Source organism: Barbatula barbatula (assembly GCF_947034865.1).
Source record: "Barbatula barbatula genome assembly, chromosome: 14".
Taxonomy (NCBI): Eukaryota; Metazoa; Chordata; class Actinopteri; order Cypriniformes; family Nemacheilidae; genus Barbatula; species Barbatula barbatula.
The window spans coordinates 13919913-14030086 of record NC_136777.1 but is presented as its reverse complement, the minus strand read 5'-3'; the positions used below and the strand labels follow the sequence as shown (position 1 = coordinate 14030086).

Sequence of the window (110174 nt, the reverse complement as noted above, 5' to 3'; positions counted from 1 at the left end):
CAAATGCTGGGTCAAATTAACCCATATGCCAGATAATTCTAACACATTACAGTACAATTTAAGAAAATAAATTGCAGTAGACTACCCATAGCTATAAAACTGTTAAACTACAAACCTAGAGCAGAATACATGCTATATTTATGCATATATTATGCAATAAAAAATACAAAAACAAAACAACAATGGAATCTTAGAAAACATTTATTATATTACATTAATTAATATCAACAATAGCGTTAATATCACTTAGGTAGAAAACATTCTTATCAAAACAATAATTATGAATGAACTGGCTTAACATTCAACATGCCAACAGTCAACTCTCTTGAACAAATTCACGAAATTCAAAGTCTAAGTTGCTATTGAGAGCCATTAGCTCTACTTGCAAGCAAGTATTCTACTTTGAATAAACTTGACTAATTTAGACTCCCCTCCTGGGATTTCATATATTATCGTCTGTATGAATTGCCAGACATGTTCACACTGCTTCGGGTATTTAAATGTCAAAGACAAAGAATGGCTTGAAGCAGACATCAATGTCCTGAAGCAGTGCTACTTGTTCCAGGGCCTGTCCAGCTATTATCACAAAGACCTGAAATTCACCATGATCATTGCCAAGTGTCAGGATGTGGGGGTATGGTTTACATGCCTTGGCCTCATGGAGGTACTCCACCATGTTTATTCCAGGCTAAAAAAGAAAGAATACAAAAGAGCAAGTGAGAGAGTGCGAGTGAGTAAGGACCAAATGTTTACCGACTACTATAGAATAATTCAAATATAGACATTGTGAGGACCATTTTCCTGGTCCTCACTAGAGAAATTATTGTTTTATTATAAAGTCTAGTTAGCTTGGAATTTAATTTGGAAAAGATTCAGTGCATCTCTAATTCAAAACGTTGATCTGTATCATATGTTCTCAATTGACCTAAAAAGCCATAAATCTATTGATGATCTATCATTACAATAAACATGATCAGAAAATCTGACTATCCTATCTGGCTGATAGGCAGCCGAGTTAGGTGGTCAGATAGGTGGGCTATATAATACTGTCAGGCTATATTTGATGCCTGTCCACAAAAGTATAGTAAAACAAACCTGGATATGCATGTGTGTGTGGACACGTTCTTAAGCCTCATCTAAAAGAAGAAAACTCTCCTCATCAATCCCCTCCTCTGAAAGACAAAAATAGAAAACATAAAGACATCTTTGTTTTTACAACAGTGGAGTACAAAACAAAAATGTATGGGTAATTAAATGGAAGATATAGCAATAATCATGCATATTCCATCATTTGTTACTACAAAATAGAATGAAGCACTGAAAGCCTACAAAAGACATGTGCCCTATTCATATATTGGAGTGTACTTTGACACATTACATGGAAGCTATTGAAAAAGAGGAAATTATATTTAATAAGAATTAATGTCTGAAAAGGGCTTGAGTAGCAATGCAGACTTGATATGCTGTGGATGGGAAAACAAATATTTCTTACCTTTAAATTTGTCGACAAGGTCTGTCAGCTGCCACTCTGTCAAAATGTTAATGACAAAGCTGTCCATTGATCTGAAACAAACACAAAAAGAGCTTAAGCAAAAATACAATTGCTATTGTATTAACTATTCAGATGTCACTATGCAAAAGCAATGCAGACTAGCAGCAAAATGTAACCCAATGTGAAGATAACAGCCATTTTATTTAGCATCACAAAATATAGAGAAAACAGTCCTCTCTTTCTCCTTATACAATTCATATGACAAATTGCATGCATGTATATTGTCTATGTTTTTACTTCACAAGAATATTTGTGGCTACAGCAGTGGTTCCCATACTTTTTATTTTATATTTCTTAACCCCTCACTCAAGTGGCCCTTGTCGTTTGCCAGGCCCCCATTTTAAATAAGAATTTGTTCTTATCTATTGTCGGTCAAATTACGTTAACTACATTAACGTAACTTAAATAAATGCACATAAATGCATTAAGTCAGACATACCAGGTTATCTCACCGTTTTTTTACATACTTTAATCAGTCAAACACTGTGTTATGCCTTCACATGAAAAGCTTCAGTAAAAAAGCGCGCTCATTTATAGCTAGTTAAAATAATATAACTAGCAAAGCAACTAACTGAGAGCATGTTGGCTAGTAAACTAGTTAACTGCCTAATCACCTGGCTAGCTTGAAACCAGCTGGCAAATTAGACTGTGAGCTCAATAAACATCCCCATGGGCATTATGAACTTGTTTAATTAATTCATTAATATAATTCAGAGCAAACGGATAAGCTGTAACGTTAGGCTATCCATGATAATGGCTAAATGGCTACGTTGTTAGCCAAACCAAAGCCTCGACAATATAAAGATACTACTTTAACAGGTAACGCAACACAGACAATGTGAATAGTATAAGTTACACAAACCTTTTATTATTTATTTGCCTCGCTGGATGATCAGTCAGGTTTTCTGCTGTGACGAGCACTCGGTGTGTGGACTCTGGAGACGATGTGATGACGTTCGAAGCACAAACAACCCAAGTGCTGGGTCAACCGATGTATGTTGGGTTGATTGATTTTAACTCAACGCATGAGTTGCACAAAATAACCCAATATTATATAAATATAACCCAACTGTTGATATAAATAACCCATAATGGGTAAACCATTTCATAAACCAGCGGTTGGGTAGATTAAATAACCCAGCATTTTTTAGTGTGTATAGTTCAATAAGAGATTGAATAGTTGTACTTCATTTGACACGCTGCAAAAAAATAGACAGATTGCCGCAGAAGTTTTATGAAAAGAAAGTTACAAAATATATAATAGTTTATTCACATTCATGTCATTCAAAACCCTAATATGACTCTTTTATTTATTTTTTGAGAAATGTCAGCGGTTTTGTGTCCATACAATGGAAGTCAATGGGGTCCATTGTTGTTTGGTCCGGCTTTCTTCAAAATATCTTCGCTTTTGTTCTGCAGAAGAAAGTCACACAGGTTTGGAATGACATGAAGATGAATAAATGATGAAAGAATATTCATTTTTGGGTGAACTATACCTTTAAGTCCATAGACAAATTCAAAACCTAGAAATACAGATCCCATAATTTAACCACACATTTTATGTAATCTAGAATCTGTTTACATTGAGGCATACTAATATAGACTGAACCTTGATCGTTTTAAGTGTTTTTCTTATGGATAGTTTCTAGTTAATAAATCAATTTTTATTAAGAATTTATCTCGCATGACATCCTCATTAAAAGTCAGTCAGAACTTCTGACGATTGGCTTTTTCCCAAGTCTCCTAAATGTATCTTCTGTTAATATACAGGTTTTGAAGAAACTGAGTTGTTTATTAACAGCTGATATGCTCAGAGTATTGCCAGGAATTGTGTTTGTTTAACAGATCCACTCATGCAGTTGCATTTGCTCTGTAAGTTTAACAACTGAACAATCCAAAAATGAGATGAGAATAAACTGCCTTGATCTTTCTCATTATTAGCTGCCTTTGTTATTACTCGGTAACCCAAATAGCATCTCTTTCCTTCTGTCTTTAATCACATGGATTCAATGAACGGTTGAACGCATCTTTGTAAGCATTCTTTCAATGATCAATCATTTATTTGTTTTAGAGGCTCAGCTATATCACAGTTTACAGGAGGTGAATTTAGTCTCCCAGGACGTGCATGTGAAAGTTCTGCTGAAAATTGGAGTGAGCGTACTTCATTTGCGCGCCTGATTGACACAAAACACTTCACTGATAAGTGTGAAATAAAATGGGCAAAAACATTAGTTCCGAATCCCAGAGAGGGACGCATTCAGTCAGCTTTTCTAAACAGGACACGGGCCTTTAAACGTGACATTGTCTCATTGGTTTCTGGTTTGCTGACCAATGATCCAGGGTTACCAGGTTTTTGTGTTTTTCTTTATGGTCATAGGGTTGATGTTGCTGCCTGTTGCATTGCTTGTTTCAATGCTTCTTGCGCAGACCAGTATCTTGGATGTATATATACTACTTCATATGTGAAGGAAATATAATGAAATGCAAAACAAGATATTTGTTATAATGGACTCTTTAAATGGCATGACTGGGCTTGTCTCCAAACAATGGCCAAGCTACACCTTCTTCCTTGACAAAACACCACACACACCGCACGCTAAGCCTTCTGACCACCTCACACGGTTACGCCATTATTCCAACTGGTCATGTCTTAAAAAACGACCCCCTCTGGGAACGGATAGCAGTTTTGTGTTGCATGTGCTTGGTCGGTTGCATGGTGTCTTATTTCTTTTTACACACTATAAACCACGTCTATTCACTTAAATTTTTCAGAGGCTTGTGCTGGCCAGTGATTAAGTGGTAAACTTACCTTTATGGGTGCATTTATGTTTTTTTTTGTGATAATTGGAATTTCGTGTTGTTATTTACTTTCTTCTCTCTTCAGAATTGGGGCATCCAGTTGCGGAAGATTAGCATCTCGTCCCGATTGTGGTGGTGGGTGCTTTTGCCTGAATGCTGTGCTCACGGTGAGGTGTGGTGTGAGTGTGCACGTATGATTGCTGATCCTTTCTGCCAAGGAGTGTGAATGCCCCATTCTGAAGTGAGCGTTTGTGGATTGTTTTGTTTATAAATTATTTTTCTTTGATTTATCTGTGATGTCGTGCTAAATAAAATTTGATATATTTTTATTAATGAGAAAATAAAGTTTCTATTGTTTTATACCCAACCCATGTCTGATACCTGACTCTGATATAATGAACCTCTGAGCCTTTCTCTTTGTATTCAGTGCATTTCCCCGGAAAGAGGTCCCTGGGTGGCGTAGTCGGTAATTTTATGCCGCCACACATGGATGCATATAGCCAGAAACAATTCGTTTGATGCATGCAAAGATGCAACACTGTGTGTCTCAAGAAGCATTTATTCATGATTACGTAGACATGCTAAAATTTCAAGGCCACACACACACTACACATTACACATGACATTACACATTTCATTAAATTTCATTTAGCAGATGCTTTTATCCAAAACGACTTACAGATGAGGAAATATTGGAAGCAATTATGACAACATAGGCAACAAAATGCATAAGTGCATCAAATCTAGTCCATTAAAGCCTAGCACAATATACAAAGCTAAGAATAGTGAGGTAAGTAAAACAATGTTTTAAGAAGACAAAAAAAAATGAAGGGGTTAAAATCAGTCAGCTACATTTTGACGGAAGATATGCGTTTTCACACACTACACCGGCCTGTAGTGTTCTAGCAGTGTAAGGTTGAGAGTGGGTTTCTTCAGTAGCGGTGTGATGTAGGCCTCTTTGAACGCAGTGGGAAATGTCCCAGTGGTGGGCAAAGAGTTGATGATGTGGGTCAGACCAGGCACAACTGCTGGAGAGATGGCATGGAGGAGATGGGTGGGGATGGGATCCAGTGGGCAGGTGGTAGGGTGGTTGGAACCAATGACCTTGGAAACATCATCTTCAGACAGAGGAGAAAAGGCGGGGAGCACACACGTGTCAGGGTTGTGGGCGGGTTCAACGGGTGGAAGGGTCATCTGTGTATGCGGCTGGCGATCATATATTTTTAATCTTCATTCTGAGAAAAATTCAATGCGGTTAAGGAATGGAGAGTAGGGTGAGAGGAACTCCACCAGCATCCTGTTGTGGCCCGCAAACCATTGCCTGATGATGTTGGAACGATGGAAACTGACATTGTCCCAAACTAACACGTACTTTGGCAGGTCATCTCCAATCTGACCCCTCTGTTGTTCAGGGATGAGATCCCTGTAGAGAGTGTCAAAAGACTGTTTAGGTGTGAAAAGGGGCCGTCTGCAACCCAGTGTAGTTGTCTTGCAGTCCAATGTGGAAATATAGTAATGCAAAACACTAAATTGAGTAAAATAAAATGCCACCGTTTACTTAAAGTATACTTACTGTATATTGTAAAACTAGTGCTTAAATGTCGTGGGGGATTATACTATTCAACAGAGACCCATTATAATGCATTTTGATCAACATGACATAAGCAATTGATAATGTAGGAAACTGCAGAGAATTGTGTCATATTCATTTGAGAGCTGCAAATAAACCTCTGTTTTACAAATATGGTTGAACAATAACTATTCTGCCTGAATTATCTCAATTCGCTCGCATTTCAGAAAACCTAGAAAATCTTGATACTTTTAATGAAAATATTTACTCTGTCTTCTCTGAAACACAGAACACAGTCAGTTCTATGTGCCTAAAGAAAAAAAATCCACAATGGAGATAAGGAATGGCGAGTAGGGTGAGAGGAACTCCATCAGCATCCTGTTGTGAACCGCAAAGATGAGGTCCCTGTAGAGAGTTTCTAAAAAGGTGACAAGACATTCTGTATTGTATGGCCCAATAATGGGAATATGCGTTAGCACACCATTCTCAGAGATAGCAGCACCCATGGTTAGGTTCCCGCCCCTCCTGTTTAGGTGTGAAACGGGGCCTTCAGATTGGGTTTGACTTGTGAACCTGTCATTTTCTGACTAATTTGAAAAGGCCAATGAAATTGGCGAATAAAATTTGAATGCCGGACTCCGCCCCTGGATATCCGGGTATAAAACGGAGACGGCGTTCTGCATTCATACACCTTTTGTGCTGAGGAGTCTTAGAGCATCTCTTGACTTCTGCAGCGAACGCCAAGTGTTTTGGCATAACTCAGTTGATACCCGGCCACAGGAGGAAGTGCTTCTCCACTCAGCCTGCCGCCATGGAGTGCTTAGTGATGGATGGAATGCCTCTTATTCGCCCGAGGGGAAAGAATTGAGGTAGAATTAGTGCACTGACCGCCTGGCAGGTGGGAAGGCACTTTCGCAGGTGTACGCCCTACCTTCTGCTGGTTTTATGTGTTGGTGCCATGCAAGAGGCTCAACGCATGTACCGGACACTAAACGGAAGGGGTTGGGTCTTCCTCCCCAGTGGGGAGCGCCTTCAAGTTCACCACCTGGTCCCACAACTTGCCTCAAGACCTGCCCGAGAGGGACTCCGGCTCGTAAGAAGGTCATTGAAGACCAAGGGGTTATGATGTGAAGGCAGAGAGGCGTAATGACATTACGCCTGCTGCCTTTGTGCCATGCTCTCCGGGGAACTCGTCTCTGTAGCCAGTGCTGGAGCGTCATCATGTGCATCAACCCGAGGGGGACCACCCCGCTGAGGACGTCATGTGTCCCAGGAGCCTCTGAAATAATTTCAGGGGGACCGCTGGTTGCTGTCTGAGAAGGCTCAAACAGTTTGGCAGGGGATAGACCAGGGGATCATGCTGTCATAGAGACAGAGTCGAGTTCCATACCGAGAAAAAAAGGAGCTTTGCACAGGGGAAAGTTGACTCTTCTCTCCATGTCCCTCTATTTACACAACAGATCTCGCGATTCCCTGAGTGGAGTGAGTGTGGCTTTCACGACCTTCGTAAACCCCATGGAGATAGGGATAGACCGAATGGGAGGACCCTGTAGTGATATGTCCGTCCCTCAAAAGCGAACCGTTGGAATCTGACTGAGGTGAGGAGGAAGCCCCGAAACCTGGGTGGAGGCCGGGCGAATTGGATCGCATAGCTCCGGGGCACCGGCAAAAAGGCACGAAGGTAAAGACTCGTGCCTTGCAGTCCTATGTGGAAAAAATATTGTAATGCAAAACACTAAATTGAGTACAATAAAATGTCACTGTTAACGTAAAGTATACTTACTATATATTGTAAGACTAGTGCTTAAATGTCCTGGGGACAGAGAACAGAGACCAATTATAAGACATTTTAATCAACATGACATAAGCAATTGATAATGTAGAAAACAGCAGAGAATTGTAAATAATAATTTGCATAGATGTACCAAAGCATTTGCAACTTGTTCAAAGAAATAAGAAACTGCTTTTTTGATGTGGAAAAGTGACACAATGATGTGAGAATTGAACCGGTAGTTTGAGTATTTCAATTCTGATCTGAGAAATGTACCAAATTGATCTTAAAGGGGGTTGATCTTAAAATTGATCTTAAAACTTTTGGGGCAGTTTTGTTAAGTGTCCCATTTCCACCCCTCTCAAACTGATGCATGGATGCATATAGCCAGAAACAATTTGTTTGATGCATGCAAAGAAGCAACACTGTTTGTCTCAAGAAGCATTTAATGATGTTTAATTAACAAAGTTCGGGAGGAGCCGTAGCATATAATCAGCCGGCTGGTCCACAATCAGCAATCACCGCACATACACAATCAGCCATAGCGAGCTCGCTCATAAATAGAGAAACCATCTTACCTGCTCGATCTCCTAAGATTAAGCATCCCTCCTCCGCCCCGGCTCCTCTCCCAAACTCATTTTCTTGCAAGAGCCCCGGGGGGTGTGCTCTGGGCTCAAACCGGTTCCGAGCTCGGCGCACTCACCCTGACCAAGGTGTAGTGTTTCGGGTTCGGATAGATCTAGCGAGCTCGGAGCCCGCTTCCCGGACAGCACGCCAAATACGCATAACCTTCATAACCAAGCTCTTGCTTTATTATCCCTATATAACATCACTGTTATCTGCGCAGGTGAACTCGTGAATTCATGATTACGTTGACATGCTAAAATTTCAAGGCGCACACACACACACTACACATTACACATGACATTACACATTTCATTAAATTTACATTTAGTCATCTGTAAGTCGCTTTGGATAAAAGCGTCTGCTAAATGACGAAACATTGAAAGCAATTATAACATCATCTTCAGACAGAGGAGAAAAGGGATGTGGGCGGGTTGCATCGGAGAACCACCTGCTTCTCCGATGCAAACTCAGATGAAGAGATTGGTTTCATCTACCTAAAAAGCAAATATTAATTTTAGTTACCTTTAGGACTACCTTTTTAAGGTTACTTGTACTTTTCCTCAGGAGTTACCTGAGAAGTTACCTGTCCGTCAAAAGGCTCTTCCTGTTAGGGGAGAAAATACAGCCCAAGTTTACTAAGCTTGATGCTTCTCTGTGTCTTGTTTTTGTCCTCCCAGATCTGCAGAAGAATGCTCTTACAACATCGAACGTATTTATGATTTGATATTTTAATGGTGATCCAAAACACAGAAAGTGTTAATGAGATTTAGTGTTCGAAAGGAACCTGAAATTTCACAATTGGGGGCTTCGTCCTGTTTACTCATCGGTAATCCGGGGACCTAGACATAACTCTGTGTTTTGAAGACCGCGCTAGACTGAAAGACGTTCTACGGGTTCCAGCAGTATCACACAGGTAAGAGTTTTTTTATAACCTTCCTGTGATATACTGTTGATGGCAGTTTCCGCACGTTTGTGATGGGTTTCTGCAGTTGCGTGTGACACTCCGTGGCATAAATCGAGGGCCAGATTACGTCCTAGTAGGCGAGAGGCACACAACGCGCGTATTTTTATTTATTTATTTATTCACTTTATCACTTAAACCTGATAAGTAACACAACAAAAAGAGAGTTGGATTTTGTGAGGGAAGTTTTTGTCTTTTTCTTATTTTTACTTTTGTTTTCTAACATTTGTTTTATTCATTCGTTGAGTATGGGACAAGACATATCTAAACCGCTACCAGCTGAAACCACATGAGGGCCAAGAGGAGATCTGGCTATGAAGCAACGCTGCTAGCCACAGAAAATGTAACCATTAAGCCCACTTCTGTTCCTAGCCAAGCTATTCAAGGCTTATCCACATTGATAACTGAAACTGTACCTCATGATTGCTTGTTGATACCTTGATGATATTGAGCGCTCCAGTTCGGCCAGGGTCCATCTGAAAGATACGCCCCTGGATGGGGGGGAGCAGACAAAGGCACAAGAATATCAGCCGATTGGTGGTGGTTGTGTGGACACAGAGTGTACACAGCACTGCCAAGAAATTGGACAGGAAGGTGTGCTTTAGTAGAACCAGCAAACACAATAATAATAATAGTTGGAAGTCAACCAAAAATTAGCAGAATGAAAAGAGAGTTGTCTGATAGGGGTAAAACACCAGCAATCGCTAGATCAAACCCAGTGCCTGAAGAGCACAGACTATGGACACGATGGGAAAAATTTTGGGAATCTATTATTCCAGCTGTTGGAGTATCTGGTTTACAAATTGAGGTTGAAATAACAAGATATGAATTGATTAAATTTATGAATGACACCACTAGAATATTTGATAATATAAAAGAAGAAATGAGAGGTTTAATCTTAATGACGTTACAAAATAGACTTGTACTAGACCAGCTAACAGCCTCTGAAGGTGGTGTATGTGTTATTGTTGGCGATAGTTGTTGTACCTATGTTCCAGATAATGATTCGGATGGACATTTGATCGACCAAGGCATTATGAACATCACAAAAGCAGTTGCGGAAATGACCAGTCGAGAGAGGAATGGAGATGACTGGGACTGGAGTTTGAGTTTTTCCAGTCTGTTCCGTAAAATCGAACATTGGCTGATTTTAATCGTTATAATTATTTCATGCATTCTGGTTTTGCTTTGTTTATGGCCCTGTATTATGGCTATGATTCGCCGTGCATTAAAGTTATCTATTAGTGTGATTATGAAAGGGTACCATGTTGCTCAGGCAAGACCAGGGGAAAACATGACCACAAATCTAGATATAATGCAATGACAGAGACAGAATATCTGTTCTGACCAGATGTGGTCCTTGAATCAAGAATTTTCTTTACTATTTTCCATGATTCCTTCCTGTATATCATGGGTATGGAAAAATAAGTGGTAAGTCATAAATGACTTAAAGAGGCCACTGTTAGATTTATTTTTCCCATAGAGCAGTAAGTCCACGTAAATGAATAACTAAGTGTGTAACCTATGTGGGGTTTTCTTGCTCACAGCGGACAGCTGCCTAAATGTGGAGAAAGGGAATTTATTCTTAACTAGAAACATTCTTTGTCTGACATGCTGTTTTCTATACCTTGTTGGGTTGTAGCAGGTGTCTTAGTGTGCACTATATAAATATGTTTCTTCCCTATAGTTTCTATACCTTATTTGGTTGTAACAGTTGTCTTACTGTGCATTATATAAAGATGTGTCTTCCCTGAAATAAATGAGTTCAAAAGCTTGATGCTTCTCTGTGTCTTGTTTTTGTCATCCCAGATCTGCAGAAGAATTCTCTTACAACATCCAACGTATTTATGATTTGATATTTTAATGGTGATCTGTAGTGGGCAAGACACGAGACACTCAACTTTGTGGTTGAAAACAGCCCCAGAGGGTGGTTTATTCAAAACACACGTGCAAAAAAAGGTGAACAGGTGACAAGCACCTCCACAATGGTGCCAGGTGGGAAGTCCGGTTCCGTGAAGGTGCGCAGTCGTGCTCTGTGTTGGTCCACAATGGTGCCAGGTGGGAAGTCCGGTTCCGTGAAGGTGCGCAGTCGTGCTCTGTGTTGGTGATGTGGGTGGCGTTTCTTCCAGTCTTTGGTAGGGCTGTCGATCGTCAGGTGCTAGACTCTTTAAAAAGAAAGCAGCGAGAGACAGGGTCAATATCATCCAATTTGTGGAGTGGAAACTCACCCTCTCTCTGCTCTGTCCAGCTTTTCTGTCTGCTGGGGATTAGTCGCAGGTGCTGACGATCGGCAGGTGGAGGCGTTGATTGCCTCTGTCTCCATGGCGACGCTGATTGGGAACAGCCCGACTCGCCACATGATCCAAAACACAGAAAGTGTTAATGAGATTTAGTGTTCGAAAGGAACCTGAAACTTTACAGTTAGTCATGACAACATGCCATTTTTTACCTTATGATTAGTATATGCTTTTACGTGAGAGATTTATTCCAACTTCCGTTTTGCAACCTAAATACAGGCTGCTGATCACCTCTCAGGAAGGCTTTGGACTCCTCTGTATAGTGGGCAAACAATTTTCCATTCCTGGAATATAGTGATTGAATGTTAGATAATTCCTTTCTCATAAAAGCTTTAAACATTCAAAATACAAAAAATTCCATACCGGTCCATTCCAAAGTTCTCCATTAACATGATGCACCACCATTTCCTCAGCTCTACCATGTCCTGCTGCTCAAAACATAAAAGTCAATGCCCTTTGTCTCAAAAAAGTCTCAAAGTTATTGAAAACTGTACTAATACTTACAATTGTGTAGTCAAACGGGGCATCCAACACAATGTACAATGCAGACTATAAATTAAAGAGACGTCAGTATTATGGCAAAACAATATAATATTATCTAAAAACATAATGTACATCTTACCATAAACATAAACACACCACAGTCGTTGCCATATGATTGTACTGGAAAACCCTTAAATGTAATGAAAGGAGGGAATAAGCAAAATCTCATAGAAAGAAAGATACATAAGACTTAAAGAGATGGATTAGATAGACCCCGACGTGATTTGAGGACAAAGAGAAGTTTTGGCGCTAAATTCCGGCGGACCCTGCGGGCAGGGGAAAGATCTCGAGACGGATTCAGGTTCAACACAAAAGCCGGCTAAAAAATAAGAAAGGTAAGCAGAAACCTGTTAATCCGAATTCTGCTATTGGATATACTAAATTTCTGTGTTGAATTTGATGAACATCTCGATGAATAAAAGAGTAAAATTGAAATAGTAAAGTAAGGAAAATCAGATTTAAGAGATTCTTTATAGGTTAAAGTCCTTTGGTTTTAAGAGAAAACCATAAATTTAATACAGGTTAAAGTCCTGTTTAAGGGTTAAAGTCCCGTGGTTTTAAGAGAAAAAAACATAAATTTAATACAGGTTAAAGTCCTGTGGTTTAAGAAAAACCATACATTTGTTGTTTTGGTGTGAATGTGATGCGGTTTAATTAAATAGGCTGTGTGTATGAGTATAATTGAAGTTGGGGTAGGGAGACAATCGTAAAGAAACTAGTAGGGAAATTCTATTGAAAATATATATAAGTAAATAAATATAATAGAATGGCAGAGTTTCAAAAGGAGTGTGATGAATATGAGTGTCCATCCGTATTAGCGCAGTGGCAGAATATCGCTGAGATGATGATAGCGCAGGCTGAGCCAAAAGAGAGGAAACAAAGACAGAAATAATCTGAGGAATGTTGGGTAGCTGTGTGTGATGATTACGCATGGGCTAAGGAGGCCCAAAAACGTAAAGTGCCCCTGGCCTTGAAAGTAAGAAATATGGAGAAAAAGGCTCATTGTAGGTTAATCAGACATAAAAGTGATGAAAAAACAATTAAATGGTATAATACAAGCAGACATAAGAATAAAGAGTGTGAGTTGGAAAAACAGTTAAGAAAATGGACTTGCATTGCCCTCATGGCAACAGCTTTATCACCCATTAGACATGATAGAAAGGAAGTGAAGGCGACAGAGGCTGAGGATAGAAAGGAAGTGAAGGCGACAGAGGCTGAGGTTAGACAGGAAGTGAAGGACGGAAACAGTGAGCCTAAGTCATCAGCACCGCCCCTGAACAGTACCGCCCATTGTATCCAACACTCACTCAGCCCCCACCATACACTTCACCAAAAACGACTCACAGCAAACAACAGGTTACGGTGGAAGTAAAAGAAGGAACCCTAGAATGCGATGTGAAAGAATTAGAAGAGCTTAGACAAGAGGTAAAATACCTGGGCAGGGTATTAACAGAACAGCTTCGTGCCGCACGAGAGCAGGTGAATGAGTCAATGAGCATCGTAGCAGAACACATGGAGCTTTCAGAGGGAAATGGTGGTAGTAGTAATGGAGAAGGAAGCGAAGATGAAGAGTGCAGTTTAAGAGCATCTAGCCCTGACAACACAACAGGTCAGGCCCATAGCACAATGCACACAGTATGTATTAAGGGAACGATGGTAATGGATGAGGAGCCAATAGCAAAACGTACTAGGGGAAGGGAAAGAGAGCAGGATTTGTCTAACGTTTCAATTGATCATCACCCCCCTAACGAGCCACAGCAGAGAGAGCAGGCCGTGAGTCACCATACTGATCAGTTATATCCACGCGTACAAGCCCCATTGTTAGTAAAGAGCACTGGGGTGCAGTACCAGCCCTGGTCACACAGTGACATGACCGCTATTTCTAGTAAACTTCCTCCAATTACATCAGGAGGCTCTAAGTGGTTGAGTAAATTAACGGCCTTGAGTCATGGTACCGCTCTGGCTTTGGGTGACATAAGGTGTCTGTTGGGTCAGATTTTGACAGCCTCTCAGATGGGGAGTTTTGAACTCAAAGCCCAAACCCTTAGAGCGCCAAATGACACATCTTTGTCGAGAGTAAACACAATGGTGGGCAGGGCACTCGGTCGATTGTACCCATTGCCACCCACCGTATACCAAAACATCAAGTTTCGCATAAAACCAGGTGAGACAGGTGCAGCATATTATTTCAGGTGCGCGGCTGAGTGGGAACTGATGGTGGAAGAAAATAGTTTAACCAACCCAATTACACGAGACATTTTCAGAGCAGCAGTCATGGCAGGTGCCCCTAATGGTGTTAAACAAATAATGGAAAATAACCCTGACATTCCAATTGCTAGTAACGAAGTATGGGAAAGGCATTTAGTCCACCACACAGATAGGGCTGTAGAAAAAGCAGGAAAAGATGAGAGTTGCTAAAATTACAGTTAGAACAAGCAAAGAATGAGGGAGGGATAAAAAAGCAGATGCCACAACAATCCCATCAGCCACCCCCTTACCAATATGACGGCCCACCCTATGAAGAAGGTCATTTTGAGGGACCTTGGGAAGCACCCAAAAGGTATACACAAGCCCATGCAGCAGGGGAGAGGGGAAATAGACAAAGGGGCAATTGGAGGGGTAATAATAGAGGGAGGGGGTCTTATGGAGGGAGGCAGCAGGGCGGGGGAAATTGTTTCGTGTGTGGTGAGGCAGGCCACTGGATGAGAGTGTGTCCACAGATTCTAGGTCAGTATAACGGACCACCTGCCGGGGGATGGGGTCCTCGAGGAGGTGGTGCCGGTGGTCGCGGCAGGGAACCACAAACCCCATACAACCCGGGGCAACACCCTCCACCACCCTCCAACCTCCAGGCGCCTATGCACCCAACACTGGGCCCGGGGGGTGGCGCGGGGGATTGTTGAAGGGGCCTGCAGAGAACTGACATGGGGGAAAGGGACATTACTGGTAAACAATTGTTGTGGAATTTTCTTATTCCTTAATCAAGGTGAGTCAATTTTGACAAACGCAACACACAGAGACATCAGGTACTTTGCAAAGTATTTTATTGTCGTTTAATCTGCATCATAAGCAATGAGCATGTGCAGAGAAAAGGCACTCTTTCCTTCTGCACCCAGAGTATATATATGATTACGTGAAACCCCCTCCCTTTGCCCCCTAGCCAGAATCCCGAGCTGGTTTCCGAGAAGTGATGCCCGTTATTCCAAACAGAACATCTTGGCATCTGCTCGAGGGCAAAGGCAGAGTGGTATGACGCGTATAGAGAAAAACATGATAACATAGAGAAGAAAACAAAGATAGAAACTTCATAAACATATAGATAGACACATCAAGAAGCTAGACTAGAAAATTTCCATTACATTCCCCCCTTTTATCATATATGATAACCAAAATCTTTATACTTTGACCCGTAAGATGAGCAACGCCCTTTCCCTCATAACTAAAATTTTTCTGAGTTACAGCTAGTCTAAAACTTTTTCTTTTTCCTTTTTATTTGGCCGTCCCAGGGGACATAATGGCCCACATTTTCAAATTTTTGCCTTATCCACAACATCAACTGAGGTACACGTACCTCTACACAAATACATATTTGTTCCCCAGTACCTAACAGAATTAGGGTAACACTGTCCCTCCCCATACCATTTTATTAAACTTGGAATATAGTGTTGCACTGAAACAAAATTCTATAATCTCTAATTCCTCGGACAGTTGATTCCCTTTGCGAGCACCAATAGTGCCCCTCCTGTCGCTTCAGTCAGCACGACCATTGCGAAGAGCCATTGTGGATGGAGTTGCCCCTCCTTGGACCTTTTTGCAGTGGGAGGTGTGTCTTTCCCACGACTTCCTGGAAGCTGTGTAATGATTTGTCAGCTCCATTTGCTACTGCTCTTTTGACCTGCACAAACATTTTGAGAGCAAAAAACACAAAAACACATTGCTTGTAACATCCCCCCTTTTGACACGTGGTCTAGACCACGTGTCAAAATTGCAAAAGCAGGGAAAAAATGTTTTGGCAAACAGGTGAAGCACATTGTCTGTGTATTTACATTCAGCTGGTTCCGCAAAATGTTTGCATCTCTGCAAGGGAAAGAGTTTTGTTAGTGATTTCTGGAGACAATCTGTCTGTCTCTGATGTTGCTTGCTTTGCTGCAAGGTCAGCTCGTCGGCTTCCTGCAAAAAATAGTTTCAGATACAAAAGTGTGTGTGGCATAGTCACACACAACAATGGCTGATGGGATAAGAATGGCAGAAAGCATATCAGCAACCTGTGTGTAAGAATGTTTTTACCATCAGCTTTTACAAAGTTTCTGTGTTTACACAGTGTGCCAAAATCATGAGTTACAACAAATGCATTTCTACTATCTGTGTGAATGTCTACATTTTATTCTTTGTTAATTCGCATGCGTGTGTGAGTGCAATGAGCTCTGCTGTCTGAGCAGAGAAATGGTCCCTAAAAATGATATCAATTGCTTCTTTGCTTTTGGACTTGCGATGTCTGTAATTGCAGACACGCTTTGCGGACAGCTGTCTGCCGCGGTCAGTAATTTCGTGACCCAAAAATGAACAAATCGTTTTGCCAGCTGGACTTTGGAGACATTCACTTTGTGTCCTTCGTGTGCCAAATGAGTGAGCAGTCGTACCGTGTTCTTCACATTGCGCTTTGGTGGGTGCACATAAAAGAATGTCATCCACATACTGAAGCAATGCCACCCCCTTCGGGAGATGGAATGGCTCCAGTGATTGTCGCAGTGCCTCGTTGTAAATGGTCGGTGATTCGCAGTACCCTTGGCATAGACGTGTGAATGTATATGGCCTGCCATCAAATAAAAAGGCGAACCAGTATTGTGAGTCTGGGTTTACCGGCTGTGACGAGTCACCCCTAGCGCAATCAGCGTCGCCATGGAAACCACGGGAGGTAACGAGGCACAGCTGTCGGTCGTCAGGAAATGATCTAAACCGGCATAAAAGCCGGTTTCACAGACAGCACGAGGAGCTACAACTCCATGGCAATACTGTGTCTAATGATTCTTTCTCCTGTGACTTTGACCAGGTTCGGACTACTAACGACCAACAGCGGCCACGTACCCCCGAAGCCAGCAGCACTACCCCACGAGGGATTGCACGGACACGAGGGATTGCACGGACACGAGGGATTGCACGGACACGAGGTTTTGCACGGACACAAGGTGTACACGGACGCACGGGACTTCGAGGAGACGGGGCTAGAAGTGGAGCACGGCTCACCACCCCGCACCGCGAACCCGGAAGCACCGGAACTACACCTAGCGCTCTATTGTTTTATCACCGGTTTTATCACACATGTTAATAAATTCCCCTCCGGGCGGTAAAAACCAGCAAGAGTTGTGCGTGTCGTTTCTCTACTCGTGACAACTGGTGGAGAATGCGGGCATAACAACGAGAAACAACACGTACAAACCTCTTTTTCTACCATCGCTCTCTTTCTCTCTCTCTCTCGTGTGCTCAGGAGGACATGGATGAGATCGTCCGCCGGCTCACGGAGATCAACATCCGCCAGCAGCAGTTCGCAGAAACTCTGTCACAACGACAGGACCGTACGGACCGTGCGGTCGAGAGGATGTGCGAAGTGCTGGCCGTGCGGGCTCCTACGCCAGATCCCCGGTCGAATGCACACCACCTCCTGACAAATCTGGGGGAACAGGATGATGTAGAGGCTTACCTGCATACCTTCGAGGTGATCGCTACTCGGGAAAACTGGGTCAAGCCTGAGTGGGCCCGAATTCTGGCGCCGTTTCTGTCTGGAGAAGCCCAGCTCGCCTATTACGCCCTCACTCCCCCGTCCAATGACAGCTATGAGGTTCTCAAGGCTGAAATCCTTGCCCGGGTAGGACTGTCACCAATTACCGCAGCCCAGAAATTTTTTCAGTGGACATATGATGACCAAGCCCCGGTTAGGGCACAGGCCGCCCAGTTATCGCGGATCGCCCATCTGTGGCTGCTCGCCGGGGAACCCACAGCCTTACAAGTGGCAGAGAAGGTGGTGGTCGACCGCCTCCTGCGAGCCCTACCCCGCCGTCTTCGCCACCCTGTCGGTATGCGCGGACCCACAAGTTTCCGGAGCTTGGTGGAATCGGTGGAATTGGCGGAAGCATCTGCCGCCCGTGATGCGGGAGAGAGAGTGGGGCTGCCGCCCCGGAGGGTGAACCCACCATGGCGACCTGTGGAGGGTACCTCACGACCAGGCAACAGACCAGCAACTCCCAACCCCACTGACGAGCCGATGCCAACAGAGCCGTCCACACCAAGTACCAAGACCTGGATGATCGGCTACACTGGGCACTGGCGGACCCCACCCGGAGCACCGCAGAGGACGGTGCACATTGACGGCCGGCCGGTCACAGCTACCCTCGATTCGGGGAGCTCGGTCACACTGGCGCAACCCGCGATGATGCCGGCCCAGGCAAGGAGGTCGTCCATGATGCCCATCACTTGTGTGCACGGGGATACTCGGGAGGTCCCTGCCTACCGAGTCACCGTGGCCACACGACAAGGATCCTGGGTACTAGAGGTGGGGATTGTGGAGGACCTGCCAGTCCCGGTATTACTGGGCCGGGACTACCCGGGTTTTGAGCAGCTGATGGCCACATCTATCAGGCCCACCGATCGGGGAGGCCGCCGTCGACGACAACCCCGGCCAAGGACAAGGGAACGCCGCCCGGCATTAATGGCTACGGAGAGTGAACGGGAGGGTGAGTACCAGGACCCTAATCTTTTCTCTGACCTGTTCCAACAGATAACCGGAGGAGGATCGTTCGGAAGGGAGCAAAGAGAAGACGAAAGACTCCGAAATTGTTGGGACCAGGTACGAGTAGTCGAGGAAGAAGTCCGACTCCCTGGCCCACACACCCTCCCGTACTTCATCATCAAAAATGGTCTGTTGTACTGTGTCGCCCAGAGGCGGGGGGAGCAAAAACAGCTACTGGTGGTACCTAAAGGGAAGACAGCAACCATTCTGGAGCTGGCTCACGCTCACCCCATGGCGGGTCATCTGGGAGCCGCCAATACGGCTCAACGCATCAAAGATCGCTTCCACTGGCCCGGTCTGGAGGCAGAGGTAAAGAGACACTGCCAAGCCTGCCCAACATGTCAGAAGAAGTCTCCAAAGCGACCTCCCCCCAGCCCTCTCATTCCCCTACCCATCATTGAGGTACCCTTCGAGCGCGTGGGGATGGACCTGGTGGGACCGCTGCCCAAGTCGGCCCGGGGACATGAGCACATTTTGGTCATAGTCGATTACGCCACCCGGTACCCGGAAGCCATACCCCTGAGAAAAGCTACCTCCAAGGCCATCGCGAAGGAGTTGTTCCTGTTTTTCAGCCGGGTGGGTATCCCCTCGGAGATACTGACGGACCAGGGGACTCCGTTCATGTCCCGGTTGATGGTCGACCTCTGCCACCTATTAAAGGTAAAGCAACTTCGCACATCTGTGTACCACCCGCAGACGGATGGACTGGTGGAAAGATTCAATCAAACCCTGAAGCGGATGTTACGAAGGGTGGTGGCAGAGGACGGGCGCGACTGGGACCTCATGCTGCCGTACGTGCTGTTCGGGATCCGTGAGGTGCCCCAAGCCTCCACAGGATTTACCCCGTTTGAACTTCTCTTTGGCCGGCAGCCTAGAGGCTTACTCGACGTGGCCAAGGAAGCTTGGGAGCAACAACCAGCCCCACACCGCAGCGTCATCGAACACGTACGGCAGATGAAAACCCGTATCGATCGAGTAATGCCTCTCGTGCGGGAACACCTCGCAGAGGCCCAGCGCGCCCAACGGAGGCTGTATGACCGGCCCGCCCAACCTCGGGAGTTTCAGCCAGGCGACCGGGTGCTGCTCCTACTCCCGACGGCCACCTCAAAGTTCCTGGCATCTTGGAGCGGACCGTATACCATCGTGGAAAAGGTGGGGCCGGTCAACTACCGCGTCCGTCAACCGGGACGCCGACAAGAGGAGAAGCTATACCATGTGAACCTGCTAAAGAAGTGGATAGCAGCGCCAGCCCAGATGGCCGCTTTCGCAGCAACGGAGCCACCAGAGATTTCCATGGGAGAGCTCTTGTCGGCCATCCAGAAGCAAGATCTCCGTACCCTGGTCAGTCAGTTCCACGACATCTTCTCCGAGAGGCCCGGGCAGACTAGGATCATCCAGCATGAGATTCAGACCCCTCCCGGTCTCATCGTCAGGCAGCGTCCCTACCGGGTCCCGGAAGCTCGCAGACTGGCTATAGAAGAGGAGATCACCCGAATGAAGGAGTTAGGGGTGATAGAGCCGTCCCGAAGCCCTTGGTCGAGCCCCATTGTGATGGTCCCAAAGCCCGATGGCACTCTACGCTTCTGCAATGACTTTCGTCGGCTAAACGAAGCCTCCAGCTTTGACGCATACCCCATGCCCAGAGTGGATGAGCTACTCGACCGCCTTGGGAAGGCGCGATACATCACCACCCTGGACTTGACGAAAGGGTACTGGCAGGTACCACTGGCCCCAGACGCAAAGGAAAAGACAGCCTTCAGTACCCCCTCAGGACACTGGCAGTATAAAGTCCTCCCGTTTGGGCTCCACGGGGCTCCAGCAACCTTCCAAAGGATGATGGACATCCTCCTAAGGCCCCATCAAGCGTATGCAGCGGCGTACATAGATGATCTGGTCATCCACTCGGAGAGCTGGGGGGATCACCTGGACAGACTGCGGAGAGTGCTTATCGACCTGAGAAGAGCAGGGTTGGTTGCAAATCCACGGAAGTGTCACTTGGGGCTCGACGAAGCTCAGTACCTGGGTTTCCGTGTGGGAAGAGGGTTAATCCAACCCCAGGAAAAAAAGGTAGAGGCCATCCGAAAAGCACCACAACCTCGGAACAAAAACCAGGTACGAGCTTTTCTGGGATTGGCGGGTTACTACCGGTGTTTCATCCCTAACTTCTCTTCTGTAGCCAGTCCCCTGACCGACCTGACCAAAAAGGGGCAGCCGGAGACAGTCAGATGGAACCCTGAGGCCGAACAGGCCTTCCAGACTCTACGACAGGCATTATCGTCCTCACCGATACTCCACGCCCCAGACTACAGCTGCCCCTTTACCCTGCAGACCGATGCCTCGGACACCGGCCTGGGCGCGGTGTTGTCGCAGACTCGCGGGGGTGAGGAACACCCGGTGGTCTATATCAGCAAGAAGCTTACCCCCGCTGAGACTCGATACGCCACGGTTGAAAAGGAGGCCCTGGCCATAAAGTGGGCAGTCCTGGAGCTCCAGTATTATCTACTGGGGAGGAGTTTCACCCTAGTGACCGACCATGCACCTCTCCAGTGGATGGCAAAGGCCAAGAACACAAATGCACGGATAACTCGCTGGTTCTTGGCACTCCAGGACTTCCACTTTACAGTGACACACCGAGCCGGAGCCTCCCACGGAAACGCCGACGGTCTGTCAAGGATGTGGTCAGGTTGGACGTCCCGGTCAGGTAAGGAAAAAACCCCTCCCCTACAATCACAGCCATCAGGCAGCAGGACGTCCTGCCATTACAAGTCGACGCTTAGGGGGGGGGGATGTGACGAGTCACCCCTAGCGCAATCAGCGTCGCCATGGAAACCACGGGAGGTAACGAGGCACAGCTGTCGGTCGTCAGGAAATGATCTAAACCGGCATAAAAGCCGGTTTCACAGACAGCACGAGGAGCTACAACTCCATGGCAATACTGTGTCTAATGATTCTTTCTCCTGTGACTTTGACCAGGTTCGGACTACTAACGACCAACAGCGGCCACGTACCCCCGAAGCCAGCAGCACTACCCCACGAGGGATTGCACGGACACGAGGGATTGCACGGACACGAGGGATTGCACGGACACGAGGTTTTGCACGGACACAAGGTGTACACGGACGCACGGGACTTCGAGGAGACGGGGCTAGAAGTGGAGCACGGCTCACCACCCCGCACCGCGAACCCGGAAGCACCGGAACTACACCTAGCGCTCTATTGTTTTATCACCGGTTTTATCACACATGTTAATAAATTCCCCTCCGGGCGGTAAAAACCAGCAAGAGTTGTGCGTGTCGTTTCTCTACTCGTGACACCGGCACACTGAAAAACGCGTTTGACAAATCAATCACCGTATACCATTTCGTCTCAGGCGGAATTTGGCTGAGAATGGTATACGGGTTGGGTACGTTTGGTGCTCGTGGCTGTACTGCGGCATTAACTGCTTGCAAATCTTGTACGAACCGCCATTCAACGGGTGCTCCCTTTTCTCTGATCTTTTTAACTGGAAACAAAGGTGTGCGCACAGGTGAATTTGGGCATGGCACAACTATGGCTTTATTTTTTTAATCTTTTTAAACTCATTAAATATTGGCCTTATGCCATTGAGGGCTTCTGGTTTGAGGCTTCTGTTTTGAGGGGGAATTGCTGTTTGCGTGGACGAAAATTACCCTTGGGCGTTATCACAACAGGCTCACAAATCCTAATCAACTCAACATAATATTTTCCTGTTACCAACAGTTGAACGGGCACCTTTACCAAAATTTCTGGTATGTCAATACTCATCATTAATCTTTTTTAGTGTGTGAAAACACTTCAAGTCCCCTTGTTGCTGACAGACAGGCATGATTCTCACGATGGGCATGCAACACATTTGAATATTGCACGTCGTCCCTTTTAACCCATTCTATGGCGTGCGCATATTTGTCAGCAAAACACCCACATCTCCCCACACCATTGTAATCAACGTCATGAGGCTCTGTGAGGCAAAACTTTCTACATCATACTTACGTAATTCAATATTACATCGTACAGCTGTACGAGCGCTGCACTCGGGTCGTGTTGATATCATGCTCAATCTGTCATCATACACATTATGACTCTGCCCAGCAAATGAATCGGGCAGCAGTCAGACATGAGAGACCTGTGTTGAAATTTGACACTCCCCAACTCACATTGCACCCTTTTGACATAAATTATTTTACATTAGAGCCACTAGCATTTAGGGAAAACACAGCTAGTTTAGACTCTGGCAAATTTAAACACTTCTTGTGAATCACAGTAGGCTATTTGTTGCCCCTGAATCTATCAAAAATTCAAGCGGTTTGTTGCACACAAGCATTGTGCATTTTAGCAAAGTTCAGAAAGCGGTTTCATTCATCATGGAATGTGAGCTAAGCAGATCTTCATTGCATACAGTAGGAAAAAGCATTTCTTCATTGCATATTCTAAGGGAAATCATACTCACCACCCTCGGAATGATGCCTCTCCTCCTCACTTCCATCTACCTTTTCTTTGACCCCATTGGTCTCAGAGGCTTCGGACAGTCGTTCCGCCAGTGCCCCGTTCTTCCACAATTGAAACATTTCTCTGGATCATAGGTGCTAGAGGGTTTAAAACCTCCTCTCCCTCGCCATCTTCCTATTCTTCCGTGTTCTCCTCCGATATTCATTAGAGCCATGTGGAGTTCTTTATCTTGGGTGTTTTTCTTCTGAAGCTCTTTCTTGCCTGTTTGTCTTTCGGCGTGTACAGCATGACGGATGATCTCACGATCTGGCTCGATGCACGATTTTTCCACTTCTCGTCTCAGCTCTTCTCTGAGGTTCCGCAGAAAAGCGGATCTGAGATGTCCTTCGAACGGACCAATGTCCGGTCCGTCTGCATCAGGTTGAAGTCCAGAATGTTCTTTAAATACTTCCTCCACAGGCCATTTACCCTGTAACTTTCTCAGGTCAGATGGTTTCAGTTTGACTTTCAACAGTCTCTCTAATTCTTTCATTGAGGGTGAGAATTCTTTGCAAAATGTCAAAAGTTCTTTGTCTGTCGGTGCTGGTTGCGCTCTTTCTTGCTTTTGACACACCACGGGCTGTGGTGTAGACGGCACTTGTGCTGGTGGAGACACTGGTGGGGGCACTGGAGCTGCCTCGATCGGGTTCAGATGTCGGTGAGGAGGGACACAATCATCCTCCGGTTGGTGGTTGTACTCAGTCATAGATGGGGGTAAAGAAGACAGAGGGGTTAAATCATTATATTCAAGCAAAACAGGGTACAATGGAGTTTTCGGTGGTAGCAGTTCTTCCAATGCCTTTTCTTTAAAAACATAGTCACGTCTATTTGCTTCCTTCTCCCATAATTCTAAACATTTACACGCTTCGTCATATTTTTCTCTTTCTTTTTTGGACATTTTAAATATGTCCTTTTTCCCCATGTGTTCTCTTATTTTCTCTAATTTTGTGGTACTAAATGTACCGTTTTCTGGAAAGTTAGCTTTTTCTATTAAATAGGGTACACCTTGTAAACTTCCCGTTCCCCACCTTTTCCTCATTTCTCTGTATGTTGGTTTATCCATATTCATATGGGATCTTCCTTGTCCCATTTTTCACGATTCAGAGTAGTCCCCCTCTACAGACTGTTTAGAAATGTTCTTTCTATTTCAGAGTAGTCCCTGCTCTACAGACTTTTTAGAATTCTATTTTATTTCAGAGTAATCCCTGCTCTACAGACTGTTTAGAAATCTATTTTATTTCAGAGTAGTCCCTGCTCTACAGATTTTTTTGAAATTTACTATTTCAGAGTAGTCCCTGCTCTACAGACCTTTTAGAAATCTACTATTTCAGAGTAGTCCCCGCTCTACAGACTTTTTAGAAATGTATCTGACTCACCACTTTTCCTTTTTGTGCCTTGCACTGAGTTCTTTTGGGATCACGTCAGCTTGGGGTCCGGAGTAGAGTTCTCTCGTCCCTGTATGGGGTTAGAGCTGGATTTGCTATGTCCAGGATGATCAGTCAACTCTAGTCCGTTCTCCGTCAGCCTTGTGATCCCATACCTCGTCGCCAAATTGTTGTGGAATTTTCTTATTCCTTAATCAAGGTGAGTCAATTTTGACAAACGCAACACACAGAGACATCAGGTACTTTGCAAAGTATTTTATTGTCGTTTAATCTGCATCATAAGCAATGAGCATGTGCAGAGAAAAGGCACTCTTTCCTTCTGCACCCAGAGTATATATATGATTACGTGAAACCCCCTCCCTTTGCCCCCTAGCCAGAATCCCGAGCTGGTTTCCGAGAAGTGATGCCCGTTATTCCAAACAGAACATCTTGGCATCTGCTCGAGGGCAAAGGCAGAGTGGTATGACGCGTATAGAGAAAAACATGATAACATAGAGAAGAAAACATAGATAGAAACTTCATAAACATATAGATAGACACATCAAGAAGCTAGACTAGAAAATTTCCATTACACAATAAACCAGTAAAAGCTCTGGTGGACACCGGTGGACACCTCTGGTATTCCACTGTCACAGGCAGCATTTGATTTGAGTGACAAAAGGGTGGGTGTCGTCGGATTCTCTGGGGAGGTAGAAAACTGGCCTAAGACAAAACCATTTAAAGTAAAAGTGGCAAATCAATGCTTATCACACTCGTTCCTTTTCTCCAGCAATGCTCCCATTCCTCTTTTGGGGAGAGATTTATTAATAAAATTAGGGGCTAGCATTCTGTGCTCAGCAGAAGGGGTTATAGTTACATTTCCAGAATGGTACAACCATTAACTGTTCCCTATCAGGTAATACGACAGACAGCCAGTGGATGCTGACCTCGTGTGGTGAGGAGGAGGCAGCTGATCTTTACTGGGTAAAATTAGATGATGACACACAGTGGGGCACAGCAATGGAACTGTATAATAAATACCGTTCATGGATTTCAAATTTAGATATCTATTTACCCCCCATAGACCCATTGCATTGTAAATTGTTTTATGACAGGAATGACATAACCACTTATGAAGAAATGTTTCAGGAAGTGGAGGGAGACAGATGGGTGTTGGAGGGAGCCAGAATTTTTTTAAGTAAAGAAGGAGTGATGGCTCCAGTGAAGCTGACAGAAGAGCAGTGAGATGGCAGACACAGCAGCACCTCGCATATCGTTAGCCTTACACCCAAGCCATGAAGCCAGGGAGCTAGGTAAGATTACAAAAACACTGTTGGCCACCCAGGATTGGGAGCCCACAGAGAAGACCGATGTTAAATATTCACCTAAACACAAAGCCTATTGGATAGAAGGTGCCACACGAGACACTGGAGCTCTAGAGCATGTGCAGGTTTCTAGATTCCATGGCAGGGAGCTGTCAGATATTGTGGGAGCACCAGATGTCATAAAAAATTAACCTGTGGATCTTTGGACTCAGGGCCCAACAGATGTAGGTTTTTGTAACATGTCTCCAGTTTACTTTCAGTTAAACACACCCGACCCCATCTGGATTCCACAATACCGTAACAAACCTGAGGCGGACGAGGGTGTGGCCGTAACAGTAAAAGGACTCCTAGAGAGGGGTGTTATTTCACCATACAAATCTAGGTGGAACACACCTATTTTCCCGGTGCCGAAACCAGGCACGAATAAGTACAGGTTGGTACATGATTTCAGAGCCATCAATGCTGTTGTGGCTACACCATTGTTAACAGTGCCTAATCCGTATACTGCACTCTCTGTGATAACACCTGAGCACAATTGGTTTAAATGTATTGATTTGGCTAACGCATTTTTCTGTATCCCTTTAGCAGAGGAATGCCAATACAGAGGTTGTCAATATTCTTACAATAGATTACCCCAGGGGTTTGTTTTATCACCAGGAATTTTTAACCATGCACTAAAACAACAATTAAAGGACTGTAGTTTGCCTGGAGACTGTGTGCTGATCATGTATGTTGATGACCTACTTTTGGCAGCCAAAACAGAGCAAGGATGCCTGGAGGGGAGCGAAGCTGTGTTAAGACAATTACACCAAAGTGGCTTCAAGGTAAGCAAGGAAAATCTGCAATTTTGCAGACCTTGTGTCACATTTCTAGGTCGCATGATCACCCCAGAGGGCTCCACGCTAACTGTAGCCCATTGACGAGGAATTCTGAGTCATCCAAAGCCAAACACGGTTAAGGAGAAGTTGTCATTCCTAGGCCTAACAGGGTATAGTAGACATTATATTCCAATGTATGTTTCATTAACAGCCCCTTTGAGAGATCTTGTAAAGCAACAGGGTATGAAGAATTTGAGAGCAGATATTGAGTGGACAGAGGAAGCAGAATGGACGTTCATTAACCTGAAACAAAAAATGGCACATGCAGCTAATCTCAGCAGTGCCGATTACAGATCACCATTACTCTTGGACGTCTCTGAGACAGGGTCAAGTGCACATGGGGTACTTTATCAAAAAGACCAGGGGGGCAGAAAAGTGTTGATGTATGTTAGCATGTTGTTGGACATTGTAGAACAAAGACAGTCACCATGCAGCAGATTTGTCGCAGGACTGGCAAAGATAGTGAAGAAAACGTCTCACATTGTCATGGGCCACCACCTAATTGTTTTAACCACGCATTCAATCGCATCTTTTGTTAATTCTGAATCATTCACATTTTCCCCTTTGCGCCAGCGACGCATTGCAGCAATTTTGCTCGCCGACCATATCATATACACACATGAGGGCATTAACATGGCAGATTTGGTGGAGGAGGGAGAACCACACGACTGTGCACCGATCACAGAGAGGGCGTCAGTGGTCAGACCAGGTTTGTTTGCAAAACCATTGACTGGCCCTGAGTCAGTCATGACTTTGTTCACGGACGGGTGCTGTTTCAGGGCTGAAGACGGAAGTTTGAAAGCAGCTTATGCAGTGGTAGAACAGGTAGGACATGAGATGATTACGAGGGATGCAGCAAGGTTAGATGGGAAGCAGTCAGCACAGAGGGCAGAAATGGTAGCAGTGATCAAAGCCTTGTGACATGCTGGTGGACACCGTGTAAACATCTATAGTGACTCTGTTTATGTTGTTACAGCTGTAAATGTTGAAATGCCCTTATGGCAACGATGTGGCTTTATCACATCCTGTGGTCGACCAATTACGCATGCGCATGCAGCCAGAGACTTTTAGAGGCTCTGATGATCCCTAGGGAGGTGGCAGTAAATAAATGCATTGGCCACTCTAAGACGGAAGGTCATTTGACTTAAGGTAACAATGTTGAAAATCTGGCAGCGAAAGCAGATGAACCTTAATTTAAAACTAAAATTGGCTAAAATCTGTGCACAGACAAAACTTGATTGGCTATCAGCTCTCACTTTCGCACTGATGTTTATCAGCTCATCTGTAAATAAAATAACAGGTTTCACTCATTTTTAATTGCTTACAGGTCGTCAGTTTCCAGCACCTATGACAGCGCTGACAAGGAACCTGTACGCCCATTATCTCACAATGTATATTTTAACAAACTAACTGTTCTGATTAAAACCTTTTGCCAACAGGTCAATCATGTTAAAGCTGAACCGTTCACCCTGGTCACAGCAGACTAGGTGAGGATTAGAACATTCCGAAGGAAATGGAATGAACCACTCTGGTCACAACCCTACCGAGTGACAGCACGTAACTCACATTGTGATCAACTCAAGGGAAAAGGAGGCATCTGGTTTCAGTTAACCTCTTGTGTGACTTGTGCACCCCCTTGTAGGAATCTAGATGAAACACGGGTGGACCTGAGGAGTCAGGTCCAAGAGAGGGAAGGTGCTGAAGCTTTTGAGACAGCAGGTACCGAACCATCTTAAGAACAAGAACAGCACCCAACACTCCAACAGCTAAAAAATAATAATAATTTAAAAAAAACGGCTGACGTGTTCACAAGTCCACATACAGAAACATTGGCCCACTGTGTAAGTGCCGACTGTGCATACGGTGCAGGTATAGCAAAACAGTTCAAATAAAGATACGGTACTGAAAAGGTGATTGCACAGAACAGACAACCAGGTGAATGTGCTGTGACCGAAGAGAAGGACGGTAGAATCATTTTCCACGTGTGGAAATACATATTACCATTTATTCTTTATAATCAATATATATATTGTTGTTATTGTGATTTTTCATATTTTAAATATTCACATTTTTCATATTTATTATTTTTCATATTTTTTCATATTCTTCATATTGACTCTTTTTCATGTTTTTATATTCACATTATTCATATTTTTCATATTCATTATTGCTATTGTGATTTTCATATTGTCATATTCATTAACGTATAACCATTTATTCCTTACAATTAAGTACAATTAAGGAAAGCAACAACACCATATCGAAATGAAGTAACATTCAGGAGTAAAGAATCCTATTGGAGATTGGCAGGGAAGATGGAAAGCAATAGTAATGTCTATTGTGATGTCCATGGGGGTATTTGTAGCAATTTTGATTACGTGTGGTTGTTGTTGCATTCCTTGCCTTAGATCGCTGTGTAATCGCCTAGTAATAGCAGCTATTGAGAAACCGGAAAGCCCCCAACCATTTAATAATCCATTGTTATCTAGCTATAATAACGACACAGAGGACCAAGAATTGTGACCTCTTTCGAGGTCAAGAGAGGGATTAATGGGTTTACGATGTTCTATGCATTATAAGTTTATATTTACTGTCGTTTTACTGTCAAAATATATTAATATGAGTATGTTTATGCTGTGCTTGCTTTTAATCTTGAAAACTAGTTTGCAGGAGTGTTAAACAAGAGCTGTGAGGAATGCAGGAGCTGAGTTTAAGATAACAAGTGTGTGTGTGTGTGTGCGAAAGAATGTTCCTGTCGGCCAGGCTGTTTTCAAATTATGTGTTGCAGAGAACCAACAGTTTGCTGGGAAATGGAGTCAGATTAACGTGTCCCGCGGTGATTGGTTTCCGAGGAGAGTACGCCCGCCCCAGGGCAGGGGAGGAGCCTGAAGAGAGAAACGACGTCACATATGTTTTAAATGTCTGTTACACACGAGGCTGGGGGTTGTTTTTCTTACTCATGTATATGAGAAGCAACCCCAGCTGCAAAGAAGCTTTTACATCTGATAATAAATTTTACTTCGACTTTCCTCAAATTTTGAACATGCAGGACTGAAGTGAAAAGTCCATCAAAATATGGATCATAGTCTTAATGCAAAAACTTGACTCACTGGGGTCCAGGTCAGGAAGCAAACCGAATGGCATAACCAACGTTCTGCTTGCCATCTCATGTCGCAGAACACACAAAATGCACCACATGCGATAATCCTTTCTCCCAAACATTGTAAAATTGTCTGTCTCCCGGATTAGCAAACATAAAATAATGCGTAAACCTCTCAAAGGTAATTCAATTAACGTTAAACTAATTAAACATGAACAAAATACAGATTATCAACTGTTACGACTCGGATTGCTAAATATTAGATCTCTGTCAAATAAAGCACTTTTTATTAACCATATGATAACAGACCATAAAATAGACATGCTCTGTCTAACAGAAACATGGCTAAAGCCAGATGATTATATTGCTTTAAATGAGTCTGTCCCCCAAGATTATTACTATAAACATGAGCCTCGCCTAAAAGGCAGAGGGGGAAGTGTTGCTGCACTTTACCGTAACTCTTTTAACATTTCCCAGAAATCTAATCCTAAATACAATTCTTTTGAAGTGATGGTACTCCATGTACCAACACCTTATACTAAGGATAAAACATATTTAAAATGTATACTGGCTATTGTATATAGGCCTCCAGGGCACCACACAGATTTTGTTAAAGAATTTGGTGGGTTCTTATCAGAACTAGTACTGGCCACAGACAGAGTCCTTGTTGTTGTTGACTTTAACATCCATGTAGATAACGATACAGATGCTTTAGGAATGGCTTTTAAAGACACTCTTAATTAACTCCATGGGCCTTAGAAAGGGCCTTGTCAGGACCCACTCACCTTCGTAATCATACTTTAGATTTAATACTGTTTTACGGTATAAATTTGGACAATGTAAAACTCCTTCAGCAGAGCGAAGACATTTCGGATCATTATCTGGTATCATGCGTGCTTCACTGGCCTATGGCTGCAAATCAAACTCCTTTTTACAAATATGGTAGAACAATAACTTCAACTATAAAAGGTGCGTTTCTTGAAAATTTGCCTTAATTGTCTCAAATCTCTAGCATGAGTAATAACGTTGAAGATCTTGACTTTACCATTGAAAATTTGAATGCCACCTATTCGGAAACGCTACACACAGTTGCTCCTCTGTGCTTAAAGAAGATTAAAAATGACACCGTGGTATAATGAACACACTCAGGCGGCACAAAAAATGGAGCGCATTTATAAGAAAATTAAACTAGAGGTATTTCGTACAGCATGATAGGATAGTATTCAACAACTTCTGATTCTGTATATCAACATAGCAGTGATGAATTTATGAACTATTTCACAAATAAAAACTACCTACAGCGCCCCTAAGGAGAAATTGCTATAATTTTCTACCGTAGATCACAATGAACTATCTAAAATCATTAGATCATCTAAATCAACAACGTCCATGCTAGACCCTATACCTTCAAATTTACTAAAAGACATGCTCCCAGAAATTATAGATCGTCTTCTTAGTATTATTAACTCATCTCTGACACTATGATATGTGCCTAAAGCATATAAGGTGGCTGTTATAAGGCCACTTGTAAAAAAAAAACTTCTCGACCCTGGAGAACTAGTTAACTACAGACCTATTTCAAATCTACCTTTCATATCTAAAGTTCTGAAAAAAGAATTCTCAACTCAATAATGTTCCTTCCTCCAAAGGAATGACATCAATGACGCGTTTTTTTCCATAGTACCCTGTCCTTTGAGAACCAGGTCGCCAACACCTGTAACATTTTGTTTTTCCATCTTGCACTGTCAACCTTGCACTGGTTACCTATAAAGCATTGCATAAATTTTAAAATCTTGCTTATTGCCTATAAAGCCCTAGATGGTTTATCCCCTCACTATTTGAGTGAACTTCTTTTGTATTACAGTCCTTCACGTGCACTACACTCTCAGGTGTCCGGTCAGTTGGTAATACCTAGAATTTCAGTACAGGTGGCAGATCCTTTTACTATCTAGCACCGAAACTTTGGAACAGTCTTCCCTGCACTGTCCGGGAGGCAGACACACACTGTCAGTTTAAAAATGGACTAAAGACGGATATTTTTAATCTGGCATACAATACACTATAATAATATATCTATTCCGAAAGGTTTAGGCTGCACTAGTTAGATCAACCGAAACCAGAAACACTTCCAATAACAACTGACGCATTTATTGCATCAAAGAGTGCAGAACAGTACTCTACTCTCAGCCAGTCTTGTCTCATTGTTCCAAGGTTACTAGAGCGGGTAGGACCCAAATAGAGATTGTCGATGGCGTACCGGTAACAGGACTGCCCATGCCCACTGGCAGTGAGGGCACACTCCACTCGGGGTGTGGCGTCCTCGTGGGCACTGGCTCAGGGTGCCTCTCTGCCAGATATTTGTAGAGCTGCGGGTTGGGATACGCCCAAAACCTTTGCAATGTTCTATAACCTTTGCGTAGATCCGGTGTCAGCCTTGGTCTACCAACACGTGAGACCGGCGTACGACGTAGGCCTGCGAAAGCATCTTCCCCCTCCCAGGCGGGTCAGTGCACTAATTCTGCCTCACTTCTTTCCCCTCGGGCAAAGAATAGGCATTGCATCTATCACTAAGCACTCTGAGCGGAGCAGCCCTGCCTCCTGTGGCCGGGTATCAACTCGAGTTATCACAGTAACACAGTGCTGTGGCGTTTTCAATAGGAACCCCATCTGTTGGTTTGACACAACGTCGAGAGACCGACAGAAAAGAGAACATACCGAAATGGCGGCCACATGAACCCTGAGAGTACCAGGGGTTGTCCCTGAGGACAGTTTCTCTTGCAGAAACTCCATCACAGAAACAATCTGGCAGTGAATTGGGTCTGCATGGTGTACCATCTACCATCTGTCAAAAACGCTCCATCTAAGGGTCTAGCTCCTTCTAGGGGAGGGATCCCTAGCACATAGAATAGTCTCTTCTACTTCGGGATAGTCTCTTCTACTTCAGGGCGGAAGCCCAGCACCTATCAGCTGGTCCTCTTCAGGGGCCAGGAATGGAGATTCAAAAGCTCTGACGAGGGGGAAGTATCGCCCCGTGTGCCTGAGACAGGAGATCCCTCCTGACTGTGATCGCCCATGGCGTGTCATCGAGGAGGGATACCAGATTCTGGTTGGCCAACGGGAGCTATCAAGACGCGAGACCCCTGTTGACAGACATTCGCTAGGACTCCCGGGAGCAGAGCTATCGGTGGATATGTGTAAAGACGCAGTCTAGGCCAACATTTCAGACGATCTTTAAAGTTCTCATTTTACTTTTGCTTACAGACAGTCGCAGACTATTAGAGAAGTGGATACAACTTTATTCATACATTACATAATAGTCAACACATCTATTTTGTCTTTGGAAAACACGGACGTCCAATGTAGATTTGTAAAATCTCTTATTGGTACTTCAAGAAAATCTATTTCACACAAATTACCAAAGCAATATCATTTGTTTTGCAAAAAATACAGACACACACAAGCATTGTTACAAACGCCTGCTTATTTATTTCCTTTTTAAAAATTACAAAAATTTTACAAGACATACATAATAAAACTATTAATTGTTCAACTACATAAAATCAAACTGTCATAATAAAATTATTTAACACTGCAACTCAAATACATAAAACCACAACTATATTAAATATAATCTTGCACCTGAAATCAGAATTCATACATATCCGCACATAAATACTATCAAATATCAGCTCATATAAACCACTGTCTGACTGACAGCAAATTTCAGATGAAGTCACTGCCACGGTGCTCTCCTCCCCAACACACGATTGGTGACTTTCTACAAAAGAGAGATACAGTGCATTGAAATGGCAATCAAGTTATATATGGTTGAGATTAGAAGCATTGGTTTAAAAACTGTGCATATACCTTGTTAAAGAGTTGGGCATTCAGGCGATGGGTGCTGTACTCTGCCTGTCTCTTCTCCTCCTCCCTCCTTTTTCGGACTTCCGGAAGTTGAGCGTATTTCCTGATTAAATTATACATCTATTTGAGTATTTGATCCATAAAATGCTAAATTGCCCACATGCCAACAATATCCACGATAACTGTTGAAACAGTTTGTCAGTGTTTGCTCAAAAGGAGCAATTTTGTGGCTCTGACTAGACCTGAACTTTCTATGCCATTATACATGCCAAATCATATTATGCATGCTTTTACGCATTCACACAAAAATACACTCTCCTACCTCCTGAGTCTATCTGTCCTGCCTATTCTCTGAGTGTGAGTTTTCTTCCCTATCCAACTGAAATAAGACAATGTGCAAATAAAACAAAATCATAGATCAAGATAGAGTTACTTAAAGGTTACTACGTACTATATGCATGTTCACGACTGCCACAAGCACATAAAAAGTTCTACATAATGTGTTTATTAAATAACTATCATGTCTGGGTTGTGATGCATACATACTGTTTGGATCGCTGGACCATCTCTCGCCGTGGAACAACACGCTTTCGGGGCACCGGAGCTGGTGACAAGGGCATGTTTTAAAAAACATCTTGACACAACTTGTACCCGGGCCTTTAGATTATACTGTAAGGTAACCTTGAATAAGTGGATGTGATGGTGCTGGGCAGTTGAAGAGCTCTTCTCTCTCTCTGTTGAAGACAGCCTGTAACCTCCTCTCCTCAACCAGCAACTCCAAACGCTTCATTCGTTCTCGTGATCGAGACACAAACTGTGGTCGATGGTTCTCCAGTGCTTCCTGAAGAAATCCAAGCATATATGTTGAAAAAAATTCATTTATTAATCAAATTTAATGTATAGCAGAATAAAACCCTCACATACACAAAGCCAAGCCACATACCTGCAGTGAAAGCCGAACAAGAGCTGAGAACTTGTCACTGCTTTCACTCCCTACAGCTGTTCTAGATTCTCTTGGCCTCTCTTGCTCCCCCTGGATCTGTCTCTCTCTAAGCGGTTCTCTTATGTCTTCTCTAGCAGGTTCTTTAAAGGATTGGGTTTTACTATAAGGCTCAAACCAGGCCTGACTCAGGCAAGGTGCTGATTCACTCTGTGGCTGGTTTTCCTTACGCCCATCAGACTTCAACTCATCCGCTGATACACACCATGACACACCTAAAAAGAGAATGTAACAGATTAACAATAGGCTTATGTTGTTGTCAATGTATATATATTTTTAGAGAAGAGAATTAAACATAATTATTTATACCATTAGGGTAACAGGTCCGGATGCTCTTGTTGCTGGAGTCTCTCTTCTCTTCTGAATGGGTTTGAATGGAATCAGTTAAGGACGCAGTGGGAAAAAGAATCCCCTGAACACCTCTGTGGTGTGTGTTTGGTGTAAGGGCATTACTGGAAGCACCAGGTGAGGGAAAGATAGTTCCTACATCCCGAGTGTGTCTGCGTGTGCCATTTATTACGATCTCCAAATCACCTGCAAAGAATACAATTTCACACTTCTTTTTGTCCATGCAGACAAACATTTGTCTTTCAGAATTTGAACAGGTTGCATTTTTTGTGTGCAACAAACCTGCTTGTACGCTTTTGCTGTGCAGTTTGACCTTTGATCTCTTGGTAGTGAGGCTTTGAGAATTCATCGAGAGCGTGCTTGAAGATGACAAATAATCAGGAGTTACCTGGAACAAACACACAATTTAACATCACAAGTCATTTATGTTGACACATGACGAATGTTAGCAAATGTTCAACTGAAAATAAGTGAATGAAAAGTAGAACCCATAGAAAATACACCCATTACACAATTTATAAATGTGTAGTCCAAATAAACTGAATTAGTCAAAAGACTAAAAAACTTTTCAACTTTTGCACAAAAGTATTAAAAAACTCATAATTCTTACTGTAGAGTCATCTGTGCTGATGTTATTTGCATCAGCAGACACTGCAGCATGTTTTGCACCCTGTTTCCTCCTGCTTGTTTTCTGTTTATTGATGCTATTAAGTCTGAGCAAACTGTTACTGCTTTTCAGTACTTTGCTTGTGACATGGTGTTGTCTGAAAGCTCGGACCAGTCGCTCTGTGTCAATAGTGGACATGGTACTGCTCGTTTCCATGGACACACTTGAAGACTCATCTCTCTCAGCAGGACATTGCTGCACGTTCTCAGGGTTGTCTTGCTGCTCAGCCCATGCTTGATGTGGAGCCACTTTTTCACTCTCCGCACCTTCCTCAGTTCTCGTTCCCTCCTCCTTATCTCCCCTTATTTCACAAACTCTATCCGTGCTGTCCGGTTGTTTGATAGTTTTGTTTGTTGAAGTGGTACTGTGAATGAGACGAGACAGACGCTCTAGTCTGTCAAGCAAAGACATATCTCCCTCATTAGTGGGTCGGTTATCTTCCATGCTCCATTTCTCATTAAAGTGACGCCAGAGTTGGTCCAAAGAACTGCTAATCTCTACACTATCATGCGCCGTTCTATCCTGATTGTTCTTGTTGAACCCAGACCTTCTTTTTGGTTGAGAAGGTAGATGATGTGGTTCCAAGGGTAGTTTAGGATCCTGCACGGTCCTGTTATGAAGGTGCAAATCATCTGTGCTGTAATCTGCCTCCATGTGCAAGGGGACAAAATGATCTTCATCATCCATGTCCCTCACTGAGACATAAGATGTTTGAGGGGCAATACTGTTATATAGGCCGGTAGATTCTTTAAAACTCCTCCTAGACACACTGGATGACTCTGGAAATGGAAGAAACAAAAAATGACATTGAGGTTTTGTGTGTAACAGCAAGTATCAATAGTCAAAGGTCAAAGAAAATCAAAGGAATACATTACAATCATTTAGTTTATAATCAACTAATTTTTTTTCGTTTCATTTATCCATATGTGGTGAGGAAGGCGGGGCCGGTGGCGTGAGTGATAGTTGGAAACAGCTGTGCACACACCGGTCCCGCAAATCTCGCGGAGGAGATGGGCGCTTAAGAGGTCGAGCGGCAATACAGTTAACGAGAGAGGACCGGGCCCGGACATTTGTTATGGTTTGTGTGTCGCCGGCAGTCGAACGTGAGGAGGATCTTGGCTGTTTATTTACGTTTGAGTTTTATTAAAATTTATTGAATGTTCGCCGGTTCCCGCCTCCTTCCTTCCCTTTTATAGATCTTTGCTACACCAGAAAATAAAACCATAGATTGTGATTGTCAAGCCCCACAAAATAAAATGTAATTCATGACTTATTTACATCATACACTGTACAGCTCATAATGGAAGTCCAAAAGCTCTTACCTATTGTTACACTGGCTCTCTTACTGTAGATGCCTTCCTTGTGCTTTGGCATAAGTGCATTGTCTTCTAACTCTCTGGAACCCAAAATGTGTTTATTGAAGCGCGGTGGCACAGCATCATCTGACCCTACAAACAGAGCGAAAACATGAGAGAGCTGGATCAGTGAGGAATGAGACAGTGGGGCCCACAAGGGTTTGACGTAGATCAGATGATGCTTGTGTTCCTGGATTATCTTTCTCTTGGACAAAGAGCATGAATAATGTAGGACTATGTGTGAGAGTGTGAACCAGCTGCAAGGCCTTGGGGAAGGGGCCAAAAGAATTGACAAGATAGAATTTAAGCTAATTAATATCAATGATGTGAATGCAGTTATTATTTCGGATGATATCATGGATATAGGAAAACAAAAAAAAAGCAGATATGGATCCATTTAGAAAATAAATAAATGTTTTTGCCAGGAATCATACATTCTTCAACATTTGGTATCCTAATGGCCTAAGTTACACAATAAACTGAATTATTAAAAGGAGCTAAACATGTTTAATAATAACAGCTATAATCTGATATGCGCTACCTGACAAAAAGCAAGTTACATTACATACAGATGAAGTAAAATACATATGGTACGGTAAAGATAAAATATAACATAGGCGGGTATAATAAGTATTGAACACATCACCACTTTTTTCACAGTAAAAATAATTCTCAAGGTGCTGTTGGAGGAAATTTGCACCAGATGTCAGTAACAATCCAAATAGTCAATACATACAAAGAAAACAAAACAAATAAGTCAGTTCACAAATTATGTTATGTATAATAAAATGGAATGAGACAGGGAAAAAGTATGGAACATGAAAAGCATGAAAAGCCAAGACACCAGCTGAAATCTATCAGTAATTTGGCAAATTTTTGCCTAAGTTTCCACGACCGCACCGCAAGTAGGTCTATCGCGTCTTTTTATATTCACTTAACACGTAAATCACTCGCTCTTAGCGCTTCATTTGCGCTTGGTGTGAACACACTATGAGGCTGACATTGTGTCTTATGCGGCTGGTGTCTCTGTGTTCACTGGAACGTTTTGTCAGTTACGTGAGGTATCGGTCTTTGGTATCAGGGAATTTTTACGAGTACGAGTACACAAGCTTGGTATCGGGCCCGATACCGATACTGGTATCAGTGCATCCCTAAGAGAGAATATAGTCTGGTCAGATGAGACCACAATTTGGATGCCATAATACACAGCATGTTTGGAGGTCAAACGGCACTGTACATCACCCCAAAAACAACATACCAACAGTGACGTTTGGAGGTGGGAACATCAGGGTGTCGCTGTTTTTCAGCATACGGTACTGGCTAACTTTATATTCTTGAAGGAAGGAAGGATGAATGGACAAATCTACAGAGACATTCTTGATAAAAATCTGTTGCGATCCAGCAGAATGATGAAGAGGGAACCAGGCTGGATATTTCAGAAAGACAATGATCCCAAACGCACAGCCAAGGAAACTCAAGTGGTTTCAGAGAAAGAGAATAAAGCTGCTAGAATGGCCCAGCCAATCAACTGACTTAAAAAATCTATGGAAAGAACTAAAGATCAGAGTTCATAGAAGAGAGAAAAATTGTGATATGTTCAATATTTATATTACCCACTGTATAGAATAGCTCTCTAAGGCTCGATTTAAATTAATAGCTAAGAGTGTTAAGACTTTTTATTCGATCTATGTTCTAAGTGCTTTTCACTCGTTTAAGGCCTCACAGCATTGTGTGGTCTCTTCTTTACATAATGAAATCAAATCAATATTTCAAACAAGTGTAATAAATAATCTATTTGGTAAACATCTTTGATGTGGAATAATCCTCAATACATTTAAGAATAAACCCTGACAGGGTGATAAAGGCCCTAAAACGAGGATTTATATGTTGTATTTGCTAATTCCAAAACATAATCTCTGCTTTCCTGCAATACAATCTAGTCATATCGCCTATGTATTGGCTAATACTGAGTACAGCTTTAAGTGACATACCTGAATGGGAGCTTTCCACTGTTGTCTCAGAGCGATCATGAGAAAGCTCTGGATCAGTCTGAGGGACATAGAACAGCTCGGAGCTACCATGCGGTTTGTAAGGCAACAGTGTAGGGATGGCTACAGAAAGGGCACATACATATAAACAAATCACTTTATTATACTCAAATGAACCCATTAAATTTGACTTTGCCTATTCAAATGACAGTAAAAAGCTGTTGCCAAAGATTTACACATCTCTCACCTGCTGTTTGGACAGCGAGAGTTCTGGACGTCCCGGCAATTGTTTGAGTTGATGTAAAGGCCTGATGATATCGAGCCTGTAGGTGTGGATTGACTTCATTCTGGACTTGAAACGGTTCCTTGTGCTCAAATGATCTGGCTAGGTGAGATATTGAGTTGAACCGCTGTTGTTCATTTCCAGTGCTTGTGATAACGGGGGAATGTCTTGGGAGTGGGACATCTTTGAAAGTGTTCTGATTGGACCACCTGCTTGAGTGATATTCGACAGAATGGTCCTGGTGTTTGGGTCTGGGGGATAAGGTGACGTGTATGTGAGAAAGGTGGGATTTATTGGCAGGAGCAGTGTCTGACGCAACACTGGACATAATCTGGTTACTACATGTGATATTATAATCCCTGTCAGACGTTTCTTGGACAATGTGAGGATCATTCTTGACAGTATTTTCTTTGTTATCATCAGCTGTAATTTCTTCAGTCCTCTCTTTTGATTTGCCCTCCCCCTCCGACTGCTCCTCTTTATCAGATGCATTTGGGCTTACAGCCGGCTGATGTCTCAGTTGTGGATAAGATACTTCAGGATTGGTATCTGTTCCTTTGTGGTGACTATTGTGCTGTAACATGTCTTGCCTGGCATCAACATTACCCAGTTCCAAGGTACCAGTGAGAGAGCAATTTGAAGGCAACTGTGGAGATGTAGTACGTCGAGTGGTTGCTATAGAAATAGAAGTTAAAGTTGGTGGGCTGAACCCCTCCCGGAGAGCAATCTGGTGAACTCTGGCTTCCAGATCCCGTTGTTCAGGGGTGTCGAGTAAAACATTGGAGTCCAAAGGTTTCTGAGTGGTTTTCTGTAGCACATCTGAGACATGATTATCCATGCTGGGCACGGCAACAAAATCTTTCCCATGCTGAGATCCAGCACCAACACTGGACTGGGCACTTCCTGCTGAATCGGAGCTCCACTGAGGAACATAGTGAGAGAGAAACAAAAGAGCAGGAGTTTTTTGTATTGGGGAGAATTGTGGGAAGTAAGAGTAGTGAGTGGGAAAGTATACACACTTATGGATATAAACACTGCAGACACAAGCTCTGTCCAGAACATGAGTGCAAAGAGAAAGCCACGCAAACACACATCTTTACCTTGAATACATTCTAACAGGACTGTCCACAATGCAGTCTGCTGCACCAGAAACAAATGCATATTATAACAGACTAAACATGATAAATAAAAATGATTAACCCTCATGCTAACAGCCATGTTGGTATTTGGTTTTATCATTTTTTATGAACTGAAGATCAAAATAAACATACACATTGATGTTATGATAGTAATGATGATTAAATGACAAAAAGTTTACATTTTTTGAATTTACAATTTTATATCAACCAAATAGGACAGATGCTGACATTCACTAAAACGGTTTCCGCAAAATTGTTGGACTAGCATGTTGGCATATGTGTTACCTTGGTGTGTTGAGTGTTCAATAGAAGCTCTCTTTTGATGTCTTCAATTCTCTTTCTGTCTTCTGCATTTAGCTCTAAACTTTCACACTGGCAACCAGAAACCGTCATTAGGATCCATTCTTCAGAAACAGAGACAGAATGCTGTGATCATTATAATGCAATAACTAACAAAACATGTTATATATATGTGCAGCACATCAAACATAAAAAAAGATTGTGTACCTCGTGCACGGCTAACCTCTGGGTCAGCGGTGCTTGGCCAGCTTGTAACCATAGAAACAGGTGACTCACTCTGCAGTAATTTGGCAACTCTGGCAGCCAATGAACTCTCACTGCTGCTGCTGTCACTCAGACTTCCAGCATCGGCTGATGCATGGGATGCACTATACCCAGAGGAGCCCACCACAGCATTCTCCTCCTGGTTCTGAGGAAAGTTTCCTGTCATTAAAGGAACATTCGACTGCACGATCAACCGAGCTGCAGGCTGCTTAGCTTTATCTGGGTCAGCAGCACTGCACCCTTCAGGCTCAGCCCGTCTTGGAGTCATACAGAGTTCACGTGCCTTTAAACTTTCATCTCTGCTGAGCGAGAGGGCATCAGGTTTACTTGTAAAGTCCGTCCATGTGGATGGTTGATGTGCTCCCTGAGAGGAAGAAGAGCTCGCTTTTAAAGCCGAGTCGGATGAAGAGCGGGTCAACAGTAGGGGAAGGTTTCCACTAGCTGAGAGACACGTGCCATCATGATAACCCGGAGCGTTTTGCCCTAGAGAAACAAGCGAGGTGTCGCTCTCTGAGAGGCGGTGAGACCCGGGTGAGGACGTCAGAGAAGATCTAACCGAGACAAGGCTTTCTGCACGGCCCAGCAAACGCCTGATTTCATGCAGTGTGCTAGAGCCCACAAAAGAATCATCCTCCTTCACTTCCTCTCTGGGCACAGCAGGACTGAGATCGCTTGAGAGGACAAAGCTACCTTCGCTTTGTGGAGTGTTAGAGTGTTGTAAGTTTGATGAAGGATGTAATGTTGAATGACGTCTTGGTGGAGTATCGGGCTGACTCAATATCGTCCCAGCACTTTGCTGACCAGTTGTTTGGTCTTGCTGATGCACAGACAGGCGGTGTGATACAGAAGCGCTGGAGTCAGCTGAGAGTTGACTGGAACTGGAGAATGCTTCTTTCTGAGTGTCAACTGTAAAGACAAGAAATTAACCAAATGAAAATCAAATATGAGCAGCTGCAATTCACAAATATTATATACAATATATTAAAGAAATAGTGAAAATTATTTTAAAAAATTAAAATTCTGTCAACATTTCTTCACCCTCATGTCATTCTTTCTTCCACAGAACACAAAAGATAATTGAAAAAATGCTGGTAACCAAACAACATTGACCCCTATTGACCTCCATTGTATATAGACACAAAACTCGTAAGATATTACTCAAAAGATCTTTGTGTTCCACAGAAGAGTAATGCCGGTTTTCAGAGAGATTGAGATATTTTGAGTGAATAAATTGTTTATTTTTGTACAAACAATCCTTTTATTTATATTCCACTGCTATTTCACTACATATATCAGATATCACTTGTTCACCTTCAGATAGCTGTGTGCTTTTTGTTGGCGTTCCGATGGATCCTTTGATGGTGCATAGGTCAGTAGGAGAGAATTCAGGTTCTCTGATTGGCCCCCGAAGTGTAAATGGATTTAAGATCGTTGAAGGTGATTGGTCGATTCCTAAATTCAGCAGGTACAACTATAAAGATGTAAAAATACAACCAGAATTTTTATGAGCTGGTCTACTAGTGCACATAAACAAATGACAAACAGCTCCACAACCATCATCAAAAAAACATAAGACAACATTCACAATGGACTTAGCGTACACAACCATAGTTACGAACTTCAGATGTTGCTAGAAGACGGGATATAAGTTTCCAGTTTACCAGATTCGCCCAGGTTGGACATTCTAAAAAGATTTCCGTAAGTAAACAATGACCGGGGAAAACCCACATTTCGGTTGAATTATAGTTGTAATAAACACTAGCTGCTATCAAAAGAACAAGCTCTTATTCCACTGATTAGAATAACTCAAGTTAAGCATTTCTACCCATAGAAGTCTGTTAAAGATAAAGCTTAACATGGTTTACCACATCGAAAGAACTACCTGAAGAAAATAATGATTAAATAATATTATCACCAATATCAAACATCAACATGATATCAGATAAAATCAGATAAAAGTTCTCCTTAGAAAGAGTTGTTTCCTTATAATGCACCTCTATGGGGAGAAAATGCTTAAATTGAGTTATTCACTTATAGAGAATGTGAAGCTGACGTCACGCCCTACGTTGTGGCGCCACCATCTTGGGAGGATCATACTCCACTGTTATTAAATTGTTTTGTTTTAGATATTAAGAAATCAAAAGTGAAAAAAACAGGGGCTTTCCTGAAAGAGTGCCTAATGCTATTGCAGTTTTTAACACATCAATACCAACCTCCCATAGTTATATTTCCTAATCAAACAAGAAAAACAAAGACTCTAATGAACACACAAGCGATCAGATGGAGCAATCAGATGGCGCAACATTCAACATGGCATGACGTAGCTTCACATTCATTGTGGAATAAGAGCTTTGACAGCAGCTAGTGTTTACTGCAAGTTTGACAGAAATGTGAGTTTCCCTGTCATCAATTGAATATGGCAAGCATTTTGGAAAGTCACACAATTTGGCAATATCAGAAGCCCGTCGCTATACATGTGCAAAAAGTCGAGTTTGCATGCGTAAAGTAACATACTTTTAGGGCTGCAACAAACAATTTTTTTTAATCTAATTTTTCAATTAATCTACCGTTGTTGTTGTTGGATTACCGTATTCATTATTTGGTAAGTACAGCTTCTACCGTTTGTATTTTAAACTTTAAAAGTTTTTTTTAAATAATTTTCTAAAAAAATACTTCAATTTAATTCAATTTATTCAAACATAAATACTGCCTAACAGTGCAAAACACCCTGAAAGACAACATGTATATTAAAGGAGAAAAGTCCAACAAATCACTGCCTAAAGCAGTGCAAAAAATACCTGAAAGGCAACATATTGTTGAAAGACGTTACTTCAAACATATATCCTGCCTAATACACCGCAAAATGTCCTGAGAGGCAACATGTAGTTTCAAGTAAAATCAAATTTAAATACCAACATTAACAGTGCACAAAATATTGTGTCTCAAATTTTAAGTAAATTCACAAAGTTCAAGTTACATTTCAAAAAGAAAAGTGCATGACAATAATAATTGTATTTTAGGAAGAGTAACATATTTATGTAATTTTATTATGATATGTATGAACGGAGAAAGCATGACAAAATGTAAAATGTATACAGTGAAGGTCTAACGAGGAAACGTGTTGTTAACTATCTGTTATCATTTACCATAGATGTAAGATTTACATCTGACTAGTGTTGAAGTTTACTGCCACCGTAGGTAACTTACATTAGCACCGTTAGCAGTTAACATTAGCATTATTACCATATCTGCTAGCCGATAGCTTCAGCTCTAGAATGACATCTATTATGAGTCTTTGACCGTATCAAAGCTGGTAAGAATTTCTGTAAACTAATACTCGCGCAGCCCGCTCGACGATTTGAGGTCGGAGAGTCACAGAATGTTTTCTCTTGAGTCAAATAATCAGACTGTACTAGCATGCATGTTTGGATTGAAAAATTATTTTGCTTAATGTTGACCAAGTTTATTGTGTTTACTTACAGGAATCCTGTCTTCAATGTTGAGCTCTCTCGACTGAGGAGGAGATGTAGGTCTGGATGTCCAGTATGGTGCATAATTGTCTACCTCAAGACTCACTACAGAAGAAGCAGCTCCTACTGATGCCCGCATACTCTGCTCGCCGTGGTTACTGCCTTGAGAGCTAGACAGAGTGCTGCTCATGTTGAAGCTCGATGATACGTCACTAAAACGACCAAGACTGGTTAGAGGGGAGGGCTTGACAGTGCTTTTATCTTGTAATGCAGCTGAACTATTATTCTTTCCTAAAAGTACTGATTGACTGCACAGCGATCTGGTAACTGGAATGATGCCATCAGTTTGTGCTGGAACTCTGTGTGAACCTGTGTCCCTCTGAATAGAGGTTACTACCGTGTTCAGTGAGGAGTGAGAGTGATTGACAGGTGACTCAGATGCCTGACCTCTAAGCACACCCGCCCCAATGACATCCACTCGACAGGGCGAGCAACTTCCAGAGAAAGAGGATGAAACAGGTGCCAGAGTCAACTGGGGCTGACACGTGTTTTGAGAAAGCTTGAGTGGCCCAGATACTGAGTCCTCTGATTTGTTCTTGAGTAAAACATCATCAAATGCCTTCAGAGCCAAATTGTCATAAAATGACCTGGTGGAAGTTTGATTGGCTGTCCAAGCATCGACTTTTTGTAAGTAGCTTAGGCTGGGAAGAGACTGTACTCTTCCAAGAGCTAAATGAGAAACCTGAGCTTTCATCTTTGTACCAGAGTAAAAGGATTGGCTGTCTGAGCTAGGCACATCAGGGGCGGGTGAACTCAAAACAGGAGATCCTTGTTGTTTAAAGATGGTATGTGTATGGGACACTGTCAGGGTAGTTTGTGAGGCTGTTGAAGGTTTTCTAGGGACTGTAACTGTTGATTGAGGACAGCTGGGTGAGAAATGTTGATCCAAAACACTTAGATCCAATGAAGAAATTAATCCTGTTTTGGAATGACTGCTTTGGGATGATGCAGCAGCAGAGGCAACACCATCTTCTTGTGAATGTACAAGTAAAAGTTTGGTCAGTGCTGGTGGGGGTTTCACAAGGGGCACTGCAGGGGTGGACTGAGACACTGGATGGGTGCTCAAGAATGAGCCGTCTGCCGCTGTTAGATTACCCGCGCTCCAAACCAATCTCTGCAGGCCTGGCATATGCATTCCACCTGCACAGGCCGGTGTGACAAACAGCCCACGGTCAGAGCTTCTGTTCCCATTATGGAGTCTACTTCCTGGTTCAGAGATTGATTCAATCTGTCCGTCAGCTGTTTGATGTGAATGTACCCGAGAATCCCGGACAGTAATGTTTGACACAGCTGAACTCTGAAATAAAGAGGATGAGCCCCCTTGTGGCTGCTCTCTGCTGCTGGACAGAACAGACTGAAATTCATGTTGAACAGCAGTGCCAGGTCCAGGCAAAAGGCTTGTTTGAATATTCATTGAAGGTTCTAGATGGCGTTTAGCTGTGTATGGCTGGTCTGATGCAGGTTCAGGATGATCAAGGGGAGTCTCAGAGGCAACTGCACTACTGATATTAACAGCAGACACTCCTGCAAGCTCCTGAGAGACACTCGGCTCCTCTCCTTCCATTGGTCTGTCAATTTTTTTCCCACCTTCAAATGAAACCCTCTCTTCCTCCCTGATTTTGTAATGGTCTCCAGGTGAGAGGCTGTGCTGGGAAAGAGAACAGCAGCAAATTTCAGCTTCCGACAGAGCTGCAGGCACATCCAAAGGATGCTGGGATAGCGTGGCCTGCTCATGAATAGTCTCTTGGTGATGGGAATCTTCAGTTCCACCTACATGCGAGAACATTCTGGGGCACCTCTCAGAGATAACAGAGAGGTCAGGAAATCCCCTGAATACACAAATGACGTTACTTGCAAAACAATACTTCCTAAAAAATCTATAAAATAAAAAGTTAAAATTACCGTAGGGCGACAAATTCTGCATCTGTATGCTGAAAAAATGTAGAATCAGAAAAAGGATTAGATTTGTCCAAGTAGGGCAGCAGGGCTAGCGCAGGTGACATCTGGCTATCTTGAAACTCTAAAAAAATGAACACATTGACATAATAAATTACTTCATTATGTAAACAATGACATAAACAATAAACGTTTACATTCACTGACAGTGGGGTATACACGTCTGAGACCACAACTGAAAAGTCTCGCACTTTTGAATCCCACTGTACACATAAAACACCATAGTGTACCTAGTAGATGTAAGGTCTCAGAATTGTCATGCATGTTACTTAATGTTCTCCCATCATCTTGAGCATCTCTGCGTTGTCTGGAAGCCTCTAAGTTATGTTGTCCATGCTGCAGGCAGGGAATCTCTGCAGGGGTCTGGAAGGGTAAAAAAATATTTTTTAAACAGGAACACACATAATCTATGTGCATTGATTGTGCATTTCTTTTTATAGGTCTGCCATCAAATGTCACATACTGTTTGTCAATCCTTTTTTTAGGGTTATTTAAATTTAAAATATGTATTTTGTTTTTACGATGCTACTAATTTACATGTAACTGGTCCGTTACCCACTTTTTAGCCTGAGCCAGCTAGCAGTGAAACAGTACTGAGAACTTATAAACTACAAATTTAGCATTTGATAATAGTACGTTTTCGTATTTCTTTACATAAACGACTGCGATCATGCCATTAAACAGCCATTAAAGTTAACTTTTTGCACACTTTACTTGTTGCCACGTAATGATTGTTAGCAACAATGCTGTCTCGATCAGCGAACCAAGACGAGTCATATGACAGTTATGGCTTTTCCAGAATCAAAACACGACATTACGTTTGTTTTATCTTTGTATCTACTGACAGTTTTACTACTTTGTCATTTCTAAAGACTCACTCTGTTTACATTTGCTGCATCCTCCTCTGAATCCATGTTGCGATAGCGCGCATACGTTACGGCGCACGCGCACTACAAGGTTTTTGAATCCGCAGAGAAACAGATGAAATGATCCTAAGTGAAGAGACAGTCCCAGCACCAAAATAAATGATTCTGTATAATGACTTTATTCATAATGCTAGACGCATGAAGCCCACTGCTACACCAGTTTCCAGTGGACCCGACAACAAAGAATACGGAAGTTCGGCGATCAGAACGTGTGACGCTGTTCCTATGACAACAGGAAAAGCCCGCAATGTTGCGCGGGAAATCCTCATGTACGCATGTATTGGCATTATAATAAAACATAATGTATTATGTATATAATGCATGTAAAAATATTGTTTTGCTGTGTTTTTTTATTTTAAACGTATTATTTATAATTCTCAGGATAGTTCAGGCCTGAATAACAAGTAGGCCTATTACAATTTGGCCATAAGTCTATGGTCTATGGAAATCTAAAAATTAAACAATTGAGAGGTTATGAGCAGGTTATATTAAATTAAATGGCCCAATTTGTTACTTTTTTATAAAGAAAAATATGAAGGCAAATGCAACCATTCGTGTATTAAGTAAATCACGGGGTAGTCAGTATTGAGTATTTCGAGTATTTCCTTTTTATATTGATTATGCATGCATTTGAATATTTCCTATTTCCTTTTTATCTACATTTATATAGCGCATTTCACGTTTCACATTGCATTTTTTATTATCACACTTTCATTTTTTATTATCACACTTTTTAACAGTCATAGTCATGAAGCATTAAGAAGTATTCATAGGAATAATAGCATGATATTAGTTATTAGTGATATAATCAGAAGCCAAGTTATTAGTGATATAATCAGAAGTCACATTTAACCACATTTAATTCAAGATGATTGTGAGCAAATGACTAAGATGATTTAATGACTTAATGTTACAATGTTCAGTATACCTGTTTAATGATTATTTACATAAAAATACTTATATAGCATGTTTAAGAATATTTTTCAACATTCTACAGCAATATAGAATCCAGTGATGTCTGTGAGGCCTAGCGGCCTGAGGCCTAAAAAGGTTCAAATAAAGTTCAGAGGATGAGATACAGCATTGAATACTTTTACATAGAACACCTGCACGTACCCCACACACATTTTGGTAAACAAGTCCAATTTATTGCATATGGCCAAGGACGCCTCATGAGTTATTGCATATGGCCAAGGATGCATTATGAGTTCACCAAGTTGTTTCTCCGGAAGAGAACCGGAAAAGTGTCCAAATATGGGCACATGAATTATTTGTTGATGCGCCAACCACGATTAAAAACGCATCCTGTTGCCTGGGATCTATTGGTGGCAGAAGCAGGGTTATTGGTTATTAAAAATAAGAGATAAAGGGAATTTACCTGATTGGTGTAACAGACAAACCCCCTGCACCAGTTTCACTATAAATATGGGATTGAAAACACTGTAACTTTGGATGCTTTGGGAAGATCTCACTTTGTTTGGCATGCGCAAATAAAGTTTACTCTTTGACACCTGGACCTTCTTTGTTTGAGCAATTTTTTGAAACTACAAGATCAACTTTCCACTACATCAGCAGTGCTGGTCTCAGCATTTATGGCATTCAGCTCATAGTCTTTTGTGCACCTGAGGTACGTGGTTACTTTCCCAAAACTTTTGAGATACTTTTAAGGTCTCTAAGTTTAGCCATAACCTCAATTTAGAAATACCTGACCAAAGGAGGATTAACAATGACAAAGAAAAGTTAGACTCGCATTGTGATTTAGTGCTATTTTATGCAAAGGAACTAAATGAATAGCTTTGAACAAAGTTTATCTATAAAAGGGAGTCACTCATAAGTAAGGTTACACCAGTGACAGTAACACCAGTGACAATTTTCATGAAAACTGCATTTTACAAAATGGCTGCTGCAAGGTATCAAACCACATGTTGTCAATCATTGTATACTCACTAAATTAAGTAGTTTAATCCATTTGTGTTCTATTTTTTTACAATTCCTAAACAATAAAGGAGGTCACACCAGTGACTTTGACTAAAAGCTTCATATGAAATCATGAGATAAATGAGAAGATTTCTGATAATTGAAAAGAGACAGTGGACTTACCCTGGACTTCTCTTCATAGATCTCCAGGAAATTGGAAGAAGGAAGTCAAATTGGTGGCTCAAGAAGGTGTAATTGTTCAAATAACATATTGTTTCATTTTAAAATATAAAAAATGTTTTACCCTAAAGTGTTTTTCAAGTGTAATATTTCTGAAAAGGCTAGGGACAGAAAAATGGACATTTCCGTAGAATGACCCATATATAAAAACAAGTATACAACAATATGCATGTATACTTTATGCCTGTCCTCCAATATCACATGTTACTTTTCAAACATCGCTTGCATAACCTACCAAGAACTGTTTAAAAGACTATTCCCAAACTTCTCCAAGGTTTTTTTTGATAAGCTCGTGTAAACACATTAATGTATCATGGTTGGTACGACACTTTATTTATATTTATATAACAAGGGACTCTCATGCTATATTAATATATAAAAAATCTTATTTTCGTTCTTATGCTATGTTCTTAAATTAAATTACAGTTTTATAAAAAGTTCATCCTAATTTTCCTCTTTTTTTAATCACGTGGTCAATGCGCTGCCAGCCAACAAGCGGCCGCGCATGCGCCTGAGCACGGTCCGGGGCGTGTGTGCAAAGGTGAAGTGGCGTCTTGTGAAAACTCGGCGATTGGAAGCAATGTTAAATAATTTAGAAACAACTTAATTTACTCATATATTTTATAACCATCTCGTCCACTAATATATTCGTTATAATGTCAAGGAAAATCCCATTTGGATACGGTAAGTATCGCATGCTTACTGATACTACAACATTAATCTCGTTTCGTGACGTCTTTTAAAACTTTACCAACTGAGCACATGTAGTTTCAAACTCAGGGCTACAGACTTGTTGTTTAACAATTTGTACTTTTTAAAAACCAACATTTTTACATTTGAGCTCTGAACTAATCGCCATTTTTAGGAATTCTTGTTGTTTTAATATAGATGTATATATCTTTGGTTTGTCCTTACGAACTTAACATGTATATTTAAGAGGGTACGTAGTACGACCACGTGCTCTGTTGTTAAACCACACTGTCCTTTTTTTCGTTTGCTCGTGTAATGCCTGTTGAAACTTTTAAAAACACCTTTCTCTGTTTACTCTCATAGAATACTTCCGCATGCGTGATGATGTGTGTCTGATGCGCACTCACGTAAGTTTGCTTTTGTCCATGAGTCATTATATTCTTCTCATCCGCCATTACAAGATATGTTTTTTCATCTTTGGTGCTTAGTTATAAGTTATAACCCATCTATTGTGTGACCGGTATGTTCTGTTTTTAGGAGGCTATGGTCGATTTTATCACCAATAGACCTCAACGCCCCAGCATCTTGGATGCTCTAAGTCTAGGTTATGAATTTGGTAAGACATGTCCTTCACTTCCTCACACATGCACTGCTCCTATATTTTTACTTATGCGCTTTAAAGATTACATTACTTTCAACTTTACAATACAAATAAACACTACAAGATGTAGATTTGCATTTGACATTCAAAATCATTATACAGCTCCAAATCCTGCTTTTTCTAGTGGTTCATAGTTAAAGGGATAGATAATTGACTTACCCCTCGGGATGTTTCAAACCTGTATAAATGCCTTTGTTATGCTGAACACAAAGAGATTTGTAAGAATGTCAGTAACCAAACAGATCTCGTCCTCCATTTACTACCATAGCGAATATAAATGTTATAGCAGAAATTTGGGGATGAGATCTGTCTGATAACTGACATACTTTCAGATATCTTCCTTTGTGTTTAGCAGAACTAAGACATTTATACCGGTCGGGAACAACCTAAGGGTGAATAAATGATAACTGGGTTGTCCTCATTTTCAAACATTGGCTGACTCTGAAATCGCATACTCTCATACTATAAAGTAGGCAAAAAGCAGTAGGCGAAGGAATAGTATGTCCAAAACCTCGGTCTTAAGACATTAGGCAAGAAATACCCGACTGGCAAACGAGATTTTGAAGTGTGTATACTAATGTTGTGTCTGTATACACCTACTTACCTACTATGTAGTAAGAGAAAACACTATAGTATGTCCGAATCCTCAGTATTCACAAAATAGTAGGTGAGAAATTCCCGGATGGCGTACTGGTGAAGCACTCAGCCATGGATATTGAGATGCTTCTATATCCCATGAGCCCACGGGACAGAATACCACACACAGCCCGCAAAACAGTCTCAGCTGACTTTCATGTACAATTAAACATGTTGTTAATTATTGTAAAGCTAATGTAATATTACTCAAATGGTTCGCACAAATGTCCCCATTGTAATTTTAATGGTAAAATAAGATCTTTCTCTATACTCGTATAGTACTTTGGTTCATTAAACTCCATTTAATAAACATAAGGATTTTTGTTTCTAGCGCCATTTGAGCCATCATCGGATGATGATGATTATGATGATCAATATGGAATCCCTGGAAACAATCGTTACTGTGGCTTTTCCCCCAACTTCCTTGAACAAGGCCTGCCAAAACCATATAGACGCATAACTCCTGAGGTTTGCTTTAACACTTGTTGTACACTCAGTCCATCTGTGGACTCCTTGTGGTATTACTTGATAACCCTATTTTGTGCATTTGTCTTAGGAAGCAGCAAAAACCGCTAAAGAACTTGTGGATGAGGAAGAGAAGCTTAAAAGAAAAGCAGAGAAGAAAAAACTTAAAAAAATGGTGAGGGCATGCACAAAAATATCTTGATTTGTTTTGGATAAGCTTATATGTTTTAAGTAATATATTTCTGAAATATTGCAGAGACAGAGGGAAAGACGGCGTCTGGAAAAATTAGAGAAGGAAAATGAAGATAAAGGGAAAAATAAACAGGTTAGATATGTTTTTGTATCCAGAGCAAATACTGACCAAAATGAGTCTGTTGATATGCATGAATACACAGACTTCATTTTATCTGTATCTGCAGACTGTAGTCTAAATATATTTTGTTTGTTTCTTGTTTAAGGTACAGGTTGACACTGGATCAGAACAAACTAAACTTGCAGATAAAGACAAAAATATAAGTAAAAACAATAAATATTCATCCGTACCTCCTGACCCTCACCATACCACAACACCTATGCAGAGCAGTGGTGATGAAGGTGATGACGATGATGAGGAAAAGTCAACGGTTGATCCAGAGGTTGTCTTGTTGTTAAATCTTTAGACTCGTTACTCAATGATCCTTGTTTACAAGTGTTTGCTTATACAATGCAAATGTTGATGATGCTGTTTTGTCTGTTTTAGGAGCTTGACATGAGTAGCTGCTTTGTATCAAATGCAGCAGCCATCGCAAAGCGTAAACTGGAACAAAAACCTAAACCTGAAAAGAGAGCTGGTCCACCAAACTCCAACAAACAGCATGGGTCAGACCAGAAAAGTGAAAGAACTATGAACCCACAAAACCAGGTTGGAACCGAGATCGTATGGCAACTTTACATTTTTCTTGACTTGTTTTACATCAGTTTATAATTGCATTCTGTAATCTGGCAGACTGATAACAAAAAGGAGGCGGAGTCTGATGATACACCAGATGCAAATGATTTCATTACAAAAAGCGTGGAGTTCGCAGGTTTGATATTGGTTGCTGGAGGTTTTGTATAGTAATGTTTTAACAGGCTGTTTAGTTGATGCATTTATGTTCATAATTCCTCTTTTATAGTTATTGGTAACCAGTATGCTGCTTCTGGAAACTTGCAGATGGCTGTGAAATATTTTACAGATGCTATAAAATACAACCCTAAAGAGTATAAGTAAGGGTGTTTTTCAGCTATTTCAGTTACAGACACGCTTTTTGAAGTGATAAATCAGGCAGAGCGAGTATGTAAATGTTACATTTGTGCCATAGGCTGTTTGGGAATCGCTCTTTCTGCTATGAAAAGTTGCTGCAGTATGAGAAAGCTTTAACAGATGCTGAAATTGCTCTTTCGATGAATCCCAAATGGATTAAAGGACTTTACAGAAAAGGCAAAGCACTAGTTGGCTTAAAGGTATCATTATCATATTATTGTCTGCCAGTGTATTTAAACTAAATATTTCATGTTAATACACAATCATGTTTTTTTAATCTGTCAGAGATATTATGATGCCAGACTTACATATAGTGATATATTAAAACTGGACCACTCGTGTAAGGATGCAGCTGAGGAGCTGATGACGGTGCAGATCATGCAGCTTATGGTGAGTGGATGTAATTACTAATAGTGTATCACCTTCTGTATTTATTTGGTTAGCGGCTGTTTGTCAGTTTTATGTTGTCCATCAATGGTAAAATTATGTTTTTCATCAGGAAATGGGATTCACTAAAGAGCAGAGTTCCAATGCCCTTCTTATGAATGGAACCGTGGAAAAGGCCTTAGAAAATATTTCTGGTGTATCTGGTGTGATATTTTTTTTCATAATTATTTTGGTTCTTGATTTTAAATGTGCTACTGTATTTTAATGGGCGTTCATCAGCTTCATGTGAAATAATTTTAAGTTTAGCAAATTTGTGCATGATTAATACGTTTATTTAGTTCAATGAGTAAATGGGACAGTTGTATCAGTAAATGACAGTAAATCATTTAGATTCTTGATAATTGTTGTATTTTCTGTCCAGGTGTCATTCCTGGCCCTTTGCCTAGAGAAAGTGAATTTATGACAGTACAGAGGAACCCACGACCTCAAGCTAAAGTCCCACTTAGACCTTTTCCCCAAAATCAGCCTAGACTCTGTTCACCTGTCCCTGTCGCACCTAATCATCCACCGTAAGACACACCAGCACACATGCAGGCATTTATGATATATGATCTTACCATAAAACTCTATGAATTCTGAGATGGGACTTTTATTTTTTAAACAGAGAACTGTTCCCTGTCTGGGTCGGTGATCTTGTGCCTTCTCTGACAGGAGAAAAGCTTTTTGAGTTATTTAGATCGTAAGTGAACTCCTTGGTTTTTCACATTGTAAACATCTTAACCTAATAAATTCCCCAAAGGTGCAGTAGAGTTCATATAAGCGTTTATTTGATATGTTTTAACAGTGCCGGGCCAGTCCATAGTGTGCGTGTGTTGCCTGCCAGACGCTGTGCATTTGTTAACTATATCAGAAAGGAGGATTGTGAGAAAGCCATCAAGAATTTACATGTAAGTGTGTGCTTTTTTTGTGTGTAAATTTGAAGGTTCGTTGTGTAAATGAAAATAATTTACACCTATTAATTTTCTGGGGATAACAGGGTTATCCAATTGATGGGACAATTCTAGCGGTGCGTTATCCAGATAGGATTCATACACGTCTTGGAGTGTCTAGAGATGCATCTACAGAGTCCTGGTTAGTAAACTATAATTGTGTGAATAGCTTAAACTTGAACGTAGCAGTGAAAAGCTATACAGCAACTTTATAATGATGATGTAGTGTAATTATGTTGTTAGTAATTTAAGATTTTTTAATCTTCTTTCATGTCAGCAAACAATCTGATGAATGTTTTTTTTGGAGGACAACTGGCTGCATTAAGAATGAACGCTGCACCTATCGGCATATACCAGAAAACAAGGGCATTGATCAACATAAAGGAAGATCACATCAATAGAGGGATTTGTCAAAGTAAAAAAAAAATTGAAAATATTTAGAACCAAGTGCGATGGAGATTGTTTTTTTTTTTTAGACTTATAATCAGTTCAAAAACCAGGAAAGACATTTTTGAGTTTTCTAAACAGTTTGGTAAATCAGTTTGAATGATGTGATTATTGTCCCCTAGAGTCCTATACATTCCCTTAAACTGAAGTGTAGGTTTTAATTATTTTGCAAGTCTCACCTGAAGCTTTATGCTTCATTTAAGGCTGTCAATTTTAGTTAATAGTTATTGAAGAATCACTGCCCATCTTTTATTATTGATAATGGAAAGAAATTTCTAAGCACTGTGGTGGTTGCATTATTGAGTCTTCTCTGAGGGATATAACTAAAAGTATTGTTACACTCTGAGAGGTATTATTTAGGCCTTTAAAAGGAATTGCAATGTGTATATGAAGGTGTAAACATATGATTGGTCGAAACAATGGGTTCCAGACAAGGCATTTAATGATGCATTTGTGATTAATGTAATCTGCCATGGACAATGTTGTACTATCATACTAAGTGGACATTTGCATTGTTGTAAGCGATATCAATACAAAATGACCAGCACATTTGTTTATTAAACTGTTTTAAAAACTTTTCTTGTTCAACGTTGCATTTAATTCATGATAAATCCATGGTGACTATTTTCTAGTATCAATTGAAACCTAGTAATCTGACAACATGCAGAGAGTCACCTAAGTATAAATATATTAAACAGAGGAATTTCCTCCTCTGATATGCACCTCCCACCAAGAGAGAAACGCAAAACCAATCGTCAGCACCATGAGACTGTCAAGTACATTCATTGGCTGAGAACGCAGAGGCTCTCTGTGTGTGTGTGTGTGTGTGTGTGTGTGTGTCCTGTATTAAAGCAGGCTGCTCTGCAGCATTTCTGAACTGGTGCAGTGCCGGTTCATCTCCACTAATGGTGTGCAGAACAAGGGGGACTTAAAGAGAACAACTTAAATCAACATTAACATAATTTAAAACCTAAACAAAAAATCCTGCATCATGAGCTTCGAACCTTTCATCTCTTCCACACTCTCCCGACGATGGGATGACTCCCCCACCACCTACCGCCTCTCCAGGGGGCCCCACTCTTCCTCCAGGTTGTCGGGTCATTCGCAGCCGCTTCAGCACTGGGAGAAGACTGACCTCAATCAAGTCAGTGTAGTAAATGCAGAGCTGCTGGAGCTTCGAGGTCAAGAAAGAGAGCAGCTGGTAGGTCTGAACAACCGCTTCGCATCGTACATCGAGAAGGTGCGACATCTCGAGCACCAAAACCGGGCACTGCTTCTGCAGCTTGAGTCCCTGCGGCGCAAGCAAAGTCAACCGTCCCGAGTGCAGCAGCTTTACATCCAAGAGGTGCGGGGCCTCAGGGAGCAGCTGCACCAAGAGGTACAGAATAAAGCGTGCATGGAAGTGCAGAGGGAGCAGCTACAGGAGACGCATGCACAGCTGCACCGGCGCTGGGAGGAAGAGGCGCAGCGGCGTAGTCAGGCAGAGGAGGACCTGCAGGGGTTGAAGGAGGAAGCGGGGAGGATGGTGCTGGACAGCTGTGATGCAGAGGCCAGCGTGGTCTCCCTGGCGCAGGAGCTAATGTTCCTGAAACAGGTGTTTGCAGAGGAACTGGAGGGCTTGAGGGTCCAGCTACAGGTCGCCAGCCTCAGCGTGGAGCTGGACACCAGTAGACCAGACCTGTCGGCTGCCCTGAAAGAGATCCGAACACAGTATGAAAACATGGCCGGACACAACATGCAGGCGGCCGAGGCCTGGTACAGTGGAAAGATGGCCAGCGTGGTGGAGCTGACAGATAAGCAGGAGGAGGCGGTGCGCTTGGTGCGTGAGGAGACAGCTGAGTACAGACGGCTGCTGCAGTCTCGCTCAGCTGAGGTCGAAGCACTGAGGAACGCCATCGACTCGCTGAACGCACAACTGGTTGAACTAGAGGAGACGCAGGTCACTGAAGTTACCAAGTACCAGGTATAGTTCACATCACCACTGTCCATCACCAGCATTGGTTACAAAGATAATTACACTGTTACCATAGAAACTGAGCATCACATACAACCGATCAATGTCTTTCCAAGGAAAAATGTATGCTCATGCCAATTTACAATGATATTTAAGCGTTATAAACAAAGAAGTACAAAATAATGCCAAAGCAATACTTTGTACTGTAAAATGCATGCAGGTTTCAACCAAATCGATTTGTGTTGGTAACTAAGTTTGCTTATAAAATACTGCTGGCCTGTCTAAATCTTGCTTTTATCATTCCAAAGTAAAAGTGACAACAAAAATGCAGTGACCAATGAATTTTACACAATCTGTAAAATGGCACTAAAGACAGAGGGAGTCAACATCAATGACGAGTGATGACTGCTTGGTTTTATTGGACACAATGAGTACCTACCATTGGAACTGATTCTGAATGTCTAGAAAAAAATCTGCTCAATATCCTGTTTAGTTCTATACATTTCTTGTATACATGCAGTGTATTCGATTCTTTCTGATTGTTTTTGTGAACTTGTAGGGGAAGATAAGTGATATGGAGGGGGATATTTCTGATGCCAAAGAGGAAATGTCACGCTATTTAAGGGAGTATCAAGATCTGCTTAATGTGAAGATGGCTTTGGATGTTGAGATTGCTGCATACAGGTAATTTGTCTAAATTGTTTATTTTTAAATCACTGAATCCTGTTTAAAAGTTGCATATATATATTTTGTATTTACATCTACTTTGGTCTAAACAGGAAACTCCTGGAGGGAGAAGAACTTCGATTTACATATTCCACCATCCCAGCCCTTGCTTAAAACCCGAGAAACCCCCTGATCTCTAACATCCCACATTCATTACATTCCGACAGCGAACGCAGAGCCTAATCCTCCCATTTATGATCATTAGATCTACAATCCTAAAGTGCTTAATGTTCACTCATCTCATATAAATCTGTCTTTCTAACATCACCCTACTAAGCCTAAATCACCACAGCACCAAACTCTTAGTGCCAAATCAACAGCCCTTTACATTCTCACTCAACCCTCATTCTTTAAGTCTCTAAAAGTTCCCAATCCTAACCATGAAATCGCTTTAAAGATAAACGCGCCCTTGTGTCACACAAGAGGTCCACTGGAAGAGGTCCCCCTTCTTCTATACACTTTAGAGTTCAAACATGGAGACATTACTGAAGGGAGCACTCACTCAGCCAGAGCTCAGTGTCATGTCACCATATTCTCATGGTTCAGTATATTGTACTGCGAATAGTTTCATGCCAAATTGTTTATGTCTGAACTCCGTCACCCATTAAAAGTATCCATAATTAATTGGAGATCCCCTTTGTGCAGACTTTTAACCAATTGTTTGTGGAGGTGGATTGTTAAATCTAATCTGCTTTGGGTGCTCGGCAGTAAATTTCTAAACGGGGCTTAAGGCCAAGAATCAGCCAACATGATACTGTCCATCTGACCATCTGTAGTTCTTCAACTTGTCAGCAAAAAGTGCAGCAGTTGTTTGTTTATGTTTTTTTGATTTCCACTTAATCTGCTGTTGTCCGTTTCTGGTTATCATATTGTATGTTTTATTGAAGGATGTATTATTTTGCCATAGTCTTACACTGTGTTCTGTGTGATAAAAGCATGAATGTAATTGTGAAGTAGAACAACAAGCTCCACAAGTAGTGTTTATGGTTATTTGTGGTAAAAATATAATGTTCTCATTTAAATCTGTTGCATTGTCTATGTTTTAGTGTCATAGAATCATGAGTCATTCGGCAAGTGAACAAGAAACCGAGTCTGTCACTGCAGTCTCTGAACTTATTGGTGCTGTGTGCACCTAAATAAATGCTAAATAAATAAAATACAACTATAACTCTCATTCAGCATCTCTGTGTTTTTCATCCCTTTTTTATAAGAAAATTTTAGTCTAAAATTGCAATAAAATTTGGAATCAAGTCTGACACACTTTTAGGTATCAGAAAAAAATCATGGTTGCAACTTGTATGGTAGTATAAGTGTAGGCTAGTAATGGTTTTGTTCACAGTCCAACAATGTTTAAAGACCCACTCAAGTGCCTTGAAATCTGCAGCTTTGTCCGATCCTTTATGTAACTAATTTTCTCTAAAATAGGAAATATTTCATATTTAATAGTTCCTGCTCTTTTAAAATAACCAGCAGGGTTTCGATTCTCTAGATTCTAGACAGCTTGTGGTTGGTCAGAAAATTACTAAGCTAGAGTGAGTGATGCAATTGAAAGCATAAAAAAACCAAACGACCATTTTATCGTTTTGTATCACACTACTTTAATTGTATCCTTAAGGTGAACATAATAACAATAGGCCTAAGCAAAAAAACTATAAACCCTGTTTACTGTTTAAAACCCATAGTTAGTGGTTACCATGGTTTAACTGTAGTAAACATGTTTTTTAATTTGCAATAAAGTTATGGTTCATTTCCGTGAGAAACGACTATTTCTGAATGTTCATATCTGCTCTTCTGAGTATATCCGCAGTTACACTTCATCACCGCGCGTGGCAGTAGAGAGCATTCAATGCGTTCAATTCATCCCACGAGTAAAAGTAACATCTTCCGAGGTTAAAGTTCAAGAGCATGGCGAGTTAATGCTCCGTTTTAAATAGTCATACTTTTTCTGTTACTTCTATTAAAATAGTGTCAGGTTAGTCGTTAACGTATTATTAAACTCAGGCTGCATCATGCTGCGGGCTATTTCAAGGAGTCACACTCCAGTCATCCGTCTTCTCGCTCCTCAAAGCGAAGTTCTGGTTCAAACAGTTCGAGGTAGAAAATCTCGCACGGACCCGAAAGCAAAGTCAAAAATCGGACGGATCAAGACCCCTCCTGCCGTGGACCCAGTGGAAATGGTTGTGCTGAAGGAGCGTTTCACGGAGTACAATCTGATCATGAGAGCCCTGCGGTAAGCGTGCATGACATCACAACATTTCTCGATTTATTACAATCAGTCACCAGTGTTATTTTGGCATTGGCTGTATGCATTGACATCTATGCTTGGTGATATAAGTATAAAAGACGATCACAGGTCGTTGTTTCGAGTACATGCATGTTTTTTTGATCAAGGTCATGGCAGCTGTGTTTATTAATGCATACTTATACAAAGTCAATGCAGTCAAAATGTGCCATACATTTACATATTAGCGCGTGTGTTTCTATATAGATTGGAGTTCAAAGAGGAGATGTTGAGGAAGAGATATGAAGAAGAGGTTGGGTCTTTAGCAGAAGAGAGAGCCAAACAGGAGGCTGAAGAGCATCGCTCACTCATTGCCTGGAATGATGCTGAAAACCTTAGACTGAGAAAAATGCGGTAAGTTATTAGATCTGCTATGAAGTGTGAATGTGAGAATACACTTTACTGTCGTCTGATGTCCGAATTTAATGTGAATGTGCACCTTTTGTTTTGTTTTTTTAAGAGAGGAGCGAACACAGAGGGAGACTGAGGCTAAAGAACACAGACAGAGAGAAGAAGCTGTCTTACGTCAACAAGAGTTGGATAACTACATTAAAGAGAAAGAGAGAGAAATTTTACAACTACAGGTGATTTTTTTTGTTTGCACTTGTACTAATGCAATGACAGCATGCAACAAAATGCCTGGTTTCAGTTAAGGGAAATGCTGCTGGTTCCAGTTATTTGTTTATTTGGAAACATTTATGCACATTTGGGATATATATGTGTATATTATATTTTTTAGGACAATGTTTAGTATTTTGTTTAATTTAAACATTTTCAGTTTTTTGGAGTTATGTTTTTTTCTATTTGACCCTGATTTCATCTTAATGTATTTTATTTCAGGAAGAGGCAAAGAACTTCATCACACTGGACAATCTAGATCAGCGGATCGAAGAGGCTCTAGACAACCCGAAAAACTACAATTTTGCTATTGATAAAGAAGGACGTATTGTCAAACGAACTACTTTTCAGTGATAGAAACAAAATCCTTATGTACATAAAATGAATACTGTAATGGTTAAAAATGTTTGTGGTGAAATAAGTAAAAATACGTTTTTGTTTTCATAAATTGGAGAGTGCATTGTGTTTAATCCTGTGCAGGTATTATAAAAAAATCTGTACTTGTACATTTTAAAGAAAGCTAATATATTCAATTTCTTAGAATAATGTTAACCAAGTTTGTTAACAACTCCTTGAATTGCCCTATGAAGGGTGTTTAAAAATAAGTTGTTGAAAATCCACGTTAAATACAAAATGGTTAAATTCGTGTTTGGCAGAGCTAATCATCACTGTACTTCTGAAAGATGTCAATGTTGATGAGAGCAACATGTACCAAGTTTGGGGACTATCGGTAAAACTAACACCACCACTTCAATCTAAATGAGTTACCGCAGAGCCCCTGTAATGCCAACGTCTCAGCTTTGCCCATGACGGCTGTCAGCTACGATAATAGCGTAATAAGAGCAAGGGTTTATTAAATATATCACAAATCCTTTCCCAATTATATATCATTCATGTCTTTACAGCAGAGGTGTCTTCTCCTCCGAGAGAGAGTTACCACAGTTAAACACCTGAACAAGGTTCAGGCTACAAACGTCCAGGCAGGTAAAATCGGGTGAACTCATCAGGACTAGGTTTAGACACCCTTGCAGTGTTTGGGTCACTGCATAAAAACAATCTACCAAGGGACGTTTTTTTTCGGACAGTGTTTAAGCCTAGTCCCAGAATGATTTTATGTAAACAAAAAAAAATATGATTTTTTAAAATTGACGTAAAGATCAATCCATGTTCAGGAAACTGCCCCTAAATGTCATACATGTTCATGTTTGCACAAAACAAATCACTAATTCTTGTTAATATTCCTTATGGGGGAGAGGGGTAATATTTGTCTTTTGTTATAATAAAAATATAATTGTTTTGTTATTATATTTAATTTATGTAATATGTTTTCTTTAAATTCTATTTTCCAATCATGTTATTCTGAGAAAATCTGACTGTTTGAAAAAAATGAAGAGTGGAGAAATCCCAATTTCTGTGAAGACGGGTGAGAAACGCCATCCTATCGGCCATGTCCAAGCACGCGCAGATTGCGCACATGTGTTGGACAGTATCACTTCCGGTACAGTCGTCGGCATTACACGCACAGAGGTGAGAGCAGAGGGTTGGCTAGTCCTAAGGGCACGAGGCTGTGAATATGTTTTTAAACCGTTTATACCTTCCTAAAGATTTTTTCCTCAGAAGCCGTTACTTATCTACAATGTGTTAGACATGGTGATGTCAAGCTACAGGAATACGTGTTTTCTGCTATAGATCTGATGCAACAACATGGCAACATCACACGTGAATCGCTGTTTTATAAAGACAATGACAAGATGTCTTCGGGACAGCAGTCGTCAATCACATTTCGTGACTTTAAGGACTGTACGACACTTTTCTAAATCCTCTTCGGAAAAGCACAGTGATGGAGAAGGACCTGTTAACGGGCAGCTGAGTGTGGTGGCACAGCGAGCTTCGGGAGACAGCGGTCACACCGCTCGTATGGCAGTCGCTTTTGGTCTGGGACTCGGAGCAGCAACAGGCTTGTACGCTTTAAGAGATGTGGACGATAAAGATGCGCTACAGAGGACAGTGGCAGTCAGACATTTACTGATCGACAGCCTGCTTCCTACGGTCCAGTGTGCCGCCCCTTTCAAACCCGACAGCCCGCGGTACAAATACAATTTCATTGCGGATGTGGTGGAGAAGTCAACTTCTGCCGTTGTGTACATAGAGATCGTGGGCAGGTGAGTCTGTCAAAATACAGCCGAGGAAACAACAAACATTTTAATAAAACTTCAACAGAGAAACTGTTTTGGTTCTTTCATGAGAATAAACCATAGTTTTGTAGCGAGACAATAGTACATTTGAGGATACTATGTTTTTACTACGAACATTATTGTTAAACTATAGTAAAATTGACCGAATACATTTCACGGAACAATTACCTTTTTGCTTTAAGAAATGCTAATGTCAAACTAGCACTGAAAAGGTATTTGCTACAACCTGTCAAAAGAAAAGTCCAGCTGACTTAGACAAATGATGACATGACAAGACTATATTAGTATATATATATATATATGAAGTATACTATTATTAACTTAAAGAAATTCTAACATTTTTGTAGAATTTTTACTCATTTTGCTAGCACGTGTACCAGAATTTACTAAATAATTTTGCAGTAGCCTATAGTTATCCAAAAGTAATCTAAAACCAAGTGCGGTATTCAGCCTTCAGCCAAGTATTAAATTATGTTTAGCCTAAGTCAAGAACTTTCATTTCATTGTATCCCTTGTCTCTACTGTCTCTGCTGTGCTAAAATAATAGTATTTTGTGTAAAGCTGTGTTAAATTTGAAGGAGTCGTTCACCTCAAGTCTCCATTTACTTAGGTTGTTAATAATTTGTATTACTACTATGGAAAGTCAATTATTTTGAACTACTCCTTTAATGAATTATTTAACACGGTTTCCTGCCAGACACCCTTTCTCCGGTCGTGATGTGGCCATATCGAATGGTTCTGGCTTCATTATAAGTAGTGACGGCCTTATAGTGACCAATGCCCATGTGGTTGCCAACAAGCGCGGGGTCCGTGTTAAACTGACCAATGGAGAGACTTACAATGCCACAGTCCAGGATGTAGACCAGGTTGCTGACATTGCAACTATCAAAATCAATGTAAAGGTAAAGTAGCCTTCTTTATAATAGCACACCCATTCTTACATCCTCCCAGATTTAATTTTCTCTAATTTCATTCTGTATTTTGTTTTCCCCTTCTTAGCATCCTCTCCCAACTTTACGTCTTGGCCAGTCATCTGATGTTCGTCAGGGTGAGTTTGTGGTTGCCATGGGAAACCCCTTTTCTCTAAAAAACACCATCACTTCAGGAATAGTCAGCTCCGTCCAGAGAGGCAGTAAAGAGCTGGGCCTTTCTAACTCCAACATGGACTACATCCAGACTGATGCTGCTATAGACGTAAGGACAGAAAATAACTGTGCATAGAAACCATGCATAGTGCAGTTGCATGTGATGTCAACTTGTGTGCCTTAAAAGGATCCTTGGGTATAGAGCATTGTATGGCTTAATATATGAACAATGGCATTGGCTTTATAATTGTGAAATAGAGAAACAGTGTAACCGTCACACTATTCAGATACTTTGAAAACATATTTTGACTTTGAGGCCGCCATATTTTTGCATCAAAATCAGTGATTTCAAATGGTTCCAACCTAAACCTGTTCTTTTTCGCAACAGTGAAGCGCACACGTTTTCCATATATAACAGTAAAATATGACACGTAAAACATAAGATCAGATATATAAACACAGGGACAGTAGGTGGCGGTATGTCCTCTTGACACAAGGCTGCCTGCCATAAAAGAAGAATGCGTTCAGTATCAGTAAGCGTCTGTTCAAGGTAAGCGTGCATTAAATCATAGCTTTAAACTACCGCCTTTTAAGACATCAGCATCCACCATAATCGTATACTTTATACATTATGAGATGGTACTAATAAACACAATAATAAGATGCTTGCGGTTTAGTCAGGTATTCTGTATTAGAGCACACGTGAATATTAGCCAGAGAGAAGACAATAATGTTGAGTCAAAATAACATTAAGTCTGTATAACAAGCATTGTATAATGGCTAAAACATCAGGTATATTATAAATTCGAAATTATGTTGTTTATTATTAATATGCATGTTTGTATTGTGTGTATATATATATATTGAATTTTATATATATATATATATATATAAGCCTACAGAACCTTATATTTACTGAAGAAATGATTAGTCTGTCTGTGTTTAGTTTGGCTACCTAGCTGTGCATGCAACCAGTTAACGTAATCGAAAAAGAACATGGCGGCCTCCTTAGGTTAAAATGAGAATTACATTTAGTTATTTTATTTAAAGAATTGAAAATATTTGATGTGTTTCAAACGACAAATGCTAGTAGTGTAAGGCATTGCAATGCATTAAGCCATACATCTCTCTATACACCGGGGTTCTCTTAAAGGACAGTTTCGTACATCAGTTACTGCATCACAGGTACTTTGCTCTTTTTCAGTTTGGAAATTCAGGAGGTCCTCTTATTAACCTGGTAAGTCACTGACATTCACCATGCACTATTAGCACAATTACTGTGCCTTTTGGCTATAGGATTGAGAAAGTTGTTTTATTTCTAATGTTAGATTTCAGGGTTAAATAGAATGATAGTTGAACATCACATCTGACACGTCAATGTGACTAGTCATGAGCATAAAAGCAAAGCTTAATTCAATTGAACTGACATCTTTGTAACCTTTAGGATGGTGAGGTCATCGGCATAAATACTATGAAAGTGACTGCTGGCATTTCCTTCGCTATTCCCTCAGATAGAGTTCGTCTCTTTCTTGATCAAGCAGGAGAAAAACAGAGTAAGAAAGACATTTAACTGATTTTTACTGTTTTCAGTCACTTTACGGTGTTCACTCACTGTCTTCGATTGGAATATTTGTGTTGTAGAATCCTGCTTTGGAGAAGCAGGATCAAAACGCCGCTATATTGGAGTGATGATGTTGACTCTCACCCCCAGGTGCTTGTTTATTATTGCTGTTTATTGTTACATTTTCTAAGATTTAATTGCACCTGATGATAGTATTAAGTATTTGCATATGCCATATGCGTTGTTTCAGCACCAAAGTCTTTAACCTGAAATTGTTTATCTTTGCTCCTTCAGCATAATCGAAGAGTTAAAGATGCGTGACATAAACTTTCCAGATGTAACACATGGAGTTCTTATCCACCGTGTGATTATTGGGTCTCCGGCCAATAGGTAAACCGCACTCATCTCCCTCCACTCCACTCTGCTGTGGTTCTGACAAATGGTTGAAAGATGCCCTACCATTGTTGATGTCATTTCCTGTTTTCACAGGGCTGGAATGAAACCAGGGGATGTTATCCTTGAGATAAATGGGTCAAAGGTGAACACCTCAGAAGAGATTTATAATGCTGTGAGGTCAAGTGAGAGCTTAAATGTGGTGGTCCGCAGAGTTAATGACCTGCTAATGCTGCACATGACCCCTGAATACACAGAGTGACATCAGCATAAAGAAGCTTTACACACTAGACAATAGGAAGACAAATGGATCAGCTGATATTAAATAGTGAATTGAAGAAATTACAGATGTATTACGTTGTCTGTTTAACTAAGCCTGAAGTTGACGTAGTGTGGATGAAACATTTTTGTGAGTGTGCATTTTGTACACATTTACAATGAATGCGTGTGAATCATTGTGAGCCTGTCAGCTTGCTAAATTACACTGGATAAATGTCCAAATATCAGTATTGGTTTGAAAGAAAATCAAATAAATACCACAAAAAATATGACCCTGTGTTTGGGAAACACAGTTTCACACAACACCAGTGAGCTCTCATCTCTATAATAAAAGAAGGTGCTCTTATTGCTACAACGCATATGTTTTGTATTGAATCAACAAATGTTATGAAGTTTGTATTTTAATGCATTTTACATACAAGTTATTTCGCAATAAAATATTTAAATATCTTAAGTCAATGGTATAGTTCTATTATGTAATGCACAATGCTTTAAATTCTATGGCTGTGTTGTACAGTTTATATGAATACGAAATCTGGATAACACTTAAAAAAAGGTTGCGTTTGTTAACTGCATTAGTTAACATGAACTAAAATGAACAATATTTCTACAGTACCTAGTACACGTTACTTTTAACATTTGCTAATACATATTTACATCAATCGAACATTGTTACAAAGATTACTGAATACTATTGACAGTTTCAGCTGCAACAACATGAACGCTATGTGGTACAAACATAACTTGCAGTAGACCGCTGAGAATCAAGAACTGTCAGTATTTGTAATTCAATTTAATACAATTAATATTAAAATAATTATATATAAAATACATTATTTTATATATGTATATTATTTAAATATATATTATATTAATATCCAAACACAGACTGGAAGTGACAGTTACTTAGGGCCATGTTGCTTATTGTTACTTCATGCTATCTTTATCACTTTATGATCTCATTCATTAACATTAGTAGTAGTCTCATTTATTTATTGCATCAAAATATAAAACAAAATTAAGGAGATCATTGTATTGAAAAGGGGTTGAGGATTATGTTTTGTCTAAACTGTTTGCTTATCCAAGGGTCCTAACTTTAAGGGTAACTTAAATTATATGCTCTTCTGTATCAAGCCATTTTTATTGTGTTTGTGGCTAATGAAACTTAACACACCATTATTCTTATTACAATTTAAAATAGCGCTTTATTTTTAATCTCTAAACAAGAGGTTTGACATGAAATTATAATGATCCAGTAAATTAACATATGAAACGAACTGTTCAGTTAAAACATAGTATGTGATAGTCAGTGATGCTTTGACAAGTCATTACTGAAAGACCATTTTAACAAGATACTGCGAGTCTGAGCTATGAAGTGTAATAAACATGAATTCACACAACATTTATATGTGAACGATCATCTGGAGGACAAAACGTTCAAGTATTTTTAACTGACAGAGCTCATTGGCTGTGTGAAGCATCAACTAAGGCTTAAAGGAAAGTAAGCACCAGATTGCAAATGTAAACAATACAGCAGGCATTACAAAATGTTCATTTAACATCTTGCCTTCAACCTCTGTTATTTACTGTAAAAAGACACCGTGTAAATTGATTTTAAAAGGCTTCACACATTTTTTTCAGATTCACAACACCTGTTAAGCACAAAGTGTCAGAATTCATAAATAAACAAATTTAGCAAGGATTGAAACACAAATTCATCAATGACTCATGGTAATGTTCTGTTCCTAGTGTAAAAACATTGGGTATTTCATTTTTTGTAACTAGTTTAAATGAATAAATATTTTCCTCTGGATTTGTTTTCTTAATATGTTGATAAGATTAATCTGATTATGAGATCTGGTTGTTGAGTTGTCCAGGGTATTTCTCAAACTTTCTCTCAGCCTCTTCACTGAAAGCATCACCTGAAATAAATGGAAAATTAGTATTTCAGTATATTCAGTTATCCATTTTTCATTTGAGGAATTATATGTAGCTTGAAAAAAATATATATTGAGAGTAGCAAACGACCAAATGATTCAGCAGTAAAAATTTAGTACAGTACAGACTCAGTATAAATTTGTGCTAAACGGTATAATCTCTCTCACCAATATGGCAGTTATGAACCCAGACTCTGTTGCCATCATATTTGCAATTACATTTCATGGCATTGTTTGTGAAGTCACTTTCAGAAACCTCATAATTAGGATTTATTACAACCTGGAAAAACAAAAATGCATTAACATCTTTCACCATTATGACATATAAGATAACATAAAATATTTGTTTTATCTCTGTCTTAGATTAATGCCAGACTTGTGATTTACTCACCTGAAGGATGTACATTCCTGGTTTAACATCAGTAATGTCGAGCCACTGGCAATCAATGTCATGGCGGTACAAATCCCAGCATCCCACTGTGATGCCTTGCTCACCAAAGTTAGCACACTCATATCTCTTAGAAACACCTACGAATAAACAGATCCGACATATCACTGACTATAACATGACCTTCTCAGAGCTGACTTACAGAAGAGTGTGTGTGGATCCTTGTGACTTACCCTCTTCACAGTCTGAGTCTTCCAGGCAGAAACTGGCTTTGTGTCCTTCTGCTACTTTAGTACCATTGGCAGACAGCAGGTCATAGTGTGTAAAGATATCCATACTATGATAATGCCTGTAATGTCACACAACAATACTGGTTAAAAATTATGAAGTAATTTAATGTTTTCATGTGGACACTGAGTAATAATACCACACTTGTGTTTTATTAAATATGTTTAGTAGACATTTAATCCAATTATATGGTTACCCGTGACATGCGTGCCAGACCCAAGAGTGACGACCAGCTTTGGGTCTGAAGTCAGCTCGGCCAACATTATGTATCTGTGATGAGAAGCGGAGCAGACGACGGTGACCGTAAGGCCAGTTAGCTTTGGCAGCACTCTTGGACAGACAGTCCTCTTCTGCCGCACAATACAGCATGTGTAGCGGCCTGTCCTCTATATACACTGTCTGCTGCACTAGAGGTGCATTCAACACAAGATCAGATGCAGCTGGGGAAATAAAAATTAGCAGATTGTCATATCGCTGCAATATGAATAAAATATACAAGAAATCTAAAAAATTAAAAGTTATTCATGCCATATACTAAATATATATGTTTTGGTCCAGGAATTTGATTTATTTGTTTGTTTATATTTTGAAGTAAGTTTCAGTACGTTATCTCATTTGTCTGGATAATCCACCCAGGTGTAAATCATTTCAGTCTCCGATAAACAGTGAGAGCCGATCCTAAACGTCTGGGAGCCCTAAGAAATCTTTGCAAATTTATTAAAAATAAAAAAGGAAAAAAGCATTGATTTGTTTCTACAACTTGATTGGAGTCCACCTGTGGTAAATTCAAGGAATTGTCTGTATCGAGGGACAGATCTGGGGAAGGGTACAGAAAAATTTCTGCAGCATTGAAGGTCCCAATGAGCACAGTGGCCTCCATCCAATGGAAGAAGTTTGGAACCATCAGGACTCTTCCTAGAGCTGGCCGCCCGGCAAAACTGAGCGATCGGGGGAGAAGGGCCTTAGTCAGGGAGGTGACAAAGAACCCGATGGTCACTTTGACAGAGCTCCAGCATGTCTCTGTGGAGAGAGGAGAGCCTTCCAGAAGAACAACTATCTGTGCAGCACTCCACCAATCAGGCCTGTATGGCAGAGTGGCCAGATGGAAGCCACTCCTCAGTAAAAGGCACATGACAGCCCACCTGGAGGACTCTCAGTCCATGAGAAACAAAATTCTCTGGTCCGATGAAACAAAGATTGAACTCTTTGGCCTGAATGGCAAGCGTCATGTCTAGAGGAAACCAGGCACCGCTCATCACCTGGCCAATACCATCCCTACAGTGAGCATGGTGGTGGCAGCATCATGCTGTGGGGATGTTTTTCAGCGGCAGGAACTGGGAGACTAGTCAGGATCGAGGGAAAGATGAATGCAGCAATGTACTGAGACATCCTCGATGAAAACCTGCTCCAGAGCGCTCTGGACCTCAGACTGGGGAGAAGGTTCATCTTCCAACAGGACAATGACCCTAAGCACACAGCCAAGATAACAAAGGAGTGGCTACAGGACAACTCTGTGAATATCCTTGAGTGGCCCAGCCAGAGCCCAGACTTGAACCCGATTGAACATCTCTGGAGAGATCTGAAAATGGCTGTGCCATCCAACCTGATGGAGCTTGAGAGATCTTGCAAAGACGAATGGGAGAAACTGCACAAAAATAAGTGTAACAAGCTTGTAGGATCATACATCAACCAAATAAATTATTGAGCAAGTGCTTTGAATACTTTCCTGTAAGTCAGTGGTAAGAGCATTGCGTTAACAACGCAAGGTTGTGGGATCGATCACAGGGGATTGCACATACCTATGTATAGGATAATGGAATCCAAGTTGCTTTGGATAAAAGCATCTGGCAAATGCGTAAATGTACTTATATACTTTTTTATTTTTAATACATTTGAAAAACATTTAAACAAACTTCTTTCACATTGTCATTATGAGGTACATTTTGTAGGATTTTGAGGAAAATAATGACTTGAATCCATTTTGGAATTAGGCTGTAACATGACAAAATGTGGAAATAGGGAAGCGCTGTGAATACTTTCCGGATGCACTATACAGTAGTTCAGGACTTTCCCTAGTGAGCTCCATTGATTGCAGGCCGATGGACAGAGAAGATAAACGTGTCTGAACGCAGCTCAACATCTACAAAGTGAACTTCTGTTATTCATGAAAACAGACGATGAGTAACAACTGTGACACATGAGGTCATTTTAAGGACATTTCCTTTGAAAAAGCAATGACTACACTTTAAAGTTAGTTATAATTTTAGTAACTGATACCACATTATCTAGAAGATCTGTTCTTTACATTTCTTTCCCATTTTGTTCCTAATTTTGGCAAACCTGCTTGGACCCCTATATTTTCTCTATTCATATCTGTATATAGCAGGGATCTGCAACCTGTGAAAGTTCTTATATAAAGAGCATTAAATCATCACACTGTTTGGAATTGGAAAATGTTTCATTGGTTAGCATGTTGTCTACATCGCTGGACAGATATGATGTTTATTGTATGACTCTGATAATGATTCTCATGGGACTCACTGTGTGTGTGTGTGTTGTAACTCACTCTCTGAGCAGATGACTCCTGCTGCAAACCGAGCTGCCATTTTCTGGCAGGTAACAGTTTTGTGGCGTTGACATTGGCTGAGAGACATCTCATCTCCAGTGCATTTCACTCCACTAATGACCATGTCTGTCACATTACTGCTGTCCCAATACCACGTTTCCTTAGCAAATGTGCATGAAATACACAAACAAACACAAATGTGATGAGTAGTTCAGCGTGAAGAAAATTATATGGTTATAAATTCATTGCACTTGCACCAAAAGACTGAATTGGTAAACAAAAACAAATACAGCTATTTTTGAAAATAAAATAAAGATTTCCCACTATTTCCACCCTAATAGCAAAATCACAATGTTTGAGTAAATCAAATGAAATCATGTCAAGATCGTATTAAACACCACAATTAAAAGTTATCTAATTGCTTTTATGCTATTTTTACATCCTTTCTAAAGCATTTGGTCCCATTTGCCTATCATGGAACAGAGAAAAACCGTTCAGGCATCCTCTAAAATAACTTGTTTTGTGTTCAGTGTAGAAAAGTTTAAAACAGCATAATGGTGCATAAATAAGGATATAAAATTTATTTTTGGGTGAACTGATTCTTTAAGAGAAAATATACTGTATTTGGGAATATGAGGTATATATATAAGGAGTACAGTATATGTAAAATATGCCTTGTGTTCTTGACAGACTTAGATTAATTTGTTGAGGGGACCAACTTTATGATTTTAAACTAAGGCCACACATCTTAACCAACAATTGCTGTTTTACAGCGTATACAGTCTGTCCAACAACAAAAGTGCTTTGTTTATATTCCTGAAAGCTCATTCCTAATCATTCTGTCTTAAGAACAATGTGCATGTGTGTGTCTGTGATATGTACTCACTGTAATAGCATGCATGCTGAAACCCAGCCCTAGCTGCCTGCATGCCACCATGACCTCTTTGGTGGTCCATCCCTCACTGCATACACTGCCCCAACGCTGCCCCACCCGCACCTCCACACGCCCTTCATACAGCGAACGCCCACCTGACAGACGCACCTGAAAACACAACCTACGCCACGTCAGGACACATCTTGCCCTGTCACCAGACTATCCCTCCTGCTTACTCACATACAGACAGGCTTGCCTGCTGAAATGACCCGTCAAGAACAGCATGATTGTCAATGCTGTTGATCTTTTATCAGGGTTATTTCCAGTTCGCCCCTGTACTACATGCACTGTCTCTGTGTCATGTGATGTTCTGTGTGTTTTCAAAGCTGAGGCTTTGAATACGTATGTGGGAGATTGTAAGCCAGCACCATCAGCTTTTGAAAGTAAAAGAACAGTAACTGTTAGCATGCAAGTGTGTACTAATGTAATTGTTAGCATCCTACTTGTAGGCCATGGTTGGCGTACCCGAGGCCCAGCTGCCTGCACACAACCATGGCCTCTTCAGTGCCCCAGCTTTCTCCACAGATCAGGCCCCAGAGCTGTATTCCGTTAATCTCAGTATGTAAAACCTCCACCCGGCCTTCATAGCGCGTCCGACCCCCTAAGATGCGCACCTGAGCAGGGCACAACCGGGGAGGACAGGTAAGGAGCAGTTTAACTTACGAATTGTTGGGGAGACTGGGACTAGTGCTCACACTTTTTAGTATAGTAAACATTTCTCAAAGTAGGTAATTTATATAATTGATATTTTTGTTTATAGAATTTTTATAATTTATTCATTAAATGAACATAAGTATATCATATTTGTCCATACAATGTATAGACAAACTTATTGTCATGTTGTCACAGAAAGATACATAATGTTACAATGTGAAGCTGCCATTAAAAATCCTAATATAGTCCCAGTCTCCCCTTCAAAGTAGAAAAGTAGAATAAAAGGGTGTCTAAAAGTAGGTGTATGGTTCACCCCCCAAAAAAATTCTGCTGTTCAAACCTGTATAACTCATGTTCAAAAGAAGATATTTTTAGAAATGTCTCACTGGTTTTGTGTCCATACAATGGAAGTCAACGGGGCCAATGTTTGATTACCAATGTTCTTCAAAATATCTTCTTTTTGTTCCTCAGCAAAAAGTCACACAGGTTTGACATGACATAAGCGTGAATAAATGAAAAAATGTTTTGGGGGGTGAACTGGCCTTTTAAGAATATGTTTACTGTCATGATTCTGCCTTCTCTTGTCTTGGTTTTCTGGTCTAGAGGCAGAATCATGACGGACCCACGTGTTTTATGTGGAGAGAAACATATTATTGTCAATCAGGACATAATATGCGTTCTCTCCTGTCTCGTCATTTGGCCCCGCCCCTCTCGTTTCTAGTATAGCTTTCCTCCTGTGTCTCATTACCCACACCTGCCCATCGTTATCTCCTTTGTTAGTCTCCCTATATATATACCCTCTTGTTTATTGTCTTGTTGCTCGTTCGTTGTAAATGTTTCCTTGCGTGTACCTGTACCTTGGCTCGTGTTCATGTTCCCTTGTAGTTTGAAGTCTTTACTTTCTGTTTTTGTATTGTGCCTCCGTTCAGTTTTCCCCCCATTGTGGGTGTATTATTTGTAATTTGCAGTTTTATTTAGTATTAAACTCTTTTACCCCGTATTGCTGCCTGCGCTTGGGTTCTTCACTACCTGTTCCGTGACAGTTTACAATGTTACAAGGCAATGTTAGTGTTGTGTTATGTTACTGAATCTGTTGTGATCCAGTCATTGTCTCAAACAATGTAACCCAAATCATTTTGTCAAAATGAATATTGAGCACAACATTATTTATCGACTTGACCACAGCTTACAGTATTTTCAGAAACAAGAAATACATGCTGGTAAATGTAATGTGGAGTTTTTAAAAACACCAAGGAGACAGACTGGCTCTTTGATGTTAAAATGAAATCAACACATGGAAAGATGCTTCTACACGTGTAAATATTAGGTTGCTCTGACCGTCTTCTCGTAGCCCATATATGGGACATTACAGCGGACCGCTGCATCCTCTGTGTGTTTGCAGTCCTCAGCCGAGATGTTTTTATAGCGGCAGTTCCACAGTGAACGTTCATGGCCACTACACTGGACCTCGTTCATGTGGATGGGCCCCAAACCTAACAAAAATATAGAGTACACAGACACATAAACATTAAAATGTGTGGAACATACTGACAGCTGCCTGTAAAGACACTTTATATAATACTGTTAAATTGATGTTAGTGATAATAGTGCTAATAGTGAGACCTCATAGTCTCTTATCAAAATCAGAAATGTCCCCTCTTCTCTGTAAGATGTGTCTCGGCCCCAGAGCAGGACTATACTGACCCAATGACCAGGATTCCAACGTCCATTAATCCAATCATCTCGCAAAGTTCGAAGTCAAGCCCTGCCCTACATGTGTTATTATTGAAGGAGCCATAAGACTCAGATATATGTCTCCATTCAGAAGAAAACAGCATTGCAACCTCTGTTTCCTGTTGACTTTGAGCCATGACAGCTTCTCCTCTGGTTCCACAAGGACTCTTATTTTGTAATATTCATGTTTTTTAGTTGTCCTTGCTTTTACCTTTTTCTATGTTTATGCATTTGTCCTGTTTCTCATCTGTTGTTTTTTATCATCACCAGCTTCCAGTTTGGTTCAATGTTTATATAAAGCCATTCTTTTATTTTGTTGTTTGTCTGTGCCTTAATGCCGTTATTTTGTGGTTAATGCCATTTCCTACATAATTAAAGACCATTAAAAAACTACAACATCTGTTAATTCCTTAACAACACCTGATGAAACATTTAGTAATTAAAAGAGAAAGAATGTCATTAAAAAACATTCTCTCGGAAATAACTTCACATTTTGGATCTGTAAATATTTATAGAAAGACAAACAACTGGTGACACTAGTTGTATTAAAAGGACATGTTCACTATGTGCTGTTAGAAACCCATCACAGTCTTCCTTTATTGTACTCTGTGAGTCTACATTCACAGTGACTGTTGAAACAAACAGTACATTATTATATGCCCACAACTCCATTTACATACTGGCCTTATCTGGTAATACAAGGACGAAGGTAAGAAAGACAAATTTAGTTGACCCATTTTTAATGAGTAAGAGATAATGAACAATCAACAGGTCAATATGTTAAATTATAAAACAGTCCTTGATGTCGATTTTTCAATAGTCAAGATAAGACACAGCTGTGATCTGTTTACCAAACCAATATTAGTATCAGTGAACAGCATCCAGTCGTTGTGTTTGTTGTATAGCAACATTCTGTTATAGTTTCATTGCTGTTGTGTTTTATTATGTATTATCTGTTTTATAAAAGCAACAAAGCAGTATATGATTTCCCTTAAGCCATGTGCAATGGTTCCAAAGTGTTATTGTTTATTTGATTGTATTAACGTTTGTTGAATGTTCGCCGGTTCCCTCCTTCCTTCCCTTTTATGGATCTTTATTACACTTACCACACAGTGATACAAGATACACTTGCACGGCTTTGTAGAAAGCTGTATGGTATGCAAAAATATTTGACCACGGAATGTCATAAGCATCCAATCAGAATTGAAAACACCAAAGAGACTAATACTAAATGAGAGTGATGACCCGTGTTGTCTCTGATGACCTCAGAGAGGAGAGTTCAGGTCATTGGTCAGGCATTAAAAACATTCCTTGCATTCCTTCATTGGAGGCAAATTTAGCCTATATATTTGTTCACAAGCCTCACATTTAAATTTGTTTTCTGTCCCCTTTTCTCACCTTGTCCCATCCGGGCACCTGTCAGGGCTGCTTTGGCAGAGCCGAAGCCCAGCTCTCTGCAAACCACGCTGGCAGACTGCAGGTTCCAGCGATCGTCGCATACCGTCCCCCATTCACTACCCTTTAATACTTCAACACGGCCCTCGCTCTGTCTCACTCCACCCTTCAGACGTACAGAAGACTGTTGCGCAAGAAATATATGTTGTTAAATAAAAGTCATTAGATTGGCACTCAAAATAGAAATCTAACACATATTTGATACATGTATGAACATCAAAGTTTACCGAAACTTTAAGTTTCTTCTTCATTGCGTTGTTCTGTGTGTAGAGTGGACCAGGTACACAGCTGACGACAGCCGGCATACCCCCAGCGCACGTCTCTGTGGCATTGCCGTAGTTAAACTCCAGAGGACACGCAGCTAAATGCACCTCTGTACCCAAACACGCCACTGAGTGAACCAGGAAGTGATTCTTCTGCTGCTCAGCATACAGCCTGAAACAAGTGAAACAGTCACTGAGTGTGAGAATGTCCTCGGTGCTTCACTAGAGATTTTAGAATTACCAATAATGCTGCTTTTGTGTTCGACAGACATAAAACATACACATGAGAAAACATGCAAACAAATATACAAATGATTTCCTGAGCACACAAATAAGATTAGAAACATGTCAAGAAGGACATAACTGGCATTGTATTTTCCTTTTTTGCCAAAGTTACCTTTCAGCTGCAGCTGATTTACCCGGTTTAGGTTTAGAGCTAGTTTTAGTGATAGTCTTAGCATTGGGCTCCAGCCTGTAAGGCAAACACTCATTAAGCCATCAGAAAATGTCTATTACAACATTCAACATGCAGGAGCATACATAGAGTCTGCATGGGAAAGAAGAAAAGGAAATTTAAGTGTATTCTTATTATTCAAGTAAGATTTTGATTCTGTAACAACTAACCGACTTTGTGGCGAGTTATCAGATTTGTCTTTCCCATGCATGTTAGACGCATTAAAACAAGCAGATCAACAAGTAAATATGCAGAGTATAATAGTTAGCAGAGGGATGCGTTTGTGTTAGTTAGCTTGAGGATGTTTGTCTCTCTCTCTCTCTCTCTCTCTCTCTCTCTCTCTCTCTCTCTCTCTCTCTCTGTCTCTCTCTCTCTCTCTCTCTCTCTCTCTCTCTCATATGCACAGCCTCATCACAAAACTATGTTAGTAAAACTAACAGATGGCGATAAGTTCAACAGTGGGAAATGTTTCATCTGGGTCATTTCCACCACTCATTCAAAGATCATCTCTTTCAGATAAACACACGCACACTTGATAATCTTTAAAGGTCTTGCAGGAAATTGACATATTGTCATAGTTTATTTTCACAGTTTATTTACAAACAGGATAATTCTGCAGTGCAAAGGCAACACATTTTGTCAAAATTAAGCTGTCCAGCACGACAAGCGGATTTGGTTTTAATTTTAAAAATATAATACACACAAAATACACACAAGCAGCTTTAATGATCATGGTGTCAGTTCCGGTGTGTGATGATCTTACTGCATTATGCCTTTGTAGTGCAGAATTTAGTTTTTGCGCTTGAAGAGTTAGTTGGAGAAAGACTAACACCGAAGGCACACTATGCACTTCAGCCCTCTAGGAAAAGAACACAGCTGGTTTCTTTCCCTCAGATGGTACCTGGCTGCTGTTACTTTTACTTTAGCTTTTGGATCAGCAGATCTCTTTCTGAGATGCCTGTTGAAAATAGGGAAAGGGTCAGGCCCACACACAAAATACTACCATATGTCAATCTCTCTTCCTGCAATAGCAAAACCACTATACAATATATCTAACATAATAAGAGATTGTTATTCTTTATTTGTCGCTTTTACCAAATGTAATAAAATAAAAGGGACTGCCAGAAAGAATGGATAATAAACCATGAATCTGGCTGTACTATTACTGGTGGAATAAAAAGAATTCATGGGTTGTGTTAAAATTAATTTAAATTTCCTAAAGAATATAAAAAATCACTGATGTGGGGTTATGGTAACATCATCAGTCACAGTGTCATATTGATTTAGGGTAGGTAATGGCATGTATATGTCGTATTAAGGAGAATGGTTGAGAAATATTACATTTAACTACTCTATAAAACTACATATGGAAAATAAAGAAGTACGCAGACAACTTCATAAATAGTGAGTTTTTCCTCTCATATATAGTGAAACATGCTGGAAATTAACTTATAAAAAATAAAAGAACCTGTCATATGAAAACTGGTTTGTTTATCATTATTAAATCATAAAAAAATGTCTGTCCGGGTGTGGTGAGGAAGGCGGGACGAGAGCCGGTGGCGTGAGTGATAAGTGCAATCAGCTGTACGCGCACTGGTCCCGCATCTTATCACGGAGGAGATTGGGAGCTTAAAAGGACAACCGGCAGGACTATTGATGAGAGAGGACCGGGCCCGAACATGTGTTTAGTTTGTGTGTATGGTTTATGGCCAGCAGTCTACCGTGAGGTGGCTGCCGGTTACTTCCGTGTTTATTGTTTATTTAATTAAAGTTTTACTGTTTGAATGTCCGCTGGTTCCCGCCTCCTTCCTTCCCTTCTATGGATCTTTATTACACCAGGTTTTTTTACATTCTTTCTTTTTTACATTTTACAGGCACAATACCCTGACACTGTCCTCAGTCTGCAATGGTTCGCTTGTTCATGTGTTTGTTTGTGGATTAAATTGTGTATATGTTGCAAGGCTAAACCGCATTTCTCAGATGGCTGAGAAAGTATACAGAATTTCCTCTCACATCTGGCAACAAACTGACACAGTAGGGAGAGATTACACACTGGGAAACACAAACACACAAGACATAAAAATACACCAGTAGACCCTGAAATAAAAGCAGCAAGTCTACTTCCACAAACCAATCAATTCCAAACTGATAAAATCTATTTCTTTCTTTTAATACAAAATGGGTTTCAGGCACCACTAAATGTCGTTTCTGTTGAGACTTATATGGTCAGAGCTCCTTGGATGCACTCACTTGTAGAAGTTTTTGTTGACCTTCCTCTCATGGGGGAATCCCATCATGCCACAAACCACGTGTGAATTTTTTGGGGTCCAGCCGCTGTCGCAGACCTGAGCCCAGCCATCTTTATTCTTGACTTCTACTACCCCCTCTGTGATCGGCATACGCTTAGCTTTGACGACTGGACGCAAACGGACCTCCTCCACTCTATTCTCGTCCACTTGCACCTGAAAGATAAATAAAGAATTGAAACCATATGGCATGTAAAACAAGAACAGGTGTGAAAAAACTTGTGAGATGGGGGCTGTAGTTAATTCGTTTAGACAGTAATGCATGGCTAAATGATCAAAGAAACATGTTAAAGGTGAAAAGTTCAGTTATATTCCCTTCTAACCCCTGTGTGGTGTCCAGGTATGTGGGACCAATATAAACTAATTATTTAAGCGTTTCAATATTTTATTTTTAAATCACAGGCATTTGTGCTTTTATTCAAGTTTTAATTTGTTAAGATTTATTTAAAATGTTCACACATATCAGACTGTAGTAGTTAAAGCTTTTTAGTACATTTCTAATTTCTTAATGTAGCTAAATGCAGTCTTTGTTGCTCATAATTGGGATGAAGTAAACACCTTTAAAGTATTTTTACATAATTTTTTATTGCTGTATCAACAAAACATGAACACCATTCAAGGGTTAAAGTATTTGGCAACAGGCATTTCAGCGAGTCTTACAGTGCATTCGAGAGATTTGATCAGAATTTATACTTTACCTCTATCACATTAGAGTCTCTGAATCCAGGCAGCCTCTCATCTTTACAGATCACTCCCGCATCTTCATCATGAGTACAGTCACTGTTGCCCCATCCACGAGACTTACACACTGATATGCTTCTTTCACTTCCACTGCATTGCACATTGTCAAGCCAGATCTTGCCTGAAACAAACACAATCTCGCCCCTGAGCACATACAGAACTCTAATATGGTGCATATATTTATAATGTATATAATGTATAATACTATAATATGAAAATAAACATAGTATATAACATGTGAAAAACTCAAATGTTTATTACCTGCACCCTTGCCATACTTGGCGCTGTGTCCCCAGCCTGTAGCAGAGACAAAACCAAGCTGGCGACAAAGGACGTGGGCATTGGCTAATGAGAAATCATCATCACAGATTGTCCCCCACTCGCCTTTATAAAACACCTCAATTCGACCCTCATTGTGTTTCCGGGGAAAACCAGACAGACGAAACTTCAGACTCTCTGGTCCCTCTGTCTGAGACGTTGGAGTGGGGTTTGAGCGCACTGAGGGTGTGGTTTGGGCAAAGCTTAATGTGATCCAAGCACTAAGTAAAAATACAACAATGTGTCTACACCAATAAGACTGTTCCATGTTTGCCTGTAATGAGGAAAACATAAACAAAAAGTTTGATCACTTGATTTATCAACGGATCAGAGGGTTGTACATGTTTTCTGAATTTCCAACATATTTTAGGGCACCAACAGTATGGTAACATGGTTGATTATTACAAAAATATGAACTGTCTCTGACATACTGCACAAACTGCACACATACTTTAATGTGGAAGTACTTATTTGAACACCATGCGCTATGTTTTACAAAACATGACCTTTATGAAGATTAACCATGTTAATTTATTTGTAGTAAAACTAAAGTAGGCCTACTATACTTACAACAAAAAACCCATTGGCACGTAACATTTGAAGTAAAAACTTGAAGTATAAACTCAATACAATAGGTCCTTTTCACATGGCGTCACGCATGTTCCGTTCTGCCGTGAAGCAGTGTATCGATACTTCCGCTAGCTCCTCAGAATGTAGTTTACCAAGTCGTTTGCACAGCTGCTACAAATACGGCTAGATGATGTACAACATCTTGCAGACAAACTTTCGCTTACGACAAGATCAAATGTAGATAAAGGACACAAATTCTTCTTTGAACAGTGCCTGAACATAACCAGTACCTGATTATGAAGGTACGGTAAGTGTTTTTTCCTTCTTTTTGTGTTAGCGAAGGTGCAAGGATGAGTACTTGAATACGTGTTCTGTTAATTTTTTTTTCACTGTTGTTAAAATCCGGAGCAAAACGGAAGTTCTTCTTGTTGTTGTTTGTTGCAAGACAGATGTAATGATACACTGCTTCGTGAAAAGGCGGAAGTTAAGTTACGTCATTGTGAAATTGTATATATTACCAATACATCGAACCATACTTTCCTCATTGATAGAGTCCAGACATCAGAAAAATATTTTCTAAATTAAAAACTTACATATGTTACGGAAGTGACCAAAAGACAACTTTATAGGATTTCTGTGAATTAACATGCACAAACAAGAAGCAATAAAGGAAAATCGATGGCTAGAACATAAAATAGTTAATCAAAACAGCATTTTTATAGCGTCTATTGTGGCGGGAGCTTTCGTCATCATCATTCTCTTAAACAAACTATTAGACCTTTGTTAAGCCCACGGAGCCGTGTCCACAGTTCTTTCATCGATGGATGCACTTTTTGGAGCTTCAAAAAGTCAACACCAATTCACTCCCATTCTACCACTTGGAAGTAAAACGATAAATGGTATTATAACTCTGACTGGATTATTCTTCAAGAAGAAAACCATATTCGGTAAGGATTCCTTTTGGGTGAGTAAAACGTGGGGACATTTTTATTTGGTAGTGAAGTTTACTACACCCTTTAAGATGATAATGAAACAAAAAATCTGTACAGGGTTTATAGAAGTCTAATGTTAGCTCACAGCGAAAAATCAACAATGGACCGAATTAAGGCGTATGAAACACACGTATTTAATTAACTGTCATTTAACGCATCACATAAATAAAAAATAATGCTATGGGACCCATATATTAAACATAGATAAACAGTTGTTTTCATTGTGGTCTGGTTTTCTGAACCAAACTGGATGGTGCATCCTTGAAGCCACTGGCTCCAGTAATCCATCCCTGCCTCACATGGGTATTTAAATGAAATATAGATTTCACACAACAGTCTACAGCAGCTCTCTCTTTCTTTAAACACAATAGCCATTCACACATTTTACAAAGCCACTGAATGTGTGATTAACACGTTTCATTAGTTCATCTCAATGACTGTATATAGTATCAATCCATACAGATAGCAGTCCTAACAGGCAAGAGAAAGGATTGTGGTGAAGTCTGCATGGTGGGCCGCAAAGGAATGTAAATGTATTGCGCTCTGTTCGTGCTGGAGTTATAACGGACACATGCCTTCCCCGATGAGGTTTCTTACTATTGAAAAAACTTAAATATCATGTAAATGATGCACATGTCTAAATGTGTTTTAAATACATTATATACGTATATTTTCTCTAGTGGATGGAACCAATTGAACGGCACTTGAGACTGGCGCGCGATTGAAAACAGACCTTTGGTAACGTTATAGCTACCTCAGGGGTGAGTGCACTTCAGGGCAAATACAAAACACTCATTTGAACGAAACATACCACTCATAATATTGATAATATAATCTGTAAACGATAATGCAATGAAATCATATAATTGTGTTCATACAAACATGTAGGATGTTGAGGTAACATGCGAATATGGATGCCATACGTCGTCATTACAGGGGTCATGGACCGTTAAACAAAAAGAACACACATGTGTCTAAGGTAAAAAACAAATGTTTATGTATTTACCTTCATTCTCCATTAACTAACAATATCCACAAGCGCGGTTTTGTTCATTTAGACAAATACAAGCAGGAGAGAAGGGAAACCTACACAGAAATGCCATAATAGCCAAACATATAAAAATGAATAAATCCATCACTTTCAGAGTGAAACTTATTTTTGGATGGAGAATGCACGCCGTACAATCCAGCGTTGATTTTTTTGTGGTCGGTGGTTGTGATTTAGCGGTATTTTAAACGATTTAATGGTGCTCAATGGCATAAAATAAACAGACATTCTTCTTTTTCCTTACCTTGTTTTAATTCGTCGATTTCCCCACACCGTCTTGGTCCACTATTTTAAAAGGCAACGTACTCGTAGTACGCAGAAGTGAGAAATCGTCCACTTGATAGGCACAGTCGGTTCAAGGTCTTTAAAGAGTCTAAGAAAGACTCATAATGAGCAGCAATAACTGTGTCTGTAATGGCAGTTAAATTGCCAGCTGGACAGTCGAGACAGAGATGGGGAAAGACGGGACACGGGGGGAACAGGGAGAGCAGGAGGGAGAGGTGGGGCTGACTCGTGGACGACTTCACGCGAATGAAAGGGGGCTGGATTTGCTTTTTTGGAAAAACACACAGCCCTTTCACAGCTCAGGAAAGTTTTTCCTACTCCCTTAACGGAACGCTGTCCTGTGGTTCCTCAAATGCTCAGGTTTCACGGTCTGATGTTCACATCCTTACGTTATTAAAGCGCATATTATAATAATAACCACTACAACGACACGTGTTGATAGAAAGACATTCATTTTAAATCTATAACATGTTTCTGTATTGTGTTTCAAACAAAAGCATGATAATTGTGCTTTATATTTTTTATTACAAAGCAAATATCTGTAATACAAAAACGTACAAAGTTTTTGTTGAAGAATATGATCCATGTTTAAACTAACAAATCGCTCAACCTAGCACGTCTTTTAACAAGGCACTTTATATTAGCTGTTTATAGGAACAAACTACACATTTTCTGTACAAACATAAGCAATAAGCAAGTCGCATATCAACGAACTGACGTTATAGAGAAAAGCTGAACGTGAGGCGATACACACAAGCATCAGGGACACCAAAAATTGTGCAAACTTTTCATCACTCCCTAGGGGAGTTATCCATCATTTATAATGACCTATAAAACTTACGATTTTAGTTCTTCACGACAGGTCAAAATACTTCCTGGTCAGCTCTATTTAACAGTTATTTTACGTAAAATGCCGGAAAGTAACAAAAAACATAAGTGGTGGTCTGAGTCAAATGTGTGCATGAAATTCTGACTCTGAAAAAGTGCTCTTATTATTATGCTTCAGAGTTCAGACCTCTACAACAGAAAGAAACGAAACAAAACGACACGGAGTTTAAAGTTTTTACACAATTACACTTTTCTTTAGTTGTGTCACAAATATTATCACAACCTGTATTGCTGTATTCCACAATACCGATGTTATTTCTTTACCAGTAAAGGTAGTACAGTATAATCTGACAGCTGATCTGCTTGTCAGACTTATTTTCCATAAAAGCTCTTTGTTTGTCTGGTTTATTTGCCGAACATATAAATAATAGTTCTAATAAGCTATGAATCAGTTTTACAGCAACACTGTAAATTAGTTTTGGTATATGTTTTACCTCAATTGTTTACCAAGCTGGCATAAACCACTTTTAGGTAGCTATAAAAGTAGCTATACTGCCAGATAGCTGTTGAACTTGGTCGCTGTAGTTCACTGTGTTGTCTGAAAACAATCTGACATTTAAAGGCAGCTTTGGTCTAATGCATAACTATTTTAGGACCTTTGGTGAAAGCCATCAACAAAGGTAATAGCTCGGATCAGGATGGGTTTGACAATTCCAAAAGCGCTCCAACCGCACCAAAATATCCCTGGAAACAAATATGAAAGGAATACGCACTGGTTAAGAGTGAACTGGTTTCATGTTGTTTCAGATTTGTTGAGCAGATAATATTAAAACACACCTCATGCCTGAGGAACAGAGCTTTGAGTTGTCCTTTGCTCCAGTAGTCCAAAGCATAGGCCAGCAACTTCATAGAAAGTGTGTTCACTCGCAGAAAGTTTCCAACGAACACCACTCGTTCAATATTCTGAATGAAAGAGGCTCAATAAGCATTTATCCAGGAAACAAATCTTTGAACAGGTGCCTCCAAAAAGCTGATTGACCCCTGGTCTCTCATAGCCCTGTACAATGCTGCTTGATACAGATTCCACAAGGCAGCACCGTAAAGAGGCTGACAGACAAGAGCAAGACTTCAACAAAGGCAGGGAACATAATATTGCTTAACCTTATAGTGTAAACGTAAACATGTACCTCATTGAGTGCACACATGCGTGTGATTGAGCCAATGTTGTTTGTGATGGTGACAAGTGTGGCTCTAGCCAGATCCTCTTTAGAGACAGAGTCTCTCTTCTCCTTAGACATCACGTTCCCAAAACTATAAAAATACACAAACGCTGCATTCATTAACCTGACAAACATGCATTATGTGAATTCACAGACATATTCACAATGCATTTGTCTATACCTGGATGCAACAGCCCATCCTGGCAGGCCAAATCTCTCATAGCCTCCACCATAGATGTCCTTGACTAGTTTATCTACATGTGTACTCTCTCCCTCTGAGGCCATTGCCAGTGCCTCCTCAAAGGTGGAGCATCCAGTCAACAAGCAACACAGCCCAAGGAATGTACCACCACCAAGGCTGAAGATGATGATGAAACAAATATGTTAGAGATGTTACAGAGTTATTAGAAACTAATGCAATACTTTCCAAAGCTATAACCAACCTGGTTCCAGTCACCCGCTTGTAGTTGTCTTTGGAGTATACAGCCAGTATGCTGACCCCTGAGCCAATGTTGACCAGCAGCAGAGGAAAGGGACAGCTCTCCAGGTTGTAAGCTTTCTGCTCACAGCGCTCCAGGTCTGTTGGGTTCACAAAGAAGTAACATTCAGATGGACCACTTGAGACCACTGAGGCCATGTACAAAACCCCCTTTATCAGGCAGTCCAGCTCATCCAGCTTCACCAGCTGCAGATTGGCCATCTTGAAGAAAAGAATAACCACAGAGAGACATTCAGTAAAACGGATTAGATATACAAAATGAGTGAAGCAATACACAAAATAGGTATGTCTGCTCTGACACACCGTACGGAAGTCATCCTCAAACTTAAATGCACCGCCTCCGGTGGCACAGAGAGTGGTATGCAGACTTGAGAAGTGCTTGTCTCGGCCCATCTGCAGGAAGGCAGGCAGCTCATGTGTGGGAAAGCGTATGAAGTGCAGGCTGCCCTTGCGACCCCAAAGAGTGAGATCCGAGAGCTCCAGGTGGACATCTCGAATTCCTGTTTTACCGTACGCGGTGTGCGAGGTGAGGTAGCGACGGATGCTTTTCAGACTCTCCACCTCCTCCAGTTCTTCCTCTGCTGTAATGTCTTTGGGCTCAAAGTAGATCAGCTTCACCAGTGTGCCACCAATGTCCATGCCAAACCATGGAAATGCTGGGCACCAATAATTTAATATAAATGTACAGCATTAATGATTACAGTATTTTATTAAATAAAATGTATTTTTAGAAAATACACCAAAGTAAATATATCAAGTGCATTATTAGATTAAATTAAATGAACCTAACAAGAAAACTCTAGGCTTCAGGCTTTGTAAAATAATACATTAGACTTTATAAACGATACCTATTCATTCAATACAAATAATCAATTTTCTGTTTATAAGAACAGAAAAATCAAAATAATTGTTTAATTTTTAAATAAATATCTTATTATTATTTTAACACAATATCTGACTACAATAACGTTACTAAGAAATATTCTAGTGTAAAGTAAGCTTAACCAATCTATAAAGGGTTTACTCTTAATCGTTAGAAGACAAAATGGACAACACCAAAAAATATAAATATCAAACGAAACAGTAATAACAGGGTTTAATTGGCAATTTGTAACTATCGATTCTTTGCGGCATCAGCTCCGTTAACCCCGTTACCAAGCGCCGTAAAAAGATGGTCCACCTACGCGGCCTGTTCTTCTTCAGCGAATCGAGCCTCAGCATCGCCGGGGTCGATTTTGCTTTCTGCTGCTCTTTCGATGCACCGCCACCGGCCTCTGCGCTGTCTGCACTCGGGGTAGCAGCTACGCTACATGTCGTTTCAGTCTTCTTTGATAGCGGGAGCCTGCGCGCTGTCGATTCTTCTTGCGCCTCCGCACATCCCTCACCGTCACAGGGGAAGCCATTCAGCTCCATTGGTATTTAATGTTAAGCAGAAATCTCTACATGGACTGTTAAGTAGAGAAATGACCGTTGATGTATATAAACGTATGGACAGTATTTTTAACGTCCACTGACATCACTATAGAAAATGTTTACGTCGTTATGTTTACAACATGCGCACAGTTATTCGAGTGGCCAGTGAATGCGCTTTTCCTGTCATCTGTAACAGCAGCGAGCCAATCAGAAACCCGCTGGTGTCATTACTTTCTTTACCGGAAGATGGCGCGATTCACACGTTTATAACGATGCCAGAAATAATTTGGTCACAATTTGTTATTTTGTGAATGAACTCATAACTCGCAGAAGGCCACTTTATTTTAAAATCATTAACCGAAAACAAGTCAGACACCATTACACATACTTATAGTTTAGTCACATTTTATTTGTTCATTTGAATAGTTTATTCAAGACATTGAAACACAATATATAGTTAAGAAAATCCCAGAAAATGCTCAACATATGAGTAGTAACATTACCACATGCAATTTATTTAAAACAATATTCAGCCATACTGAATTTCACATCACATCAAAAGTTGTAAATGTGCTATTAAGGTTAAAATATTACCCAACACAGATATGAAATGTTCAGTTGAAAGTGAGTACACATCATTCCGAGTCATTCATCATTTTTTCTCTGATTTCATTCAAATCTAAAGTGCAAGTGTGCCACACAGCAACATGGACTTAACGCTTTCTTCGTTGCTGCATTTGTGATAACTGCATTTGAGAAATAGGATTTTTTTCTCCAGAACCATGACACTTGGTTATTTTCCATCTATCTTTACAGCCACCTGTGTAGATGCATTGTCTTATCCAGTCGGAAAGAAAGAGGAATTTGGAGAAACAGTGGATGTGGGACTGATGGAAAACGAGTTGACAAAAATATCCGAAAGGAATAAAATGTGTTTCAGAGCAAACTGTGAGTCTTTTGTAAAGACGTGGTGATAGGCGCAGCTGTGATGATCTTTGTAATTCTTAAGCGAGAGTTAAGAATTTGTTTTATATAAAAGTGCAATAGCCCTCTTAATGTAGAGCTAATTACTGTATAACATAATATGAAGCTAATTGGATCAGTTAAGAGGTCAGATCAGAGATTTTAAGGATGTGAATGGTCGGGCTGTACAGGTGTAAATGTATGCACAAATACAATCCTTACACAACACAAAGCTGCTGTATATGGCTTTAGAAGACATGGTTTTCTGCGCAAAAGTAATGTACTACTTCTATTGTACATTACTGGAGCTTAGACAGCAACAGTTAGTATCCACTTTACTGAAGGAAAGAAATTTGGACATTATTGGATTATAAAGTCTTTTGATGTTTCACAGAAAAAGAAAAATATGCTTTCTAAAAAGGAGCGTAACAACACTTTTAATAACTTTAAGACTTTAAAATTAGAGCTTGATTTTCCAGACCACAAAAAGGCCAATTCCTACAGCAGCTGCTGCAGCAGTAAGGTGGAGATTATTTATCCGGCTCGTTGTCTGGCCCTCTTCTCTCGGCTCTACTTTAGGTTTACTTGCTAGTTTTGTGGCATTTAATTCTTGCTCCTGGTAGTTAATAGTGGTTGACCTCTCTTGATCTGATGGTCTGATGGCATCTCGGCCAGATGGCTTACGAAGATAACTCTGGGCTGGCTGGTCTTTAGAGATTCCTATGCTATGTTGCAGAGTTCCTGAACCCCCACATGGATTGAATGTGTTATTCAGCATTCTTGGGGGCTGACCATTTAAATTTTCACCAGATGGTTCCTCTGACCAACGTAATTCATGTTGCTGTGTTCCCATTTGACTTTCCCATGAAGATTCATAGTGGTCCTCTTCAGGCTGGTTCAGGCTTGAAGCATCCGAGCTTTCATTGATGGAAGAGAGAGTATTGAGGGGGTGTTCAAGACCTAGCTCTGGTCTGCTGATCTCCAAATCACTTGTAGTTGTCGAGCACGGCTCTTCTTGCATGACAACTGCTTCATTTTGAACTTGAAGAATGCCAGGTTTACTGAAATAATCCTGGCCAACAGAAGGGAGGCAGCGAGTAACTACCTCAGCAGGGGCTGAAGGTGTTGCCCGAGATGTTCTTATGGCAGTTGTTCTGGCTTTGATTGGCATTCCAACTGTGGTGGTCTGCAGAGAAAATAGAAGATTAAACTGCATAAATCGACAGAATAATGGTTGAAAATGTGAATGGCTTGTTGGCTTTGGAAATCTTGATATGTCGTGCTGTTTAATGTTTCTATTTTTGACAGAGCGTTACCTCATTTACAGTTGTCTCACAGCATTCTTCTGGTTTCATATTTAGAGAAGAATTGGTGTCCTGGACAGGGGGCTTCTCAGAGGTCTCTTCAACGGCTAATGGTACCTGGTCCTCTAAGTTCTGGGAACTTTGTAAGGTGGAGTAACAGTTTGTAGTTTGCCTTAGAGAGGCACTTGAGGAGGAAGCTTCAACACTTAAGGTGGAAAGAACGTTGCCATCAGTTAAGGAAGTGGTGGTTTGGCCATTTGGGGTATCTGAAATGGGTGTTTTGTTTTCAGTTGCCCCAACCTGGGGTGGGTTTTCATTTCGCTGAATGGTTGAAGCCACATTGGAGGCTGAGAAAACAGTAGGGAGAGATGTTTGGGAGGAAAGTACAACAGGAGGTGGAATTTGAGATTGAGAAGCTGGTTCAGGAGAGGTGGCTGGAGCGGGGACTTGCTCTACATGCTGATCAGATTGTGATGGTGGAACTTGGGCTGTAATGTCGGAAGGAGCAGTTGTCTGTTCTGGAGCATTAACTGAATGTGGAGTCAGAAGGGGAGGAGTGGTCACGGGGACAGTATGAATGGTTACTGTAGTTAACGTTGTAGCAGCAGCAGCTGTGGAATCAGAAGCAGGAGCTTGTGCAGGTGCAGTAGCTGCCTTATCTATAGAGAGAACACAAACACAGAAAATGGGCATTCCTTTAATAACGTCACTACTTCTTTTAATAAAAGTAAGTGTACGACAGAAAGCTCTTACTTGTCCTTCCCTTGATCCTGTCATAAGCATCACTGAGCTGATCAGCCAGTTTTATGTGTTCACAGCTCCGCAGTGCAGCGATGAACTCCTCAGGCCAGTTCTCTCTTCTGCGCAGGTTGTCCAAAAGCATCTGCACAGCAGCATAGTTCCCAGAAGATTCTTTTTTGGCTTCAACCTCCTCCTGTAAAATAGTTTAACAATATGTAAAGTTTTACATGATCTATGAGCAATATCTGATCATTATAATATTTGGGCTTGGATGATCTGATATGACATATCTGACATGAGTTGTAATGTTATAGTTGTGTTATGGGTTAAATGTGATGCTTACCCTATCAGTGAGCGTGAGGCACGGCAAATAAAGCAAGATCTCTTTCACTTTGATTATTGTTGCAAACTTTCCCAAATTCCGCCTGATCTCCTCATTATAAAGCCGGTCACTTGCGTATGTCATTATAGCACTTGAAAGGGGGAAAAGCGATAGAAAAGTTAGTTGTTCAATACTATAAATCACATTAAATAAAAACCACTCAGGTCTACTTTAAACTAAACGTTAATACATCCTTTAATCAAAAATCAGCCCAGAGAATTTTTTTTAGAAAAAAATATCTATTAAGTGAAGCCTGTGAAAGCGATAAAAGGTCAAGTGATGGTTTTAAGTAGATTACACACAGCTAGGCAGGGTGCAGTGTGTAAATGTAATTGCATCATTGCACTGCTTAAATGTATCCTACTTCAGCAGGAGGATGAAAGCTTTTATTTGAAAGTGAAAACTTGGATGTTATTGTTGAATTGTTAAGTTTCCATTTGGCCACAGTTTCATACAACAGAAAAAAGGGTTTGATTACAATTTTAAAAACAAAACCTAACGGCAATAACCACGTGCTGCAGAATCAAGCCAGAGAGGCAAAAATACTGTTTGTGTGAGATGTGAAGAAGGCAGTGCGTCATTTATTAAACAGTAATAATTTGGGGATGCAAAAGGCCACACTATTCATGATCATTTGGAATACTGCACTGTTTTATGGTCCTTTTGTTATGATGTAGGAATTACATTAACAACACCTATAAATAATACTACAATGTTATTGAATCAATATGTCTGCTAAGCTCATATAAGTTCAGATGCAAAACTCTTTAAAAGCCGCCTTCGTCAAGATAATGTTTTGCTGTAAAACACTATGGGGCTGTTTCAAGATACTTTACAAAAAATCATAACTGTGTCTGTGTGCATCTTTAGAAAACAATCACATGGATATACAGTATTTTAAAATATACAGTGCAAGTTGTTTTTGACTAAGACACCTCTAAAATTTAAATTAGTCCGGGACTATAGGCTTAAACCCTGTCAGGGAAACCGCCCCACATTAAAAATGTATGGTATATTGAAAATGTATCAAAGTAACTAAAATTAATGTTTAATAGTTAATGTTTATGAAATGTGTTTTTTTTATTTAGGCCTATAATATAGCATGTAGTATTGTTGTTTTTATCATTTTCTTATAATCCCCCTAGAGTTCCCTTACAACTCCCTAAACTTTTAAGGAATCCACAAGTGGGAAATTCCCATCTAACACATCACAGCTGTGATGAAACGAAATAACACTGACAGGATAAATACTTTAGTACTTCCCTGTATTTTAGTAAGTTTAGAACTGGTGTTACCCAACTGGTAAAAAAATGAATGATCTACAAACTTCAAAGCAGAATACTGCTGATCTGCAATGGTTCATCACAGTATACTCACTCTCTCTCAAAAAAGTTGAGTTATACATGTACTGTATCTACTTTTACCAGGAGAAGAAAAAACATGTATCACACAAATAGGCTAGGCCAGATGTTTTGTATCAATTTTTGTTCAAGAAGCACATATTCATTTCTATGGTATAATCCATGCAATATACAGTACAGTGGGGCAAAAAAGTATTTAGTCAGGCATTAATTGTACAAGTTCTCCCACTTAAAAAGATGAGAGAGGCCTGTAATTTTCTTCATAGGTACACTTCGACTATGAGAGACAGAATGAGAAAAAAAATCCAGAAAATCACATTGTCTGATTTCTAAAGAATTTATATGCATATTATGGTGGAAAATACGTATTTGGTCAATAACAAAAGTTCATCTCAATACTTTGTTATATACCCTTTGTTGGCAATGACAGGGGTCAAACGTTTTCTGTAAGTCTTCACAAGGTTTTAACACACAGTTGCTGGTAGTTTGGCCTATTCCTCCATGCAGATCTCCACTAGAGAAGTGAGGTTTTGGGGCAACACAGATTTTCAACTCCCTCCAAAGATTTTCTATGGGGTTGAGATCTGGAGACTGGCTAGGCCACTCCAGGACCTTGAAATGCTTCTTATGAAGCCACTCCTTCATTCCCCAGGCGGATCATTGTCATGCTGAAAGACCAAGCCACGTTTCATCTTCAATGCCCTTGCTGATGGAAGGAGGTTTTTACTCAAAATCTCACAATACATGGCCCCATTCATTCTTTCCTTTACACGGATCAGTCGTCCTGGTCCCTTTGCAGAAAAACAGCCCCAAAGCATGATGTTTTCACCCCCATGCTTCACACTAGGTATGGTGTTCTTTGGATGCAACTCAGCATTCTTTCTCCTCCAAACACTCAAAGTTGAGTTTTTACCAAAAAGTTATATTTTGGTTTCATCTGACCATATGACATTCTCCCAATCCTCTGCTGGATCATCCAAATGCTCTCTAGACGGGCCCAGACATGTACTGGCTTAAGCAGGGGGACACGTCTGGCACTGCAGGATTTGAGTCCCTGGCAGCGTAGTGTGTTACTGATGGTAGCTTTTGTTACTTTGGTCCCAGCTCTCCGCAGGTCATTCACTAGGTCCCCGCGTGTGGTTCTGGGATTTTTGCTCACCGTTCTTGTAATCATTTTGACCCCACGGGGTGAGATCTTGCGTGGAGCCCCAGATCGAGGGAGATTATCAGTGGTCTAGTATGTCTTCCATTTTCTAATAATTGCTCTCACAGTTGATTTCTTCACACCAAGCTGCTTACCTATTGCAGATTCAGTCTTCCCAGCCTGGTGCAGGTCTACAATTTTGTTTCTGGTGTCCTATGACAGCTCGTTGGTCTTGGCCATAGTGGAGTTTGGAGTCTGACTGTTTGAGGTTGTGGACAGGTGTTTTTTATAATGATAATGAGTGGAGGACAGAGGAGCCTCTTAAAGCAGAAGTGACAGGTCTGTGAGAGCCAGAAATCTTGCTTTTTTGTAGGTGACCAAATACTTATTTTCCACCATAATTTGCAAATAAAATCTTTAAAAATCAGACAATATGATTTTCTGGATTTCTTTTCTCATTCTGTCTCTTGTAGTTGAAGTGTTCCTATGATGAAAATTACAGGCCTCTCTCATCTTTTAAAGTGGGAGAACTTGCACTATTGGTGGCTGACTAAATATTTTTTTGCCCCACTGTGTGATTATGGGACACAGACGTTGAGATAGTCTGGTTACACATTGCACCTTTTATTAATACTTTCCACATTTCAGAATAGAAACAGCTTAAGTTATTGACATATTTTAAGAAAATATATTTTTACTTCTACAGAGTACGCAGATTCTGTTACACGCAACATTGAAAGATTTAATCAATTATATATTTTAAGTGTAAGTGTAAACGTAAGGTTACAAATGGCTTCAAATGAAACATAAATTCTGTCAAATGTGTGCAAGTTGTGGACTGCTTGTGCATGTTCATGACCTGTGAAGCCAGCCCAACCAAACAAGAACATGTCTCAAGGCCCGCCTTAGCAAAGACAGATTAGCAATGTGAGTATTTTTTGTGTGTCTCCTGTTTGGACTCAAACAGCTCAGGTATTATAATATTTTGTCAATGATAGTGTTGCTCATCTCCAGGGCTGGGAAGGGTTCTTTTAAAATGTATTTCACTACAGATTACAAAATACATGCTTTAAAAAGTTATCTGTAACATATTTTGTTAGATTACACATATGTCGTTACTTAACCTAAATAAATACTTTAGAAAACTTTGAAATACTAATAAGGTACATAAAACAAAGGCATCACCAAACACATGACTTGCCTCTGCATATTATTTTAAACAACATCAGGTTGACAGTTTTCCATCATTGGACAGTATAGTCCACAAGTGTGAGTATATGTCTCACAATTCTAAGAAGTCAAAATTGTGAGTTATAAACTCACAATTGTGAGAAAAATAGAACTTGCATATTCGGCAAGGGGTATGAAATTAATGAGCATAACTGTAGTTTGGGATGCTTTTGCAGATTGTCAAAGTCAGAGAATCAACAGTTGCTGTTTACATTACAGTTTATATAATTGTTTGAATGAAATAAATGACATTACATTTCTAAGTAATCACTTTGGTAATTTGAAATACTTTAAGGATGTAACCGTAATTTGATTACTAACCATCTAAAAGTAACTGCAACGAAATACAGTTACTCAAATGTCATATATCAACTAAGTTACACGACTTCCGTTACTCCCCAGCCCTGCTCATCTCAGCTGAGATGAGCAGAGCTTCCTGAATTATTCAAGACATAAAAACACAAATGTCTCTCAAAGGTCAACCACTACACAGTTCTATTGGAACCGAGCCGTAAATGATTTCATATTATATGATAACAGACACACGAGGGCCCACGAACTCTCCTGAGCCACACTCACCTTGCCAGGTAGGCAGGTAATGTCATTCCTCTATAAGCTATTGTGCACCCAACCAGGTCCAAACCTATTCACAGTTTCTAATAAATTATTATAAGATTTAAAGCACCCAGGTCACAATGACAGACTTGTTACTTGGCGTCTATTCAAGGAAACTGGCAAACCTGCTCCTCTGTGGAATGTCCTCTAAACGACCCAGCTATTTTGCAGTTAACATTTAACGTATTGTCTGAGATCCCAAAATATACCGTAGGAAATAATCACCTGCCTTATACGGCAAATTCAATGTTTCAGTGTTGATAAACATGTGTTAAATGGTCAAAGATAGTGAAAGGGAAGAATGTACTACAGGCCGTTCAACAACTGTAAGAGTGGGCTATTAAGATTGTGCTTATATCCTAGAATAAAACACGATTTATCTATTGGTTGTAAAGAAAGAAGTCGCAGGATATCGATCGTGTACAAACATGTTCTAAATCATTGTATTTTTGCCTTTATAATAACGCGTAAATTGAGACAGTGTGTTTCATACGAACTTGTTCGCCATAAGGTCGTCACCCATAAGAGCGCGTGTACATTTACATACAATACATAAAGCATACAATTATCTCACAAATAAACATTGTTAAATATAAAAAAGAGACATTAAGGTTACCCTTTAGAGGATGGTTAGTCTTTGCTGTTCCTCGCAGATCGAAGGCTACTACTAGTTTCGGTTTGCCCGTCTTCCGTTCTGTATTTAAAGCCCTGCTTATGTCATCAACCTCCCTTATTTTCATTGGATACAACTTTGAACTGCGTAACATCTTTAGAACACAATATAACCCCACGGTTCCTTCGCCATCTTATTTTAATTAATAATGTAATGAATTATTGAATTAATAATTCATGATATGAATTAATTTCTAAATGTGTTATTTTAACACGGCACTCTAATAAATCTAACACGACACTCTAATATGACTCATTAAACACGGCGAGGTGTTTATTTACACTATCGATCTTTTACTTTTAATCCTGATGATTATTTATTTTATTCCATTAGAATAATACAAATGACATTGCATGTAGTTCCCCAAAAGGCCAGAAGATGGCCATGTTTGTAGAGTGTGTTTGCTAAATATTTAAAATGTGTCAGTTCTTCCCAAAGACCTGTAGATGGCCTTGTTGGTACAGTGTAGATCTGTACTCAAGACCATAAAACCTATGGTGACTACATGCTGTATTCGTCTTTACGTTTCATCAGAACCACGTTATCTACATGATAGAGTAAGCCTCGTGTTCTCATTTACATTTACATTTAGTCATTTTACAAAGAGTTCGGGGAATAAACCGATATGTCATAGCAATAGTACAATAGGTTCTGATACAAAGTTACTAGTTTCAACAGAATCTTCAAAGTTTCAAATGTTATTTTTATTATATTAATATCTAAACTGAACAAAGATTCCAGGGGCTATGATTACTATAACATTATTTCATATAGTGACATGATCTGAGTTCACATTAGGTACACCTGTGGTCTGTTATACAAGAACAAAGGTCATAATTAGAAACTATTAGTGCTTTTGATTTCATCCTGTGTGCTGCTAAAAATATTTACCATTTACCACTATTATTATTCCCACTTGCCTTTTTATTAGTCTTTTCTGTCTGTCCCTCATATGATTTACAGAAATATGTTTGCATAATTTAAAATTAAAACTACTGAGACTTTCTCTGGGAGGCACAGAAAATAAAACTATTTTGTTAAACATGAGCGTGACAGCACTTTTGATCACTTTAAGACTTTAGAATTAGTGCTTGTTTTTCCAGAACACAAAAAGACCAATGCATACAGCAACAGCTGCAGCAGTAAGCTGGAGTTTATATATGTGATTTGTTGTCTGGCCCTCTTCTCTCGCGCCTACTTTAGGACTACTTGCTTGCTTTGTTGCATTTGATTCTTGCTCCTGGTAGTTCATGGATGTTGACCTCTCCGGGGCTGATGGCCTGATGGCATCTCGGCCAGGCAGCTTATGAAGACAAACCAAACTTTCTGTGTTTTTATAACTTTCCTTGCTACGTTGCAGATTTTCGGAACCCCCACATAGATTAAATGTGTTATTCAACATGTTTGGTGGCTGACCAAATAGATTTTCAGCAGATCCTTCCTCGGCAAAGTGAATTATGTTGGTCAGCATTCCTGCTTCACTTTCACATAAAGATTCATAGTGGTCCTCTTGAGGCAGGTTTTGTGATGAGACAGCATCTGAGCTTTCACTGATGGAAGAAAGAGGCTCACCGAAGTGCTCAAGACTACTGTACTGTCCAAGTTCTGCTGAAGGCTCTGGTGTCCTGCTGATCTCCAAATCATCTGTAGTTGTCGAGCATGGCTCTTCTTTATTTGGACGAAGAATGCCAGGTTTGCTTAAAAAATCCTGGCTATCAGAAAGGAGGCAGTGAGTAATTACCTCAGCAGGGGCAGAAGGTGTTGCCTGGGGTGTTCTTATGGCAGTTGTTTTGGCTTTGATTGGTATTCCAACTGTGGTGGTCCTCGGAACAGTCTGCAGACGAAATAAAAGATTAATCTGCAAAAAACAGACTAATAGCTCATAATGTAGCTAATAAAGCTTGTTGGTTTTATGTCGTGCTGTGTAATGTTTCTATTATTGACAGAGCGTTACCTCATTTACAGTTGGGTCAGTGCATTCTTCTGGTTCCATATTTAAAGGAAAATTGGTGTCCTGGACAGGGGGCTTCTCAGAGGTCTCTCCAACAGCAAGTGGAACCTGGTCCTTCTCTGAGTTCTGGGAACTTTGTGAGATGGAGTGAGAGTTTGTAGTTTGGCTAAGAAAGGCGCTTGAAGAGGATGCTGGAGCACTTGAGGTGGTTGGGACAACAATAGAGAGAGACGTTTGGGAGGAAAGTACAACAGGAGGTGGAATTTGAGGTTGAGATGCCGGTGCATGGACTTGCTCTACATGCTGATGAGAAGCTGGTGTTGGAACTTGGGCTGCAATGTCGGAAGGAGCAGTCGCCTGTGCTGGAGCATTAACTGAATGTGGAGTCAGAAGGGGAGGAGTGGTCACGGGGACAGTATGTGTTGTTACCGTTGTTGTAGCAGCAGCAGCAGCTGTGGAATCAGAAGCAGGAGCTCGCGCAGGTGCAGTAGCTGCGTTATCTATAGACAAAACACAAACACAGAAAATGGGCATTCCTTTAATAACGTCACTACTTCTTTTAATAAAAGTAAGTGTACGACAGAAAGCTCTTACTCGTCCTTCCCCTGATCCTGTCATAAGCATCACTGAGCTGATCAGCCAGTTTTATGTGTTCACAGCTCCGCAGTGCAGCGATGAACTCCTCAGGCCAGTTCTCTCTTCTGCGCAGGTTGTCCAAAAGCATCTGCACAGCAGCAGAGTTGCCCCCAAGGACGTCTCTGGCATTAACCTCCTCCTGTAAAATAGTTTAAGAATATGTAAAGTTTTACATGATCTATGATCAAAATCTGGTTAGTATATTTGGGCTTGGATGATCTGATATGACATAATTGACATGAGTTGTAATGTTATAGTTGTGTTATGGGTTAAATGTGATGCTTACCCTATCAGTGAGCGTGAGGCACGGCAAATAAAGCAAGATCTGTCTCGCTTTGATTATGTTTGTATACCGAGCCAAGTTCCGCCTGATCACCTCATTATAAAGCCGGTCACTTGCGTATGTCATTATAGCACTTAAAAAGGGGATAACGTATTAGACATGTGTTAATTTAGACTAATAATAATAATAAATCACACTACATATAAACCAGGCCTACTTTAAACTGGACATTAATGCATGCTTTAATAAAAAATGCCCCGAGAAAAGAAAATCGAGAAACAAAATTGTATCATTAAAATGTATTAAGTGATGCATATAAATATCTCACAAATTAACATCGTGAAGTGTTAAAAAAAGAGTAATTGAGGTTACATGTAGAGGAAGGTCAGTCTATGATGTGCGTCCTCGCAGATTGTGGTTTCGGTTTGCACGACTTCCGTTCTGGATTAAAGTCATGCCTTTGTCATCACCCTCTCCGAATTTTCATTAGATAATACTTTGAACTGAGTTCTTCAGAATACAATGTAGCGCCACTGAAATTCACCACCTTGTTGTAAAAATGATTATTAAATGTTATTTTTAATCATAATCATTTATTTCTGATTATTGATTGCGTAGAGCATCAGTGGGGTCAAAACTATAATACGTTTTAAAAACAAAAGAAGCATAATATCGAATCATAAAAAGCGCAGTACACAGCAGAAATATTAGAGCATGATATTCTATCTGTGCTTGTGTTACCGCGTGGTGTTTACACTAAGACTTTTGATTTCTTTTATTCGATTAGATTATTTCAAAAGACAAATACATTGTGGCGACTACTAAATATCTAACGTTGTTCTCAAAAAGGCCAGAAGATAGCTATGTCTGTGGTATGTTTTCAAAATATTAAAAATGTGTCAGTACCTCCCAAAGACCAGTAGATGGCCTTGTTGGTCCAGAAAACCTATGGTGACTACATGCTGTAGGCATTTCAGTAAAACCACGTTATATACATGATAGAGTAAGCCTCATGTTCTGTCTCATATAATGTTCTAAAAATTATTTGTATTACATCAGTATAAACAAACAAGGATTCTCGGATCTATGAACCTTATGGATTTATTTATTTAGCTATAGCTGACATTATTACATTATTCCACTTATTGTGACATGATCTGAGTTCACATTAAGCACACCTGTGTATGTATAGGAAACTCATTATTTATATAGATTACCCAAATGAGTGGTCTTTATTCAGACCTTGACTATTCAGTGTAGTGGTTGATGTGTAATAAATTCAACCTATATTTCACGTTATCCTTAAACACTCATTAACTTTTGTAGCCTAATGTCGAGGCCACATTTGGGCATTTTGGGCATGTTACAGCACATTCGGTTCACCCCTAACACTGGTGAGAAAGTATATTTTGAAGAAACCAATAAGGATTATCAATGAAATAATTAGGATCTCTTATAAAGCATCTTTTGCTAATTTCACCAAAGGCGAATCATCTATTAGGCCCTATTCATGTTTAAAATACCATCCATGTGCTGGCGATAATACCTACCTCTTATTGTCACTTGCCTTCTTGTTAGTATTTTCTTTCTTTCCATACCTTCCTTATATGATGCACGTTTATAGAAGTATACAATTTACAATTAAATAGTGCTTGTGGCTTTATTTTAACTCAACTAAACAAAAGAATAAGCGTGCACTTTATCACCACTGTAAAATATTATTTTATTTTTACACATACATAAAATATTTCAAAACACATGCATTCAAAATACACAAAAATGTGGCAAATAAAAAACTGTCCAGGGCAAAAGGAAAATGTACATGCATTTAGTCAACATGTGGCTTTAGGCCTATACTGTTTAATTTCCAAGTTGTTCGATGTAAAACCGACTTTTCTCATCATCAGGAAATAGGTCAGATAGAGGTCAGAATTTAAAGCTCAACGTTGCTTTGATTCAGTCGTTCCCATGGTAACGGATCGCTATCCTCCATAACTGTAGTGTTTCGCCTTTCGCTCCAAAAATGCTCAAGATCCGGTAGAGTTTGACATGACGCGTCCGAATGCCTCTCAGTTGCGGTCAGAGTGGACACACCCACACGCTCATCCAACACCTTCATGACCATTGCACGCATCTCATTTCCGTTACCCTTTATTTCCAGCCTGTGTTTAGCACCCCGACAGGTTAATCGAGAACACAATCTACTAAGACTTTCTCTGAGAGGCACGTGCATTGTGAATACGATGGCGGGACAAAAAGCGCTTGACAAGTAAACGCACACCTGCCCAAAGATCAGCAAGCCATCTGGAGGTTTGCAGTGTTCTCCAGGACTGTGACGCATCCATATCCAAGAGGCCCACTCGGGAAGCATCATGAGCGCGTTCACGGCGATGATGCTTAAATACAGCAAAGAACTCTCATACTGGCGTGCAAGGAGAGTCTCCTCGTGCGCACTAGGTTTGATGTGGAAGATGGCCCTGATGTGGCACGCAGTGGCAAGTATGATGGGAAGAACATAGATGGCCATCGGTAATATCTTGCTGTACAGTCGCATAACATCTTGGGAGTCAGAGGTTAATTCAGAGATGCACAGACTGATATTTCCATCTTCTTTTAATCTAGAGAATACTATATCAGGAACTGGAAGTACAAGCGCAACAGTCCATATGATCACTAAGGTTACCAAAACGTTCTTTTGGCGGAAATTTGACTGGTCGTCTGGATTGGAGGCAAAGTTATGGCGCGCTTGGCTCGCTGCTAGCAGTGTAAAAGCTTTGACGGCCAGGCAGCTATGCTGGATCCACTCTGTAGTTTTGCAAGCCATGAGCCCCAGTGTCCAAGTGCGCTTGTAGTATGTGACCGCGCGCATCGGAGGGCACATGCAGAGTATCAACAGGTCAGTTGCGCTCAAATTGGCGAGCATGACATATGCCTCCGATGCTCTCTGGCTGGTGAAAACGCAGATAAGAACGACAAGCACCAAAACATTCCCGCCGATTCCAAGCCCAGTGATCATACCAAGAATGGCTGGTACAATTACCAAAGTATCTTCACCTTTTAACTGTTGAATGCCACCATCGAAACTCACAAATGAGCTGTTCACTGCCATGTCCAATTTCACGAGTGCCAAGACTTAATCCAAAAGAGAAACCGTTTCAAAGAATTCTGTAACATGTATGACACTGGATTGCCCAAGCACTTTGCCAGTACAGAGCTCCCACTTGGGTACGCTTGACTGAAGATGCCTTTTGTAGATGCCATATACTACGTCATCTTAGCTGAAGGGAACTGCAAGCCCAGATTTGTCTGTTGTAATTTTTTTAAACATACTAATGGAGTTTTCTCCAGCCCTGAAGGTGCTCCTTGAATGTACTGTAGATGAAATGATTCATAATAAAAGAGAGCGGAAAAACGGTATATCCAAGAATCCACCTTGATCAGTCCCTTTTTTTGTTTTGAATTGTGATTTGAGGTGTCTGCTAATAAACAATGTAACGTTCTTTAATACAGTTTTATGTGTGACTTATACGGCCCAAATAAATATCTTGCCATTTGTTAAGCCAATGTAAAGGTGTGATGTGTGTTAGGTTTAAGGAATAGAACATATTAAAAGCGCATCACAAAATATTTTTTAAGTCGCCAACAATGACAGGAAGGGTCTTTATACTGCTGAATGTCTGAGGAGTTGTTTCATGCAGCCACAAAGCATCCTTCAGTCTGTCCTACTTTTTACAGTACTGTCTATGTATTCCCTGCCCCAGGCTTTGTTATTTGTGCAACAGAGAGCACTATAAAATGTTTGCTTGATGTGCAAAGGACATCCATGGAGGCTATTTTTATTCCTGTTTTAGAATTTTCAAAATGAAGAGAGTAAAAGTTTTACTTCGGGGTCTAGGGATTTGCTTTCAGAGGGAACATAGCATGCACAAACACACACTCTTGTTATCTATCTCTCCGCTGTTTGCCAATGCTTTTAAACAGCACACATGACAGGCCTTGGAACATTACTAATATTTGACATGAAAAATTAGGACAGATAAAGTATTTATATACATGTACTCTAGAGATTGTGTAGCAGTTTATAGCATTTTTCCTGTGCATTTGGAAAGCACCATATGCAACAAATTCTTTCTGACTGAGACAAACATTATTCAAAGACGCTAGGCCTACCTTTGGGACTTTAACAATAATAAAATACCTCAGTGGTATACTTTATCATCATTCATGCATGGTAATCGAAAACTGATCTTAAAACATAACTGGTTAAGCATTACTTTATTTACAATCTATTGCACATTACAGTTTAAACATTACATTACATATGAAGTATGTAACATTACACTGTCTGAGCTGCCTGGCTGCCCACTCAGCAGTTTTGAGGATTGGCTCCAGAACTCCCCACCACCCTGCACAAATAAACTAAATGTCACATAAATAATTAACAACGAAGAAGTATTCTTTATGGAATTGTCACTTAAGTTTTTGCTACTTTTTCAGACTTCTGATCAAAATAAAACAACAATGTTAATTTTAACCCAAACCCCATTTGTGCATAATATCAATATGGATCATTTGAAGACTTCTTTGTAATTACTGAAACAAATAACAATATGAAGATGCACAAACAATATCAATATATCAAAAGCACAAGGTTAAAAAAAATCACTTGTAACAGCTCTTATTGTTCGTCTAAAAGCAAATATCCAGAAGAGGGCGGCAAAGTCCGTAAAGCCATATGACCTTAAACTTTTTTAAACTGTTTTTAAAACAAATATTCTATTATATAATTAATGAATGAATAAAACACAATTAGAGTAATATTAAAGAGAGACCTTAATCACTTGGTTTTGAAATTATTTTGGAGAGTTAATTGGAGGGATCATTGACTAACAGTCCTTTGAGAGAGATTAGGAGAAACGGGAAGGCTCTTCGTCAAGTTTTTTCATACATAACTGCATTTTGGAACAATAAAGAAAATATAATACGAAAAAAACGTTTTCTCCTGATCACATTCTTTACGTTCCGAAAACACTTCAAGTTGTAAAATAAACTTTACACACGCAACGCCACACATTTTTCTTTATCTCTATCGATAAGCATATTTTGTTTTTCAACGCACGCAGTGCCCGGGTTAATCTGTATAATAAACAGCGTTTATCCCGCGCCAGCCGCAGGGTGGGATTTCTCCCACGAATCAAGGCCTAAATAAGTCACCTCACCAAAAAGCAAACCTGCAACCCGGACTTCATGTAGACCCCTAAAGAGCCATAAATTAAAAAAAGTGAAATAGTTCAACTGGGCCGAGATTGAGAATAAATAGAAGCCATTGTAGATAACGCAGGCACTATTTGCTCATCTATTTAACATTCATTGAATTGAATAATCCGACTTTATTATCGTAAATAGTCTGCATATGTACTATGAATATGCTAATTCATATTTGCTGGAAGCAGTCCACAGCTTAATAGTTTTTTCATCAATATATGCACATCTCACGTAAAGATTCACAACATTTCACATATGCCACAGCTCTATACGAAGAAAGCAATAAGAAAACAGATTTGTAAGGTGGAGAGGATCCATTGTCTCCAACCATCTTCTGATTGCCTCTGTTCTAGCTGCTCGCCCGAGGTCAGTCAAGTTACATTTCAATCAGCAGATTCAAAAGCCATTACCCAAATCTAGACGCTCAAGGCGTGACGTCATTAGCGCATTAATTGGCTGTCGCTTTGCATACGAATGCTCGGGCCCTCGGCCAAATAGCCCTTTTATCTTTTTCTTTTACGGAGAAATAATGGACAATTTATCGTTACTCTAAAGCTAGAAATATTAACAAGTTAAATGTCATTTCCTGCGCTCTACCTTGTTAATACTTTCCTGTTGCTTTCTGCCCTTAAGCTCTCTGTCGGCGTTTCCTGCTTTGAATATTCTCTGATTGCTACTTTACACCTTCTCTGCTATAAAAAACACAACCTTTTAATGAACCATTGGCACCTTATGTGGTAACCAAGATTTGCTCTTTAGGCATGTTTCTATAGTTTTTTTCTCCGTTAATATCAACATCTATAATGTCTATAGCCAATGTTTAATTTGACAAATTTCCATTGTTAATTATCATTTTTTTCATGACCTCTTTTAAAGTGGTATATTGCAGAACTAAAATGTCTATTGCATAGAGACAACGAGCCTGTCCTGACAACTGTAACATAAAAAGCTATAATAGTTTTCATCAAGGTATAGGCATCTCATTATAGTGAAAGCACCGTTTAAAAGCTCCTGTTGCAAAACATGTTATAATACATTTAGTTTTTCCAACCAAACATAATTTCCATCTTAGATATTTTGAACAATGTTGGTAACTGAACAACGCCGGTCCCCATTGACTTGCATTGGGTCTGCGTGTTGCTGTTTTGTGATTACCGACATTCTTCAAAATATCGTCTTTTGTGTTCTGCGGAAGAAAGAAAGTCATACAGGTTAGAAATGACAAGAGGTTAAGTAAATGAAGACAGAATTTTCATTTTTGGGTGAACTTAAGCTTGAGTTCAAAAGCTGCTCTAAATGGCAAATGATAAAAAACATAAACATGCAGTTGCACTTTGCATAACTTAAAAAAATAATTTGAACTGGTTAAAACATTTCGATGAGTTTAAGTTATACAAACTGTTTAGCACATATTTTACCGTATACCTTATAAGCAGCCGATTATTGTTTAATGAATGTCATTCTAGAGTATAATCATAAAACATCTTTGTAACAGTAACAGGCCTTTATATGTGACCAACAAGATTACACCCAGTTAAAAATCGAAGACCATGGGTTGATAGGTTAATGACGTTTGGCTTTCAAACAAGCAAGCAGATCTATTATACTGACCTGTTTGAGCTCAAATCAATCAGCAGTCAAGGGCAAAGACCAAAACAATTGGCAGATGCACAGTTCGCTCAGATTAAGACAGCAGGATTTAAGACAGTGGTCACGGGAAACAACGTTCATAAACACACTAAAATCCGTTTGATTAATGCACAGAGGTCTTTGCCTTTGGCTTTGACAAAATGCGCAGACTGCAAGAGTTGATGGCCTCCAACTAAACAAATAAACAAATGACACAGCTAAACCTGCAGATGCGTTTCGATTAACTTCTGCATTTATGGTGTGTGTCTTATCCAGGGTCACACTGCAGTGAAGCCTATCTGGATTATATGAAAACAATTATGTGAGAAATTTATACTTATGGACACTTAAATGGCCAATGGATCTTACATCGAAACACAAATATATTTGATCGACAGTTTGTTCTCAGTTAAATACAGTTTTTGTTGCATATTTTTATGCAATATGTATACTGTATGTGCACTCTTGCATCTTAAATAGATAGACAAATAGAAATTCCAATTGGGAGGGGGGGTTAACAGTTTCATGTTCTGTATTTGGGGTCCATCACCCTTGACCTTGCAGTGATCATGGTAATAGACCTTGAGACAGAGAAGAGGAGAATGGTTGGTGTGTGCTTTGTGTTTACAATGATCTCCCTTCTTTCACAACTCACACATAAATGCACACAGATGGCCTGGAGGATCAATTCACGATGCTTGTGGGTACGTGCCACCCATGATCATGACCACAGACCCTGTGACCTTAAGCCTTTGACCCCTAACCTGTTTAATTGTGTCTGCTCACTGTGATTTCCAATCACAATAGACTTCAAGATCAAACCCAAGTGTCTGTTTGCCTTATCTAAGCTGTTAGATAAACACTGATGATCACTGACAGATTGGACCATTATGATTCAAAAACAGGAAAGACATTCAAACTCTATACCACAGCAAAGCAAACCGAATCGATAATCTTTCATTCTCTGTCAAAAGATCATTGCGTGATTGAAATTAATTGGGCATCAGAATAATGCACAGCTACTGACTGAAATGGAAAGTGTGCATTATTCATCTTCTTTTATTGGTGCTGTTGGTTTTTCAGGATCCCACTGAAAGACATTTTCTGTTCTTTCTTTCTCATTTTTTGTCACACACTTTATATGGTTACAGTTCACTCTTTTCAAAATTGGACAGCAATTTAGTGGGTCACAGAGGTCCTGAGGTACAAACATGTCTTCTTCAGGGAACATGTTGGGTCAAATAAAGTAATTGAGTCAAGTGACAGTCTTGTGTAATACTGTATTATTTTCAACCATTGAAACCAGGGAATGTTGCACCATGGTGGGGGCTGCAACACAGTCAATAAAAAAAATCTCATCTAAGTCAAATGTAACACCAGTATAAAAATTAAGATTTTTGGTCACATTAGTAGTTAGTAAATATGTTATGTTTATTTTATATAGGCTATACATACAATATCAACACAAAAACCATAAGCATATAATGCTCATGAGTGAAGCCCTTTTCATACAGAGATCCTGGAAAATTGTCTCGCAATTTGTCCTCGGATCATTTGATTTTGGCTTATTCACACTGCCAGTGAAGATATGTCTGGGCAAGTTATTTTCATTTAAAACAGCTCAAACATTTATATTAATGTACTAACCTAAAGACTTGTCTGTATAAGAGTGTCCAAACGTGCTGTCCTTTTCTTCTTGATTCATTTGCAGTTATGTTAAAAATGTTATTTAGAAGTTATATCAACATAGGCAATACAGAATACAGAGTCAGATTCATCATTTGTAATCCCTTTGTATATACAAAACTCACCCACACCCGGTTACCCCTATTCAGCAATGTACGGTTAACTGCTGAACCAGATCTTTCCAGATGAGTCCATCTCTGTATAAGGTGAAACATGTTTGGGTATTTCATGCGTTTTGATTTATTGTACTGATGCGCGCCCGATTGAATTATAAAGACGTTCAATTTTACATTCTTATGGGATGCAAAGAGATTTTGTTATTGTTTTCATATAGGACAATAAAATAAAGGACAATAGTGTAATAATTATACATTTCAATAGATAGGCTAAAGCTGACAGATTTGAGAGAGAATACATTTTGGTTCCAAAATGAGATTAAGGAATCATGCTTTTATTATGTTATCATGTTTCTTTTGTGTTTTATTGTGTTCATTATCTATTTTTTGTTATTACGGCTCAAATCAAAACAAACCAACTAGTTTGATTAAAATTGGAATGCACAATAATAAAAACATGATGAGTTATCTTTGGAACCACACTCTTCAAATTTCCTTCTATAGTTTTAATAACAATAGGATATGATTTGAAATGATTCAGTTTTTTGTCATATGTAACGTGATCACTTCTTGGGTTCATTTGGGTTCCCTCTTTATCGGATGATTGACACGAGAGTTTGTAAAGTGCCGCTTGTTCCCACAAGATGCTTCCGCGCGCAGTTTAGCGGATAATTAAATTGTAAAACGAGTTAAACCTCTCAAAGACGATCTTGATGCCTCTAGTTTGTAAGTCGACACCGTGAATAAGCCCTATAGAGAAAAGAACAGAGTGCGGCCAGCTGCGTCAAACAAGTGTGCGCTACATTCACTACGCAGACGCCAGACTGGGGTATGGTCGCGAGACGCGTCAAATCTTATGAGCTGTTTTGACAGGATAAGATCCGTCTGACAAGGCAAACGCTCTGCACATTAGACCTATAAAATGTCTCTTTTAGGGATTTCAAAATTCAATGTTTCCCCCCAACACATCATCAGCAATACATGGGTAATAAATAGACTTTTGTCTGGTTGATATGACACGTTAAAGAGACTGAAGGAGATGCAGTGGTCTTACGATGATGGGAAATTGTGAAGCATGATGTGCCCTGGGTGTTCCATTGTGTTTATTTACATATTTGAGTGACAGGGCGTGTGTCAGTCACAGCTGTTCGTGCAGATATCCGTGCTGGAAAGTAAATTGAATTGGCTTGTGCATGTACGAGTATGTTTAGAAGAGTATGGAATTTCATTATGCAGTGTTCTGATCCCTGATTAAGTATCTAATTACCCAGTTTAGACTGTAAGTGGTCTATTTGCACTTGGTGCTGGAACTGAACCCTTTCCAGATTTGTGGGCCCAGATAGCGCTTTTGAATGTCAGCTGAACCCCTGTGTCTCCACTAGTATTTAACAAGTGTACTCAAGTGTTTAGTGTGTGTTTGATGGATGTCGGGACAGTTCATGTGAGGGTTGTATTGTGACTTGTCGAAAGAGATATATACAGATACAGTTGGCTCCAGCTTCCGATTTATAGTACAGATAACAAGGAGCTCATAAAATGATTGAAATAATACTTCTAGTTAATTAGTTCTGAAGGAAGACACAGTCGTAAGCAAAGCAGCTTCCTTTCTTAAATTGTCAAGGAATGGATCATGAGATACTTCATTTGTGTATAAATGCAGGTTCATGGAGACTTGCCATTCATCTGAATTTCAAAAAGTGTCCCAATCAACCTAAATTCACTGTAAGCATACATTTACTTATTGATTAAACGTTTATATCTTGTTTATATAAAGACTCATATTACAAACAAATCGGCCGCTTAAACTTAGAGCTGTTGGCTTTATTGAAGATTATTGAAACATAACACTGTAGTTTCACGAATGTCCTGCAGGGGGACTCACCAGAAAACTCACAGAGATGTCAAAGTTGTGGTTTATTTGTCCGACATTGCCCCACTTAGGTTGCTATTTCAGTACGTTGCATCTTTCTCACTTTGTAGACTACGTGTAAGAGTGCTTTACTGACCTGATTTGCACATTTCTAAAGCCCTTACATTTAGATTAATCAGATCATCTTCCATTGACCTAAAAGAAAATGGCCGGTATTGTTTCTTATATTTTTAGCATTTGGCTTGTCATAAAGACGTTCGTGTAATAAAATGTCAAGCAAAATAAGGAAAAGTAGTTCCAAGGGATATTCCTATGAACTTTAAAGCACGCAGTTTCTGCCAAACCCGTATTAATCGTGAGTAGAGTATTGCATAACTTCGAAGAGAGCACACAATACATAATCGCATTACACACATTGTCCTCATTATAACAGAAAGAATTCTTTATTGCATAAAACAAAGAAACTTTTTAAAATTACTTTTCACAGCGGTCTCATTTTCTTTATCATAAAGTGTCACCAAAATGTTGGTGTTGAGAATATTTAATGCCAATGTCAACTACCCACATTTATAGCAAGTGTAAGCACGTCTAACCATGGCAGAACAGTAACAAATGGTTGGTTCAGTTTGAAAAAATAAATTTCCTGCTTGCATTTATTTTACAGAGAGTGTTGTGCTTTACAGAGAAACAGTAAAGGCTTTAGCCATCATCCTATCTAATGCTGTAGGCTGTGTCTCAACATGGCCTTCTTCATAGGCAACTGGCCTATATGATAATAATAGTCAAGTCTTTAACCAGTTTGACAGACCAGATGGTTCGGTATTTGCTTTCACATATACAAGCAGCCACGCCCAGCTTCTTCGCTTCCAAACTTAAACATATAATGGGTGTAAACTTTTTAACGATGTAACAGTGATAACATGAGTCAAGGG

General features: G+C 40.2%; 10 protein-coding genes and 1 long non-coding RNA gene across 23 annotated transcripts; 4 read left to right on the top strand and 7 right to left on the bottom strand.

Moving 5' to 3' along the window:
* Window positions 1-185: 185 nt before the first annotated feature.
* On the bottom strand, window positions 186-2538 carry LOC306904109. The gene is made up of 4 exons (XR_013787605.1): window positions 2415-2538; window positions 1493-1563; window positions 1096-1172; window positions 186-688 (listed from the first exon to the last, which is right to left on the bottom strand). It is a non-coding gene; the product is annotated as an uncharacterized lncRNA (long non-coding RNA).
* A 30813-nt stretch (window positions 2539-33351) lies between these two features.
* Window positions 33352-47789, bottom strand: alms1 (ALMS1 centrosome and basal body associated protein). 3 transcript variants are annotated; one of them, XM_079473195.1, is made up of 19 exons: window positions 47647-47789; window positions 46999-47131; window positions 46715-46832; window positions 44763-46641; window positions 42594-42753; window positions 41226-42188; window positions 41004-41122; window positions 39544-40501; window positions 39300-39419; window positions 37276-37401; window positions 35897-36732; window positions 35569-35674; window positions 35392-35472; window positions 35248-35298; window positions 34882-35153; window positions 34620-34779; window positions 34485-34542; window positions 33942-34041; window positions 33352-33852 (listed from the first exon to the last, which is right to left on the bottom strand). In XM_079473195.1, the coding sequence occupies exons 1-19, from the start codon at window positions 47680-47682 to the stop codon at window positions 33808-33810; spliced, it is 6321 nt and encodes a 2106-aa protein (XP_079329321.1). In that variant the 5' UTR covers window positions 47683-47789; the 3' UTR covers window positions 33352-33807. The 3 variants fall into 3 exon arrangements, with proteins under 3 accessions (XP_079329321.1, XP_079329319.1, XP_079329320.1); XM_079473193.1 differs by having other exon boundaries at window positions 35248-35472; XM_079473194.1 differs by having other exon boundaries at window positions 33536-33852; window positions 34481-34542; window positions 35248-35472.
* Window positions 47790-50337: 2548 nt separating this feature from the next.
* LOC306903765 (uncharacterized protein) lies at window positions 50338-56037 on the top strand. Of its 2 annotated transcripts, none has more exons than XM_079473227.1 (18): window positions 50338-50535; window positions 50905-50948; window positions 51079-51157; window positions 52170-52306; window positions 52395-52478; window positions 52560-52628; window positions 52762-52938; window positions 53043-53204; window positions 53289-53367; window positions 53458-53548; window positions 53644-53785; window positions 53871-53975; window positions 54085-54175; window positions 54394-54541; window positions 54637-54711; window positions 54817-54919; window positions 55009-55103; window positions 55239-56037. In XM_079473227.1, exons 1-18 carry the CDS (start codon window positions 50508-50510, stop codon window positions 55360-55362), a joined length of 1833 nt encoding a protein of 610 aa, XP_079329353.1. In that variant the 5' UTR covers window positions 50338-50507; the 3' UTR covers window positions 55363-56037. The 2 variants fall into 2 exon arrangements, with proteins under 2 accessions (XP_079329353.1, XP_079329354.1); XM_079473228.1 differs by having other exon boundaries at window positions 52882-52938; window positions 55239-55986.
* Window positions 56038-56199: 162 nt separating this feature from the next.
* neff2 (neuronal intermediate filament family member 2) lies at window positions 56200-59261 on the top strand. The gene is made up of 3 exons (XM_079472538.1): window positions 56200-57371; window positions 57922-58046; window positions 58142-59261. The coding sequence occupies exons 1-3, from the start codon at window positions 56400-56402 to the stop codon at window positions 58200-58202; spliced, it is 1158 nt and encodes a 385-aa protein (XP_079328664.1). The 5' UTR covers window positions 56200-56399; the 3' UTR covers window positions 58203-59261.
* A 653-nt stretch (window positions 59262-59914) lies between these two features.
* On the top strand, window positions 59915-62296 carry mrps26 (mitochondrial ribosomal protein S26). Its single transcript, XM_079472535.1, has 4 exons — window positions 59915-60318; window positions 60577-60723; window positions 60830-60953; window positions 61210-62296. The coding sequence occupies exons 1-4, from the start codon at window positions 60098-60100 to the stop codon at window positions 61339-61341; spliced, it is 624 nt and encodes a 207-aa protein (XP_079328661.1). The 5' UTR covers window positions 59915-60097; the 3' UTR covers window positions 61342-62296.
* Window positions 62297-62392: 96 nt separating this feature from the next.
* LOC306903433 (serine protease HTRA2, mitochondrial) lies at window positions 62393-67134 on the top strand. Of its 4 annotated transcripts, none has more exons than XM_079472587.1 (9): window positions 62393-62514; window positions 62592-63149; window positions 63880-64084; window positions 64182-64376; window positions 65472-65504; window positions 65712-65820; window positions 65909-65978; window positions 66123-66218; window positions 66318-66957. In XM_079472587.1, the coding sequence occupies exons 2-9, from the start codon at window positions 62692-62694 to the stop codon at window positions 66481-66483; spliced, it is 1332 nt and encodes a 443-aa protein (XP_079328713.1). In that variant the 5' UTR covers window positions 62393-62514; window positions 62592-62691; the 3' UTR covers window positions 66484-66957. The 4 variants fall into 4 exon arrangements, with proteins under 4 accessions (XP_079328713.1, XP_079328714.1, XP_079328712.1 ...); XM_079472588.1 differs by having other exon boundaries at window positions 62403-62514; window positions 62677-63149; XM_079472589.1 differs by having other exon boundaries at window positions 62464-62514; window positions 62605-63149.
* A 553-nt stretch (window positions 67135-67687) lies between these two features.
* Window positions 67688-83681, bottom strand: loxl3b (lysyl oxidase-like 3b). Of its 6 annotated transcripts, XM_079473205.1 has the most exons (17): window positions 83393-83681; window positions 80482-80812; window positions 80178-80341; window positions 79424-79635; window positions 78075-78131; window positions 77117-77191; window positions 76684-76891; window positions 76400-76580; window positions 74606-74760; window positions 73057-73227; window positions 72566-72721; window positions 71680-71839; window positions 69310-69553; window positions 69059-69174; window positions 68829-68965; window positions 68606-68717; window positions 67688-68422 (listed from the first exon to the last, which is right to left on the bottom strand). In XM_079473205.1, the coding sequence occupies exons 2-17, from the start codon at window positions 80804-80806 to the stop codon at window positions 68349-68351; spliced, it is 2547 nt and encodes an 848-aa protein (XP_079329331.1). In that variant the 5' UTR covers window positions 80807-80812; window positions 83393-83681; the 3' UTR covers window positions 67688-68348. The 6 variants fall into 6 exon arrangements, with proteins under 6 accessions (XP_079329331.1, XP_079329326.1, XP_079329327.1 ...); XM_079473200.1 differs by lacking the exon at window positions 72566-72721; XM_079473201.1 differs by lacking the exons at window positions 72566-72721; window positions 78075-78131.
* Window positions 83682-83870: 189 nt separating this feature from the next.
* pank2 (pantothenate kinase 2) lies at window positions 83871-87581 on the bottom strand. The gene is made up of 7 exons (XM_079472397.1): window positions 87165-87581; window positions 86284-86636; window positions 85925-86181; window positions 85663-85839; window positions 85449-85572; window positions 85099-85224; window positions 83871-85005 (listed from the first exon to the last, which is right to left on the bottom strand). The coding sequence occupies exons 1-7, from the start codon at window positions 87391-87393 to the stop codon at window positions 84955-84957; spliced, it is 1317 nt and encodes a 438-aa protein (XP_079328523.1). The 5' UTR covers window positions 87394-87581; the 3' UTR covers window positions 83871-84954.
* A 119-nt stretch (window positions 87582-87700) lies between these two features.
* On the bottom strand, window positions 87701-95829 carry LOC306903688 (uncharacterized protein). The gene is made up of 5 exons (XM_079473055.1): window positions 95750-95829; window positions 90745-90874; window positions 90414-90594; window positions 89673-90319; window positions 87701-89542 (listed from the first exon to the last, which is right to left on the bottom strand). Exons 2-5 carry the CDS (start codon window positions 90865-90867, stop codon window positions 88817-88819), a joined length of 1677 nt encoding a protein of 558 aa, XP_079329181.1. The 5' UTR covers window positions 90868-90874; window positions 95750-95829; the 3' UTR covers window positions 87701-88816.
* Window positions 95830-96426: 597 nt separating this feature from the next.
* LOC306903689 (uncharacterized protein) lies at window positions 96427-99108 on the bottom strand. 2 transcript variants are annotated; one of them, XM_079473057.1, is made up of 6 exons: window positions 99049-99101; window positions 98680-98809; window positions 98352-98532; window positions 97761-98257; window positions 97548-97640; window positions 96492-97474 (listed from the first exon to the last, which is right to left on the bottom strand). In XM_079473057.1, the coding sequence occupies exons 2-6, from the start codon at window positions 98800-98802 to the stop codon at window positions 97271-97273; spliced, it is 1098 nt and encodes a 365-aa protein (XP_079329183.1). In that variant the 5' UTR covers window positions 98803-98809; window positions 99049-99101; the 3' UTR covers window positions 96492-97270. The 2 variants fall into 2 exon arrangements, with proteins under 2 accessions (XP_079329182.1, XP_079329183.1); XM_079473056.1 differs by having other exon boundaries at window positions 96427-97640; window positions 99049-99108.
* A 1501-nt stretch (window positions 99109-100609) lies between these two features.
* LOC306903907 (G-protein coupled receptor 151) lies at window positions 100610-101785 on the bottom strand (the record flags this gene model as incomplete). The annotated part of the gene is made up of 1 exon (XM_079473449.1): window positions 100610-101785. One exon carries the CDS (start codon window positions 101783-101785, stop codon window positions 100610-100612), a length of 1176 nt encoding a protein of 391 aa, XP_079329575.1.
* Between the last annotated feature and the right edge of the window lie 8389 nt (window positions 101786-110174).

Coding starts and splice junctions, on each gene's coding strand:
- alms1 (XM_079473193.1), bottom strand. CDS start 47,682: ATGGATTCAGAGGAGGATGCAGCAAATGTAAACAGA. Junction 46,833..46,998: donor TGAGACCTTACATCTACTAG/GTACACTATGGT, acceptor TCATTTTTTTAG/AGTTTCAAGATAGCCAGATG. Junction 37,402..39,299: donor AGTGGAAAGCTCCCATTCAG/GTATGTCACTTA, acceptor CTCTGTTTGTAG/GGTCAGATGATGCTGTGCCA.
- LOC306903765 (XM_079473227.1), top strand. CDS start 50,508: ATGTCAAGGAAAATCCCATTTGGATACG. Junction 54,542..54,636: donor GTCGCACCTAATCATCCACC/GTAAGACACACC, acceptor TTTTTTAAACAG/AGAACTGTTCCCTGTCTGGG. Junction 54,920..55,008: donor AAGCCATCAAGAATTTACAT/GTAAGTGTGTGC, acceptor TGGGGATAACAG/GGTTATCCAATTGATGGGAC.
- neff2 (XM_079472538.1), top strand. CDS start 56,400: ATGAGCTTCGAACCTTTCATCTCTTCCACACTCTCCCGACGATGGGAT. Junction 57,372..57,921: donor CTGAAGTTACCAAGTACCAG/GTATAGTTCACA, acceptor GTGAACTTGTAG/GGGAAGATAAGTGATATGGA. Junction 58,047..58,141: donor GTTGAGATTGCTGCATACAG/GTAATTTGTCTA, acceptor TGGTCTAAACAG/GAAACTCCTGGAGGGAGAAG.
- mrps26 (XM_079472535.1), top strand. CDS start 60,098: ATGCTGCGGGCTATTTCAAGGAGTCACACTCCAGTCATCCGTCTTCTC. Junction 60,724..60,829: donor CTTAGACTGAGAAAAATGCG/GTAAGTTATTAG, acceptor TGTTTTTTTAAG/AGAGGAGCGAACACAGAGGG. Junction 60,954..61,209: donor GAGAAATTTTACAACTACAG/GTGATTTTTTTT, acceptor ATTTTATTTCAG/GAAGAGGCAAAGAACTTCAT.
- LOC306903433 (XM_079472586.1), top strand. CDS start 62,692: ATGGCAACATCACACGTGAATCGCTGTTTTATAAAGACAATGACAAGA. Junction 64,377..65,471: donor AGACTGATGCTGCTATAGAC/GTAAGGACAGAA, acceptor GCTCTTTTTCAG/TTTGGAAATTCAGGAGGTCC. Junction 65,821..65,908: donor TCAAGCAGGAGAAAAACAGA/GTAAGAAAGACA, acceptor TTTGTGTTGTAG/AATCCTGCTTTGGAGAAGCA.
- loxl3b (XM_079473205.1), bottom strand. CDS start 80,806: ATGGAACAGTCTTATTGGTGTAGACACATTGTTGTATTTTTACTTAGT. Junction 78,132..79,423: donor GTCAACAAAAACTTCTACAA/GTGAGTGCATCC, acceptor TATTTTCAACAG/GCATCTCAGAAAGAGATCTG. Junction 72,722..73,056: donor ACGCCAACCATGGCCTACAA/GTAGGATGCTAA, acceptor TTGTGTTTTCAG/GTGCGTCTGTCAGGTGGGCG.
- pank2 (XM_079472397.1), bottom strand. CDS start 87,393: ATGGAGCTGAATGGCTTCCCCTGTGACGGTGAGGGATGTGCGGAGGCG. Junction 86,182..86,283: donor TTGAGGATGACTTCCGTACG/GTGTGTCAGAGC, acceptor CTTTTCTTCAAG/ATGGCCAATCTGCAGCTGGT. Junction 85,840..85,924: donor AAGCGGGTGACTGGAACCAG/GTTGGTTATAGC, acceptor CATCATCTTCAG/CCTTGGTGGTGGTACATTCC.
- LOC306903688 (XM_079473055.1), bottom strand. CDS start 90,867: ATGACATACGCAAGTGACCGGCTTTATAATGAGGAGATCAGGCGGAAT. Junction 90,595..90,744: donor GCCTCACGCTCACTGATAGG/GTAAGCATCACA, acceptor ACTATTTTACAG/GAGGAGGTTGAAGCCAAAAA. Junction 89,543..89,672: donor GTGAGACAACTGTAAATGAG/GTAACGCTCTGT, acceptor TTTTCTCTGCAG/ACCACCACAGTTGGAATGCC.
- LOC306903689 (XM_079473056.1), bottom strand. CDS start 98,802: ATGACATACGCAAGTGACCGGCTTTATAATGAGGTGATCAGGCGGAAC. Junction 98,533..98,679: donor GCCTCACGCTCACTGATAGG/GTAAGCATCACA, acceptor ACTATTTTACAG/GAGGAGGTTAATGCCAGAGA. Junction 97,641..97,760: donor CTGACCCAACTGTAAATGAG/GTAACGCTCTGT, acceptor TTTCGTCTGCAG/ACTGTTCCGAGGACCACCAC.